Source organism: Pteropus alecto, unplaced genomic scaffold (assembly GCF_000325575.1).
Source record: "Pteropus alecto unplaced genomic scaffold, ASM32557v1 scaffold131, whole genome shotgun sequence".
Taxonomy (NCBI): Eukaryota; Metazoa; Chordata; class Mammalia; order Chiroptera; family Pteropodidae; genus Pteropus; species Pteropus alecto.
In genome coordinates this window covers 17,971,884-18,087,596 of record NW_006434709.1, presented here as the reverse complement: position 1 = coordinate 18,087,596, position 115,713 = coordinate 17,971,884, and the positions used below count along the sequence as shown (strand labels likewise).

The following is a 115,713-nucleotide window of genomic DNA, read 5'->3' as shown; positions in this document are numbered from 1 at the left end:
ACTCTTCCCAGTTTTACCACAGCAGAACTGGTATGTAGCTTTTTAAAGATATATTTCAAAAACATGCCCCACCTTTAGTGAATGGTGGCATAAGGCTGGGCGTAGATATAATTCCTAATCTTCCAGTTGAATAGGAAAAGATGTGATAAAAGATGGGGAGACAGGAATAGCTTCTGTAACATAGATGTTGCAAAAACTCAGGAGTTCTAGAATTGACATTTTCTTTACAAGCTTTTCCTATCTTCCAGTGCAGTTGTTAGCATCTGCCCAGACTGCCAACGTTAGGAAATTTCTGAAGTTACATTGTATGGCATTTTAATACACTGTATAATGTCATATATTTGGATCCTATTATTTCAATGTCATGTTTTTTTTCTTGATTTTTTTCCCCCCAGAGTTGAGGTACATCATAGTTATTTTGATTTAAATGGAATATTTTGGTCATTTTTTACTTTTGTGTAAGAAAGGTTAAAGAATAGATTCTCCCCACCTAGGTTTTGGGGGGGCAGAAAGTAAAATTAAAACTTACATATTGAAAATTGAGTAGTTTTTGGGTGGAGAAAAATAGCACTTTTTTACCTTTCTTCTGTGGCACTAATGGTATATAATCTACTAACTGTTTTTCATGTTCTTTCTGCTCGAGTTACCTTTCTAGGGTAAAAGGGTCTACTTATTTCCATTTCTTCTTAAAAACAAACAACCACACCTCCACACCCCTTCCAGGATTTTTGGGAAGAATGGTACTGCTTTTGATAGGAGACCAATGAAGAAATATCTGTCTTTGAAATTCTTGAAAATACCTTTTGTCCTGATTAAAGAAATAATGTACCTTTAAAAAGTAAAAACAAACAAATTTATAAAGTAGAAAGTAAAAGAGCCTTGCAGTATTATACCCCAAAGATAACTGTTATCATTGTTTGATATATCTACATCTAGATTTCTTTCATGGAAGTGATATTAATTTTCAGGGTAAAAGTAGGATTCTCTATACTGTTTCTGTAATTTCTTTTTTTTTTCAACTTAGTAATATAAATGGACCTTTTTCAGTGCCAGTTAAATAATGATTAGCCTTAGTGGATGTATCAGAGTTTAACCAATCTTTTATTGATGGACATTTAAATTATTATTAGTTTTTTTTTCCTAATATAACATTCCATTGATTATATTTGTAGATATGTCTTTGTGTATTAGTGTGATAATCAGGATGAATTTCTAGAAGTAGTATTTCTGGGTCGAAGATCATGCATGGTATATATTGAAAAATTGCCCTCCAAAAGAATTGTAACATATATGCTCATATAAGCAGTGGGCTGAGAGAATTGATTTTTATCATGTCCTTACCCACATTGAGTATTATTAATCTTTTAAATTTTTGCAGGTCTGATAGGCCAAATGTTTCTTTGTCTTTTGATTTAGTATTTAAAAAAAATTGAAACCCTAAGTTTTAATTATTCCAAAGTAAAAATTATACACTATTATATTGTCTACTTTAAAATACCATTCGTGGTCAACATACAAACTAGAAATCTCCTATAAACAGCTGTGGTTCTTATATTTGACATATCAGTGGCCCAGGCAAGTTTTATGAGTCAGTGTTCATATTGTTTAAGACTTAATGGCTTCGTTGCTAATAGCCATAGAACAAAATTCCTTTTATCCTTAATGAGATAATTTAAATAAAATATAAAAAAGCCGTTTTATTCAAAGAACTCAGGTGTAATGTTGTGTTATCAAATTGCTGTCCTGAAATATTTTTTGACCTCCCACGAGATAAGGGAAAAATATAAGTAAAGCTTTTTTCTAACTTTCTTATATAAATTTGTCATGTAGGGTGCCTCAAACTCCAGTGCAAACTTTACTTTTCCTGGTTATCCTATTCATGTTCCTGCAGATGTGACACTACAGACTGCATCTGGTAAGAGTATAGCCTAAAAATGTTTTTAGCATTGGTATTGACTGCTTGATGTTAATTTTCATAATTTTTAATAAACTTTATATCAGAAGTTATTGAAGTTATAGGAACTTTTAATAAAGCTTACTTTAAAAGTAATAATAAATGGCAGTTATTGTTATGAAGGCAATCTACCATGAAAGATAACTGTACTTGGCTTGTCTAATTTTTCATTCCCAGCATTGTATAAGATGCTTTATATGTTTTCTCTAATTCAAGTCAGTTATCTAAGTCTTGACAACTACAAAATAACATATCTGCGTTCCTGCTAGTTCTAATCAACAAAAACTAAAGATAAAATTGATCAACTTTTGCCTCCTTTCTTTTGGATAGTGTACGGCATAATAGAAAGAATATCCAAAATGTTTGGAGATTATCCACGTTCTGCTTTTCAAAGTAATTTTTCTTGATTTGAAAGAGACTCCTACCTATTCCTTTGGTTGTTGCAAATTTTAAGAAAAGCACCTAGTGCTCAAAAGATAAATTTCTTCTTTTTAGTTTTATATTAAGGGAAAGGGGAGAAATTTGATAACTTTTGAAATTATTAAATTCTTTTTGGGCAGACTTATAATGGTTATATGGTATCTTTTATTTTAAATATATGAAATATATTCTCCATGATTGTTAATTAAAATCCCTACTCGGGTTGGTAACACCGCAATTTATCAAACAATGGGAAAGGTTCATGGAGTAAATATTGGTGGCTTGTATGTATCTCAAAGTGTGCTGTATAAGCAATATTGAGAAAGGGCTAGAGTCAAAGCAAGACATTTAATTTTGGAAATTGAGTAATATATATTTATTGTAGAAAATACAAAAACTCTGAAGGATAAAAGAAACTCCTGGAGATAACCACTATTAACATATAGATATATTTCTTCCCCGACCTGTTGTGAGTGAGATTTTATTTTAAAGGAGATTAGGATTCTATTCTTACAGTTTTGACTTTTTTTTTTATATCTCCTTTTAAAGGTCACCTTTATAAAGTCAATGTACCAATTATGGTGACACAGGCTTCTGGAAGAGCAAGTATTCTTCAGCATCCAATTCAAGTATTTCAACAGCTTGGGCAACCTTCAGTAATACAGACCAGTGTTCCACGATTGAACCCATGTTCTCTTCAAGCAACTACTGAAAAATCACAGGGAATGGAAACTGTGTTCCAACAACCCACAATTCTTCATTCTGGGACAATGGATAGGAAGCCTTTGGAAAATGCCACCAGTGATATACTTGTAACTCCTGGAAATGAACATAAAATAATGTCTGAAGCTTTGCTGAGTCAGCCAGAGGGCTCTCAGTATATCAGTCTTCCAGGAGTTGTTTTTCCTCCACAAGTCTCTCAAACAGTTGCTAACGGGGAGCCTTTGCTCCGTGTTTCAGCTAATGTGACTCAAAATCTTCATGGTGGGCCCCTGCCCCCAGGCCTTCAGGGGGCTCAGCACCAGCACATGTCTGATGTTCAGCTTCATGTTCTTAAAAATAGGATTTTTGGATATGATTGTGTAAAGCAGCCAAGACATATAGAGGAGCCAAGCAGCCTATCTGTCTCGGACAAGGTAGTTCTGTGTTTAATTTAATGGTATTAGGGGATAAACGGTAGCCAATGATGGACATCCTGAGTTTTTTAAGGTGTAAGATTACTCAGAAGTGTATGTTTTGTTTTTTCCTTTACAAGATTTTTTAAGATTGTTTTTACTATAACAGTTATAAAGTATTCATGGTTAGCATTTTAAATTTTTTTTTTTTTTAAGCGAGGCAACCCTTGGTTGACCTCACAGATTATAAGGACCTTGTCATTTTACAATCCCTTATTTTTTTATTTTTTATGCCTGCAGCATCTGGTCTTCCTAGGTGGTCTCCCGTCCAAGTGCTAACCAGGCCCAACCCTGCTTAGCTTCCGAGATGAGCCGGGATTGGGCTCGTTCAGGGTGGCATGGTTGTAGACTAAATTTTTAATTTTAATTAATGAATTAGAATTTTTTTTAAAGAAAATGCATTCGTTTTAAGGTAATCCATTTTAACTCTCCCTTACATTGTGAGAATCCATCCTAATAAATGAATATTTTGAGGTTAATTCATTGTCACACTTAATATACGAAAGAGGTCCAAAGTATTTTTTTCTTGCTCTACTTAATTTTCCTAAACTCCCATATAAAAATTTTTCCTACCTGAGGAATTATCTTCTAGTAGATACCTTGTTTCTCCTTGTTTGCTAAAATACTAGTTAATTTCTTTTGGAATTCAAACATTGAAAAATAGCTTCTAGTTAAATTTCTATATTGAAAATAAATTTTAATTATTAATTTCCAAGGAAATAGTGATGGCAGAAAGATTCATGGGGAATTTTGGATAGTAAAATTAAAAATTTCATTTTTTCTTTTTACAAATATGTCTTACAGCTAACTCTATTTAGACAATTTTTAGTGACATGTACAATTAATGGTTTGTGTCTGTAGCTGGTGGTTTAGTGGTCCTCTAGAACTGCTGCACAAATCTGTAGCAATGGATAGTTAAGTGCTACCTTAACATTTTCCTAGGTAGAAGGGAAATGCTATAGGATACAGTGAAGGATAGCCAACAAAGAAAATGACTATTAGAAACTATTTAACCTATATTAGAATATTTCAGGTGTTTGATGAAGCCCGTTCAGTCTTTTAGTAAGTCTATTTCTAGTTTAGTTTTAGTATATTCAGATTAAAATGTTTTTAGAGTTATTCTTTTCATTTTCTACATAATATATAAAATATAAGAAGTATAGGCTAAACTCACATTATAAAACATTTGGTCTTGAGGTAAAATAACTACATTTAAAATAAGTATTTTGTTTTCATCACTTAAAACTTTTGGAGGCATTTTTCTTCTGGCCTCTGAACTTTGCAGATTTTTGATGATTCAAAAACTGATAATTCAAGGACCTATTCTACTGTTACTTATTAGATGTCAACTTGTACTTTGTTCTGATATGGAGAAATAGATTAGTTAAGGGAGATTAATCAAGGATTGTTTAGGGCATAGTGGTTGAGAACTTAAGCTTTGGAGCCAAAATAGGTTTAAATTCCAGATTTACCACTTATAAGTAAGGTATATAATATTTCTCTCTGAAATTATCTTCTGTGAACCTGGCATAAAATCAACTTCATAATTTTTAGAATTATTAGAGATGTATATAGAGTTTTTAATAGCTTCTGGCACCATAAGAAGCTGTATAGTAGTGCTATTGTGCTTTATGGACATGTGATATATTGAGTAACTTTTCATATAACTTGTTAGTGTTAAAGTAGATCTATGGGTAAAACAAAAATTCAAATATTCAAAAGTATTTATAAAATTAAAAAATTAGGATACAATAGTTCATAATCTAGTAAAGTTTATTCTGATATAATTTTCAAAAAAATTGTATCTTTTTTATAAGTAGCTTTTCAAAAGCTCTCATTGCTTAAAACAAGTTACAATTAGCAATAATTGTTTTCTTTTCCTGTGTAGACTATCAGAGATCTTAAAGTTTCTATGTTAATTTAACATTCTTACTGTTTCATAAAATATATTCCTGACAATTTTTGATGTTTTCCTATTTTAAAGTGTAGGTGACTATGTTAAGTTTTTTCTCAGTGTGAGAATTTTGTTCTCTAATCTTTTAATGCCATAGGGAACTAGAAACTCATGTCTTTCTTAGGACTCCAAATATAGAATTAACAGAGAAATGGGTATGGTAGTATATCTTCTTTAATTTCTTTTTATCTTTTATATGCCCTCCCCAACCATCTTCATTGCCCCAGTTCCAAATATTGTCATTTCTGCTGCCTTATCTTTTAAATATTTATCTTTCTTACTGCATCCATTAATCTTCATGAGCTCCTCCTCTTTGCCCCTCCTGTTTCCTAAGAGTCTATCCTCAGCTCATTTCTCTCCTTGTTTTCCCTGGGTAGTCTCAGGCATTATCTTGGTTTTAACAACCACCTGTTTGTTGACTACACTTCCAACCCTGTTACTCCTCTGGGCTTCATTTTTGTGTCTGTTTGCCTTCTAGACAGCTCTACTGGAATGTCACAGTAATTCTTTGTTTCTCATCAGAGATAGTGCATGGTGCCACTGCCCTCCTGGTGTCCCAAGCTAAAGACTACAGTTAGCATTTGGCTCTTCTTTCCCTTTATTCTCCTTATATCATGTGATTTTAAAAATTATTTTTTAAATGTGGCAAATATATATAATAAAATTTAACATTTTAACTATTTTTAGGTGTACAGTTCAGTGGCATTAAGGACATTCACATTGTTGTACGACCCTCACCACTGTCACCTCCAGACCATTTTCATTTCAAACTGAAATTCTGTACTCATTAAACAATAACTTTCTCCCTACCGCCCTCCATTTAGTCCCTGGTAACTTCTACTTTCTATCTCTGAATTTGACTATTCTAGGTACCTCATAAGTGGAATCATACCATATTTGTTTTTTTAGGACTGGCTTATTCTACTTAGCATGATATTTTTAAGGTTCTTTCATGTTGTAGCATGTGTCAGAATTTCATTCCCTTTTAAGGCTGAATCATGTGATTTTGATAACTTTTAAAACCAAGTATCTCTTCATCCCTACTGCCAGTGCACTAATTGCCTCTCATTTGGGATAACATAATAGTTACCTAACTAGCTTATTTTGCTGTTTCTCAAACCATTCCTCCGAATCCATCCATTCTAAAGGTTAAAGGTTTAGGATTCAAGAATCAGAATTATTTTGAATCCCTTCTCTATCTCTGTGACTTGGACAGTTACTGTTTCCTCATCTGTAAAATAAGGATACTAATATCTACCACAGAGTTGTGGTGTGAGGATTACATGAGATAATGCAAAGTGCTCAGCAGTACACTGCGTGTTAGCTATTATTTCTGTTCCTCATGGCTACCAGAGATTTATCCAAAATGCAGCCTGCTTAGCTCATCACTGACATGCAAGGACCTCTATGCTCTTTCTCCACCACAGTTTCGTACTTCATTTCATGCCTAAATATGTGAACACCAGACTGTAAGCAAATCTGTTAACCTTGTTTCCTACCTCTCTTTTTGCTTCTGTTATCCTCTCTGCTTGGTGCCTGGATTTTCTCCCCACTGTCCTTTCCTCTGGTTAATTCCTACTTATCCATTTATCGCTTCCTTCAGAAATCTCACTCTAATACTTCTTTACCTCCCCCTCCCCCTTCATTACTAGATTGGATGTATCTCTTCTGTGTTATAGCACCTTAAGCATGTTTCTGTTAGGTAGTTAAGATACACTAAAGTGTTCTATTTGCTTTGAGGGGTACATTAATCTGTATACTTAGTATCTAGTAATATATACTGGACTTTAAGCTTTTGAAGAACAGTCTCTGTGATTATTTGGCTCAGTACTTCTCAATTCTAGCTAAATATTAGAATCATTGGGGCATTAAAAAATGTTCAGGTCTACCCCATTCTGGAGTGGAGTCCACTCATTAGTGTTTAAGAGCTTTCTGAGGTGATTGTAATGTGTAGTTAAGATTAAGAACCACTTATCTAGCTCAGAATCAGTATATGAATGAAAAATGGACAGAGTCAGAGGATTGAGAATATATAACTTCAAGTAAGAGCTTTTATTTTCTTCCAAATCCATTCTGATATTCTTCTAAAAGATAAAATATATCAATAGTTATTTGAATTCAGAATGCAGTTAACTGGGCAAATATATTTTGAGTCACTATATGCCACTCCTAAATATCTCTAAATCAGAGAGTTTTAAACCAGATATGTGGTGTTTTTCTTTATAGGAAAAAAGCCAACTTAACAACATAGTTTTTGTATTTGTCATAATATGTTAAGGTATATTTCATGCCAAATGAGAGTAGAGTGGCATGGGATGCTAGTGTGCATGGTCAGGTCACATATAATCATTAATGCTGTTATAGTAGATAACTGGGTTACATTTCTGTTAAGAATTAGAGGTTTGCCTTGCTATCATGATTATAGGCAACTGAATTTCACATAGTTTAGTTTTATAATGTGAACAGAAGCTATGTTATAGCTTCAGTTTCTCTTGATTTATATTCATCCCCACATATAGGTATGAAGCTCTGTTAGGCCTTAGCAGCCATTGGAAAAATATGGTTCTTTTATTAAGAATATAGCTTAAATTGGGAAGGTTGGAAGCTAGATTTGACAAACAAAGCTTTATTTTGCAGCATCCTATGCATTTGCTTATTTACCATTCAGCTACAGAAGCCATGTACAATTGACAAGACCGTGGTGATACTGAGAATCTTGGAAATCATTGAGCTAGTTTGTTTTAGAACAGAGAAAGAAAATTGAAGCAATGCCTTTGTCAGATGATGCCGTCCACACTAGAGCTGTTGACATTTCTTCACATTCAGCCAGAATCAATAGAAGAATCAGCAGTGACTTTCCTTTAACGTTCTACAAGATAAAAATACTAGTGTTGCTCAGGGCAGCCAGCATCTGATTTTAATCATTATTTGCACATTGGCACCATCAAAAATTTCCTATGTTATGAGACTTTTTTTTTTGGAAATGGATATTAACATCTTGGTAATAATGAAAAGTTTCTTTTTTCCTTAGCAGAATTTGGTGCTCTCTACATTAATGATGGTGCTCCTGAGATGCTTGGCGACATGTGGTTTTGCCGCTTCAGTAAAGAGAGCATTGCTATCTATTTCAGCACATTGGCATGCATTAATGCTAAGATACAGCCAATAATTCAAAAAGAAGTCTCATTGGCTGCTATGAAACTCAAATACATTAGTACGAAGGTATTGAATTATTGTCTTTTTCAAGACATTTGTCAAAAAGTGTGGGCAAAATGTTAAATTCTTTTTCATGCAGAATTTTTCAGGCTTTTCAAAGGACAATGCTCGATTGATCATTTGGGAGACATTTAAAACCCTCTCAATGACTTGGAGGAGTTCATTGATGATCTATGTAGTGGATGTTTGGCCATATGAAAGACTTAAATCTTTCTATTCATGGTCCTACAGTATCAATGATGGATATTACTGCAAAACTGCTGGCTATTTTGGTCAAATTACCATCTTGGAAGAGGATGTTGGAGTCAAATAACCGTATGAACTTTCCAAAAAAGTCCCTCATGCCCATTTGTAGTCAATTCCCTCCCTCAACCTCTGTTCTCTGGCAGTCCATTCACTGTTCTGTTAACTTTTGGTATAGGCTTGGCTTTTCCAGAATGTCTAACAAATTGAATCATATATACCTTTAGCATAATACATTTGAGATTCATCCATGTTGTTGCTTATATCAGTATATTTTGTTGTAGCACAGTTGTTATGCATTCACCATTTGGACATTTGGGTTGTTTGCAGATTTTGGCATTTGTGAATAAAGCTCCTAAAAACAGTCACCTGCAGGTTGTTTTTGTTGTGGACTGAGATTTTCTTTTGAGTAAATACCTAGGAGTGTGATTTCTAGGTCATTTGGTACCTGTAGGCTTATAAGAAACTGCCATACTCATTTGCAAAGTGGCCATATTTCCACTAGCAGTGTATGGTGGGATTTGCATTTCTACTAGCCATGTGTAAGTTTTGTAGTTTCACATCCTTGCTTCACTGTCTTCTGGAGAGAAGTTTTTGATTTTGATAAAGTCTAATTTATTATTTTTTCCTCTTGATTTTTGCTTCATGTATATTATCTAACCAAAGGTTGCAAAGATCTCATGCTTCTAAAAATTTTATAGATTTTACATTTAATACCATGGTCCATTTTGGGGTAATTTTTGTATATAGTGCAAGGTTAGGATTTAGGATTTTTTGTTTTTGTTTTTTTGCAGATGGGTGTTTGTTTTAGTATCACTTGTTGAAGGGACTTGCATTGTTTAAAGCATAGTAAGTTTCTAAAGCACTTCATTTTTAACGAAAATCACTTACCATATGTGTGTAGGTTTATTTGTGGACTTTCACTCTGTTTCATTAATTCTTGTATCTTTGCACTAGTACCACACTGTCTTGATTATGGTAGCTTTATGGTAAGTCTGAACATCAGAGAGTATGTCAATTTTGTTCTTTCTCAAAGTTGTTTTGGTTTTTCAAATTCCCTTGCTTTTCTGTATCAATGTTTGAATGAGCTTATCAATTTTTACCAAAAAAAGCTGCTGGGACTCTGATTTGGGTTGTGTTAGATCTATAGATCAAAAAGGAGAAAATGGATATCTTCACAATGCATTGTCAATTTATTTAGTTCTTTGACTTTTCTGATTGTTTTATAGTTCTCAACATACAGATAATTTTTTTTTTTTAAATCTAAGTATTTCATGGTTTGGGGTGCTATTATGAATAGTACTAAAAATACCACCATAAGGAACAACTTTATTCCTTTTTTAAGCTTCATTTACAGTTTTTAAAAATACATTTCAAAGGTAGGATTATTGAGAAAAACTGTAAAAATTTCTATGGTTCTAAATATTTCAAAAGAGGTGTGCCAATTTTTCCTGCTACCAGCACTCTGTGTCAGTGTTATTACACATCTGACAGTTACCACTATTGATTTTGTCCTTTTTTTCTATTGTAAAAATTTACCATTTTAACCATTTTTAACTGTACAGTTCTGTAGCAGTAAGTGCATTCACATCGTTGTGTAACTATCACCATCATCCATCTCCAGAACATTTTCCCAGATTGAAGCTCCATTCCCATTAATAAATAACTCCCCTTTCCTCCCTCGCCCTTTTTCCCTGACAGCCATCATTCTACTTGATGAATTTGACTCTCTAAATTTGACTATTTTAGGTATCTCACATAAGTAGAATTGGACAGCATTTGTCTTTTTGTGTCTTTTTTCACACAGAATAATGTTTTCCATCTTCATGTTGTAGTGAGTCCGAATTTTCTTTTTTAAGGTTAAATATTTCATTCTATTTATGTATTTACCATGTTTTATTTATTCATTTTCCATTCATGGACATTTGGGTTACTTATACCTTTTGGCACTTGTGACTAATGCTACTATAAACTAGGGTGTACAAATATCTCTTTGATCCCTGCTTTCAATTATTTGGTGTATACAGCCAGATGTGGAATTGCTAGGTCATATGGCAATTCTATTTTTACTTTTTTAAGGAAGTACCATATTGTTTTTCACAGCAGCTTCACCATTTTACATTCCCACCAGCAATGCACAAGTGTTCTAATCTCTCCACATCCTTGCCAGCACTTGCTACTTTGTTTTTTGCTTTGATAGTTGCCGTCCTAATGGGTGTTAGGTGGTATCTAATTATTGTTTTGATTTGCAGTTCCCTCATGATTAGTGATATTGAACATCTTTTCATGCGCTTATTGGCCATTTGTATACTTTAGAGAAATGTCTATTCAAGTCCTTAGCACATTTTACAATCAGATTGTTTGTAGGAGTTCTTTATATACTCTGGATGTTAACTCTTTATCACATATATGATTTGCAAATATTTCTCCCCTTTTATGGTTTGCCTTTTCACCTTGTTGATAGTGTCCTTTGATGCACACAGGTTTTTAATTTTGATGAAACCCATTTTATCAAATGTTTTTTGCCTGTGCTTTTGGTGTCATATCTAAGAAATTATTCCCAAATCCAATGTCATGAAGATTTTCTTCTATGATTTTTTCTCATGGTTAAGTCTTTAACCCATTTTGAGTAAATTTCTATATGTGATATCAACTAAGGGTCCAACTTTATTGTTTTTACATGTGGATTCTCAGTTTCCCCACCACTATTTGTTGAAACTACTGTCTCTTTCTCGTTGAATGGTCTTATCACTTTTGCTGAAAATCATTAGTCCATATATTTGGGGTTTATTTTGGGGCTATTTCATTGATCTGTTGTCTCTCTTTATGCCAATACCACGCTGTTTTAACTCATATAGTTTTTTTAGTAATTTTTGAAATCAGGTCATATGAGACCTCCAACTTGTGTCTTCTTTTGAAATTCCATATGAATTTTAAGGTGGATTATCCTACTTATATAAACAATGTCATTTGGATTTTGATAGGAGTTAGCGCTGAATCTGTTAGATAGCTTTAGGTAGTATTGACATCTTACCAAAATTCTTCTAACCTATGGACATAGAATGTCTTCCCGTTTGTTTATGTCTTCTTTAATTTCTTTTAGCAATGTTTTAGTGTTCAGTCAGCAAGTCTTTTGCCTCCTTGGTTATGTTTTCTCCTAAGTATTTTATTCTATTTTATCTCAAATGGAATTGTTTTCTTAAAATTATTTTCAGTTATTAATTGTTAATGTATAGAAATGCAACTGATTTTTGTGTATTTGTATTCTGAAACTTTGCCGAATTTATTCATTAGTTCTAAAATTTTTTTTGTGGAATCTAGGGTTTTGTACATATAAGATCATGTCATTTGCAAAACAGGTAATTTTACCTCATCCTTTCTAATTTGGATGTTTTTTATTTCTTTATCTTGCCTAATTGCCCTTGCTGGGACATCCAGTACTATGTTGAATAAAAGTGGTAAGAGTAGGCATCCTTGCCTTTTTTCTGATCTTAGAGGAGAAACTTTTAATTTTTCACCATTTTGAATATGCTGTTGAGAGCTTTTCACAGATGGCCTTTATTATGTTGAGGCAATTTCCTTATGGTCTTAGTGTGCTTTTTATCTTGTAAGGATGTTGAATTTTGTCAAATACTTTTTCTGTATCGGTTGAGGTGATTGTGTGTTTTTTCCCCCCTTCATTTTGTTAATGTGTTGTTACATTGATTTTTCACATGTTGAACCATCCTTGCATTTCAGGAACAAATTCCTCTTAGTCATGGTATTTAATCCTTTTAATGTGCTATTGAATTCTGTTATTGTTTTGTTGAATTTTTTTTTTTAAATCAGTGTTCATTTTTCTTTAAATATTTGGTAGAATTCTAGTGAAGCCATCTAGTTCCGAACATTTATTTGCTGAGATATTTTTTGATTACCGACTCAATCCCCTTACTGGTTATAGGTCTATACAGAATTTCTATTTATTCATGATTCAGGCTTGTTAGGTTATGTGTTTTTTAGGAATTTGTTTATTTCATCTAGGTTTTCAAATGTGTTGGTATATAATTATTCATAGTATTCGCTTATAAATCTGTTTGTTTATAAAATTGGTAGTAAAGTTTCTTCATTTCTGATTTTAGTTACTTGAGTCATCTCTTTTTTCTTCATCAGTCTAGCCAAAAATTTATCAATTTTGTTGACTTTTTCAAAGAACCAACTCCTGGTTTTGTTGATTTTTTTTTTTCCTTATTTTTCTATTTTTACTTCGTTTATCTCTGCCCTAATTGCTATTATTGCTTTTCTTCTAGTTCTAGGCTTTACTTGTTCTTTTTCTAGTTTCTTAAGGTGTAAATTTAGGTTGTTAATTTGAAATCCTTTTCATTTTTAATATGAGCGTTTACAGTTCTAACTTTCTTTCTTAGCATTGTTTTTGCTACGTCCCATAAGTTTTGTTTTTTGTGTTTTCGTTTTGTCTCGATATGTTTTATATCTTGATGAAGTATTTTTATTCTTTGGATTTTTTTTTAAATTTCTTCTTTGACCTATGGATTTTTTAGAGGCTGTTGTGTCCTTGGATATAAAGTGAGTTTCTTGTAGACAGCATATAGTTAGATCTCATTTTTTATCCATCCTGTCAATTTGTGTCTTTTGCTTGGGTGGTTTAATCTATTTACATTTATAATGATTACTGATAAGGAAGGACTTACACTTGCCATTTTGTTATGTGTTTTCTGTGCATCTTTTAGGTTCTTTGTCCCTCGTTTCTTCTCACCGCCTTCATTTGTGTTTAGTTTATTTTTTATAGCGACACATTTTGATTCCCTTATTTCCTTTTGTATATGTTCTATAGATTGTTTTGTATGGTTACCATGGGGATTACTTATAGCATCTTAAAGTTATAACAATCTATTTGAACTGATACCAACTCAACTTAGATTTCATATTAAAACTCCTTTCAGCTTCACCTCCCCCACTCTGTTATCGATGTCCCAAATTCTATCTTATATATTGTGTACCCCTTAATATACTTTTACATATTACCTTAATATAGATTTATAATAATTATTTTATGCATTTGTCTTTTTAACCTCATAAAATAAAATGTAGAGTTACATACTAAAATTATAATACTGGTTTTTATATTCGTCCATGTATTTACCTTTACTAGAGAACTTTATGGTTTTGTATGGCTTCAAGTTACTCTCTAGCTTTATTTCAAATTAAAGGACTCCCTTTAGTATCATTGGGCAGGTCTAGTGGTGATGACTCCTTCAGCTTTCATCTGGGAATGCCTTTAATTTCTCAATTTTGCAGGACAATTTTGCCAGATATAGAATTCCCAGTTGATAGTCTTTTCTGTCAAGACTTTATATCATCCCACTGCCTTTTGATGTTCAATGTTTCTACTAAGAAATCTGCTTATTATCTTATTGAGGACCTCTTGTATATGATGAGTTGCTTTTCTCTTGCTGCTTTAAATAGTGCTGTTTTAAAATGTCAATTTCCAGTTGTTTATTGCTATTATATGGACATAAAATTAATTTTTTTATTGACTTATATCACTCAGAATGTTTATGCACTCCCCTCATTCATATATTGAAATCCTAACCCTCATAGTTGATGGTAATTAGGAGGCAAGGCTTTTGGGAGGTGATTAAGTCATGAGGTTGGAGCCCTCATGAATGGGATTAGAGGCCCTATAAAAGAGACCCCATAGTGCTCCCTAGGTCCTCTGCCATGTGAGGATACAATGAGAAGGCACCATCTATGAACCAGAAAGTGGGTTCTCAGACATCAGATCTTCTGGTACTTTGATCTTGGACTTCCTAGCCTTCATGAGAAGTAAATTTCTATTGTTTATAAGCTACTCAGTCTATGGTATTTTGTTATAGCAACCCAAATGACAATTTCCTTATCCTAGTGTCTTCAGGATCTGTGGCAACACCCCTTCTTTAATTCCTAATGTTATCTTTTTTTTTTTCCTCTCTTCCTTTGTTGGTCTGGCTAGAGGCTTATCAATTGTATTGATTTTTTTTTTTCAAAGAATGAACTCTTTTTCAAAGAGTCTAATTGATTTAATTTTTTTTCTGTTTTCAACTTTATTTATTTTATGTTTATTACTTTCTTGTTCGCTATGAACTTAATTTGGTCTTCTCTTTCTAGTTTCTTAAGGTGGAATTTTAGGCCATTGATTTGAGACTTGCTTTTTTTCTACTATAATGTAATGCTATAGATTTCCCTTTAGGCACTACTTTTGCTACATCTCACAAGTTTTGAAATTTTATGTTTTGGTTGCATTCAATTAAAATGATCTAATTTCCATTGTGACTTTTTGACTCATGGTATTTAGAAATGTGTTGTTTAATTTCTAAATATTTGGGGATTTTCCAGATCTTTCTATTATTGATTTTCGGTTTAATTCCTCTGCTTATAGAACATAGTTTGTGTGTGTTAAATTTGCCAAGGTTTGTTTTGTGGTCCAGAATATGGTCCATCTTGATGAACATTCTGTGTGCACTTGAAAAGAATGTGCATTTGGCTATTTTTGGGTGGAGCATTCTATGAATGTCACTTAGGTTAAGTTGATTAGTTGTGTTGTTCAGGTCTTCTGCATCCTTACAGAATTTCGGTCTACTTTTTCTACTGATTACTGAGAAAGGAATGTTGAATTCTTCAACTATAATTTTGGGTTTGTCTGCTTTTTCCAGTTATATCAATTTTGATTTATATTTGTCTTTTTGTATTTGGCTTATTTCAGCTAGTACAATCCTTTGTATTTTTTATTTATCCATTGAGCATGAGGTCACTTGTCCTTTTCACTTCATCAAATTACTGTTTGAAATAATATGAAATAGTTAAAACCTAATAGATACTATATAAATTTAAGGTATATAAACACTAGTAAATATTATCTGAAAGCAGGGAACTCATCTGCTGTCAACATGTAACTGTAAGTGGGTTTACTTTATAATTTAAAAATTATTCCTATTAGGAATCTGGGGGTATTCTAAAATTCAAAATTAGGGAACATCATCTTACAGGAAAGAAACATCTTAAGTGATCACTTGTGAGATGTTTAAGTAATGTGTGATTCAGTATTTCATTCACATTGTTTTACTTGAAAAACTTTATTGTATTTCTTTTTTTTTTAGGATTCTAATTCTCAGATGGATTTAAGCATTCAGGGAACTGATGATGATATTAATGAAATAATTCAAATAGATGGGACTGGTGATACATCTTCCACTGATGACATAGGAAGTTCAAGAGATGTGGATGAGAATGAATTTCTAGGGATTATTGATGGAGGAGACCTGAAGGTACTTGAGGAAGCTGACAGTATATCAAATGGAGGTTCAACTGCCAACAGTAGTGATAATGAAGACCCTCAAATAGACATTGTGGAGGAGGTGAAGATTACTTTTGAACTGCAAATTCTTTAGTAAATTTATAACATTTGTACTTTAATATACTTTGGAGTTAAGAGGAATAATAAGATTAACTCTGTGTTTTAAAATGAGACTTATTTGTACACTAATATTTAAACTTTTAAACTGTAATTTAAACCGCTATTAAGAATTTAGGATTCAGCTACTGTATTTGTTAGTTTTAACTAGAGATAATGGGAGGTTTAGGGGATGGGAGTGGAGGTAAAGAAGGCAGTCAGAGTAGAGACATATCTGATCTAATTCTGACAAATGCACTGAAGTATTTGTGGAATATGGTAATTAAGAAGCATGTAAGTAGTATTAACTGTCATTTATGGTAGCTTTACATATGTTCCAGATGCCATATTAAGTCTTAATTGCCTTATGTTATTTGACATTCCTACTGCCCTATGGGTCTTGTTACTATCCTCATTTTTTCAGATGAGAAAACTGAGACATGAGGAGTTTTAGTAACTTGCCAAAGGTCAGTAGTTTTTAAGTGGCTGAGCTACGATTTAAACTCAGGCTATTTGACTTTTAAGTACACTACTATTCTGTCTCTTCTTTTTCCTTTTTTTACATATGTCTATCTTTTAAAAATTCAAAGCACGATTCAATTTCTTAATGTAACCATCTTTCATCATTAGGATCCTTTAAATTCCGGAGATGATGTTAGTGAGCAGGATGCACCAGACCTGTTTGACACAGATAATGTAATCGTCTGTCAGTATGACAAGGTACTGTATTCACCTTTTAGACTTTGGGTTTATTAATTGCATTAATAGTAGAAATTTTACATGTAAAATAATGGGAAATATGGAGAATTATAGTTCATAGTTAAATTAATCTTGAAATAGCTAATTCTGTAAGTTTTAGGGGTGTTACTTTGGATCTAACACTGTGCTGGTGGTCTCAATGATACAAAAAAAGAGTGATAGTCTTTGTTTCAAGGAGGTGACAATATTATTGAAACAAGATTTCTGTGTGGAATAATAGAGTGGTGTATAATAAGATGGTAGATAAACCAAAAGCTAAAATCTGTGACAGGTACATCAAATATTAAGATAAGTGGCTAAGATATGTGGCACAGGACAGTAAGTCCTAGAAATGGCTAGGAGATACAAGAAATCACTTTCAGTTGGAGTTCTCCACAAATCTTTGGTGGGTGATGTGGAGTTTCGAAATAGGTCTTGAATGATTTGCTGGATATAGATAAGTGTGGAGAGTGGCATTCAGAGTGGAATAGGCTGATAAAAGGCAGAGAAATGAATGCATGTAGAATGTAAAAGGAACAGTGTAGGGACAACTCGGCCTTGACTAAAGTGTTCTCCTTTGGATGTATTAGGAAATGAGGCTGAGTTGGGAGCAGATTGGAAAATCCAGAATCCTGCTAAGGAGAAATCCAGATTTGATTTGATGGACATTAGCCTTCTAAGAATGTTATTGGAAAAATTGTAATTGTGTTTAAAAACTGGCAGTATTTTCTAATTTGGAAGAGGCAAATGGTAAGAACAAGGATAGTGCAGACATGAAGTAACCAGATACCAGACTAAGAATGGCAGTGTAGATTGTGGAAGAGTCAGAGGTTATGATGGCAGAATCAGTGGGACTTGGCAATTAATTGGATATTAGAGAATGATCAACAAGGGAGGGTTGAAGATGTCTCTCAAATTTCAAGCCTAGAAATTAGTAGCAATTTAACTTGAGCAACTAAAATATAATACTTTTTTCTTTTTAAAAGAACACTATAACTGATTATGTAGTAGAATGGTCAATTTTTATTCTTAATTCATGTGTATTTACATATTTATATTTTAGAAGTTTTGAGATGCAATTTATATACTACACAATTTACCTATTTAAAGTACGCAATTCAATGTTTTTTAGTATATTCATGGATATGTGTAACCAATAACATGGTCAGTTTAGGCTATTGCTATCACCTCAAAAAGAAACCCCATCCCCACTGCCAGGCCTAAGGAACCGCTAGTCTACTTTCTGTCTCTTTAGACTTTCCTATTCTGGATTTTCCTATGAAAGGAATCATGTCATATGTGGTCTGTTGTGACTGGCTTCTTTACTTCATACAGTGTTTAAAGTTTCATCTATGTTGTAGCATGTAACAGGTCTTCATTCCTTTTTATTGCTGAATACTAGTCTTTTGAGTAGATATACCACATTTTGTTTTTCCATTCATCTGTTGATGGACATTTGGGTTGTTTCCACATTTTGGCTTTTGAGAATGATGCTATAAACATTTGTATACAACTTTTCATTTGAACATATATTTTCATTTCTTTTGGTGTATACCTAGGAGTGGAACTTCTGGGTCATGTGATAATAGTTTGAACTACTAGACTGTTTTCCAAAGTGGCTGTATCATTTTTAATTCCCTCCAACAGTGTATGATGGTTTAGGTTGTTCTGCGTTCTCACTAACACTTATTATCTGGGTTTTTGATTCTAGCCACCCTAGTGGGTGTGAAGTAGTACCTCATTGAGTTTTTGATTAGCATTTCCCCGATGACTAATGCATATTTACATCTTTGACTTTTTTTCAGTAACAATTCCAATATACCTGAAATAGAGGATTGTGTTTTGAATTGTAAAAATAAATATTTTTCTATAAAAACAAGATTATTTTCTTCCCTGTAACATTATATACAGATAGAAAAAGGCAATTTAGATTCTGGTAAACATAAGCATAGGAAGGAACATGTAATAGAAAAGGGACCGTTCTTAGTTTGAAACTTATTTTACTTTTTTTAAACAGTGTGTTACCTTCTGTGAAGAAAACATTTTAAGGCACTAAATTATATGTGTGCTCCATAGAGTACAAAGTACTTTCTTGATCATTTTGGATAGAATATCCTTTGTTGTACTTTGTTGTCGGAAATAGCTTGTAATTAATTACATAGTGCTTTGTATTTTTCAAAGTATTTTCTTATACATTGTCTTTTGCTTCTTACAACAAAGTTCTACCTAATGTTCTTCCCTATAACATTATATACAGATAGAAAAAGGCAAGTTAGATTCTGGTAAACATAAGCATAGGAAGGAACATGTAATAGAAAAGGGACCGTTCTTAGTTTGAAACTTATTTTACTTTTTTTAAACAGTGTGTTACCTTCTGTGAAGAAAACATTTTAAGGCACTAAATTATATGTGTGCTCCATAGAGTACAAAGTACTTTCTAGATCGTTATGGATAGAATATCCTTTGTTGTACTTTGTTGTCGGAAATAGCTTGTAATTAATTACATAGTGCTTTGTATTTTTCAAAGTATTTTCTTATACATTGTCTTTTGCTTCTTACAACAACCTTGAGCCTAATGTTCTTCCCTATAACATTATATACAGATAGAAAAAGGCAATTTAGATTCTGGTAAACATAAGCATAGGAAGGAACATGTAATAGAAAAGGGACCGTTCTTAGTTTGAAACTTATTTTACTTTTTTTAAACAGTGTGTTACCTTCTGTGAAGAAAACATTTTAAGGCACTAAATTATATGTGTGCTCCATAGAGTACAAAGTACTTTCTAGATCATTATGTGTAGGTAGAAGAAGTGATATTACATGTATAGTGTTAACAAATCGAATTGTCTGAGAGTACTCTCTAATTAGTTAATATTTTAAGAACAACACTAAGAATTTTAATGAAAACCAGGGCATTGAAGAACCATTGAAAAGTTTTTATAAGGGATGAAGTCAGAAGATAGCTAGTAAAGAAAATGTATCTGTAAGGTCAAAGTGGGGTGGAAGGGACCACTGTTATAGTGAATTTTTATAAAAGAGTAACTTACAGGTTCTGGTCATTGCTTACCTTGTTTCAAGTAGTATTGTCCGACTCAAGTAAACCGAAAGACTTTTCAGTAGTCTTTAAAGAGCTTTACTAAGTGTGTTTTGAAGGTTGGTAGTATCAGTTTCCTTGGGAGAGTGTTACAAATGTGGAATTTTGAGTCCTATCCCAGATTACTGGATCAGAATGTGCATTTTAACAAGAACCGCCCCCTCAAGGTGATTTGCATGCTCATTAAACTTTGAGACACTTTTTTTTTTAAAGTACATTTTTGACTTTGATTAGCATATGGAATTTACCTTTAAAATTTATAAATTAACAATTTGGGAAAACCTGCAAGTATTAAGATGTGCTATCAGGAAAGGTTAAATGAAGGTCACTGGTTAACATGCTGAGTGAGAATTAAAGTGTATGGACATGTTATTTCAGAAGCCCAGGGAATGTCTAAGAATATAAAGGTTAAAGTAATCATAGGGAAGATTAATGGTGAAATAAAACCTTTTACTATAGATAGGAGTATTTTATGCTATAAATAGGACACTGTTTGTAGTTGAGTGTGTAACTATTTGAATTTGTTGCATCTTCATTTGACAGTTTAACAAACTTTTGCTTATAGCTGGCTTTGTCCCTTAGGTGTTAGTACAGTGAGTAATTGTTAAGTGTATAGCACAGTATCTCTGTCTCTCTCCCTCTTTGTGAATGTTTTGTTTTTCTTAAATTGATAATGTATACATAACATTAAAAACAACAAAACACTATAAAGGTATACCATGAAAAGTCTGGTTCCCACTCCATCGCCATTTGTGCTTCCTATCAGCTCCCTGTCCCTGCTTTGAGTATAAATAAGTAACCGGTTATATTAGTTTCTTAATATAGAGTTTCTTGATTCAAGTACAAGCCTAAAAGGTAGCACAGACGACACTGTATTCTGCACCTTGTCTTTTTAAAGAGAGTAACAGTATATTTACTTTTATGTGAATTGCTTGTTCATAATCTTTGTCTATTTAAAAAAAAGTGGATTATTGGTTTATTTATTGATTTCTAAGAGCTCTATTATTTTGGGGAAAATTACCCTTGGTATGTGTAGAAATACTTTTTCTTCAGTTGCTTTCAATGCTTTTTCTGTCTTTCATGAAGATACTGAATTTGTCAGCCTTTATTTTTATTGCTTCTAAAATTTGAGTCATGACTAGAAAGTTCTTTCTTGCCTCAAGATTTTGAAGGAATTCATCTATGTTTTTTTCTAGGATTTCTTTGGTTTCTTTTTTAAAATGCAAGGCTTTTTTTTTTTTTGTCTATTTCTTTTATTAGGTATGTGTAGTGTTGTCATGACTAAAATATTAATCTTTATATTTTAGAATAAATGATCGATTTGTTGTTTTGTCTTGGTCTAGAATGTGACATATGGTTCCAGCTTTTTTCCCTAGGCGGTTACCCAATTTTTCTAATATTATTTATTGAAAAGTCTGTCTTGTCTGCACTGATAAGAGAATGATTTCTTTATCATCTACCAAATTTCTATATGTATTTGGGTCTACTTCTTGATTTTCTGTTTTATGCCATTGGTTTGTTCTTTGGCCTGTACTACCTTGACTTACTTATTGAGGTTTTTAACATCTAGTAGGGCTAGTACTTCTTCAGGATGTTCTTTTTCAGAGTTTTCCTGGATGTTATTGTTTATTTCTTCATAATGACTTCAGAATCAACTTGTCTGTTTCAAAACCAACCCCACTGGTATTTTCATTGAGATCACATTAAATTAATAGAATGTGGTATTTTAATAATGCTGAGGAGTAGGTTGTAATTTTAGATAGAATGTCCAGGGGAGGCCTTATTGAGAATATGATAGGGTAAAGCTCAAAAGAAGGTAAGAAAATGAGCCATGAGGGTATTTGGATGTAAGCATTTCAGATAAGGGGAACAGTAAATATGTAAGTCCTGAGGTAGACAAATACCTTTGTGTTCAGGAAACAGTGAGGAGGTCAGAGCAGTGAGTGAAGTGAAGAGCAGGATATTATAGTTCATTTTAAGTACTTTAGTTTTTGGATGGGAAGTCATTAGAGAGTTTTGAGCAGAGAAATGACATCTGGTTTATGTTTTTAATGGGACCACTCTGGCTACCATGTTTATAATAGACTGAAGGGGAACAAGGATGAAAACAGGGAAACTAGTTATGGGACACATTAATCCAGGTGAGAGAGGATGGTGGCTTAGACAAGAGTAGTAGTAGTAGTGGAGGTAGTAGAAGTGGTTGGAATAAGAAAATGCTTTGTAGATAGAACTAACATTTACTGATGGATTTGAATATGGGTTTTAAGTAGGAGACATAAAGAATGTCCCTAAGGTTTTTGGCCTGAGCACTTAGAAGAATGCATGGCCATTCTCCATTGAGATGAGGAAGACTGTGAGGTTTGGAGGAGAGGTGACCAGTGTCCTAATTTTAAACTTGGTTGAAATATCTATTGGACATTCAGGAAGAGATGTTGAAGCAGTTGAATGAAAATATGGAGTTTAGGGGAGAGTTGTCAACTGGAGATGTAAATTTTGGGTGTCATCAGCATATAGAAGGTATTTAAAGCCATGAGATTAGTTAAGATTACTAAGAAAGTGAATATAGCCAGAAAGAAGAGTCCTGTTGTACTCTAAAACTGAGAGATAAGATAGTTAAGGAGGAATCAATAAAGAAAACTAAAGAGTGTCCAGAGAGTTAGGTGAAAAACCAGGAGTATTCTAGAAGCAAAGTGAGGAAAATATTTCAAACAGGAGAATGTGTTGAATAGTGCCAGTAAATCAAGTATTTTTAAAATTTATTTCTAGCTATTTTATCTTTTGTTGCTGTGGTAAGTTGGCTCTTTCTGTATATCTCTTAACTGTATGTATATACATGAAGGCTACAGATTTCTATATATTAATTTTGTATCAATACTGAATTCTTATTTAGTCACTTAAAAAATTAACTTAGGTTTTTCATACTTTTTTTTCATATATTTTTCATACAGTGTGGTCATTGCATCTGTAAATTTCATCCTTTTCAATTTTTATATCTCGACTTCTTGTCTAATTGCATTGGCTAGAACCTCTGGAGTGAAAAGTTGGATAACAGTGGGTATCCTTGTCTATGTCTTGACCTTAGCGCGAACACTTTTAGGATTTTTCTCACTAAGCACTAGGTCAATGGTTTTTGGTCTGAGGTGGGAATGTGTGTGTAGGACATAGTCTTTGATTCTTATTTTGAGTTGAAAAATTAAAAATGTGTGAGTTTTGTCTAGTGCTTTTCCAGTATCATAGGAGGTGATTATATTATTTGTTCCCTTGTGTCTAGCAATATAGTTTTTATATTAATAAACTCCTAATATCGAATTTTCCTTGCATTTTAGAATAAATGTAGTCACTTGATATAGTAACTTGATAAAGCTACTGGGATGAGTTGTTGCTATTGTTGTTCTCCTAATTCTAGTCTGATTTTATCAACTTTGCTGAGTTCAGGATTCTGTTGTTACTTCCTGTTGAGACTTTTTAAGATACATGCAAGTGAAAATATGGGATTCAAACTCTGAGAAGAAATTTTCCATAATAGGACTTTTTTCTTCACAAAAATAGGGGGTTTATCCTTTGTATTTTCTTATGCTTCTACAAAATTCATCTGACTACTCGTCATAGACTTCTCTTTTTTGATTTGACTATTTGCAGTCAACAACTAGGTTTAATTTTTACCTTTGATTTCAGATTCCACATTTATACAGTTTTTAAAATACATAATCACTCGTGGTTTACCCAGAGGTGGTATTTTATAATTTCTTACCTCTTGTGGTAGTAGGATTTCCTAGTTTTTATTTTATCCTTATCTAGGCTGACTTATTGAGTTCAAAGAAGAGCCAATAGAATCTAATAGATTATAAGCTAATATCTTCAGACCTTGCTCAGTGCTTTATTATAGTGACTTTTTTCTTCAAAATGAAGTACTTTTTAAAATTTGTGATAATATTAACTACATCTTCTCTTTATTCCTTTGCAGACACATTGAATTTTTTGCTGTTCTTGAGCATTCCAGGCATGTCCCTTCTCAGGACTTTTGTGCTTCTGTTCCTTTGCCTGGAATGCTTTCCAGTCAGTATCTTCCTGGGTTTATCACTTGCCTTCTTCAAGTCTTTGCTCAAATGTTACCTCATAAGTCAGGCCCACTCTAACTTTCATATTTAAAATCATAACCCCACCTCTGTATTTGTGATCTTCCATTCCTCACTCTCTTTTTATAGCAGTTATCACCTTTTAATATTCTACATAATTTATGTATTTATCAGGTTTCCGTTTCCTCCATCCTTATTCAAATGTAAACTCTTCAAAGACAATTTTTCCTGTTTTTTTTTAAAGTATTTATTTCTTTTTTAAAATTGATATATATTCAGTGTTGAAAACTATATCAGACACACAGGAACCTCAAATATTTGCTGAACGAATGAATGAACTCTCTTAAGGAGATCTTATTTTTAAAAACTTCCATTCAGGGTCAGAATAATCCCATGTGATGTGCAAAGAAATGTAGATAACCCTTTGACTTTAAAACTAATTAATTTAGACTGTTTTTCTCCCTGCAGATTCATCGAAGCAAGAACAAATGGAAATTCTATTTGAAAGATGGTGTTATGTGTTTTGGAGGGAGAGACTATGTATTTGCAAAAGCCATTGGTGATGCAGAGTGGTAAAACTTATGAGCTCAGTACATCATAAACATTGATGAGACTATATTATGTATTGTAAAACTTTTATTTAAATATAGTCCACAGAGCTGCTCAAATTTTTAGTTCACTGTATGGAATTTAATAAAATGATTCAAATGCAGATACAAATATACAATTTTATATTCCATTTACTATTTTAACAGATTTTTTTAAAAACTCATCTATACCATTACAAAGTATAGATGCATCAGATATGATGGCATGCGAAGAACTGTTATATTTCCTTCATCTTGAAGTAAATTTTAAATCAGACTCCAATTCCCCTTCATAATGAAGTTAGTAGCAGTTATTAGATTGAGGCCAGTGTGCCTCCCAGCTCTCACCAAACAAGCAGCAGGATATTCAAGAAGGCTTCTCTGGGTCTTTCAGTCTACACTCCTTACTAGTCATGTGCTGATTGTGCAACGCTAGATGGTCCCCTGGAGGCAGATGTCTCTGCTAAGCCCATACTATACATGAACATGGAAATCTTTGCTAAGGCCAGAAGCTAAGAATCAGCCTCTCTGGGCTTATCTTGTGGCCAGGTCTTTCTTCTTGTATCTTGCTATCTCTCTGGGGAATTGTGAGGGAAGTGTGAGTTAGGTTCCCATTCTACTTCATTGAAACTTCAGACTTCTGTCCTCTTCCTAGTCATGGTGGGTTTTCTTTCTCTCCGTATTTTTTTCCTATTTTTCTTGAAGTGGAAGAACCCTTTGCAAACTCTTTATCCCTCAAAGACACCACCTCTCCTTTTTCTCTAACAGAGAATCCCCTCATTGACTTTAGGCTTTCTAAAACAAAAGGCAAGAAGAGATATTCTCTTCAGGAAACTGCTGCTTTGGCCAAATAAGATTGCCTAATCTCATTCAAGACAAGAAGACTTGAATGACTGTCTTAAAATCAGGGAGAGAAAACAAAATATATAACACAAATAGTTCTCATTTTCCTGCCCCAATAAAAACAAATTATCTCTATAAACTATTCCATAATACTCTCTTCCTTAGTAGATCCAAATCCCTCAAAGGAACATTTTCCCTGTCATTCTGTTTTTCTTAATGGGTAGTGTACACATGTTCTCTAAATCTAGGATCCCTAGTTTCAGCTATGAATGATGTTCTTCAGGATAGTACTCTTGCATAGAAAGCAGCCGGGATGAGTGGATTATGGTCTGTGAAAGGTCCATAAAGATCAGATACCTGGATCTAGCTGGTCGGATGGAAAATTCTCCATTTCTTTTTTGGAGGCAACCCCACTTTGAGAGTGTAATTTATTCCAGCTTGTCTTGTTCTACCCATGGGATTCAGCTACTACTGGTAGATCATTTCAAAATCTGGATAAATCTCTTCTGGGCCTTGGACAACATATGCAGGGTACTATCTTTGGTTTAAAGTTGGCAGCTGCGTAAGTATTCAGTTTGTCTTAGTAAGTGGGCTGGTCCTCCTAACCAGATTTTCCAGCTATGCCCTCTTAATCCTCAGGGTGATCGCCTTTACCCTACCACCACTGCTGTTTCAGATCCTTCTCTGCCTGTTGAGAAGTTCCAGGTGCTTTGGGTTCTCTTCATGGTTGTTGCCTACCATGAAATGGCCAATTTTTTTTTTTTCCTACTTATAAGGCGAAAAGATGACATTTATTCTGTCAGTCCACGAAACATACCCCTTCCAGGGCTGAAGAGTATACTTCTTAGTTTTCTTGCTTTTTTCCTCCTAGGTTCATCTAGTCACTCTGTATTTGCTCTAGGCAAACCTTATTGCCAATTAAGTGCTGAATTTATTGACAAGGTAAAATCACTTGGGAACAGGGGTTTAAAAAATGAGATGGTTTAAGTGTTTGGGAGAGGCAATAATAGTTGTTTCTAAAATTCCTTTTCTCTTTACCACTGTGAATTTTAAAATGTCACTTTGCTTCAGTGATTTTTTAGTGGCATATTACAAATACTATTACATAGGTTGTCTTTATTTATGTAGTACATTTTATCATTAGAGAAAAAGTTATAGTTGTCCAATTTATGTGTCTGCATGCCTTCATGCCCTGATATTTTAAAAAGTGCAAAAAAAAAAAAAATTTAAAAGTAGACTTACCACAAAATGAAACAAAGCCCAATGGTAATTATCCTTGCATGCTAATATAAATTATGATAGTTTTGGTGACTGTGAAGAAAATTAAGAGATTCCCCAAATTGTTATGGTCAGCTTGTGCCCTTTTATTAGTGTCAAATAATGCTAGAAAAAAATTCTGATTCTTGAGAAATTCTCTAAATGAGTGGTTTTTACTTTTTTTTTTTTTTTTTTTGGCCAGGATCCACACTAAGAAATGTACTTTAACAATGAATATACAGACACATATAAAACAAATGAAACCAGTTTCTGAAAATCATGCTTGCCGTTAGCACATAAGAGCCTCCTATATTTCCTATTTGATTCTCTTCTGTTGCAATAAAAAAAAAAATAGATGGTATTGACCCACTAAATTGATTTCACTGCCTACTGATGGGTCACAACTCATGGTTAAAAAAATATAGTTTTAACCCCTGTGCTAAAGATAGAAGGAGACTAAAATCTTAATCCATTTTGAAAGAGAAAATTATTCTTTAAGTTCTATGAAGTGGAGTTTATCTATAAAAACTTGGCTTTGATATGTTTATATTTTTACTTTTAAAACCTCTTTATCATGTCCAAGCTAAATATTTCTCGTTGCATATTATAACAAAATATCATAAAGTAGATTCTAAGTTCTTATAAATACAGCTTGGCAAATGTCATTCTATACCATTTTATAGGTAAAAACTCTCTATTATAGAGGTTAGGTTTGCTGTGTTAAATGAAATTTGTGAAAGTATCATGTATCATAATTCCTGATTCAAACTCTCAGGCATGCATCCTACAGTGTGTTCTTACACACATTCTACCTCTCCCTGTAGGCTAAGAAGATCTTGCTGAGTTTGCATAATTAGTGTCTTAGGGACTGACCAACTGACCTTGCCTGGCATACCTTCTTTACCAATGTGCTATATATAACATGTGTAAATAATCATTTGTACAACTCAGACTCTCTAGGGCAGTGAGACTCCAGTTTTGGCTGAGGCACTCAGTTTCAGTCATTTCAATTGTGTGGGAAAACTAATAACTTTACAATGAATAGCAACAGTTAATTGAAGTGGTGAGAAGGAGAATTTCATGGGGGATATTCTTTTGAGTCATGTTAGTAGGTTAATATTATGCTGTTTTTTTATGTAAATATACTCTAAGCCAGGTGGGAACTTTGTGATTTATAACTAGAAAGCTAAATTATAAATAGTAAGCTCATGGTAATAACTCTTAGGAATAAACTCGATATTAAAAAAATATTGCACATTTCTAAGAAAAGATTATTTCCAATTATGTATGCATTTATTAAAATCTTTGTGACAAAATTTCTTAATTTACATGTGGACTTAATACATTTTTGAGGAAACTAAAACAGGGTACTTCACAAGATATGAATGGAGGACAAGATCCATGTTGAAAATCTTTCGTTAGTTTAGATGAGTTATTCCAGGTTGATTAACCCTTTTTGGTCATTTTGCAACCTACCAGTGATAATATCAAGCATTGTAAAAAATACAAGATAGAAATATAAATTTCTTGAGCATTTGATATTTTTATGATTTATGTATGAGAGATTATACAGTTTAAGAATATACACACTTCCTATGAGATCATCTCATAAGGGAAAGTCTTAACAAGAATTGTTTTATAGTTCAGTTATAAAAGTGACTCAGCTAAAAAAGTATTAACCACTTACCATGTGTAAGGCTCTAGGGTAGATATAGTGGGAGAAACAAAGAAGTAAAAAAGATGGGTGTATCACTAAAGAAATCTATAACATAGATGAGATAAGAGATATATAGTACATGTAAAAATAATATACAGCAGTGTAGAATAAAAGATAAATGAGTGATATAGATGACAAGTGCTAAAGAAATCCAAAGAGAAACCATTGTGGATTACACATTTATTATTTATGCCCTACTTTATTTCAGGTAAAGGAGGCGTCTTGACTATAGAGGATGGGGGGTGGTGGAGTAAGGAGAGCTTGATGAAGAAGATAAAGCTGTAGCTGAGATCGTAAAGGATGCAGAAAGAAGAGAAGGAAGAAAATGTTCCAAATGTTGAGAGTAGCATGGGCATCAGAATAGATGCATAAGACATGTCTAGTGAAAAGTAAGTGAAACAATCGTTTTATGTAGAAAAACAGGAAATAAGGAGAGCATATTCGAGGATGGATTCTGGAGCTCTTTGTTAGGCTAGGAGCTAAAACTTTACAGGTACTGATGAGCTGCTCGGGATTTTTGGCTGGTACGTAATAAGATGAAATAGGATTTTAGGAAGATTTATCAGTGGTGCTGGGTATGAGAGTGTGGACATGGGAAAGACTGGATATGAATAAAAATGGGAGAGATATGATAGTACTCCAGAGGTAAGGGAAAACGGCCTCAGATGTGGGTGTGGTAGTAGGAATGCAAAACAAAGAACTAATGTAGAATACAATTTAAAGGAAGATCTTAAGGAATGAAAGGATATGAGAATGAGGGAGTCAGCAAACTATGACTCTATGTTAAAACTTATAATGAGAAAATAAAGATCAATATTTGTGGAAAAGGTCATACAAGTTATTTTTAGAGTTTGTGTCCAAGTACCTTGGGCTCAAACAATATTTAAGAATACATAATTTAAGTTTCTCACAAAGATATATATTTTTTTATATATGTATGTATGTATATATAGTTTTACTTTCTGTTTATTTGTTTTGGTTCTGGGGTTTATGTATGAATCAGAAAGTTTATTATGTGTGTATATAGCAACATGACTAATTAGTATTCTCTCATATCACTGAAACAAATTCTAGAACACTAAGTTACAAGAGAGGACTGCATTTGAGGAAAGAATAAAAGTCAGGATTGTGAAAAACATTATAGAGAAATGGTATTTTGTAAAGTTCATAGTCTTCGATAACCTATTTTGAATCACTGCACAATAGCATAAAGATTAAAAGACTAAATGTGTAGAGAGTCTAGTTATGACTACATATTAATTAAATGTCAGAAGAGAGCTAAAAAACTGGAAATAGCCCAGATATCTATCAATAGGAGAATGGGAAAATGTTATATTCATAAAATGGAATACTACTCAGCAATGAAAAGGAATGAACTACTGATTCAAGTAACAGAATGGACGAATAGCGAAAACATTGTGTTAAGTCAAAGAAGCCTTACACAAAAGAGTATATACTATATAATTCCATTTATATGAAATTTAAGAACAGGCAAACCTATGGGGAAAAATCAGAATTATTGTTGCCTCTGGGAATGGGAGTAAGGGAATAACTAGGAAGGGGCATGAGCAGACTTTCTGAGGGTGATGGTGTTCTGTATCTTCAAAGAGGTTTTGGGTCACATAGATGTGTGTGTTTTTCAAAACTCTTTAAATAGTATGCTTAGGATTTGTCCATTCCATTTCACATATGTAAATTTTACTAAAAATGTAAACATATTCAATCTTGGTTAATGATAAGCATGCTGAAGTGTTTAAGGCTGACAAGTACTGATATCTGCAACTTAACTTTAAAATGCATCAGAAATGGTAGATGGATAAATACTAGATAAATTATACAGATTTGTAATGAAACCAATGTAGTAAAATATTGACTCTAAGTACATGCATGTGCATTATACAACCCTTTCAACTTTTCATTTTTTTTTTGAAAATGTTCACCATAAAATGTTGGGGAGAATTTAAGGAACTTTGAACACATTAAGCCTTTGGTTGACTGTGATTTACCAGTGTGGGAGGCAGGAAAACACAGTGGTAAAGATGCTCAGGTCCTGAATCAGAAGTTTAATTTTGAATCATATTAGTTGAATCTTTTATTAGTTTTGAGAAATTGTAATAGGTTTTCCTCTACTATAAAATGCAAATAATATCTGCATCATAGTTTCATGAAGATTAAATGGATTAACATATATAAAATACTTATCAAGATTTTGGCATATAAGAAATTCTCAATAAAAGTTATTTTAAAAAGTAAAAGGAGCATACAAAAAAACCCACTGCAATTAAAATCATAATTTCATTGTCTTATAAGAGTCAATTCTGATAAAGTATTTTATAGCAAATATTAGATATATATTTCTATACTCTCCAAAGGCTAGAAAGAATGAAAGTTGAATATTTTTAAATATTTAAATATTTTCTTTTACTTAAAAAGATGGGGCTCTTGAAAGAAAATAAAACACATTTTTTCCTTATAGATTTCATAATTTCAGTGTAATTTAGCACATTGGTTGCATATTATTGTCAAGATCCTGAGCTAGGAGAAAGGAAAACAACACTGAGACAGGGTTCCTCCCCATAAGAAGTTTACAATCTGCTATTTAATATTTCATTGATCTTCAGAGGCTAAATAGTGAACCAAAGAAATAGGCCGAAATGTGTCTTTAGATGCTTACATTACATTAATTTTAAATAATAAAACCTGGACAGGTGATAGGTAAGTCTCCATAACAGCACTATCCAATAGAACTTTCTGTGATGATGAACATGTACTGTATCTGTGCTTTCCAAAATGGTAACCACTGGTCATGTGTGACTATTGAGTACTTGAAATGTGGATAGTGCAACTGAGGAACTACATTTTTAATTAAAATTTTTAATTTTAATTTACTACATGTGGCTAGTGGCTACTAGATTGGACAGTACATCTCTAGAGTGTGTCTCTCAAACTATCTGAGGAAAAGGATGAGTTATTTTAAGTTTTAAATCTGTTATAGATTCATATTTTTATAAAATGCAATGAAAATTCCTACAAAGATGAAATGAGAAAAGGACGTAAAATACCACCTTGTTTTTTTTCCATTTAAAAAATATTAGATTCAATAGACATAATTACTCTGTCAAAATCGCTGTAAAAATATGCAAATACTCTCAACTTTTGTATTGTATTTCATTATGTGCCAATAACATATAGTTTTTAGATTGGTGATGGTCATGGACCACACTTAGAGCTAGGTATAGGTTTCTCTTTGCCTAATATGCCTAAGAAAAAATAATTTTCTTAAACCAACTCTTTCTTAAAATTACTGGCACAGATAATTTTTTGCATATTTAAGTATAATTCAGTAATGTAGTTACTGATGTAACAGTTAACACTCTTTACAGCAAGTCTTGTCTGGGTCAACTGTATATTGACAGCGCAGTGTGGTCAACTTCAAAATGGACTGAGAAGGCTTATTTGATCTAGTGAAGTCATTTTTGCAGTTGGAGGTATAAGCTGAAAAATTCTTCCTTCTATAAAGTTCAGCCTGACGTTTACAACAGCCAAATTTGCTCAGCAACAGAAAGAAATCCCTTCGGAATGCCTTTGTGAAAATTGCGTACAGAAATGGATTGGCACAAGAATTGACAGGGTAAAAAAGAACCAGTAAAACTTTAGAGTTGGTTACTGTGATAAGGGGTACTTTGAAGGCCGCTGAGATGGCAAAAAAAGAGATAGGTGCCATGCAGGTGAAATCAGTGAAGATGAGGACTGCCATTTTCTTAGCAATCTTTGTATCTTTGTTAGTAGCCATCAGCTCTGGATTTTGAACTGCAAAATAAATTTTAATGTAGCAAGCACAAATGATGATGAAGGCCAACACATTGAGTATCAGAATGGTTAATATGTAGACTTGTGAGAAAGTGGTTTCCACATCCATGGGGAGGCAGATGCTGACCTTCATGTAATTGCTGACACCCACAAGGGGCAGCATGGCAATTAGAGTAGAGAAAAGCCATCCTCCAAGCATAATTGGAATGGCATGTCTTAATCGTAGCTTTTGGTCCAGCTGAATAGCATAGGTGATGGTGTGCCATCTTTCTAGTGTGATGACCGTGAGGGTGTAGACAGAAAGTTCACTTGCAAATACAGTGAAAAAGCCAGCGGTGCTACATCCGCTTCCTGTCTGCCAATCTATGGCATAGTTATAATACTGGCCTTTGGTTTGGGAGTCAACTGAGGCAATGAGCAGCAGATAGAGCCCCATGCAAAAGTCTGCAAAGGAAAGATTGCACATGAGAAAACGGGGCACTGTCAGTTTATAACGACTGGTCAGGAGAACAAAAAGGACAGTCATGTTTCCCATGATGGCTAGAATATTAATCAGCCAAATCAGGACCCTAAGGAAGTCATAGCCCATAATATCTTCACAAGGATTAAAAGCGTCTGGTTCGGGAGCACATCGGAGTGTCTTGGGTGAGCAGAAACCATAGTCATAATCCCAGCCACTCAGTTCACTCTCAGCAAAGATGGCAGAATAGCTGTAAGAAGAATATTTAGGCTCAATATAAACTGAAGAGATTTTCTAGGATTCTGGTTATTTTAAAAAATTTAATCATCCTTAGTGTTTTTTTTTTTAAAGCCTAAGAAACAAAAGGAAACAAAGCCACAACAGTTCAGTGTTACCTTTATTTGTTAAATTATCTAAGAACCCTGAATTGATGTAAGAGTTCCTTAAGGGAATAAAAAAACAATTTAGTCTTTTTTTAATATATAGATTTTATACATTGATGCAAAGACTTAATGAAGCTGTTTACAGAGGATGATTTTCTTTGGAAAACAAATTTAGAGACACAATATATGCTTGCTAAATCGAAAAGAATCCTTTCTTGGCATTTTCTTTGCTAGTTATCTCATTTAGTTGCCATCCAAACTGCTATCAAGCTGTTTGTGATAGAACACAATGGGATTGGAAAGCTCATATTGTTGAAGATAGTTAGCTACTACTGGCAGACTTGATTGCACTTAAGTCCCTTCTAACCAAATAGCTCAGTTGAGAAATAGAAACCAGGGATAGATTATTAGAAACTTAGAAGCAGAGGAAGAAAATAGTCATGGACAATAGGAATTGTCAAAATAGATATTCCTTAGGGGTATAAATCAAATTCAGAGAGTGAATTGAAGAGGGACTCTGTCCCTAGAGAAGAACAGTTCCACCTCTGCCACTCCCTTCCTCCCAACCCCGCTGCTACTGAGTTCAGGTTTTCATCATCTCTTAAGGGACAGTTATATTTGTTTTCTTCATGGTACCCTTCTCGCAATCCATCTGTACATTCTTTGTGGAATAGCCTTTCTTAAGCACAAACCTATCAATTCAAATTTTCCCTAGGTTCTCATTGGCTAAAGGATAAAATACATACTCCTTGTGATGACCTCCAAGTCCTTTCTTGCTCTGGGTTCTGCCTCCTTTTCTAGTCATATCCCCAGGAGCAGCAGGGCTGCACAGTTCAGAACATGGTCTCTGAAGCAAGGCTGCCTGGGTTCCAGTCTTTACAAGCTGTGTAAGCCGAGAGAGTTATTTTACATATCTGTGCTCAGGTTCTTCATTTGCCAAATAAAGATAATCATATTGTCCTTGGTAGGGTTGTGTTAAGGATTAAGTGCATTAATATATGTAGAATGTTTAGAATAATGCCTGACATGTATTAAGTGCCCAGTGAATGTTCGGAATTATAATTACCTTGCAAATCCTCCGTGCAGCCTCCTTTTGGTCATGTGAAATAACTTGTGGCTCTCAGAATAAGTTCTGTTTCATTCTTCTGTCTTAGTAAATGTGTTGTTTCTTCTTTCCTGATCTCTCTAGTGAATTCTTTCTCATCCTTAAAGATAAGCTCCTCTATGATCCTCTATCTTGATTCTATACCTCCAAATAATTTATTTCTCCTCTGTAGCATGGCTGCACTTAAGTACTATTGTAATTATCAAACCATATTGCCATTATGTGATGATATGTATCTGTCTTCTTTAATAGTTTATTACCTCCTTGAAGGCAGTAGACTAAGTTTTATTTATTTCTGAAATCTCAGTACTTCACACAGTTTTGGCTCAGAGTATCCATTCAATAAATGTTTATGGAATTTATAAACCAGAGTGATCCTGGCTCTGTGGGGAACTGAGGGGATGCAGGGACAATGACTGTATACAGTATGAAACATGTAGGCTCAACAAATTTTCTCTTTGCCCACAGTCTGCTGCTGTATTCTTGGGAGCTGGAGAATTGGGCATAATTTTTTCTGTCAGGGCCATTACACATATGTATTTCGCCTGAGAGTTTCTCGCACATTAAAAGAGTATTTTTCTCCACTCTCAAAATTTAGCTTTTCATATTCTGTATAAGGAGGTGTATATGTAATTCAGTGAGTGGATGAAACGATGTATTTTAGCACTACAATTACCGGAGAGAAAGAACACAGATTAAAAAATGAAGAAAAAGAAATCTATGATCTGGGAGGCCAAAAGAGTGCTAGAATATCATAGAATCCAATTTGGAACTAGAGAAGGACTGCTAGTATGCACAGAAGACTGCAAAGGAACCTCGCCTGTTTTATTGTTAAATGTAAGTAGTACATTTGTCCTCATCTCATGCACATCAATATAATTACCTATTTTTTAATCTTTAAAGAGATATGGTGGTTATAAAGAATAATTAAAGAAAATAGGTTATTTCTTAGCATTAGAAAGGTCCTTAAGACCGTCTTATTGAATCCCTCATTTTATTGGTAAAGAAAGCAAGATTAAAGGAGGTAAGTGACTTGCCTGCGATTCCTCAACACTGGGCACTAGTGGCAGCACTGTGTATTCCTGGGGGCCTTTATTTCACTATCTCTCAGTCAGTGGTTTTCAGTGTGGTCCTTGAACCACTTCCATCAGAATCACCAGGATGTTTGCAAAAATGCAGATTTCTGGCTTTATTTCAGATCCTGAATCAGACTGTCTAGGGCAGAGCCCAGGAATCTGCATTTTAAGCAAGTTCCCTAGATGATTCCTACAAAATAATAACCTTTATTAAATCAGGTGAAAACTTTCCAACTATTGCTGCCTTAATTTCTTGCTCCTTTCCTCTTATCAAAACAACCTTGGCTGCTAGAAGCACCAGGTCAAAGCTTCTAAAAATTCTGCCTTGATTTCTGAATAAATTTATATCAGTAAGAGGTCAGACATTATCCTTCTTTCCCTCTTCTACTCCCCTGGTCCTCCCCCGCCGACCCCCACATTTTACGCTACTGGGCATATGTCTAGCAATTTTCTCTTTGGTGATTTGTCTTCAGATCATATATACCCACCTGCTGCTACTTACATTTGTGTCCTGGGATGGCTCCTGAGGGCAGCAGCATGCTTATTGACAAAACCCAGCACGAAGCTGTCTTTAGTATTGAAGGCTTATGCAGGGAATGTGAATGGACTTAGTAAAATTGAGTGAGAGGATGGAGAAGCAGTAGCATAATATTTATAATGTACCCTAGGTCCTGTTACATTCTTCAACTCCCTTCACTCTCATAGTTCTCAAAGCCAAATGATATTTCTGTTGTCCCTTACAGATGAGGAAAAAAGTCTCAAAAAAGGTAAGTATTCGAGGGATACCTAGTGTTACAGGAACATTACTGCCAAGGATTCATATCCAACTCTGAGGAGCCCTGAAGCCCAGGGTCCTTCCATCATACTACCCTGCCGGCCACTATGTAACTTGTAGGTTGATGGGGGAAAAAGAAGAGATAAGAAAAAAGGTATGGAAGTGGGAATGGAGACTGGCAAAGTATCTTAGAAGGGCATCTGGTTTTGTACCCTGAAGGACACATGCGGGGAATAATAAAACTTCTAAATCGCAGTATATGTGGCATGGGGACATTGGAGTTATCTTTCGAGGCACACTCTTTTACATTTGAAGGTATGTGAAATGCCAAGGCAGCTAGGAATAATATTTTAAAAATTCAGTCAGTTGAATGGAAACGTAGCTTCCATCCAGTGTATGTTAGTAACAGCATTAAGGTTGAATAATTTTAAGCTCCAGAGCAGAGTGGTGAAGGTGGCCTAAGTCTCTTTGAGGGAACTAGCTACTTCCAGAAGTTGTGTCTGCCATCATTTAATCTTTATGGAATGCTGACATGTGACTAGTGAAAATTCCTACAAATGAAACTGTCATTTAAACAAGCCCTTAATGACATCAAAATACTTGCAAATAAAATTTTAATTTCTGAGGAGAATTTGATATAATTGTAGCATGAACATGTAGGTTCTTTTTAAGAGTTTTTTTTTTTTTGTTTTTTAACCAGTTGAATGAGATACCTCACCAATTGGATGCCACTTGCAAAAGTTCCCATTTTAAAGCTATTAAAAAATGCTTTGCAAACATTCCCCCACCCAAGACTTTTATGAAAGAAAATTGTTGGCACTGATAATAATAAGGGGCACACAGAATGAGATGTGGCTTCCTGAGTTTCTTTGCATGCAAATACTTACAGCATTTCATCATTTGGTTTTCTTGCTGTGCTTTCACATTGTTTAGAAAAGTTTTCAAAAATGGAAAATGAAAAATTCTGCCTGAAAGAGAAGTGGAGAAAAAAAAAAAAGCAGTTGAGCTTTTGGTCTTTAAGCTAAATCTGATCATGTCTATTTATGCTTTGTTCATCCAAATTCTTTATTATACCAGCTTCGTGTTCTGTACCATTGTCCTAACTGAAATGCTTCCTGGGGAGAGAGTAAAGGCTTCAGAATTGTCATAAGAGTGCTTCCAGGTTAGATAAAATGCTTCTGAATGCTAAGTGTTTTGTGTGGGCTCTAGAGATGAAAAACTTAAATTTGTCATATTGAATCACGGATTTTTCAATGCTCATTAAAAGCTACCTTTATGGTATATTAAGGTTTGCTCCTCACCACTCTCCACACTATATTGGCCTTGAACAAATAACCCTTCGGAGTTCTTGGCTTTGAATTGTAACTGGGAATCTCTGTTGTAAGAATTTGAAGGTACTAGACCTGACATCATTATGTAAATTTTCTGCTGCTTTTAGTTACTTGCAGGAGTACATCTGTGTGTTCTTTATTCCTTCGTCTTTCCCTTTAAGAAGTTTAGTCAATAGAAAGGGGGTGATGACAAGGAATTAAAAGAAAGCCTGTTCTTATATTTCTAAGATGAAACCAAAAGGAGGAACAAAGAAAAAGTGGATGAAGAAACAGAGGAAAAGACAGTAGGCTGTGAGAACCTCGTCCTTTCCTAAGGAGGCAGGAGAAATGAGGCAGTCCAAATTAGACATGTCTGTATATTATTCTTTCCCAATATTAACAGTACAATTCCTTGTAGGAATGACTGTATAAAAGCAGGAAGGTGGAGAATATATCAGAACTATTTGACCTACTGGACTAAATTTAAAAAATTAATCAGCTTGTTATTTGGGATGAGGATTATAAATCCTCAAATTTGGACCAAATTGTGTGCTTGTGCGTGTGTGTGTGTAAGAGAGAGAGAGAGAGAGAGAGACAGAGAGACAGAGAGACACAGACACAGACACAGACAGACAGACACACACTGGATCGAATCTGACATTTAGAGATTATGTGAACCAATCTGCAGTTAATATAAAATGTGCTGGTTCTTGGCCTTCAGATAATAGCACTGGGTTTCATCTACTCTTTTTTGAAATTTTAATTATAGATACCAAGGAGGTCTTTGGGGTGATCTGCCCAAGTATCTGTGAGCATTTTCCAGACTTAGCAGCTATAGGGCAGAGGGGTGCACAAACATTCCATGGGCCTAACTTCAGGCTCTCCATCCTCACTAGCATCTGAGAATGTGACTACATTCTCATTATATTTTGATGCTGGCTTACAGTTGCTTAATCTTCTCCCGCCCTATTTTTTTTTTTGAACTATACATAGTCTCTTTCATCTACTGTAATAAAAACCCTTGAGTTAAAGTTTTTACATGACAGTAATTTCAGAAGAGATGTGACCTCTTGCCACAAAAATGGTGTTCAGAGTCAACTTTATCACAAACCAGTGTCTATATTATTCTTATAGTTGGTTTTTTACCAGCTTTATTCACTTCCAACCCGTCCTCCATCCTGCTACCAGAGTGATGATTTAGTATATTTTACAAAAGCAAATCCGAGTAATTTTGTTTTAAATTCTTCAGTGGTTTCTCATCTTCTAAACAATTTAGTCTGGCACTCAGGGCCCATCCTGGCCCACCTCTCCCTCACTCATCTTCTTCCCCTCACTCATTTTCTTCCATGTACCCAGAAGTCTTCCTGTTCTAGTTTTTTCTGAGTGACTTTCTTCCTATTGCCTTTTGGCTTTGTGCCTTTACAGGAACTATTTTATCTTTTAGTCATGCTTTCCTCCACACCTGTCTAGCCAACTCCTACCTGAAGAGTCAGTTCCTCAGAAAGCCTTCCATAAGCCCTGCTGCCATTTAGAAACTCTTCTGAGCTCGCAGGGCACTCCCATTCTCAGCTCTAGCATAACATTTGCTGCATTGTACTTAAACATTGGCTCTCTTGTGTGTTGTCCCCACACAGCTGTCTGTGACTGTGAGGGTTGGTATAAGTTCTTATTCATCTTGGTATCTTCAGACTTTTGCACTGTGTTTGGAACATGGTAAATGCTCAGTTAATGTTCTTTGAAGCTCAGCTAATGGTTCATGGCTTTCTAAGCACAGTGAGTGGTTTGTCTTCTGGTTACCTCAAAACTTGAGATGCAAAAAAATGCAAGTGCTGGCAAAGATGTGAAGAAAAGGGAACCCTTATGCACTGTTGGTGGGATTATAAAACAGTGCAGCCACTATGGAAGATAGTATGGAGATTCCTAAAAAAATTAAAAATAGAACTGCCACATGACCCAGCAATTCTACTTCTGGAATATAATTTATAATAGTCAAGATATGGAAACAACCTATATGCCTGTTAATAGATGAATGGATAAATATACAATGAAATATTACTCATCAATAAAAAGAATGAAATCTTGCCATTTGTGACCACCTGGGTGGATCTAGAGGCTATTATGCTAAGTGAAATAAGTCAGAGAAAGATGAATATCATATGATTTCACTTATATGTGAAATCTAAACAAACAAACAAATAAATAAAATACAAACAGATCTATAGATACAGAGAACAAACTGATGGTTGCTAGAGGGGTGGGGGTGGTAGGATAGGTGAAAAAGGTGAAGGGGAATAAGAGGTACAAACTTTCAGTTATAAAATAAGCCACAAGGATGTAGTATACAGCATAGGGAATATAGTCAATAACATTGTAATAGCTTTGTGTGGTGACGGGTGGTTACTAGACTTACCGTGCTGATCACATCATAAGGTACAGAACTATTGAGTCACTCACTATGTTGTACACCTGAAACTAATATAATAATGTGTGTCGACTATAATAAAAAGTAAGCTCCAGATAGAACTGCACATACCTATACAGGCACAAAGTAGGTGTACAATAATACATGCTGGTTGATTAATTATAAATAGGTTGATTCCAAACAAAGACAGCAGCATCCTAGTGCCACTGTGTCAGTGCCTCATTTGAGAATATCTTCTCAGGCTGCATAATATCCCTTTAAGACACTGTTTTCCCAACTGTGAGTTGTGACCCATTAGTGGGTCATGAAAACAATAGAGTGCTTCAAGACTAGCATTAAAAACTAACAAACATAATAAAATAGAGTAAAACAGACAAGAAAATATCAGAGTGTATCGCATGCGAAAAGTTAAGTTTTGCTTTGTTTTATTTCAGTTACATGTGTGATGTGTGCTGGGTTGCAATGTAAAAAAAGGTGTTTCTTACTGTATATCTCAGTCAAAAAATAAAGTCTGGAAAACAATTTTTGAGGAAAGAATGAAGTCCTACGCATCCTGCCATTCTGTGCTGGATTGAAATGAATGAGTTGAAACAGTAAGATGCCCCTGCCTGGATACAAACCAGCCAGGAGCTTGTGCCTTTTTTGTTTCTACACTAATCTAATTCTTAGAGACCTAGGATTCTGTTCCAAAATGGAAGATGTTCTTCTGCTGGGAGAGAAATAGCTTAAACAAAAACAAAAACCTTCTGTAGTGTTTTGTGTCTTTTTTTTTTTTTTTAATTAAAGATTAACACATTAAATAGATTGTACCCTTTTGAGGCCACTTCCCCCACCTCTTTAAAAATTATGCTCTCAGATAAGGATTAGTGCTAATTGATCTTCAAGCTCAACTGTACTCCATTTTGTAGCTGCTATTATAGCCTAGTTTAAGGCTATGATTCAGTTGGCCTAGAGTAGGGTACAAAGGTCTTCTTGCTGCAGGGTGAATTGACTGTTTGGAATCGGTTTTCAGGAGGAAATAGGATGGTTCATTTTCTTCTTGTCTATCTGAAAGTGACCCCATGGCTATGGAATAGGTCTGGAAGGCAGCGGGTGAAGGGGCAGGAAGCCCACAACCAGTTGACTATTTTGATGCCTGAGTTTCTGCCACATTTTGGCAGGCTTTACCTTTTGTTTCTTACTTACTCTCTTGTTGGCAAGTTTCTGAAAGCACAGCAGTGGCTGGGATAAGTTAAGGTGGCATCCAGAAGATTGGTGAATTTTTCTCTTGATGGCAATTTTTTTAGAGAATAGGATGATGTGGCTATTAGCGTCTGAATGGATTCCAGCCCATAGCTAGGCAAAGCCTGCAGTTTGGTGGAAGAAATATCCCTGAAAAATAAAGGGGAGAAAGGCTTTTATTTATTCATTTTATACATTTGATTTATAGAATAAAACCTCCCCTGAACAATAGTATCATTTTAGGCACTGAGGAATCTTTATCTTACCTTTCTCCTAATTTTCTTTTTCACTCTCATTACAATCTAAATTCAAAAAAAGCTATACTGTGTTTTTCTTTCTCATAGACACCTCATTATTCTTTTCAAGGTTGCATATGACTCCTTGTGCCTGCCATGCATTTATTAACATTTCTCTCTCTCCCCTCGCCTGATCCTTTCTCCCTCTCCCTCCCTCCCTCTACCTCTTTCCACTTATCGGAAGTGAAATAACTACCTGCTTTATGAGACAGCAGGCACATGCAGTGACATCAGCCTTTGTGCTCTACCCCAGGGGGAAATATTCAGGGCTCCAGATGCCTTGGTCTTTGATTGATCAAGCCCTGCAGGTAGATTTTTCTGAAGCACAGGCTGGTTACACCATTAAGAGCTGCTCTGTGGCGCTACCCATCATCTACGTGGGAAGTAGAATGCATGTCCTCTAACAGCGAACTGGATTCTTCAGTCCAAAGCAAGCAAACTCGGCTATGCAAGCAGAAATGTATTGAAAGCTCAGGTTTGTAAACAAAGTCCTGAACTCCTTGGTTTTTCTAGACTTGAGGCAATGTCCAAGAAAACTCCGAATAGGTTAAATGTGAGGAAGAAGAACACTCAGTGGGAATTTAAAATTTTTGCCCATTTTTCTAAGTGGCTGCTGCCCCACAAAACTCTTCTAGTAGCAAGCACAGTTATTGCCGCCTCCCACCCAGCACACTGCCTCAGTACTTAGTCCCCAGCACATGGGAGGGATCAATAGGTGGTGATTGATAGAAGATGGACTTGACAACAGGAATGACTACTAGTGTAGGCCTGGAACAATCAAGAAAGAAGAATTTGCCTCAGGGCCTGCAGAATTTGCTGCTTTTATGTCCTTATCAGTTTAGGTAACCAGTGTTCTCATTCTTTTTTATAGAGTTATTATCTCAGTTGTGTTAGAGATTGAGCACATGACTCTTTGCAGGGCGATGGTGGCGGTAGTGGTGATGGTGTGTGTGTTTTCGGGGATATATGTATTTTAAATTAGGATTCTAGAAATGGCAAGGTCTCATTATAAAGGAGTGAATCTCATAATAGATTTTCAGTCTCAGTGACAGACCAGTGGGGGAAATATTTTGGTGGTGTAAGTGGAGAGAATGTTTATAGGCACCACTGAAATCCACAGGGTGTAATAAAAATAGCTGCTTGGGAAGCAAGAGACATAGGTCTGGTCCACTGTTCTGGACACAGCCGTGTAGGTGCCCTCAGCGCTCACGGTCATTTTTAAGCAGGCCCATTAAGCAGCTTTTCAAGCAAAGGCTGTTATGCAGGGTGCCTTGTGACTACACTAACTCTGTCATGAACTGTGCCTGAACCAGAGGCAACTCTCTTTAGCTGTCCAGTGGCCAAGAAGTTTCCAGCTTGCCCTGAGAGCTCTGCCTACCTGGTGCAGAGAGTATTCAACCAATCTATAAGATTCTGAGTCCAGAGTACTTTAAATATATGACATATAGATGGGGGCTTCTGGGGTAAAGTGACAGAAGCTGAGACAGCAGAGAAATCAGTGAGCATGAGCCACGAGGTAGTGGAAGCCATAAGTAAGCAGAAGTCATGAGGCTCAGTGGAGATGAGAGATTTGGATTGATAGTGGCAGAAGTTAGGAAGCAGAGAAGGTCAAGAGTTTTAGTGGTGGGAATTAGGAAGAAGAGTCAGAATGGATGATGGTAGGAGCTGGAAAGTATAAGTCAGGAGTTGGTAGTGGTGAGAGCTAGGAATCAGATATAGTCCGGGGTTGATCAATAGTGTTGGGGGTAGGAAGTAGATGGAGGCAAGAGGTGAGAGTGGATAGGAGTTAGGGAGTAGATGGTCAGGAGTCGATGGCGACCAGAGCTAAAAAGTAGATAGAATTTGGGGTTTCTAATGATGAGAGATAGAATGTAGACAGAATTAGAAAGTAGAATCATGAGTCGATGCTGGCAGGAACCAGGATATAAAGAATAACTGGGTCAGTTTATTTCTTCCCCTGCTCAAAACTCTAAAGTCTCTTCATCTCACTCAGAGAACAGGCAAAGTCCCTAAAATGGCCACAAGGCCCTCCATGACCTGGCTTTCTGCCACCTCTCCATTCTTATGTTCTAGGACTCTCCTCTTTGCTCACTCTGCCACAATGGCCTCCTTTCTGTTCTTCAAATACACGCGGCGAGTTCCTGCTTCAGGGCCATTGCTTTTGCTGTTTCCTCTGCCTGGAATGCTCTTTGTGTTGAAATCCAGATAACTTGCTTCCTTACTTCTTTCAGGTGTTTGCTTAAATGACACTTTTTTCAGGATAGTCTTTCCTGACTATCTTCCTCCCCCTCCTTAGAATTCCTTTTTTCCCCAATCAACCGAATCTTCTCTACAACCAACAGCCTCTGGCACACTACGGATTTTATGTACTTATTTGATCCTGTATCTCTTTCCCCATGCTTCTGTTGACTATCTTTCTAGCACTTTTCTCATTTTAAAATTATATGCCTATTCATTGCTTTGTCTGTTTATTGTCGTCTCCCCCACTGTAATCTCTTTCAGGGCAGGGACTGGAGCTTGTTTAGCTCACCCTGTCCTCTGCAGCATGGTGTCTGGCAAACAGGATGGGTTTAACCAATCCATGAGCAACAGCATACTAGGTAGTGCAGGGAGTGATGGACTGGTGCCTCTGTGGAGGGGGTGACGAGGTCACCCTGCATTAGACCTGCAGTGCCTGGAACCCTGTTGCATCTCTCCCTGAAGCCTGACTGCAGCTGCAGTTGTTTCCTGTATGATGTTTCAGGCTTCCCAAGGCTTTACCAAGAGATGACTGATTCAGTTTCCTGTTCCTCTTAATTTTCCAACATGTCCTTACACTGAATTCATACAACTGAGGGAATTTGGCTTTGCTTCCTACCCTGAGAGCCTGACACACAGTAACTTAGCCCTGTCCAGCTAAGTGCCAGGGCAAGTTAGATCTTTGGCCTTGGGTTGCCATGAGTGGATGCTGGGTGGGTAGTCACCTGCTCTGCCAGCACAAGAGGTGGCCCTCCATATTTAGTGTTATGGGTTGAATTGTGTCTCCCTAGGTTCATATGTTGAAGTTCTGACACTCAGCACTTTAGAATGTGACCTTATTTAGAAATGGACTTTCTACAGAGGTAATCAAGTTAAAATGAGCTCATTAGGATGGACACTAAACCACTATGAATCCTTATAAAAAGGGAAAATTGGACACACACACCACACACACACACATGCACACGCACATGCACGCATACACACAGTGCTATATAGAGATTGGGGTTATACTGCCACAACCAGAAGGAACTATCTGGAGCAAGGAGAGAGGCCTGAAGAGATCCTTCCTTCACAGCCCTCAGAAGGAACCAACCCTGCTGACACCTTGATTTTAGACTTCTAGCCTCTAGAACTGAAAGACAATAAATTTCTGCTAAGCCTCCCCACTCCTCCACCCGATTGTGGTGCTTTGTTATGGCAGCCCTTTTATATGCAGAGGATGATGCTCCTCAAACCAGTCTGGGGGTGTGGCCAGACACCCTAAGCAGGCCTGTTGGAGTGCAATGGGCAGGGAGGGGAGGCGGCACGACTATACTCACAAGATGCTTGGCCCCGTGGCCCCCTGGAAGGCTCCATTGTGCATCTTCTCCAGGTGTGCGTTTTGCTTTAGCTCCCTGTGGGGAAGGACAGTGTCCTTAGTGGAGTTTGCACCTCCTGTGTGACCACACATGTTTGGAACAGTCTCTGTGCATGGTGCTCAAGGTTAAAAGGCACAAGGCGGGGTGGGGGGACTGTAGGTAAAGTGGAAAAAAGACATGCTAGTGTTTGGTGAAATTGTGAAATCGCTGGAGTTGTCTTTGGACCCACGTTTCACTGCGATTTCCTCCTACTCAGTGGAACCCTTTGTCCTACAACTTAAAGTACTCACTCCTCCTGTCCTGGACTTAACAGAAGTTTACTATCAGACAGCTGGGCAAGGATGAAAATGCTGCTCCAGTGTTCAAGGCTGAAGGGTGGATGTGCAGCCTGCCCTGTATCAAGGCTCTCAGCTGTCCTGACCTTGGAGGTCTCAGAGTTTGTTAACAGTGATATACTAAGGTTTGTGAATACTTTACTTAAAAAGAAAAAGTAAGGTCGATTCAAAGGTACCCCTTGTCATGTTAATTATACTCTTTTTCAGATATGCATTTCTTAGTGGGTGAGAAAGGGGAGGAAGTAAGTACAGTCTGTGTAGAAAAATGTCCCATACCCTGGCTGCCCCGTGTAGGTCTGTGCTGTGTATATGGTCACCAGGTGTGCATGTTGTGGAAACAAATGAGGGCACTGCTCCTAAGGCCATGGAGAAGCCAAAAGCTGTTATGGCAGTGGCTACCTGAGGGCTTCTGCATCTCAGGGTGAACTGCTCAGGAACAGCTCAGCCTGGCCCTGCAGAGCAGCCTCCTGTCTGGGCCCTGATGCTGGTGTCTCCAAGCACAGGCCTTTCTCTGGGTGGACAAGGGAGTTGCGAGAGGTATCTCTGGGCTCAGGCTTGCCAGTCTTCTTTTCAGCACTTTCTATAAGAGAAGGGTGGTGATTCAAAGAATATTCTGGAAACCCTGGACAGTGGGTACAGTATGCATCCATTGTTGGTGCGATGATTTAGAGCATGGGAACAAGATTCTTCTGCACTACTGTTAAAATGTTACATGCACCAATACCCATGCCCCCTCACCTGCAGGATGCCTAGGTAATTATCTGGCTTATCTCATAGCGTTACGTCTTCTTCAGCATCTTTCTGCATGTCTCCATATCGCTCCTGCCATTTAAGAACTGCAGAAGCCCCTGTATCTTTCTTGTTGGGTGGCTGTTTTCCACATGCTTCTACTAGGTGTTTTCCTTGCTATCCTTCAGCCTTTTCATCAGAATACACCTGTCAGTCTCATGTCGTCCCATCCCCTGGGAGTATTTCCACTTTCAAAGATATGAGGTTGTCAGAGTCAATTGCTGTTTAAAATCTAAATCAAAAGAAATTTTCCTTCCTGAGCCTCCGTGGTTCTTCCTGATTTGGTTTGTTTTAATTATGTACAGTTATAGTCATAAATTGTTGAAACTGGGCTCTATGAGCAAATAATACTCATATCAGCCAGGTCAAATTAACTTTTCAAATTTCATGACAGCATTTACATTTTTTATTAAAACTCAGATCTTTCTGTATACTGATAACTCTGCATTATGTAACTTGGTCAAAAATAAATTCATCTACCACATTTTCCTGGGGTTTCCTTTTGGGAACTCTCCCAGGTGACATGGTCCTCCAGATATGAGAAGCACAGGTAGGGATAACCTTTTGAAGCACAGTGGAAGAATGCCCAACTCCACCCGAAGCTTTCCTAACTGGGGTGCTCCGGGAATGATGGGGACTGACCCTTGGACCCCTGGAAGTGTCCAAGGAAAACCTTTGGGTGGCTGCTCCTCTCTGCCTGGTCCTGCCTTTGTGAGCAGTGCATCTGAGATCTTTGCAGAGCTGTGGTGTCATTGTCCTGAACGACCTTGGATGGGCCTCCTTATGAGGAAGGTGGGAGATACTGGGCTGGACATAGAGTTTGAAAACTTTGCTTGACAGATTTGAAAACTCCTCCTCCTCCCCTGAGTAAATCTTTCAGTGGGCTTCCTTGCCCTTAGGAGAGAATTCAGACTCCTTTCCATGGCCCCTCAATTCTGTGTGATTCGCTCCTGTCCCATCTCTAGGTTTATCTCACACCAGTCTTGCCATGCTGATGACCCTCCAGCCACACTGTCCTCCTCCCAATTCCTGGAGCTTATCGATTTCTTTTCTTTCCCAACTCAGGACCTTTGCACATGCTGCTTTCTCTTTCTGTAACACACTTCCTCTCACTATTGCTGTGGTGGACTCTGTCATATTTCAGGCACAGCCTAAATGTCATATCCTCCACGAGGCTATCCTCGAACACCTGACCTAAAGTCAGTCACTCCCCTGTGCTCTCGCAGATCTCAGTGATGGGTTATTTCCTTCATAGTATAGATTACAGCCTGCAAGAAATTCATTTATTTATCTGCCTTTTTAATCTGTCTCTTCTGCTAGAACGGAAACTTCATGAGGACAGAGACCGTTTATACTCTACTATTATAGGCCCAGCCTGATGTATTGGTGATGCTTAATAAATGTTTATTGAATAAATAAATGCATGAAATTGATTTGTGTTCTTGGTTTACTCTTTCTCGTGGCAATGAGGTGTGGGAGGTACAGAATCTTGACTAATTGGACTTTTTGAGGTCCATATCCATTTTGGCATCTCTGATGCGGCTGAGACACTTCTGACCAAGGCCCTCCCTCCTGAAATCCTATTTTCTTTGATCTCCCAAGGACGTATTCCACTGGTTTTCCTTCTACCTCTGTTTGCTTCTGCCCTGGCTTTTCTTCCTCGTTTTTTATTCTTCTCCAATTTTATATTCAATCTCCTTATTTTTCCCCCTTGTCTAGGTCACCCCAGCCACAAAAAACTTCAGCTACCCCCCTCTATTCAGATAACTCCGACATCTATGTCTCTGGCTCTGAACTGCCCTTTCCAGCCCTCTGTCCTCACTGCTAACAGGTGAACCTTCTGTAAGCACCCCTCTCGCACTTCTCATCCCAGAACTTACAACAGCTCATTTTCTGCAGAAGAGATTCCAAATTCTTTACTCTGGCATGTAAAGCCCTTCCTAATTTATGCCTAAACCACAGCTACTACTTTCTAAAAGGTAGTGTTTGCTGGTCTATGAATACACCTCATGCTTCCTCCACTGGGCCATTCCTTGTGTTGTCCTCTGCCTAGAATGCTTTTTCCTTCTGCCTTTGCCTAAGGCCCATCTCAAAGTCTGCCTCCCTCACAAGGCTTCCTCTGATTTCCTTCTCTCCGGCTTTTGAAATCCCAGAGGACTGCCCAGAGGACTCTCAAGGCAGGCATCCTGCTTTGTCTTCTGTTTTAGTTACTACTTAGTGTACAATTGATATGCCATTTGGAGATGCTTATTCTCAGGTTGTAAGCTCCTGTGGGGCAAACAGCAGGGTTTATTCATGTTCATTTCTCCTCAAAATATAGCATGGTCCTTCAAACACAGATGATGCTCGGCAAACACTTGTTGAGTGAACAATGGAATGACATATCTGAGAGTATTGTGCCAGGCTGAAACAGATTTAGTTTCAATTTATTTATTTTTACTTTTTAGGAGAGGCCACCCTTGGTTGACCTCACAGATTGAAAGGACCTTGTTAGCTTACAATCCCTTATTTTTTATTTTTTATGCCTACAGCACCTGGTCTTCCTAGGTGGTCTCCCATCCAAGTACTAACCAGGCCCGACCTTGCTTAGCTTCCGAAATCAGACGGTTTCAGGCTTGCTCAGGGTGGCATGGCCATAGACTTGCAATGGATTTAGCTGGCTAGAGTAAAGCCTTCATTAAATTCAAGTCAACAATAAAATAAAGGAAAATTTACTCCATGATAGGGAGCACAACTTTTAAAAAGCTACCATTTCTTGAACACTTGGTATGTGCCAGACCTGTGTTAAGAGCATAAAAATATAACCTTATTTAATTATCATTTATTCATTCATAATTAATTATGTAATGTAATAAATAATAAGTGGGCACCTACTCTGTGCCAGGCACCAAGGATACAAAACAGACCTTTTTCAGTTTGGTGGGGGTATCCTCAAAACAAGCCTATTAGTGGCTCCATTTTATGGATGAGAACACTGTGGCTTAAATGAGTTAAGTAACCTCCTCAAGGTAGCTGATAAATAGTGGGATTGGGGATGAGTCCCAGTCAGTGACTCTTAGATCTGTTTTCTTATCCATTAAGCTATGTAGCATGGTATCAATATAATAGGGTCTTTGGTTAGTATTGGTAGTTAAAATAGTATATTATGTAGACTTCTGCTACTCAACTTCAGACTGGCAGCACCAGCGTCTCCTGGGAGCTTGTTAAAATTGTAAATTCTCAGTGCCTACACTAGACCCATTGAATCAAAGTGTCTGGGGTGGGGACCAGGAATCTGTGTTTTAACATCTCAATGTTATTCTTATGTAGTGTGATCATCACTTCACCTTGTATCTGTTATAGTTCAAATAGCCCTTGCCCTGCAAGCTTTGTGAATGAACTACTCTTATAGAAAAGGAGCCATAGAAAGAAAGAGGGGTTGGGAACAATGAAGGAAGCAGTCGGGATACTCCCCTTGAGTTAAAGGCTGTTAACACTGGGGGCTGGAATAGGGTGTGGTGAAAATGCAGAGCTCTCTCGCCCTGTGGAAAATGAGCAACCTACTCCTTCCTTCCCCTTCAGCAGTAGGGAGGTGGGACTCTGAGTAGGTCTATTGTGGCTGATTAGCTGATAAACAGTGTTACTCGATTTCTCTGCAGTGGGACCAAGGGGAAGAATTTCTTTGCTGAAATAGTACTGCCTCAACCTGAGCAAGGGGGCTAAATAGGGAGGCTGTGAGATGGAGGAGCCTAAAGTAGGGTGTTGAATATTTCAGCAAACTGTCAACTTCAATGTATCCAGGCTGCATCTCTCTTTGAAATCAGGGTGCTCTGGGGTTTTCAGCCAGCCAGTTGCCTAGTAACATGCATGAAACACTGAGGACTAGCCACTTGAAAGTATATTTTTGTCCTGAGTTAGTTGCTGAAGATCGAATGTGATTTGGTAGCCAGAGTAATATTTCATTTTTATTCATGAGCTGGGGAAATAAGCACATACTTACAGGGAAATCAGCGTCGTCCCATTGAACGCATGACTTTGTATTTCTTCGAATCCATTTCCATATAGTTTGCTGAAGAGGGAAGAGAGACAGTTTAGGAACGAAGGAAGCAGTTTGGAATCACACATTCTCCTGTGACATTTCTTATTAAGATAATTACTGGCATTCACGATATCTAGCTCTTTCTCTTAACATTTTAGATTCTAAGGGCCTGGTAAAATGAAGCTATTCTTTTTGCTCCATTTTGCCTCTACCTCCACCATTACCACCACCACCAATTTTAAGTGTTTATTAATTACCAGTTACTTGACCAGCCATTCTACATGTACTTTTGATTTAATCTTCATCGTTGTTTCCAGTATCCTGATAAGAAACCTTCCACGATGTTGTGTAGCCTGCTTAAGGTCAAAGAAGGCAGTGGCAGAACTGGGGTCTGAGGCCAGAGCTGTCTGATTAACACTCAGGTCTTGCCTGTTTGGGCACTATGGACTTTCTGGGTTGCTGAAAGCTGAGAGCAGAGGGAGGTTCCCATACTGAGTTAGCTGTCTTTTCTCTTGGATGAGTATGTGTTTTTGGTGATGCCATATTTGGCTCTACAAACAAGAAAATTTTAATGTCTGTAAACAGTTCTTTAAGACCCATTAGTGGATAGTGAAATCAATTTAGTTGGGTGCAATCAGCATTTTAAAAAATGAAATAGAAGTGATTAGAACAATGGAAAATATTGGATTGTGTTGCATGTAATTAGGGTAGTAGGGTTTATTACATTTTGTTCCACAATTTTTGTATGTATATACATAAATGTTCACATGTACACATGCACACACACACACACACGTCAACCCAGAATAAGACATAAGAGGCTCCACAGAACACAGATGCTGGGAAATGTTAGAGCCAGAAGGGAAATTGGAGAGAATCAAGTGGCACTCCTTCATTTTGTAAAGAAGGAAATAGGCCGAGAGGAAAGTGACCTGTCTAAAGCCCACAGTAGGCAAAAATGGGACCAGAATACATGTTGTTTGTGGCTACTTCTAGCACATCAGTTTTGCTGTTTGTTTTACTTTTCTTCCCTGAGATGGCCCCCTTTCCCTCCTGCAGGGCTGTGTTTGATGCCATGTTCTCAGTGTGACCTTTCCTGGCTGCCCTATTTAAACCACCATCCTTACCTCCCCCAGCATCCCAACATTCTCTATCCCCTTCTCTGATTTGTTTTCCCTCTGTTGCTTTCTCATTGTATGGCCCATGATTCTATTATACTTGTTCATTGTCTACCTCTCCCAGTAGAATGAAAGCTTTTGGAGAGCAAGGATTTCAAACTGTTCTTTTCATTGCAGAATCCTCTGCATCTACAACAGTGGCTTGCACCTGGGATGATTACAATAATTATATGTTAAATGAATTGGATGAACAAGTGGACCTATAGAAGATGATTTTTTTTACTATAAATCATAGTCAAACAAGTTTGAAAGCCAGAGTCTTACACAGAAATATTTTTATAAGTTTTCATGTAAGATTTGAGTGAGAAAGGGCTGTGGTAAGATATAAAATTAAACTCCTGTATCTGGCGAGACCCTAGGTTCCCTTTGCAGTGTTGCTGGCAGCTGAATGGCCATGTCAAGAACAGGCTGGGGGGTGTGACTTGAGAGACAGTTTAAACACATTCTCCACCTGCTTATACTCCACATGGCTGTTGTCTGAAAGGTTTCCCTAGCCTTTGTTAGATAAAACAAGCATTGAATTTCATCTTGGTGTATGCGTATATGTTTGCGTGTGTGTGTGTGTGTGTGTGTGTGTGTGTGTGTGTGTGTGTGTCTGTATGGTTTCTTTCCATCAACCACATGAGACAAACCAGCATATAAATAAATAGAAGTGGGACTCATGTTGAAGCATGATGTTTGAACACTGACATTCAGAAAATACAGAGATTATAAAATAATTTATAAAGTCTCCCTATTAGATTGAGTTCAAAGAGAGCAGGGGAGCATATTTAATTCATTCTGTAAAACCCCATGCCTCTCATGATGCCTTCTACCTTGCTCAGTCATCAGGCTGCGTGTACCAGCGGATTTGCAGTACTATGGGACGGGAGCCTTCCCTGGCATCCCCTGCTCTCGTTTGCTTTCTTTTGGAGTTCTGAGTTTACAGCTTCACACACCAGCTCTTAACTATATTCTGTAGTGGATTATTGTGTGCCATTTTTCAATAATTTCCCTTCCCCATTTATATTGTAGAATCTGAGGGGATAGGAATTTGGTTTATACCTGTTGTCTTGCATAATTACACACAAGCTTCTTGTCTTCTTAGCACTCAATCCCACTGGAATTTTCCTTTTTAAAATTTTACACTTACAATATTATTCTTTTGCAAAATCTTGTCATTTGGAGGGTTGAATTGCTATATAGCAGTTTCTTTTAGATGAAGGAATCACACCTGTTTTTTCTCTGAATCTTTGAAACTGGATTTCTTAGAGTCTAGGCCAGTGTTGATCACGCATTCTCCTCCATCCACTGAATCAGAATCACCTGGAACTGCTTGCCAGCCATGCAGACTCAGACCTACTGACCAGGTGTACCATGGACCTATGGAATCAGATAGTAGTGACATCCAGGAACATGCACTTTTATAACAAGATCTCCCAGTGAGCCTTGGGCATGACACTTTGGGACCACTTGTCCTAGGGTATATCATAGGATGATGCAGCTCTCATTATTTCCATGGTGTCATCAAGTGGTCTGTTGGTCAGAATTGAGTCAAGAGTCTGGTCCCCTTACAGCTTTCTCTGCCTCCTAAATGATGAAGCTATGTGTATAGTGGATCAAGAAAAAGTAGCCCCTACTCTGATTTTGGCAAAGCAAATCTGCCAGCAGTTGTCTGGACACCGTCCCCCATCACTGCTAGGTGCTGCCCTGATCCTAGTTCTGATACATATTAGGATTTTGTACTTTTTTTGCGGGGCTCACAATCTCATTGTTCCAAATGACGTCTCATAATTAAATCTGCAAGTCCTGAGCTCAACTGCCTGGGCTTGAATCCCACCCAGTCTGCTACTTATGAGCTGAATTACTTTGGGTAAGTTCCTTAACCTCTCTGTGTCTCAATTTCCTAATCTGAAAATAGGGATGATAAAAATAGTATTGACCTCAAAGGCTGTTGTGAGGATGAAAACAGTAAACATACGTTAAATGCTTAGAAATAGGTTCTGGAACACAGTGTTAAAGGGTTGCTCCTATTATTATTATATTTGGCAGTGGCCTCTAGTTCTCTGGCTAGAACAGAGGGAAATGGTCTCCCTTTCCGTGCTCTGGACAGAATTTCCATGAAATGCAGCCACCTGTTTAAATGAACTCTATTGGCCTAGCAGCTTTTCTGTTCCTGGGTGGAGCAGGTCAGTTTGGTGGCCTAGGCTGCCACAAATGTACTCACTCTCTGAAAGCCCTCAGCCATCTTAGGTCTGTGTTGGCATCATTGGCATTTTTGCACTTGGACATTTTCATGTCTTTTGTTTTTTTTTTGAATTGCCTTGGTCCTACTTGTGCCAGCTTTCCAAAGAACACAGCTCATTGTTTCTTTTTCAGCTGTTGCTCTTCGTCCCTGTTCTTATCAGACTCAGACAATAGAATGCACTGCATTGTTTTGATTAAAAGAGTGAGTTTCCTTACTCTGGAGAAATTACAAATGTGAGTGGGAGACCTCACGTTGTCAGGCATGCACAATGCTTTCTTTATGCCCTTTAAAACATTTGGAGAGTCACTTCAGATAATTTTTTCCAAAACATCATGGTGTCAGAATTAAATGAGAAGGGCTTCCTTTGCCTTGAGGATGCTAGGATGCTGTCACAGGCACAGACATGAATTTTCCCCCTCTCTGTTACAATAGTTGCACCTTATTTTAAAGTATTGTCTAGGTTTTCTATTCAAATGTCAGTAATTGTGATTCAAACAGAGAGAATGGCACCTTTTTATTTAAAATAAGATTCAGGCTTTAGAACTTAACAATATATGATACTCTGCCTTATAACAAACTCCAAATATTCCTGGGCTTTAGAAGCATTTCTGGGGTTATATTAACATTCTGTCATAGTTCCCTCTTGGATCATGTAGCCACCTAGTTTTTGGATGATTTCAAAGAAGAAAGCTTAATTTTTATTTACAGATCCTCAGGGTCTCAAAAAGTGGCTCCATTGCTAAAGGACAAAGCATACTATTTCAGAAATATGTCCTGTGGTAGTATATATATAAGCAAAATTTTATCAACAATTATACAAACACCATCCTAAAGAAGAGGGATCCTAAATTCACTACTGTCTAAATTCACTAAAGTACTCCATGTGGTACTTTCTGAAGTCCTTTTATATCTGAATAATTCTTCATGTATAAAGACACTTCTCTAGTGGATGCCCTGCAATGCTTGTATGGATAACTGTCACTGGTCACTACTCTATGCTGCCATGACCCTAGTTTTGAACGTTCATCAGGCCCCCATTTCCTTGGGGCTCAAGTCTCTAAGGCAGGGGGTCCATCTCTTTGATCTGGGTATGCCTCCTGCCTTTTAGCAGCACTGGAGTTTTTATGTTTCCTTCCACCTCAGTGAAATTCATGTCAACTTATATGACTTGATCATATGTAATAATAAAAAGGTGACAGGCATCCAAAAGAATTATGACAGCAATGGATTATAATATATTAAATAAAATTTTTGAAAAATTCATGTCCCATAGTAATACTTGAGAGAGAGGGGAAAAGAAAAAGAATGAAACCTCTTGTTTACAGAAGAGTGCTAGATAATAAATGTATAGGAATGAATGACTTTAAAATTACCATTTTGTAACTGCCTATAATAACCATTTTGTAACTGCTAGTAATAACTGAATAATCAACAGATGCTGAAACCAATGGATGAAAGGTTATTGGCCGAGTGATACAGAAACTCAAATTATCCCACTATGATTTACTTATTAATGACAGAGGGAAATAGGCACCCTTATGATGAAGGTCTGTCGGTCACCACCTTAACCAACTGGCCAAGGAATAGGACATGATATGCCTCCCGGTTTGATGCAGTGGGAGAGACACAATGTCTCCTTTGCAGTGTTCTTGCAGAACTGTTAACCTAAATCTAGTCATGACAATACAATCAAATGAATCCAGACAACTGGCCTGGGTCCCTCAAATGATTCAGTGTCATACAGAACAGAGGAAGGCAGGGAGGGGAAAGTCCTGGGAGTTGGGATGGGAGGTGAGGTTGGGAAGACTGGGGACATAACAACAAAAATGCAATGCATAAATTTTGATTGAATTCTTAGTTTCAAAAACTCTATAAAAAACATTTTTATTTGAATATTGACTGCATGTTGGATAATATCATTAAATTCATGCTGATTTTCTTGGTTGTAATGGCGTTGTAGTTATGTAGAATGTCCCTGTTTTGGGGGAGATATATGCTGGAATATTGTGGTATGAAGTGTCATGATGTCTATAAACTTCTCTTCGATTGTTTAGCAAAAGGGAAATTGGTTGAATATACTTGCATATATAGAGACAGGGTAGGCTGACAAGCTGTTAATAGGTGAATCTAGGTAAGGTGTATAGGGGAGTTCATAGTTCTATCCTAAAGCCTGAATCCTCCTTTCTACTTGTGAGTGGAAAGGCAAATGGAGAGTGCATCCAATTATCAGTTCAAAATTTCAAAAGAAAAATATTTAAAATGAGATGATGTGACACAGTATTTTAAGGATGGTCTAAAACAACAAGCTTGCTGAATGTTAGCTTTTAATTGTGGTAGTGCAGTGTAGATGATGCAGTGTGACTGAATTTGCACAAGGAGGTATTAATCCCATTGGATAGACAGAGACAGAAGCTTGTCGAGGTGGTGTGACTTGACTAAGGTTGGTTACATGCACAGCCAGGATTAGAATCTAGGCTTTTTATTTCAACACCCAGCAGTCTCTCTACTGTGGCTTGTCACAGGTGCAGCCTGGAATTTTGTCATCCTTTATTGGGCATCCTTTCTCTGTAGGGTCTTAGAGAATTATTTGCCATGACCTTTCCTTCTCTTTGTGGAGTTCAGACATCAATCAAGGTTGTCTCCTTTTTGAGACTGGTATTAACAGTCATCTAGAATATTTTAAAGGTAGTGCAGCCAAATCCTGTTTCAGCAAGGGAGACATTACAAGGTGGCCTCTTGAAGAGATTTAATGAAAAGCCAAAAGGCTATAAAGGGACATAAGACTATAATGCATAGTTTTAGCATTAGCCCCACTGAGCTCTTCAGCATCAAGCAAAGTGTTTTGTTTTCATTAAATGAGCTCACAGTTGGGACAGATTTGAGTGGGGGGAGAGCAGGAAAGCTTCCAGAAAAGCAAAATCTCAAAAACTCAAAATCTCAAAAACCACTAATGAAGAGAGGCTTGCTTTCATTATTTTCTAATTAGAGAATTAAACTTCATAGTAGAGAAAATAAGGTTTTCCTCTTTAAGCGTAACAACCTTTTTCTAGTGGGGTGCTCCACATGATCTTTCACTTACAGAAGGGCCCATTCAGCTGAGAATAAGTGCCAAACAAATGACGATCTCTCCCCTTCCAGATGAAGGGTTGAGAGTGAGGAAGGGGATGGAAGCACAATGTCCCCAGGGCTCTCTGAGAGAGATGGATCCACAATCCACGTTAACTTCAGAGGTGGGGCAATTGCGCCCTGCTGGTAGGTACTATTAGTCTTAAAATCATAACTAACATAAATTAGTGGTCCTAAAATAAAAATACCATGTAGCTCTTGTGTGCAAATGCTGAGATGTGATGTGTGAAAAGGAAACTTTGGTTGTTCCTTGAGTTTGGTGGGGTGGCAGAGTCTTGTGAGCTTGTAGAACCTAATGGATTATCTCTACATTCCTTTTCTTATTGATCTTCCTCCAGGTCTTCTGCCCTTTCATTCCTATTCTACTTCACTCTCACCACTGTACATTTACTTGGGAGGAGTACCTATTGGTTCCTGATTAATTTTAGATTTAGGTCAAAATCAAAAGGAGTCTTGGATATGAACTTTGGATGAAGGCTACGCGATTGGGTGGTTTCTTTTTTCTTTTTCTTTTTCTTTTTCCTTTTTTTACCATGTTCATAGTGACTTCTAAGCCTTTAACCTCTTATCCTGGCATTCAAAACTCTCTTTAATTCAAAGTCTCCTCCACTCCTTTTTATCTAAACGTTTTTAACCGTATTTCCTATCCCTTAAGCAGGATGTTTACTCCCAATGAATACGCCTCATCCTGTGTTTCTCCTTTCCACAGCCATGCTTTTGCTCATGCTGTCCTTTCACTTGGATTACTTGCTTTCCTTTTCTTGGTATATGGTACAACGTAATGATGAAGACTATTACTCTGGAGCTAGACTGTCTGGGTCTAAATCTTGACCTTGGTCAAATTACTAAAGCTCTCAGTGCCTTGGTTTTCTTATCTAAAAATGGGGCTGATAGTCCCTACTTACTAGGGTTGCTGTGTGACTTACATGAGTTTTTAACCCATTTCCCGTTTAGAAAAAAAAAAGTGCAGCTCGCTACCAGCGTTAATTTAATTTTACATAAAAACACTCTTTGAGGTTGAAAAATCTATTTTCAATGTGAAAATAAAATATAAAAACTGTTCTTGGAGTTATTTCTAAACAGAACTTGTCTCTAATCCTAATGTAACAGAAATGTATACATAAATCGAATTCATCAAATGAATCTTTGGCTAATAACTGTTTGAGAATGATGTTACCGTCACATGTAGGAATGCTACATTTTCTAGGATTTGACATTTTCAGCGATTGAAAATTACTATATTTTGTAAATGGAAATACCGCTACTAATAACAGAATGCTATAAATAGAATGATATCATTTGTTTCCAAAGACTATTGATATACTAGAGCAATGTGAAAATAATAATAAAAGCAAGATATTTCATGGCAAACTTTGGGGGTAAGGTTAGGACTATAACTCATGCTTTATCTCAGGGTGAATGCTGCAGCCACAAGTGCCGCTGGTGAGTATTCTCAGGGCAAACGGGAAATGAGTTAAAAAAGTACTTTAAAACAGTGCAGGCCTTTAATAAGTGCTGTATGAATATTATAAATGTTACTGATTCTACGAAGTCTAACTCCACCATGCAGCCTCCTCTGAGTCTGGGATGGGCTTGAGAGTCTGCATTTCTAACCAGCTCTCAGAAGATATGGTAGATGCTGGACCATAGTTTGAATAGCAAGGTCTTAGGAAAGAGCATGAAAGGGATGGAGCCTGTGAGCATGGTAACCTGATGAGTGATGGTCAAATAAAAAGACATTATTTTCAAGTATTAGGAGATGTAGGGAATGGGCATAGATGGTGTTGCTTCAGAGACAATGTCAGCAGGTTCCAAGAGGAAGGTGAAAAAATCAGAGAGAGAGAGCAAGAGAGAGCAGAGTCCATTGATAAACTACTCTACCTACTTGGAGAATACCCTTCCAAACTCTTCTCAGTTGAAACTTGAAATATTTGTGCTCTCTTTTAAACAGGGCAGCCACTCCCCTTCAGGCTGTCTCTTCCCGGCTTCAAAGCATTCCATTGATGCAATGAACAATTTCATCTGCTGGAAATTTGGTCACTGTAAATCCCTAGGGCCCATTTGATTAATTTTAAACTGAATAGATTGGTTGGTTTTCATGTGAACATGTGACCCAGCTTGGATCCCATACATCTCCTCTCACCTTTGGCATTTTAGGTCAAAAAGAATGTCACCATCGAGTGAGGGGCACAGAAAAAGATAAGAAGGAACTCACTTTAAGCTAGAAGTGAGAATAGCAGGAGGCTTTATAGCAGAACCTGAATCTGGGAGTTTACTCACAGTGTTATGGATTCGTTATTCATCCCTCGAAAAGCATTTCCTGGTATGGTGGTGATGTGTAAGTTATCGCAAATTTCCCTTGAGGAATGAAATGAGAAATATTTACTCTCCAAATTTGAGCTGCAAATAGGAAACTCTTATGCATAGCAATCAGCCTGGTACTTACAGAATGAAATTAAATTCTGAGGAGAAGATCTTCGTAACATCTGGAAGCTTTCGGATGCCCGTATTACAGATGCTCCTGTGATTTGGGGCAAGTAGGGATGTGGGCAGAGAGAGTAAGTGATTATTATTAAGGCAAAAAGATAAAAATAGTAGAAAGACATTTTGCAAATACTGTTTTCACATTAAATTAGAAAAAATATTGAGTTTGGCTCTATTAGTTACACTTTAACTGTTGACGATTGTGAAAATTTAAAAGTCCCTAACGTTATAGGAGAAATTGCTCTAATGATTTGTATTTAGAGATCTAGGGGCTGGAACCAAACTTTCAGGTATTTTTTATTTATATTTATTTTTCCAGCCTGTCTTTTCCTATAGCATCAATTGCATTTTCCTATAGTATTGCATTCCAATTTCCTTTTGGTAATTAGTTTATGCCATGCTCTTGAGAGTTCTAGAAATCCCCCTAAAACAGCTTTAAGCTCAAACACTTTGGGAAGATTATTCTCCATGTTAGCAATCCATATCTCTCATTATTAAAAATCTTCCTTTATTTAGCTACTGTACGATTCAGGAAGTTCTTCCTTCTATCTCACTGAAATCATTACACATGCTTTTGGTTATTTAAGCTACTCAAAGCTTCTCTTCTTTTTCTCCCACCTTTTATTTAAACTTCAAAGAAGAGATAGGCTTCAGTGGTAGGTTAAATTAAAGGATATTTTATTACGCAAGAATGAGAATCCTTTAGAGGAGTCTAGGATTTCCCCCAGCCAAATTTTAAATTTACCATCATGGACTGTGGACCACTGACGTGAACTGCCTGGCACCCTGGTGACAGTGAAAGGTTTCTCTTTTGGCTTTCTCTGGTTCTCCTCCTTACTTGTTACCCAGATCACAGTGAATCCTTGCCCTGTTTGTGACTGGTGATAGCAGTGTGGGCCTAGGCTGCAATGTGTGCTGGAGTTGGGGGAGTATCACTTTTTTGGGGGTAGAATGCTATTCAATAAAGACAATGATTCTTAGTTAATAGGGGGCTGCAGTTATCAAATTTGGTTCTGGGATTTTCTTATGCTTTCTCAAAGTGGTTAATGCTGACAGGCTTATGTGTACTGTAGAACCCTTGAAGGTTTGGAAAAGCAGAGCACCTGGGTTAGAAATCATCCAGCTTTGGAGCTACCAAAAGAGCTACTGTTAGTGCCAGCCACAGCTCCTTCAGGGGCCCCAGAGCAAGACTGCAGATGACATGGAATGCCAGAGAGATGTCCCCACCATATTTGGGGAGTTGTGGACTTTACATGCTCTGGAGATTTTGTGAAATTTATCAGGAATAAGAGAGAGAAAATATCTTTGTTAGAGGGATTCAAATTTTTCTGTGTAAATAAGTGATTATTGGACATAGTGCTAAATTATAGATTGTTTCAAATTTCAGAGATTTTGGTAATGCTGGCATGGCAGTGAATCTATAGGGCTATAACTAGTTGTACTCAACTTATAATTCTAACTAGTGGGCTTACTCAGAGTTGATGGAATAGAAACTACTGATTTAGTTTACATGGCACAGTGACTATGTGAAGGCAATACTTAAAATGTTTTCAGGTAATGAATGAATGAACAAACAAGATAAAGGAGATCAATAATTCTCAACCTGGGATGAGAAACGCCTCTCCCACTTTCACATATCCTCTGTCCACATCACCACCTCACCTTAGAGATTCAAATGGATCCTTTTTAAAGTGTTATGACCCCATTCCCCATTAGCTTTGGAAATCACTGCAAAGAGGTGATAGTCTCTCAGGTGTCTGGGACAGAGAAAATGCTGGGAACCACTTACAGGTATTTGGAAGCACCCAGCATGATGGTTGATAAAAAATGCTGATTAAATCAACAGACTGAAGATAGACATGCAAATAATGCTAAGAATGTGCTTAAAAAAATTCTTCCCAACATTTTAATTGTTTTGATTTACAGCAGATGCCTATCTTCCCATCCCCAATTACTTAAAGAAATTTCCTCACAGGTATTTTAACCGGGGGAGACTTGTAAATGCTCCAGCCTCGATGTATAACAGGTTTTTGGTGTTCTGGATCAGTCTGTAAAGAGAAGGGGAAAAACAGGCAGCAGTTTACTAGATGTGTATTGTTTGGAATGCATGGTCACCAGAGGGTGCTGGTTAAAACGGCATAAACAAAATCAAGTGGAAGCAGCGTGGTGAGAGCCAGTTGGCTATTTCTAGTAAGCTCTGCTCTCAACCTCCTGCCAAGGCAGGCACATTATAGCTGAGAGTCTGTTCCACTCCCCAGCCCCTCTTGCCCTCCCAGGCAGCATCAATGTCCACGGCTCCTGGCCAAGTAGGTCTTGTCCCACTATGGAGATTCTTGCCCCGAACACGGGGTGTGATGGGAGATTCTGCTCCCAGGAGAGATGAGGTCATGAGCTACACTTCCTTGCAGGCAAACTGGCTCTCTTCATGTTAGGGCGGTGGCCACACTGACCAATTATCCAATGGGCACCCAGTCTATGGAATAGACAGGGCAGAGTCCAGGGGCTTGGATTTAGGGGATTTTGTGCCTTTTCTGTAGATAATTCATTGTGTGATAATGCCCAGTCTCCTAACTTCCCTAAGCTAGGGTTCCCTTTTGTAATATTGGAATAATCATACATACTTGTTCTACTTCACAGGTTGTAGGCAGTGAGTAATAGAATATGTAGAGATAATGTATGAGGCAGGGCTTTGCAAAGTACAAAATTATAGCTATAACATCACAGTTGTGTTAGCGTCCTTCTCCCTAGTTCCATCAGTGACTTTGACCCTTTGAGAAGTAACCGCAGTTGTCGGGTCCTGTCTTCTTTAGATTCAATAAAACATCAATAAATGCCTTTGGCTTTTTAAACTCATTCAACAACCACCTGAGAAAATGATAACTACTCTTGTTCCATAGAGAAAATATAGTGTATTGGTTAGGTGTACAGACTCTTGATTCAACTTGGTTTTACATCCTGGTTTTACTAATTTATGACTTTAAAGCTCAGTTTCCTTATAGGATGGTTTTTAAGGAATGAATATGTGTGTTTGGTTCACAGTAAGGCTTCAACCAATGTTAACAGTTATCATTGTTGATAAAATCAGAAAGTTAAATGATTAGTCTCTAGTTACACATCTGAGAAACAGCAGAACTTGGAGGTGAACCCAGTTTTTTCTGACTCCAAGTCTAGTGCTCATTTCACCTTACTGTAGTTACCCACCATTGGTGCCTATTTCCGTCTTTTATGTCCTTTTGAGCCTTTAGAGGTAAGTGATATTTTGTTGTAATTAGTTTTTACAACAGCTGGTCAAGCAATCACAAGCCATATAAGGCATTATGTGGATGGGATGGAAAGGACTTTTATCTCTTAAGGATCTTTTGGGGTTTGACCTTAGACCACTCATCCATCCATTCATTTATTCAACAAACATTTATTGAGCTCCTATATGTGCTGGGCACTGTTTAGGTGCTGGGGATATAACTGTGAACAAAGCAAAGAGAGCCTGTGTAGAGCTAACATTCTAGTCTCAGGGCCTTCCTTGGGAAAAGTACATAAACATTCCCATAGAACTTTATTTTTCTTTCTGTTGAAAAAAAGCTGCTCTTGTGATTCTCAGTTTACGCTGTGCTTCAGCATCATTGGTGAAGTCTGTTAAAACTACAGATTTCTAGGTTTGGGATAGGACTGTCGTCTATGATTGAAATGAACCCCTATCCCCCATGAAATTCTACTTCACAGCCGAGTCCAGGCTATACAGTTTGTACTTAAATACCCATTATTTTCAATTTCCCTATTATTGTTTGTGAGTTTGTCTCACTTCCCTGGCCACACTGTCATCTCCTGTGGGAGATTTGTATTTTTACCTCCTCTCTATTTCAGCAGCACTTGGCCCTTGGTTGGACATGTGGCGGTTACTCACATACCAATCAGTTAACTATTCTCTTTATATAAATGCTAATCAGACCATTCATTGGGAGGCCTTGTGGTATAGTGGAAAACGCACAAGTTTGAAGAAAGACGGGCTGGGGTTGAATCCCAAGCCTGCCATTGTCTAAGGTGCCACATTGGTTAAGTTGCTGAGCTCTCTGAGCCTCCCTTCCTTCCCCTGAGCAAAAGGTATAATTACTCCACTGTACATGGTGGCTGTGAGGATTAAATGATACAATCTAGAGGAAATAAATACCAAGCACAGGCTCTCAAAAACTGTTGCTAACATCCTTCCCCTTCCCTTAACTTTTTAAACTCCTGTGCAGGTAAAGTTTGTAGAAGCTCAGGTTTGCACCAAACAAGGCAGCAGAAAGAGGACTGGTTTAGGAGTCACATGTCTGATTTATAGTCCCAGCTAACTTGCTGTGTGACATCAGGCAAGTCAGTTAACCTCTTTGGGATACAAGTTCATCCTCTGAAAACTGAATTAAGCCACTTTTCTCCCATCCTTTTTATAAATTGGAGGAAAATGATAATTTGGAAAGGGTAATTTTTAAGAATCAATTCTAATAACAACTCTAACATACACATGCCCAACACAGGGCTTTTACAGGGCTTGAATGGTAGGTATTCAAGAACCATTTATTGAATGAATAAATATGCTCAAACAGCCCCCAGTGAACTAGTTCATGCTCTCTAAGCTCCTTTCCAAATTTTCCCACCACCTCCTTTCCATAAGGTAGGAGCTACTTGGCAGTACTCCACAATGTCAATTTTAATTTCCAGCTTTGTGTTGTGATGTTTCAGAGTTTATACAGCTCTCAGGGAGAAGCAGTTGTCACCATGGCAACCTTCAGGCCACTGCAGTGAGAGAGATTAATGCCTGCCCAGACCTGGTAATTGTATAGTCTTTTCCTCTTGGATCCCTAGCAGTGGATGCTTGAATACAAATACCCAGTGGTCTCCAGCCAGTCAGAGTAATAGTGTGCAGCAGTAAATGATCTGTTAGCTGATGCTTACATTTCAGACAAATTGAGGAGGTTGTCAAAGGCATTAGCTTCTATCTTTTCCAGGGAATCACTCTGAGAGATTTCACTAGGAGAGAGAGGGAGAGAGAGAGAGAGAAAAAAAAAAGAAGAAACATGAAAGAAATGACTGTATCTGCATCATAATAAGCTGTGTGTGTGTGTGGCTGACAATGTGTCCTTTTAAAAAAGAACAGGGATGCCTTAAGCTGTCCTCACACATAAAGTGTTAACATCTCCCTTTAGAAGCACTGATGGGCATCTACAATCCAGGTGTAGCTGAAATAAAAGTTTCAGTAACCCCTGTGTATGTGAGAGGGTTTTTTTTTTCTTGTTTATTATGACTCAGAATCACAAATTACTAAAAGCGGACAGGCCCTTTGAGAAACTCTAGTCAGATTCCCTTGTTTTACAGCTTTGAAAATTGAGGTTCTAAGAGAAGAGGCACCTGGTGTTTATGGGAAGGTTTCAGGACCAGGAGCAGGATATCTGGGTTCCCAACTCCATCACTCTAGTGAGGTTTTAATTTAGGTTGAATTCATTGTTTCATAACTCTCTCCCTTTCCCCAAATTCTATTTTGAGGCAATTGCAAGGTGGTCAACTGCTGCACATGGTATCTTTCTTGGGTTCTATTTCTTTGACTCTTTTTCTCACCATTAGCAAATTGAGAACAAGGGGTATGCCCTATTCACTTTTGAATCCCTGGTGGCATCAAAATACCTGACACATTGGGTATGAATGAATGAATGGATTAATGAATGAATTGGTTTTTCTTAAAAAAACAAACAAACAAACAAAAAAACTAAAGGAATCAGCTTTGCTGTATACCACCTCCAAGCATGTAATGTCAGTGTTACCATAAAATTCTAACATAAGCTACTATTTGCTGCCAGCTTGGAAAAAAGCCCCAAATTCACAAATTGTACATTTGTGTGTTTCTAAGGTTAACATTCACTGAAGCTTTCGCACTTGATGAGAACTTTAGCTGACAGAAAGGCTGAGCCTAAGGCAGTTAACGTTTTTTTTTTTATGAATAGTACAGTAATGGATTGGTCCTGGACTGATTCACCTTATTCCTACCTAGTGGTTTACTTATTTAACTGTGTCTGCTTTTCTCTTTAGGAGGTCTTAATGCATTAAAAATTTTCAAAATTTAACATTTAAACTTGGGAGCAGAAGAATAAGGATTAGATTCCAGCAAACTGACATTCCTGTAACTTGCAGTGAATTTCCTATAATAGGTACTAATTCTTAAGGAATTATTTTTAATATTCTCACTGCTTGCTAATATCATAAAGAGCAGTCAGAAGTTCCTCAAGGAGTTTTGGAGGCCCATGGGATTGTAAAGATCAGCGATGCTCTCTGGGAACTAAAAGGCCCCTTAGGTCCTTTGACTCAGACTAACATTAAGGAGGATGCTGGCTAGAATCCTGGAGTTCTGAGAAAGTTCTATCTCATGTATGGGGTCTTGGGACCTAGAAGCTGAAGACCAGGGACAAAGCATTGAAGTTACATCTGACACAAATGTGAGATCACACTGCCTTCAGGCTGCTTTACATTTTGGTAAATGCCTTTTATCAATATGGCTATAAATATTGTGTTTTTGTCATATACTTATTATATTTTAGATTCAAAGATTATCTTCTCAAATACAATAAACTTCCAACACATTTTCTTTTATGTGAGTGTTATCTAAAAATGTGACTCAAGGGAATACTGCTCTAGGGGAGAATTTTTATGATTGGAATCTACCTTCTTTTCTACTTGAGAAGTATCCTCACTCATCATAATGCATTCAATTCAGTGATACAAGGTTAATTATCTAGATTTTAATGACTCTTGAAAATCATACATTTCTTCAAAGGTCCCTAGATATTATTTGTATTAAAAAGGTAAAAGTATTAGAGTTTCTTAAACACAGTTTCTCTCCTAGAAAAATTATCCCCTTTCAACTATGCTTTCTCTTAGAAAAAAAATTTATTATTCTAATTATGAATGTCTTTTGATATGCAGTCTCTTACTTACATTTTTATGACCTCATTAAGTCCTCTGAAAGCTTGAGATGGGATTACTTTGACAGGGAGATAGGTGAGTGATCTAGGGAAGAAAAAAGGAAAGCCAAGAGTTTAAGATTTGATTGGGTGCCTTTTAAGTTCATGAATAAAGTGTGTGTGTGTGTGTGTGTGTGTGTGTGTGTGCGCGTGCGTGCGCATGTGCGTATATTTGGGTGTGAGACTCCCGAGTTTGCAACAACTGGATTCAGGTTGAGAATCAAGGCTGAATATATCAATAAAGAGATAGCCCATGACTTATTCTCAGTATATATCAAAGAGTGTGTGATTTTGTCATTAAGATCCTGAGCTTTAGGATCAGAAACATATGAGTTCAAATCTCATTCTTTTACTACCTGGCTGTGTGATCCTGAGCATGTTATTTAAGTCCTCTGTTTCAGTTTCTTCATCTATAAAACTGAAATAATAATTCTTATTTCCCAGAGTTGTTACAATGATTAACTGATAACCCATGTAAAGCACAGGGCTTGGCACCAAGCAAATAGTTAATACATAGTTTTAGAGTGTCCCTATAGGCTTGGTTGGAAGGATAGAAAAGAAGCTCTCTTGGGTAGAGAAATGAATGGTGAAAATGCAGTTGGAAAGCAGGCAGACAGAAGGGATTCACTAAGAGCGTGCTCCATCTCCTCCAGGCAGCCTGTTTCAGTATTATCCCAACCAGAGCACTTGCTCCTATAGTTAAATCATATGGGCATCTCATGCCATTTTGGGGGAACATCTATAGAGCATTTCCTTCAGGCACTCGCTTATATCCAGAGGAACAATCTAAGTGTTCTTGAATTGAGATAAAAATTATACATTACATAAGAGTTGAAAGTAGAGCGATTACTTAGCAACAGCAAAACCAGAACAGGATGATGTACAACTGCTTAAAGGAACCTGAGGTTAAGATAACTCTGGAGAAAGGATCTGCCAGGCAGGGATGAATGTTCAGCCAACATTTATCAAGCATCTACAGTGGTTCAAAGTTTTAGGCCAAAGACTGACAGAGAGGAGGGGAGTGGACTGGCACATTTCAGATGGGATGCAGATATCAGGAATATGAGAACAGAGGTGGGAGATGCTGCCTTGCTTTTCATGTGTCTATGCAGCACAGACTGCCTAAGCTGCTGGGAAAGAACACCTCCTCCATCATGGGCAGATGTGAATCAGTGAGATGTCTTATAGTCCTTGAAAGGACATGCTACTAGTGTAAGGTGCTGTGTGAGTGATGCATACACATCTATAACCTTATTTTATTCACTCATCAATGGAGCGAGATGAGTATTCCCCTTAGATAGCAGAAGAAACTGGATCTCAAAGAGATTAAGTAACCCGAACAAGGTAACATGACTAAGTAGACAGAGTCCAACTGTTCTTTCCACTGTACAATATTGAGCCAAAGTATGTGATTCCTAACTTATTCTCTTTTTTCTTTACTTACCAACTTTGTTGAGGAATAATTGCTAAAAATAATTGTGTATATTTAATGTGTACAATGTGATTATTTGACATATACATAGATTGTAGAATAATTATCAAGATCAAGATAATTAACACATTCATCACCTCACATAGTTCTTTGTGTGTGTATGTATATGATTAGAACACTTAAGATCTACTCGCAGTAACTTTCAAGTATACAATACTGTATTATTAACTATAGTCACCATGCTGTACATTAGATCCTCAGAACTAATTCTTCTTATAACTGAAAATTTGTACCATTTGACCTATCTCTCTCTATTTTCCTCTCCCCCCAGGCCCTGACAACCATTCTATTTTCTGTTTCTATGAAATCAGCTTAAAAATTTTTTCTTTCAATTCCACATATAAGTGCTTTCATACAGTATTCCTCTTTCTCTGTCTGGCTTATTTCACTTAGCATAATGTCCCCCAAGTTCATTCCATGCTGTCACAAATGGCAGTATTTCTTTCTTTTTTTATGGCTGAAAAATATTCCATTATATATACATATATCATGTCTATTTATTCATTTTTTAAAGGACATTTATTTTTTATTTTTTCATATCTTGGCTACTATGGATAAAGCTGCAGTTAACATGGGAGCGCAGATATCTCTTTGAGATAGTGATTTAATTTCCTTTGAATATATAACTAGGTGACCTGCTCTCTCCGTGAGCATGGTGGAAGGGCAGGCATTGTAACCTTGCTTCTTTTGAGATGAGACATGTCACTATACCTTCTGCAATGCAGCTTACCAACAGTTCCTCTCAAGAGGCTGATGCAAAGAAATTTCATTTCAGAAAAATCCTTTCACTCAACAGTCTCTTAGAGATGGTACAACCTTGAGGAAGTAATCCAAACTTGGTCCTCTGAATCTATGCCCAAAGGCAGTCCCACCAAGCACATTGTTCAACACTCAAACTTATTTAACAGGGCATCCAAGAAGAACAGGGACAATGGGGGAGAAATCTTACGATGGCGTATTTGCTTCCCATATTTCTTTTGGAATCATGTCTGCTTGGCTTACTGATTAAAAACACAGTTTTATTGCTCTCTGCACTGCCAAGTCAATAAATTTCCAGAAGAAAAAGCTGTATTCTACTGTACCCCATGCAACATCAATAAAACTGACAGCCAAATTCTGATTCCAGAATCTTTATTGCTGGGGGTAATGCAGTGCAGAGCATATTTTGGAGAGTGTTTACATAAAAGCTTCAAGTGAACACTTCAGAGCCTTTTATTCATGCAAATGGAGCCCAGAAGCTGGAGCCTCTCAGCAGGCAGCCTCCTCCTCCACAAGGGAGCACAGGGTGGCTCTCAGGAGAGCCGTTTGGTTAGATTTGACCAGGGAGGTTATTTGAGCTTTTGATTGATATAGGAATGAGGGATGAGGAGCAAAGGTCAGACAGGAGTGAGAGAAGCTGTAGATCAATGCACTGGCCATCCCCAGTGACTATGGAACAGCTCTGGTGCAAGATGAAATTTTGCAGTTGATGTTGATGCCATAGAGCTGGAAAGGCAGAGTATTAGAGTTCCCACCATTAAAGAACCACTGAGCAAACTGCAGGTAGCTTTGTAGATGTGGCTGGGGCAAGATAGAGGCTTGGGGGCCAGTGGATGGGGAGAGAAATTGGCTGAGGCAGGAGCACTGAGCTTTTCACAGCAGACATAGTATCATGACGCAAGGTAGAGAATGTGGTTCTATGAATCCAAAACTGTTTTTTCCACTGATTTACACACACACACATTTTTTAGAGATGTCATGTTTTCACTTCTGAGGCATCTTAAATTGACAGCAGTTTCTAAGCATTCAAGTGTCTGTCTCTTGTATTTAAACTTGTTTGTTTAGCCCATGATTTGTTCATAACCATTTGAATGTATTCCCTTCAAAGGTGCTCTCTTCTTTGATGGATGTTTCTGTGAGTCTTTCCATGAAGCCAGAAACTTTTAGCAATATGAATTACCCTGCTATTCTATTCCTGCAAACATCCCAGAAAAATTCTCAATTACCCTGCTATTCTATTCCTGCAAACATCCCAGAAAAATTCTCACACTGATACTTAAGGGAAACTGTGCAAGGATTTTCTTCACAGCATTATGGCATCAGGCAGGTTGGAGGCAACCTTGGTGTCCACTACTGAGTGAAGGAATGGTAAAATGTGGACAATACACACCTAACTAATTGGTCAGCAGTTAGAAGCAAGAGTCTAAAGGTATACAGAGCATAGATCTTAGAATCATGGCTCTGAGAGAAAGAAGTAAGAAATTGATGATACATATATAATACTACTTGCAGAATTAAAATACATACACACCAAACAGACATTTTAAAAGAAAGCGTACAAACATACATTTGGATAGTTGCATATGGTGAGTCGAAAGGAAGTAGAAGGGGATAAAATAAATAACTAAAAACAGAGAAGGACTTTCAATGGACCAATTATAATGTTACCTGAATGAAGAAATATGATTGACTTAACCCTCTGTACCTGAGAGACAAATGGAAAAGAAAAAAAGTTTAATTTTGATGTATCGAGTTCTCCCTTTCTTCTCTTCTCTCTTTCCTCCCCTTCTCTTTTTCTCTTTCTTTTTCTTTCTCTCTTTCTCTCTCTCTCCTTCCTTCCTTCCTTCCTTCCTTCCTTCCTTCCTTCCTTCCTTCCTTCCTTCCTTCCTTCCTTCCTTCCTTCCTTCCTTCCTTCCTTCCTTCCTTCCTTCCTTCCTTCCTTCCTTCCTTCCTTCCTTCCTTCCTTCCTTCCTTCCTTCCTTCCTTCCTTCCTTCCTTCCTTCCTTCCTTCCTTCCTTCCTTCCTTCCTTCCTTCCTTCCTTCCTTCCTTCCTTCCTTCCTTCCTTCCTTCCTTCCTTCCTTCCTTCCTTCCTTCCTTCCTTCCTTCCTTCCTTTTCTTTCAAGTTAAGCCTACATGTATTCCAAGAATTTTGTGAACTTCAGGAACTCTTGTGGAAAGGTCTAGTCAGTATCATTTGATGTAGAGCAGAAGCCAGGGAGAACTGGGAGAAAATACGCCAAAGGAAAGTCAAATCAGCAGCTCTGCTATCCAGGGTCAAAAGAGAACACAAAAGCTATGCATAAAGCAAAGAAAAATAAAAGAAGGGCAGAGCCTTTTCTGTCTCAGACAGAGAGGGTGATGCTCCCAAACTATGCATCTTGGACGGGTGGTAGAGAACCAGGGTCAGTGGGCAAATGTGAAGTTGAATTTGCAAGGTGCAGAGTTCTCTTTGCCTCTTGAAAAGTGAGTGAGATGGCTGTGGAAGAATATGGCTGTGAGACCCTGCAGCTCTTACATTTATTACATTTTCAGTCTTTTTTACCTTGATTGTAAATGAATGGATGATGTAGCACAGGTGACACCTGGATTACGGCCAATCCCACCTTGCTCAAGTGCCTTTGCCACAGATGTTGAAAGAAATACTTAGATTGGATGATAAAGTTTGCCTTAGTTTTATCATTTCTAGAACTTCCATCTACTCATGAGTTTCACCTGCCAAACCCCCAGAGCACCAGGTATCAGAGCCCAGCACCAGAGGCTCTACTTACAGCTAAGCAAATAACATGCAGATAAACCCAGTCACCTTGAAGAGGATGAGGCCACATTATCAGGTCTTCTCTAATTGTTCCTAATGTCTCTTGAGTTCTCATGGGTGGGCCTCTTTTGAGTTGAATAAAACAAATGACTTTCAAAGGATCCAATCTGTCTAGCTCTCTGGCTTGTTAACGAACTCTCAAAATAATGTTAGCTGGTGAGCTTCAGAGTCAGGAGGGCTGTGTTGACCTTCAAGGAAACCCAAGATTTGGAAATCCATACTTATAAGAACCTATCAACTGGAAGACATTTGCATTATCAAAGTGTTCTTTGTTCTACAAAAGGATTCCATGAAAGGCTCCTTTAAATGGCAAGCTCCCTAGGTGAATGGAAAATATGGTTCAATCGACACACTCTCTCCTTTTAAAGACAGGCATTGCGTAAAGCCAAGGACAATCGTAGGTTCCCCATTTCCCCTTGGTTTTTAAGAGCTTGGAGTGCACTTATGGTTCCCAGGGCAGGATCACCTTCTGCAAGCCTCAGGCTAAGTAAGCATGATCAAAAGGAGAGCTAGGGAAGAAATCCAGCACCAGTCTCCAGTCTAGAAAGCCTGGGTGGGGTCTTTGGTCATTTTGCTGGAGATTTTACCTCTCTTTATGCCCAGCATGGCAGAAGTGAAATATTTTTATTTACTTCCTTCTAATTGTTTATAAAAGCCATCTATATTATTGATCTAAGAAAGCTGCAAACATCCCTCCATCTTTCACAGATGATTAGTTTATTTCCAGAGATGCACCCTGAATTTTAAAATGGTACAAAATCAAAGGGAGGGAAAAAGAGAGAAATCAGATGGTTAAAGCTTTTTTTGCTTAATGAACTCATTGAAATAGGAGGGAGAAGCATTACTTTATTTAAATTCAAAAGAATGTTAATGTATTTATATTTATTACATAAGACCTTGTTCTACATTTAACAGAGACTTAAGAATTCCTGTGTTCTTTTCAAAGCTGCTCAGTAATTACAATAAACTTGCTTTTATCTTGGAATGAAAATGGCTTTCCCTTTTCCAAATGATTTTAAATCTTTGTGCTTTAAAATGCATTAATCTATTTGGTAACTCAATTACTGGGTATGTCTTTATTTGTTGACCTCGCGTCTTCATCATTTACCTAGAGGGAGTTTGAGAATTCAGTGTTACCTGAAATATGAAGTCAGTTTAGATAGACATCCAATATATTAGGTTTTACATCAGAAAATTTTGGAATGAGCCTTAAAAATACATCCAGTTGTTTTTGACTATTATTTTACTACTCCTTAAGCATTTATTGCATTAGGCAATCAGAGTGAAAGGGCCACTTGCTGGTGGTTTGGTCCAATCTCTTACTTTATAGATGAAGAATCTTAAGCTAGGAAAACTGAAGCCACATGGCAATTCAGTGGCAGATCTGGACTAGAACACAGATCACTTCATTCTTGGTCCAGTGCTTGTCTACTATAATCAAATCACATCAGTACTCTTCCTTCAGGGGTTTGTTCATACACCTTGCTCTACAATCCTCTGGTCCTCATTGAAAACCTAGCCTTCTGCTTTTGCAGCCATCAGCTTCTTCAGGGCATGTGCTCATAGTCTTCAACTTCAAAGATGCAGCTCAAATTCTTGTTCCTCTATGAAGCTTCAGAGCCTACCAGAGTGTTTTTTCTTTCTCTACTTGGTTCTCCTCAACACTTAATAACTACACTTTTTTTATTTTTTTATTTTTACTGCAGTGTTATTTGAAATTTTACCAGGTGCCCTGTATGAACGTTTCCTGTGTTCCACCATTGAACACCCGGTCACTGATGGATTCTACCTTCACACATCTCTTGCTCCCATCCCCTGTATTTCTTTCCCACTGCCAATCTTCTTGGCCATTCTTTTGTCTACCTCAACTATTCTATAAGCCCCAAATGGTTTCCCCTCACCCTATCCTGAGTTTCCCCTGCCTGGTCTAGATTAATCTTCCTAACAACTCCTGCCATGTCACTCATACTTAAATATCTTCTCTGCCCCTCTTGGCCTGTTTACTTATCTATAAATGTCTCAGCTTTGTATTCAAAGTCCTCCAAATAAAGGCTCACACTTCATTTGCCAGTCTTCTCACCCAGTATTCCCCTCATATAACCAGTACACTAAACTTGTGCAGTCCAGTACCATGGCCACTAGCCACATGTGTCCATTGAGCACTTAAATATGGCCAGTCCAAACTGAGATGCACTGTAAGTGTAAAATACACACCAGATGTTGAAGACTTGGTAAGAAAAAAAATGTGAAGTATCTCATTAATAATTTTTATATTGATTACATATTGAAATAATATTTTGTACATATTGGATTAAATACTTTATTAAAACTAATTTGACCTTTTAAAAACTTTTTAAATGTGGATATTAGAAAATAAAAATTGCACTCACATTATAGTGACTATAATGACTCACATTATATTTCTGTTGGACAGTGCCTCCCGAGACAAATCAGACTTGGGTTTCCTGACTTGCCTTATGTTTTCTACTTTCACTCACACCATCTCTACCATCTGGCACATCCACACTTCTCTGCTGGTCAGAGTCCACCCTTGGTTAAAGGTTTATTTGAGGTGCTACATACTTTAAGGAATGTGTCTTCATCACCAATTGCGTGTGCTTTCTCCCTAGAAGCAGCTTAGTGGGGTAGTGAAGAGCATAGTCTCTGGAGCCAGGCTGCTTGGGTTCAAATCATTGCTTCATTCTGTATCTATAAAAAGATGCTGCTGCTAACTACCCCAGAGATTTTTGAGATTAAATAAGAAAATGTTTATGTAAAACTGCTACAGCATCAAGCACAAGATAAGAGCTCAATCAGTAGTTTTCACTCACGGATGCTTACTGTGAAAAATTCAAGCTACTTCACTTATGTCTAATGACAACCCTGCTTCCTTGACGGGGGTGGGGTAGAGTGGGTCCAGTACTTTGGAATGGGCTCTTCTATTTGTCCTGGGTCATCTTTAAATTTGTAAAACTGTGACTTGTCCCTGACGCTTGACTATCTGCTGATTGTATGTAGGATACCTGAGAGGGAGGGTAAATACTCCCACTGGGCACCTTTCTTTCGGGTTCAGGTATCTCTTACAGGCCTTATCTGATAGCTTTCAAAGAATGATAAAGAACAACCTTCCATTAAATATTTCAATGTTAGGGAGCCACTTAGCAGAGTTCACATTTTCCCATCGATTTTAAAAAGTTCAGCCAGTTGGAACTCTCCATTGGGAAGTGCAGTTTGAGTAACTTTCCTCCAGAGAACTTAAGAAGCCGTGAGGAGCTTATGAATTATCATGTGAACCAAGATGTTCAAGAAGATTCCTTGACAATGGATTTTCCAAGTCATTTGTGCTACAACTAAATTAAAAATATAAAGCCTCAGAGGAAAATGGCAAATACATCTAAGCCCTTTCTCAAAACCCATTTAAAGTTTTCTAAAGACACAAAGCAAAATTATCCAGTCTTTACCCCCTAAACTAGAATTCTTCTAGCAATAATATAACATGACAAGAATAACTCTGATAAATAAAACTACATGTTGAATTGTCCCCAGGGAATGTCTACATCATCTGTAATGATTTCTCAAAAATATTTTTTAGAAGCAAAGAATATTATGTTGTCAGGGCAGTGACATTGCAGATATGCTTCAGGAAACTTTTTCATTACAAGCTTCTGTTTCCAGACACTTAAAAACTTTTTTATTTCATTTAATTTTAGTGAGCCTGTAAAAGCTGGTTGCAACTGATACACCACAAACTTTTAATTAATCTGAGGATAAGTTTAAGGTGTCTGAAATTACTGGCATGTGGGCTTTCTGGTAGACACCAATTTGTGTGGTTGCCTGTATCAAAAATACCCCTTTTCTGGAAACATCTCATTGCTAGTTGCATCAAGGTAGAAGCATCTTATTGACTTTGCCCCTATGCTTCTGCCTTGGGTATGGGGCAAGGGAGGCCATCAGATTCTCTCTCGGGAATTTAAAACTTGTAATAGAAGGAGGCTTTGGAGCTGATTCGTTGTAAAGGCGGAATCTAGAGAGAAATTCCCTGACCTCTTGCTGCTAAAGGGTCAGATTCTTTCTGGATCTTGCCCACATCCCTTTACCTCCTTATTCTTCTAGCAAGTTCATCTCTTATGATTAAGTTTGTCAGAGTTGATTTCTGGTACTTGCAAATGAGAAAAGCCTTAATCAGAGCCCCACCCTAAAGTTTCCAGTGGAAATAGTCCACTGTCCCATTGACATTCCATAACACAGACAGGAGATGTGTTGGTGGTCAGTGAGAGAGCAGACGACTTTAAAGAGTGATGTCCCAATGGCATTTCTAAGCTGGTGTCAAATGCCAGGACTGAACTTATGGGATAACTGTTTTAGCCTGGCTGCCCCTATAGAGAGTGAGGCTTAAAGAACTACAGTTTAAGTGATAGCTCCACCAGGGTTTCTTTGTTACTTTGGCTGGAAGAGATGGCTCCCTTCTCTTACCTCCTACCAGACTTTGTTTATAACCTTTATTTGGCTTTTATCACTTTCCACTTTTCTCTGCAGTCATCTGAGAACTGGTCCTCTCTCTCCTACAGCCTGAAGACTATCATTGGATCCTGCACGTTGACCTGTTCATTTCAGTATATAGTTTCTGAGTGGCCAACAAGTCTGACCTTTCTGTGTGTCCAGCTTGAGGTTTAGGAATGGAGAATGGGGATAGGAAAGGACACAGATGAGCTTGGATGCTTTCACTGGGCAGATAGGAGTGACACAATTGAACGATAGAAAACAGCCTGTAATCACATACAAGGTGGAATGTTTGAGAGGCAGCTCAGCCTGGGCTGCAAAGAGCAGCATATCAGACTCCAGGCAATAATGAACTCTGCTATTTTGTGATTCTAACGTATTCACCTTCCAGGCTGAGAAGGCCTAGTGGGTCATTTTCTCTAATTAACACCTCTCAGGATCAAAACTATTCCATCAAGCTTGCCCCTTGGATGATAGCAATTTACTGTTCAACTTCATATAGGGCTATGTGTTTTTAGTCTTCTCTGCATCATCAGATTTACAATAATACTTTGTAGTTATGTGAAACCTTTATTTCCGAGTAATTTTGGCTCTGCTGTCTCATTTATCTTCATCACAGTCAGCCTCACTCAAGGGCAAGAAACATAACACCCCTTTTAAGACAGCACAAAGGTTTTATCACTAGCTCAAACCCAGAGTGCAAATTAGGGAAAGGGGACCTAGTACTCGAATTCAGGTCTGCCTGGTCTTTGTCTTGTTGATCAAATCAGATAATTTGGTGGCTCTATTGGATCCTACTCTGTCATCCCAGAGCAGCCCCATCCCTGTGGGCTCAGAAATGCTATCTGCTGTTGCTCATGAAGTAGAATTAGGAACCTAGGCGTCACCTCATTTAATCAGAGTCAAGGAAAATTTAACAACAGCAAGGGATAAAACCTTCATTCTGAAAGTTGAATTTTAATTATAAATTGGGTGGTTCTGAATTTGGCTCAGGTGGCATTATAGAGCTTGGTTCAGGGCCAGAGAGCAGCTGCGAGTGGTTTGCTGGCTGGGAGGTGGTTTCATCTCCCAGTGAGGCAGAAGCTGGGAATAAATGAGGACCATATAGAGAAGCTGCTAGAAGCTGCCCACCAAGTCAGAGAGTCCACCTGCCTGGTGGGTGGGGTTATTTTAATTCCCTTCTTTAAAAAAAAGATGGTGAGAAATTTGCTAAAATCTGCATTAAATGTGATTTTTTGCATACCAAGGGTAGCTGCCAGAACAGGACACATATGCTCCCATGGTGCCATTCCTCTTGGGTCTGGAAGTGAGCAGCAGGGCCTCTCCCTGCCACTGTGACTCAACTGGCTTTAACAGTCCTTGTGCAAGATCAGAGTTACACATGGCCAAGACACCGTCTGGTGCAGCTACTCTGGGAGATTGTATTTTGGAAAGAAAGCTTTCAGGCCTCAGTTTAAGACATGAAAAGAAGCCAGATTGAGGGGCATAGAAAGAAGACAGAGGTGGGGAAAGGAGCAGAACTAGAGGCTTGAATTAATCTGACATTGCTTTTGGAAAAAAAAGAATAAGGCAAAAAAAACCCAAGGAATTATTGTTCTCCAAGTGGGGAGCTGGGTCCAATGCTGAAAGGCTCTGTGCGTGAACCTTTTTGGCTTTACACTTTCACTGAGGTTTTGGGAATGCTGTTGCTTTCTCTTTACTGTCCCAGTAGGGGCCATCATTCAACTTTCCCCAAAAGGATGATTTTTAAACTAATAAAATCTGGTTCTTGCAAAGCTTCCCCCAAGGAGCCTGTTTATAGGCACAGCCAGTTTTAAGAATTGCCTTGAAGGTGTTGCTGGGGTTTCTGAGTTAGAACTGAGGTTCAAGATCAGCCATTATCTAGTGCCATTACTTTTTTCAGTGGGGGTTGGGGAGGGAGGTGGGACATGAGCTTTCTGAATTCTGACATTTTTTTGGGTCTGGCCAGCTTTAGGGAAGCTGAAGGTGGGGGTAAGCTGTCCTACTTGCAAGATATTGGTAGGCTTTCCTCTGTCCTGTGGGCTCCTACCTGGTGTCCTGGACCAGGAACTCATCAGTCTCCATTAAGGCTGCCTTGGTGGTGGTTTTGATTTGCTTCAATGGACCCTGGGCTGGGGTTGATTTTTTTTCTAATGATTGAGTTAAAACAAACAATAGTAAAAATTAAGACATTCTGGATGTGGCATATTAATATAGGTAAACTTCCAGTCTTGCTTCTCTGAAATGAATATGTCTACTATTGCCCATTCCAAGGATAGACTACAGGTCTGCAAAATCTGGGACCTGGATGTTGACATAACACACAGAACTCCCTCTACTACCCCATAGCTTCCCTTGTCTCCCCATTCTCTAGATGTGGTACATGCTGGCTAAGATGGGTTTCCTTTTGGCATTGGTTCATTGTTCCTATTCAGCTGTCTAAACAGTTTGACCATTATGTACGTAGCTCAGTAAAAACTTTCATCATACTACCTGAGAAATTCTGGGAATCCTGAATTGAATAAGACCTTTTTAAGTGGTTCTCACTCTAGCACAATGATTCAAGTCCAAGGCAGGCAGATTTTACCCCGAAGAGGCATTTGGCAAATGTCTAGAAACATTTTGGTTGTCACAATTTGGGAGGACAGCGCTATTGGCATCCAGAAGGTAAAGGCCAGGGATGCTGCTAAGCATCCCACAGTGTACAAAACAGCTCTCCACAACAAATGATTCTGACCCCAAATTTTAATTATGAAGTTGAGAAACCCTGTTCTAGCAAAAGAGGCATACACAATAAATGGTTACATCGTGGTGGCCTATATGCAAAAATATATGTAAGTGCAAGGTATCAAAGCAAATATGTGTGTATGGGAGGGAGGGGACATTGGGGAAAGCTTCATGGGGAAGTGACTCCAAATCATGAATGTTTACTTAATGGCTTTGTAACTATTAAAGAATGACTTTGATTGAAAGTTTATTAGTTAAGAACTACATATTGAGATTGTTTTTTCTTTTTGCACAACCCTCTGGGTAATTTAATCAAATGTTTTTGATGACTTTATATCTTCCCTTAAAAAAATTCCCTCAGAGAGCCTGGGAGAGGCATAATAAAAGAAGAATCCAATCAACCTTATTCTGTGCTTTTCTAGTCTACTGTAACCTGTGGTCCTTCTACCTGGACTCTTCCCTTCTCTCCTTCAAGGTTCAGCATCATGACCCTTGGCCTGTGAAGTCTTCCTTTAAAGTTTTCAGACCATAGTGATTGATCTACGCTCTGATTTCTTTAAGGGCCTTGTTGCCTCTCTCCCTGCCACACCAGTCTCTTGGGCGTGTTTCCACTGTACTGTGGGCTCCTCAAGGCTGGGACCATGCCCTCTCCTGCACATCCCTGTACAACTTTGAACACTATTCTGGACCCAGATTTCCACTAAAGGTGGAAGAAGGAGAAAGACATTCAGGAAAGATGTCAGGATTCCAACATCTTCCTGTGACACTGGAGTCATGGATACAGCACATTTTATTCTTCCAACGTATCTGGATCATGTCTTATAATAAAATCTAAAAGTTTAATCTCTGTTCTGTAGGAACAACATGCAAAAAATAAATTGCTGTAATTATTATTAGTGTTTTTCTTACTAACAGATTTTTTAGGAGCTGTTTCTGTCTCAAGCAAATCAGCCTTTCTGTTGTCATAGAGACAAAGATCTTTATATAACTGTGGGCAAGGTGAGTTTTTTTCCCCCTCTCCCTTCCAGTTGTCTGGAACTAATAAGAAAAGGAAAGCAAATTGTTTAAATCAATTTTTTCTATTAGTTTTTTATTCCTCCATTAAAATGAGTGAAAATGTGGGAGGCTATTTTTTGTATATGATTTTATTTTAAAAATTTTTAATTTTTAATTATTTTTTTTCTTTCTTGTTTAGTGTCACATTTTAGATTTTAAATACATAAGTTTTAATAAAACGTTGAAAGGGTGGAAAGATATGAACAATTGAACTATGCCATTTTCAAAATTTGCAAGCGGTAGGCTTGTCAATGAGAAGCAATCGCAATCTAAAGTCCTTTTTTTTTTTTTAAACCGAATAGTGAACTTTAGTTGGAGGTCTTAAAAGACAGGACTACCAAGGCATAAATGATTAAAACATAAACTAGCATCTCCTGAGAGATGATGATGCATTCTGAGGTTGTCTGTGGTACCTGCTTCCTCCATCCTCCAGAACCGAGTGCTCCTCTTCTCTTTGCACAGTCAAATCCTGTGGATAACTTAGTGCAAGACCACATCTCTCTCGTCTGGAAGCCTTACCTCATAATTTCAGCTCTCTTCTTTTTACGAGCTCCTGATAACTTGTCACTCATAGCATTTGTCTATCTTGTAATTACTGTTTACATTTCATTCATTCATCATTAAGAAAAGAGGACTTTAGCATGAACTCGTTCACTTTTCCTGTCCTTCGCCTCAATGTTGGATTATACCTTTATCCAACTGCCTTCTTTCTCCAGGACCCAGATTTAGATTAATCCCTCCTCTGTGATCCGAGACTGATACTCTCCTCCTACCCACACTGAGATCCTACCCCATCAAGTCTTATTCTTTCCCATCCCTTGTATTGTCAGTGTCTGTCCTCCATGGATTCCTTCCCCTATTCTTCTTTGAAGAAGGAAAAAAAAAACTTTTCTTAATCCTGTTCGTTTTCCATATGTCTCAGAGTTTGGGGTTTCAATTTGATCATAGCTGCCTTTTGCAATAAATAGGTATTATGTATGTGTGTATAGGGGTAGGGAATGGGGAATGGGGAATTGTATGGCAAAGGAAGTTTAAAACATACTTCTTACTTTCTAGAAGGTTATACCCTCTGTGGAGAGCAATACCTTGGTCCTCAAACTTTAGCATGCATCAGAATCACCTGGGGAGTTTGTTAAAACAGACTGCTGTGCCACACCCCCAGAGTTTCTGATTCAGTAGATTGGGGCTGGGGCTTGAGAGTGTGCATTTCTAACATTTCTCAGGGACGCTCATGCTGCTCATCTGGGACCACATTTTGAGGAACATTGCGTTAAAGTTACTACCTTCCTATTCCTTCTTACGCATCTTTTTTGTCATATGGATGTTGAAATCAGCATATCATGCTGAAAAGTTATCCTGTTTTGACCTTTATTGGCACTATCTCCATAGTGTTCTCACCTGAAGGATCAGCTCATCTTTCAATTGTCTGGTCCTCAGGAAGCCTGATCTTGTGAGGGTCAGCACGCTTGTTGACTAAGAGGTCTAAATGTCTAGGAGGAGATGCTCCTGGTGTGGATGCCAAGGTAGTACATGTGAAGGGAGGAAGTCAAAGATTCTCCAGAGTCCCACAGGAATGGCAAAGGGCTTCAGAGCCTGGACAACTAGCTTCTTTTTGGGAGTGGGACTAGCCAGCTTCAGCATGCTAGCAGTATTTATATTGTGCCTGCTTCCCATCTCTACCCCCAAATCTAGTCAGCCTTTTACAATCTTTTTGAGGGGCTAGGCTTCTCTAAACTGTGCTGTGGGGCAAGAAGAGGATTTGTTTTGTTTTGTTTTTTTTTTTTTTACGTTGGTCTTCTCCAGGGACAAGATACATTCCTGAGGCCACCATGGGTGTGGCAGGAGGAACTATTGAGGGACCTCAGTGAAAAGCTTAATCTAAAAGGAGGTGCGACTTGGTCTACCCATTCCTGCCTCCCACCAGGGGGTTCTCCACCTGTGCCAACTTTGGAGAAGCTGGGAAAAAATTATATACATATATAAAGGGGGAGGGTTAATTTTCTTACTAAGAAAATTAACTATAAAATATAAAAAGATAATTAACAGATGAAGTGTCATCTTTGCTACTCCATAGCTATGGGCCTTTGGGTAGGTTATTCCATCTCTTTGCATCTCAGTGTCTTGTAATCTGTATGATGAATACCAGGCGAGTGAGAAAGACTGTTAGTGGCACAATCATTCATAAGAGCAAGATGAGAAAGAGGCTTGTCAGAGAAGGACAAGGGCTGGGACTTGGAAGGCAGGTTCCATGGATTTGTTGATTGACTGAAACAGATTCTATCAGCATGGTCCTCACCTTCAGGGAAGTGAGCCGACAAGATAATTAATGGAAAGTAATTAATATAAACCCCTCAACCTTTAAACTGTATCTGTCAACCACAAATATTCCTGAAGTCCACTAACTCTTCCAGGGGAGAAGTTCAGGCCCTCAGCAGGGAGGGGATCCCCTCTGTGAAGCTGGCCTCTGACAGACTGCTGGGGGCCCAAGGAAATTAAGGGAGGGGGTGTCTTTTCCTCCCTCAGCATGGAATTCCATCACCTCTAATCCTTAGAACATAACCAAGACCTCCACCAGCCTGGCGCCTTTTGGATACCATTACAGTACTATTCTTCTTTCCCTTTCTCTTTTAACAACTGTATGGAAGTGTGATTCATATGGCATAAAATCCACCCATTTAAAGTATACAGTGCAATGGTTTTTAGCATATTCATGGAGTTGTGCAACCATCACCATAATCTAATTTAGATAATTTTTGTCACCTCAAAAGGCCACATTCATTAGCATGGCAGCTACAAATCTACTTTCTGTCTACCTGGACATTTCATATAAATAAAATTATGTTATGTGTGGCACCTTTTTCTAAACTGAAGAAAGGAGACTTAGTGACACTGATGTACTAATACTAAAGGCTCCCCCTTCTCTTGACCCCATCATTTCAGCAAACAACTTCCTCCACCTGCTTGCTGATCACCTCTTAATCACCTCTGTGAGTGTAGAGGCAGTGGTGCTGTGCCAGGGGTGGGCTCAAGGCTTTTCATTGATTAGGCAATCAGACTGAAATGCAAGTATGCCTGGGGCTTGTATACTCTTTAAGGTGTAGGTGGGCAGTGGTTAGGAGAGGCAGCTCCCCACCAGTCTCTGTTGAATGACCAGATCACCCTTGGCCACAGGGCGTGAACACCCTTTTCTGGAGGACCACAGGATGCCAGAGGTCACAGTAACTTTCTCCCACCTGGCTGGCCCAAGGCTCAAAGACCACGCAAGACTTCTCTGGGCAGAGACAGCTGCACCCCTTCCAGCAGCGGCAGGGTGCAAGGGCTTCCCCTGCGGCGTCTAGGCAGTTCCACACCTGGCACCAACACAGAAGAAAGGGCGAACCTGGGGCGCTAGGAGCTGGAGGGTGCACCACCAGGTGGGGCCCAAATCCAGGGCGTGGCAGAGAATGGTAAAGACAGCCCCCAAGTTTTGGCTTCTCATCACCTTAAAAGGTGGAGTTGATAGGGTAAAGTGTCTTTCTCCAAGCTTCCAGAATAAAGGGGCCAAAAAGTCGAGAGGCAAGGTGACCGAGAATGAGCTAGGATCCCGGATCCGGGGCACCGCGTACTCACAGTCGGGTGAGGCCGGCCCGTGGGCCAGGGCAGCGCAGGGCGCCGTCGGGCGGGCAGCTGCAGGGCTCGGGGCAGAGGGCTCGTGGCAGTGACAGCGGCAGCAGCAGCAGCAGCCCCGGCAGCGGCCGCAGCGCCGAGGACCGCCACCCCATGGCGGTAGAACCTGAATGCGGGCCCTTGCGGCTGGGCTGGGCTGGGCTGGGCGGGTGCCTTGGACAGCCCCGGAGTAGGCCCGCGCCCCTCTCCCCGCCCCTTGGCCCTCCTCCCATAGGGCGCTGAGTCTCTGCTCTTCCTGGACATGGGACAGTGTTCAGTGACCCCATCACTTCTTTACTGCTGCTTTCCCTGGACTGCCCCGTCTCTGCATCTGCAGATAGCCCTAGTTCTAGGAGGTACACTGTGCTAATGGTGCTTGCTTTGGATAAGGGGGCGGGGAGTTCTGAGTTCTCGTCTTGGCTCTGCTGAACTATGAGTGTGAAGGTGAGTGAGTTGTGTCACTTCCTGAACCCCTTATTTCATCTCTGGGAGGGGCAGCCAGATACTCTCCATGCCCACATCAGAAGGGGTGAAAGTGCCCAGCTCAGAAACTTCTCTTTTTCATTCTCAGCCTTAAATCCATTCTTTCTGCCCTACCATCTTCCTCCACACTACAAGTAATCTCTGTCCTCCCAACTTCCCCAGTCATTTCTCTGTATTCTCTTGGTAGTGACCGCCTTCTTCTTCCTTATATTATAGTGATTTGAGCCTGTTCTATATCTCCACTATAGATTGTGAGGTCCTAGAGAGCAAAATCCAGTTCAAATTTATTTTTGTATTCCTTCTGGCTTCTACATGGTAAGTCCTCAATAAAGATTTGTTGAACGAATGAAACTGCTATACTACACAGCAGTTACCCCAGTGGGAGGCCCAGGATAGGCTAGATCTGTGGCAGATGCTCTCCCTCACCTTATGTCTAAGCTTCAGAATGAACTAGTAGGTGTTACAACCAGAAAAATGATGTCCTGAGAGGTATGACTTCCCCTTAGTCATACAGTGTGTAAGTAGCAGAAACCTATTTGAACTCATGTCTGTCACCGCTTTTCCTCACAAATGTAAAAAATTACTATATGATTTACATACCAAGGACTTGGAAAGGAGACAAAAATTTATGGTAAACCTGGGGATGCATAATTTCCCCTATTCGACTTAATCATTAAAACACTTCTTTATCCCTCCTTCCAAGGATTTGGATTCCGGAAATCCTAGAAGTCTTTCTGGACTTTGAGTTCTGGGAAGATCCCTAAGTCTCTACAGATAGAAAGTAAAAACAGATTTTTTTTTTTTTTTCTATTTTGAAGCCTGAGTCCCTTGTCCAAAGAAGGTGGATTTTTTTTTTTAATTATTAAAAAAAAAGTTGGCTTTGCTAGATGACAACATTGTGTTAGATGGCATGAAAACAGAGCTTATGTCTATATGATTGTCTGTCTTCTATATCTCTGTCTCCAACTGCTTATTCTGCCCCAGCTGTTCTCATACCTCTGCATTTGCTTTTCCCCTGACCTGGAATGATTTTCTCTTCCTTTTCCGTATTCCATTAGGTAAACTCTTGGTTGTCCATCAAGACTCAGCCCAATGCCATTTCCACTGTAAAGCTTTCTCTGACTCAACCTAGCTGAGTAATTGTGGCCGTAGTACCTGATTCTATAGAGTAATAAAATGCACTGTGATTATGGCTTTGATTTTGTTTCTTCTTATTCATTTATTTTAGTATCACTAGGGCATGTCATAGCTTCTAGCTCCTACTGAGTACTCAGTATATATTGTTGAATAACAGAATAAATAAATGAAACCCACATGTAGACCTATAGCACATACTCAATAAATCATCTGAGAAGAACTAACAACCTTGCTTGATTTGTTCTCAATCACACTGGGTCTATCTAGATAGGTATCAAGTAATTACCCCTGACCATTCTGGGGTCACATTTTCCTTCCTCTTTTAGTTTTGTCGGATTTTGCTAGTGAAGTTGGGATAGCCTTGGGCTTTTCAAAAACTTCTGCCATGTAGCCTGAATTGCAGGAGAGAAAGAATGAATAGCTCAAGGTGGCCGAATGGCATTTATTTCAAGTTTTATGTTTTATGTGGCCTTTTTTTTTTTTTTTTTTTTTAACTCCATAGCCTATCTGTTACATAAAAAGAATGGTTGCCCCCACCCGCCCCTGAAGAACCATTTGATTCTGTGCTTGGGTATTTTTGGGGACTACTCAAACTCCAGTAGGAGAAGGATTGAGCAGTTAGGACACCTGGATTTTCCTTCCTTTTCTGTTGTCAACCGTGTGACTGGTCTTCAATTTCTTCATCTGTAGGAAGAGGGGTTGGAGTTCACAACCCCTAAGGTTCTTCTAGCTCTAAATTGTGCGGCCTTTGTGAGCAGCTCTTATTGTATTGCTGGTGGAAGGAGTTGGATTGTGTATATTGATTTCTTAGTGCTTGTGTTGGGTTGTAAATAAAGTCCCGTTTATGAAGAGGTAAAATTCATTTGAAAGAAAACTTGTAACTGTAATGAGTTTTCATAAAATTTTTCTCTCTGATTAATTTCAGTTGGATCTTTATCACATAGATTCTTGCAATGTACCTATTATAACAAAATCACATTGAATTGTTTGTTATTATCACAATGGAATTTACTCATCATACTCATTAATGTGACCTGTTTAGGATGAATATTTTTAAATCTGAAGAACTTCTATGCCATATAACTATGCTTATAGTTACTTTTGTCACAGAACTTCCAAAGACTATGACCCACAAGCATTGCTAATTATAGTTTACTGACAAATGAAAGTTCATGGAATTCACAAGAAGTTTATTCTGCCTTAGAGATATAAAAATATCTGACAATACAACTCAGAAATCCTAATAAAATTCTCCAAAATTCTAGAACATGGGTTCTTATATTTTAAGGTGCAGAAGTATCATTTGGGAAGCTTAAAAACAAGGATTCCTAGGAAACTTTCTCTAACGAGATTCCTGTTGAACTGATATGGAGTCCCATCTAGGCATATGCGTTTTAACAAGCCCCCATGCAATTTTGATGTATGCAGTTCCCAGAGCACAATTTGTGAAACAATAAAATGGAAATTGTAGAATTAAATTTGCCTTATGAAGACAAAGCTCAAGAATCCTTATTAAGGACTGTGAAGTCTAAGAATTTTGACCCATTGTTAAAGAAATCTGGTGTGTGTAAGCATATTCATACAGATAGTATTGTGTGTGTATGTGTGTAAAATCGCTTCATTGGTTAAGCAATCAGTTTACTTATTTTAGTTTTTTTTTTGGAGATGAGCAATTTCATAAGCTCATGGATTTTCTTTATGCCTTACTGGATGAAAACTCAATAGTACTTGATGTCACACTAAGACATTGGAGTTGGAAGAAGTCAGTAAAGTAATGAAAAAAACCTCAAATAGAATAGGTAAGATTTTCTGATTCTTTAATACATACCCTGTTAGTACCATAACTGATTATTTTTCCCTCTTGAAAGCAGTGGTTTTACCTTTCCCTCAGAAGAAAAGGTGAATGTAGAGCAGAAAATAAAAAATGTGTAAGAAAAGAAAAATACAGTTACACCTGTGAGCTGTCTACCTTGCCACCTGGAACGAAAAAACAAAACAAAACGAAGAAGACTTACTCCTGAAAGTTAACTCTCTGAAATTTCACGCAACCTCTATGTTGCTTTTCAGAAATTTCATCTTCCATTTCACTGTGTGAAATTAGAGATGTGATCAGCTGTGCCACCTCCAACATTGCCCTAAGGTTCCTGTGGGCCTTAGGAGGAACTAACTCAAAGCTGCAAGCTAAGGGGCACCTGGGCCCTAGCCTTAGGTATAGGTCTGAGAATGGAGGGTTAAGGTTGGTTGGGGTGTGAAAATCTTCTAAGACTGCCTGAGAGAGAGCCAGAGAAGGGGTCTTGCCTTTTTGGTCACATTGCTGGGAGGATGTGAATGAATGAGGACTGCTGTCCTTGTCTCATGGAAAAAGCCTGCCTGTTCTGGCAGTGGCTAAAACTACAGAGAGGAAAACAGAGATGAGAGACAGAAGGAAGTAAACAGAGCCCGAGGCCAGTACCTCCCTTGGACTGCCCAAGTAATGAGCCAATACATCCCCTCTTTTTTCTTAAGCTAATTGGAGTTGAGTCTCTCTCACTCATAATACAAATTCTTAATCTCTACTACCAGCCTTGCTTTGACCTTTTTTTCTTTGCCTACTTCCCCCTTTCCTTCTCAGGAAAGAAATAGGGCTTTTCTATTCTTATTCTTATCTCTGTTTTAGGATTTATCACAAACACAGTGAATTTTCCCCCTTTGATTGGCAGCATTTATCACCTGTACTTCTGGGAATAAGCTGGTGAGTGAATGAACAAATGAATGAGCGATGAATGAGTGAACAAAGAGGTAATGTCATAGAACCACATTATTCTTTTTAGAGAAGCTACATTTTTCTAAATAACTCACCAAGCATTCTTTTCATTTAGAGAAGGGCTCCTAGTAAACTGCAATCTTGGTTTAGAAATCAAATTACAAACTAAACTGTTAGGTAGAGCCAACACAAGGAAAGACAGAAAACTTTCTGAAATAATGAAATAAATCAAGAAGGACACAGGATTTGATTTTTAAAAAACCGATGTAGAATTAATCAAAGTGCGTACCATAGTATATAGGTTGCCTGCCATGCTAATTGGCAGTATTTAGGGAAAAGGTGTCAAAGCTCAAGACATTTGGGAAAAATTGGGTTAATGTTAAAGTTCTTTCCCATAAAATTTCTCTGAACTTCTAATATGCATTTCGAATCTCCAAGAGGGCTGTAATATATGCAGGAGATTGGTGTTCCTTTAGCACATACTTTGAGAATACTGATTTTGGAATACAGGTTGAGAAAACTGACTTTAATGGCAAAGGACCCCCTTCTCTGAACTGGAAGCCAGAGCTGACCTTGGCATGGATATAGCCTACTAATGTGTGGACTTGTTGGTGATAGGAAAGATTGCCTGGATTCCTCTTTTTCTCCTTCCAGCCTTTGATGTGGACACTACAACATTATCAGTACATCCTTTTAGATTAAGCATTGCCCTCTCCGGTCTTCTTTTTAAAAATGAAAATGCAGCACAGGTGAGAGCACACTGATTTGATTGTATCTTCATCTGAATGTTTTGTTTTCAGAATAATTTTTGAGGACCCCTGAGTGGTGTGAAAACCCACAGTACATAGAATTTAGGAGGTGAATGCACCTCACTAGAGAGGAGGGTGGAGTTTATAGCAAGCTTCCTCCCCTCAAGCTGTGCCAGGATATGACTTGTCCCTCAGGTGTTACTCAGAACACAGAGCTTAGGGTCTGGAGAGTGAAGAAAACCTCTGTTTTCTTCCTGGCTGCTTTGTGTGGAGGCGGTGGCCCTCTGCTCTCACCCTCCTGCTTTCATCCTGTCCCTGGGGGCAGGCGCAGTGTCCAGCTCTCAGTCCCACTAAGAGACTGTCTTGCTCGAATATGGCTCCATTAGAGATGCACTGAGTGCCATTCGTCTGCTACTACTGAATACACCTGTCACATTGAATTACGCTTTCTGGACATCATGTGACATTCATACCAACAGAGAGGCCAGTCATTACCATAGGGCCTATAAGGCTTTTATCAAATTTGAAGGAGAATCTCCTTTAAAGAATAGTTTGGAAATGGTCATCAGTACTGGATTGCACGTGTGAGGCCCAATGGAAGAATGATGCTCCTATTTCCAGCAGAAGGGAATGCAGAGGGGGCTGATTTGCAGCGATGCTGAGGGTACCTGTGAGAGACAGGCATGCTGGGAGATGAGGAGAGCTGCTGTAGATGTGTGGGGTTTGAGGTGACATCTGGCTGGAGAGGTCCAGGAGACAGCTGAAGTGCACTGGTGCAGAATACTGAGAACACTGGAATGGGAGAGACAGATTTGGTGGTTTACCCTAATGGTTTTCATCTCTTAGAATCACTTTTGGAGAGCTGCTTAAGAGGCAGATTCAGGGGCCCCATGGGGGATTCCACATCTGCACATTTGGCTTAGGACAGGAAATGGGCATTTAAAAGGTATCTCAGGTGACTTTTTTTTTTGGAGAAGGAACCCCAGTCCACCCTCTGAGAAACACTGCTCCAGCCTGATAGATGGACACCCAGGGAGAGAGTATCTGGAGAACTGGGCTCGGACAGCTTGGTGGGACACCTGTGTGAGGGAGGCGGAGGAATGAGAGGAGCCATCAGAGAAGCTGCATGCGGCGAAACTGAGGGGATAGACTGTCCACCAAAGAAATAAGACGAACCATAAGCAAACACAGAGAAAACGTTCTTTTTAACTTGAAATTAAGATATTAAACCTAAAGAAAAACGTATGTATGACTTTACTTTTAAATTAGTCAAGAGAAAAGTCATTTAAAGGAAATACCAAATGGTTGAGAAATAATTGTACAACAGTTTCTTTCATGCATTTCAAAAGATTTAAACCTTTTGGAAAGTAAGAGTAATTCCCATCTAGATCCAGGCATATGTATATACCCCTCAATCCAGTGATTCTAGAACTGAGAATTTTCTGAAGAAAATAATCGAATAGAATGAAAATGCCATGAGAATGAGGATGTTCATTATAATAGTATCTGCATGACAAATTCAGAATAACCTGAACATTCAGCAATATTACAGTGATTTAAAGAAATTGATTCACTTAATGAAATATTACAGTAATCTAAAATAATTTGACTAATTTAGAGACATAGAAAATTTTGATATGTTAAATAAAAAATTTAGAATACAAAGTAATATATACAGTGTAAGTCCAAAAACATAAACACCTTCCTTGGAAGAGAAGAAAACCAAAAGTTGTTTTCTATCCCAATCCTACACCTCCTTCTCAGCTCAATGCATCATGCACTATGTTCCTTGTAACCTATAAAGCAAGGCACAGATACCAGTTGGAGTTCTGAACAGTTATAGCGTTATCAGATGGCCAAGATAGCTCTGTAACATCCTAAACCCCATCCTCACCAGCTTCATCATTAGTTTGGTTTCCAAATCTTTCTTCCTCTCTATTGAGCTTAAGATGCCATGTCTGACCCTCTGCACTTTGTATTAGTGGCTAGTCTCTATCCCCCCTGACTTTCACCTTTTGCTTAGACTCTGCTGTGACTGCCTTTCCCAGTTTTAGACAATTTCAAGTAATAACACCTCAAGAGTCCTGTTTTCACTTAAAAATTTTTTTTTGCATCAAAGTGATGTTTCTGCTAAAACAATCCAAATGGCTTAAACATCTAACATTGAAAAGTCTAATATTTTCTCATATTCCTCCCCTATCCACAGCCCTGTCATTTGCTTTAGTTCTAAATAAATATTTTTATTGCTACCTGTCTTATTGCTATCTGTTTAAATTGCTTTGTAACAAATTACCACAAACTAAGCAACCTGAAGCAACACTTTCTTGTTATTGCACAGTTTCTGTGGGTCAGGAATTTGGGCCTGGCTTAGTTGGTGGAGGGTAGGCAGGATTGGGAGAAGATCTGGTGGCCTAATCTCTGTGAATAGACTATCAACCAAAAAATCCAATTTTAGCCCCACATTATACCCCTTCACCTTCTTCAATAAGTTGCATCTCTAAATCCTGAGACTTCCTAGATCTGCTAGTGGAATTGGCTCACACTTATCAGCATTCCTTCCTGCTGGGCTCTGGGTCACACTGCTTATAGCAGTTACTGCTCCTCTATCTGCTTCGTTGTCTTCCAAATATTTGTTGAAATCTTTCACCTGCAGTTATGCATTAGTCTGGGTCCTCCAAGAAGTATATTCCCAGATGATAATAAATGTGCAAAGATTTGATTAGGGAACTGCCTTTGTGAGAGGAAATGAGAAGGGATCTATATAAGGCCTAGAGAGCATCAGACTGAGATGGGAATGAAGGAGAGATGGAAAGAAGGGTGGGTGGGAGCATCCCAGACCACAGGGCAATCTAAGGCTATTCAACGAGGCTGGCAGGAGTCTTTGAGCCAAAGATAGTTGGTGGAGGAGTCCTGTGTGTCCTGGAAATGGGTCTGCCTTAGTTCCCTGCCATGCTCAGTCATTAGTTGGGAACAGTCCTAGGGTAGCGTGACCTGGGTGGAAACTCAGCCATGATTTCAGGTGGATTTTAGAGCCCAGCAGCAGAGGCCCTTGGTCAATTATACTCCTACAGATGGAGGCCTGAGCAGTTTCATGGCTGCTATAAATAATTTCTTCTATCATTCCCTTTATACGATGTATTCCTTTATTTTTGATGGTGGTGGAGGGAGGGTGCATTTGACTTTTTTTTGTTGTCTGTTTGATTTTTAATCCTTACTAAATTTTCGTGGTATTTAGGAAAGCAAAGGAAATAGATGGGTATAGTTCTGTTCATATTTTTCAAGCATTTAAAATAATTTTCTTCCAAATTTATGTACTGTTGTGTATTTATACTTTTAAAAAAAGTTTAACATAAAAAAGGAAAAGGTGATCAGAAATGTCATATGTAGAAAGCCGGAGGAGGATGGAGCCTGAGAAAAGGTTATGTGACTTGCTAACTAGGAGGTCACTACTGAGCTTATTGCTGGTTCCACAGTTTTAGGGTAAAAGCCAGCTCGAAAGAAACTGAGGAGTGAGGAGGTGTAGACAAGTCTGTTAAGGAGTCTGGTGGCGAAGGGAAGAAAAGGAAGAAAGTGTTAACCTAGCAGTGAGCTGGATATAGGGAAGAGAGATACTTACAGGTTCATTAGTAGATATAAAAAGGGGCCAGAATGAAGGGAGAAATAGGGAATGCAAATAAGAAAGGACATCAGGAACATGGTCTAAGAGGCAGGAAAGGAGATAGGATCGAGTATTCAGGTGGAGGGCTAGTTCAGAAAGCCGAAGGGTACCTCTCCTTCAGAGATGAGCAAAAGAGAGAGGGAGGCTCAGACATAAAGAAATGTTTTAGAGGTGTATCTGTTGAGATTACTTTTAGCTGCAAGAAGCAGAAAATTGAGTGCTATGTCTTAAGTAAGTAGGGATTTAGGACATTAGCAGTCCAGAACTAGTATGACAGCAATAAGATGCTGCCAAGGACTCAAGATCCTTCCATCTTTCTGCTCCATCTTGCTCCACTAATGAATGAATGAATGAATGAATGAGCAAAATATGGAGAGATTACTATGATACTCCCATTAAGACTTCTCTTTTTCAGTGAAAAACAATCTCAGTGACCAAACCATGGCTATTTGTTCAAATAATCTGGTATATTAACAAATTAAATATCACATTGCTTTTTAAAATATATTAATGAGGTAAGGAAAAAAATCTAGATTCTATAATGTTTACTAAAATAAAATCTTAAAACAATATAGGTACATTTTTTGCAATTATGAAAAATTATATCTGTACAATATTAAAGTAAGGAGAGACCATTATATCTTGATAGTTTAGATTTTATGGTGAAGAGGGCAGAAATTTTTCTTTTTCAATGATTCTGTTTATATTTCACTATAAAGTTGTTAATATATAATTAAAAAATTAAAATTCCCATGTGGAACATTCCTGAGCTCCTGTAGAAGAAGTGCACTCCAAAAATGCAAGCACAGTCATCAAAATATTATCACATCGTAAATGCAGATACAAGGATGGTTATTATTTTGATACTAGTTAGGTTGCAGTTGGAATGTTGGTATCATTGAAGTTTCTGTGAATCTGCTTATAGCGATCAGCCTGCAGTGGGGACTAACAGGTTTTCTGGGGGTGAGGGAGGGGTGGACCTCGTGGTGACACCTACATAGTTTTTGAAGGTCTCTTCCCCAAATATCTACCTTCTACACAGGTCTGAAATTCTTCACCAGAATGATATCCAGTCAAGGTATCAATAATTAATATAACGAGATGGATTCTTTAACTAGGAACTTTGTGAAAACCATAAAGAAATTAGTTGACAATAATTGAACTCACATATAATTATGAGAATTATGTGTATTTTAGTATATTGTTAGTCTACGTATACCTTTACACAGCAATGAGATATGGGTTTGGAGTCAGATTCTTGAATAAATTTCAAGTTGCTCTTTTTAAGAAAACATAAAATCTTTATCTCTAAGAAAACAGTCTTCTTTTTGGTCTGCTCTATACTTTTCTTCTCTAAGTGTTTCCAAATATCCTGATTCTATAGGAAGTGGCTTACTCTTATCCTACACAGTCTGCTCTGGGGTGGTCATTTTCGTATATTGATACTTGTATCATTTTTCTTCAGCTAGCTTTTGGTTTTTGCATCGGCAAATGTTCCAAGTTTGTTTTAAGTATCAATTGTCATTAATATTGAAGAGGATGTTTTTGCTTTCTTCCACACACAATGATCTACCCCTGTCAACTTGTTACCTGGAAAAGCTCTCTTTCGTCTGTGATGGCACAGTCTTTCACCTACCTGGTATCCCCTTCTTTTAGTAGCAGCCCTCTGACTTTCTTTTAGAACTCTCTGTCCCCTCTTCAATGTGTTTGGTGAACCTATTGACCCAAATGTTCCTTGGTTCTCAGCTCTAACCCTAGAGGTAGTGAGTCCATGACCTTGGTTAGGCCCAGCAGACTATTTCCTTGGAGTTTAGTCTTTGGTGAATGACTTGTCAACAGAGATGTCTAGAACCAAGTCATTCTTCTTTCATCTGTGAGATTCTGACTGAAATTCTTGGAGCTCTTCTTTTCTTGTCCTTCTTGAGGGCTGCTTGTTCAAATCTTCTTTCAGTGCTAGGACATTAGCCAATGTTCTGTTGTCCTAATTATTTTGTCTATATAGTTTTAGAATCAGTTCAATTGCTTACAACCAAATACCCCAATCATATATAGTCTGCCTACTTTTCTTTTCACATGTTGTCTTTTCTGTTCTTTGCATGATTGGCCAAAAGTGGAAAGGACTGCTTCCTACTCCCCTTAGCAAGCAGATTGACTCCCTAATGTGTTCTGAGTAAGAGATTGCCCTGACTTGTCTTGGTGAGCTCCTTTAAGAGACTCTGATGAATGCCATGGAGAGCAACAAGAGAGGTGAGACAGTGATTTTTCTCAGACTCTAACAAGACACCAGGACTGGGAAGGGGCAGCGAGAAAGCCTGGCAAGGGCTTGGGCTCAATGACACGAGAGCCCCTTACCAAAAGTAGTGGCAAGATTTCAGGGTAGGGCAAATTATGAACCTAGAGAGCTTGACTTTAGGCCCATTGCTCCCAATGGCAGAAATTCCTTTTCTCCAGGCTGAGCATGGAGCAGTTGGCTGGGACAATGAGAATGTTCGCAGTGACCATGGTGGGAGGAGAATAGAGGCCCTTACTCTGATTTTCTGAGCACCATGGAAGCCTACTGGATTCTGGGAGCGACTCTGAGGAGGAATGAGACCCCAGTAATGCCTGAGATTGAAATTCTTGCAAGTTTAGGAAGATGAGAATGCAAAATGGAAATTAATTTGATTTAAGGAAAATAAAGTAGATTTTTTTTGCATGTCTCAGTTTGTAGATCTAGATTCATAAGGGCTATAAGCCCTTAAAAAATTCTTATCCATAGATTATTAAGTGCATTGAGTGCAAACATTAGCAAGATTCTCTGTGTAAAGCAAAGACATACAGGGTTCTGCCCCAGTCTTCCAAGAGCATGTGGCCTAGTTGGAGAGAGATGACTCACATAGGCAGGAAGAAGTTAGGATACCCTTAAAAGAGATAATCATCAGTGTCTGACAATAATTTAAGAGTTGCCACTTGTGCTTATTGGCAAATGAGTGACCTGGTCAATAAACAGTATGAATTCAGTGACTGTAGCATCAAAGGAAAATGTGAGAAAAAAAGTAATTTAATGCTTTTTGTCCCAGTAGGGGTGAATTTGCAGGGTTGCTTGTCCTGAAAAGGAACAGTTTGTTCCTGCAGGTCACCACTTCCCAGGGAGCCGATGCTCTGCCAGCTTGTGGTCTCAGTGGTCCCCCTTCCAAGGTGAAGGTCAGACTGACTGTAATAGCCTGCAAAAACCAAGCAGGCTGATAATGTGCTTAAAGATGTTTTCTGCTTGTCTTTTTTATCTGTCTTCCCAAAGACAGCACTTGTCCCGGTCAGTGTCAGAGGAGCTTATGTTCTTTTTCAGCAATGAGACCCAGAAGACAAGGGATTGCTTGGGGATTAGAAGAACTGAGTGGCTTTGTGTATTAGGGACATGGTACTCCTTTTCCACGCCAGTATTCAGCACAAGGTTGTTTGAAAGCTTTGCTTAAAAAAATCTCAAGTTATAACCAACTTGGAGCTCCGGGCTCTGATGTAGGCAAGAAGAAGAGATCAGATGAAGTTCCTGAGAGCCCCAGGCTGTGAGGTTGGATGGATAGGGAAGGGATTTGATGTCATGATAGTGCTGAGCACGATAGTTCAGGGTGTTCTTATTTTTATTTTTTTAGGTGAGGCAACCCTTGCTTGACTTCACAGATTGCAATGACCTTGTCAGCTTACATTTCTTTATTTTTTTATTTTTTATTTTTTATGCCTACAGCACCTGGTCTTCCTTGATAGTCTCCCATCCAAGTACTAACCAAGCCTGATCCTGCTTAGCTTCTGAGATCAGATGGGATCAGGCTTGTTCAGGGTGGCACAGCCATAGACTCCAGGGTGTTCTCAGATGACATATAACTTCCTTTTGGAGCTTGGTTTTACTATCCGTAAAATGACCACAAGAATATAAATAGAGCTTTAATCAAAACTGAACACAAACATCTAAATATCCTACATTAACAAATTAAGGAGCAGTCGTTCACTTTATGAAAAGGATTGTCCCTTTTATAAGAATTCACAGTAAAATCTATTTACAGGGAAGTTGCCTTTCATTTAAAAGTGGAATTTGGTTTGCAAAATGTGATTGCATTTTCAGCTTTTAAGGAAAATATCAGTTGCATAAAGGGAGTTCTGCATATCTTGCTCTATTCCTTCTTCAGCCCTTCACCTTCATCTCTTCCTCTCCCCATGAAAATTGTGAAGATAATGTTTACATGCTGCTCAACAGATGTTTAAGATCTGAACTGAAAAATCTAAATTGATGTTAGACTCCTTAGCAAAGATAAACTGGAGCTTATCCTCCAGTGGCTTCTGGACAGGCAGTGGACCTTGGTTCTGGTCTAGGCTTTGCCTCTTAAAGAGGTAGACAAGTCTTGGAATTATAGAGCCATTGTGTTGGAACGGAATTAGGGGTCATCTAATCCAACTTTCTTTTGCTAAAAACATTTCATCTACAATATCCCTGACTGATCAATATGTAGTCTTTTTATTTTTCAAACCTCAGTGCATCCATCTGTATGATGAGGGGAACTGATCTTCGATTTCAATTAGGGTCCAGGGTGGGAGTGGGAGGTTTGAGGAAATAGAGGCCAGGACTCTGAAGTCTAACTGTAATGATATCACGATCTAACAGAGGCTAAGCTCTAGATTTAGGATCTTAATAAGAACCCTTGAGGAATTAAACTCTATACATTCCATCCCTCCTCTTCACAGGGCCATCCTCCTCTGATCAATAGTAAGGAAAAGTTCTGAGACCCTGAGACACCTTCTACCCACCCCCAACAGTTATTTATTTATTTATTTCTTCAACAGCATGAAAACCTCAAGGGCGTGTGGTTGGGTCTGGCTGAAATCAGCTGAGTGTTTACAGGGTTTATCCAAGGAATAGCCCTTGGGTCACTGTCATGGCAATTTCGATAATCCTGACAGGGTGCAAATGTGTTTGTCCAGGGAAATTTGAGAGTGCTTCCCATTCTCTAGCTTCAGTTACTGCTTGGGGCAAATGGGGCTTACTTACTTTTTTTGTAATCTATGTGCAAAAAAGAGTACTCAAAAATTTAGTTATGAAAACCCTGGACCGCAAATTTTTTATCAAAAACTTCATCTGGAGTGAGAAAAAGACTCTGTAAGGGCTGAACGAGTCACTGGTAGCATTGGACAAATAGGCCATTTCTGCATAACTGCATTGCTTCTTTATTGTCTATTAACATGTCTATTTACCCTCTCCAATACCACTGCCCTTGCTGTACTTAGATCTGGATTACGAGCTTCTCAAGGCCAGGTTTTTTTTCCCATCCATTTCTTGATGTCTCCAATGCCTTTTACTGCACCTGGGCACTTAATAGGAATTCAATAAGTCTGCTGGATGAATGAAATGGGCATAAGATGGCAGAGAGATGCGCAAGGTGATTCTTGTTGGATAGAGATTGGATGAAGGTAGGAATGAGTGGTATGAAGAGACAGGGGCTTTCAGTCAGATGACAGGACAAAATTCAGAAGGGAATAAAGCTGGTAGTGCAGGATGAGGACACACCTTGAGAGACAAGGCCTTAGCCTAGGCTCTTGAGCATAGACTCTATACCATGAAGGTCAATGCCAAGAAAAGAAAACATGGTGTCAAAATGAGTGGAGAACTAAAGTTGGAAAGAGCTTAGAGGCAGGGAGACCAGCAAGCAATGTGAACTTGTCTCTTTGAAAAAGTACAGAATAGAGACAGCAGTGCAAGGGGTGCCTAAGAGAGATCTGTTATTGCAGGTCTGTTCATCTGGCCAGGAGCACAGCCAGAGGAGAGAGTCAAATGCCTAAAGAGTTGGGGCCAACCTGAACACTAAATGTTCACAGCAGCATTATTCATAATAGCTAAAACGAAAAACAACCTGGATCACCATCAACTAATGAATGGATAAACAGAATGTGGTATGTCTATATAATGGAATATCATTTGGCAATAAAAATAAAACAAGTTACAGCATGGATGAACCTTGAAAACATCGTGCTAAGCGAGAGAAGCTAGTCACCAAAGATCATTTGTTGAATTATTCTATTTATATGAAATGTTCAGAGTCAGCAAATCCATAGAGACAGAAAGTAGGTTAGTAGTTGCCAGGGGCTGAGGCAGGGGAGAATTAGGAGTGATTACCAGTGTGTATGGGGTGATGAATTTTGGGGTGATGAAAATGATCTAAATTAAATGGTGGCAATGGTTGTATAACTCTGTGAACATACTAAAACCCCTGAAATTACATACTTTAAAAGGGCGAATTGTATGGTATGTGAATTATGTCTCAATAAAGCTGTTATTATAAAATAAAAGAATCAACTACCTGACCTAAGGGTTTAAGAGTCTTTTGGGCTTTGGAGGAGAGGCTGCAGGGGTTCCCGAGAATAAAAATGAGTCAACAGATCCTTCGAGCAGGTTATTAATGCTAATAAATAACGGGTATGTGCAAATCAATTTTCAAGTCTGCAAATGGCTGTCTCCTTTTTTGTTTCCCCATTTATTTCAAATGTGGGTGGTACAAATTCAGCTTGAGTAGAGTCCACTTGATTCTGAAGAGTGCTTTACAAGTCCCCTCAGCTCCTGCTAGCTGCATGCCAGTGAAAGAACCCTAGGACTGTCTTGGGCTCTTGCTCCTTGTGGCTGGCTCACTGATCTCTATGAAGCATCTGTTTCAAGTTTCGCCTACTTATAGCCCCTTTTTTTCTAGGGCTCAATCTGCTGCAGGACAACACCACTCTGTCTCCAAAAGGGCCCTCCTGAGGCTCTGACCCATGGTCCTTAAATCAAGTTCTGAGCCATTAGAATGAGATGCTACCATGGAAGCTGCCAATGCTGTGCTGCTAAACCAGCTCTCCCAGAAAGAGCTTAAGTAGCAAATGGCAGAGCCAGGACTAGAGCCCCCTAAAAGTGAGTGCATTTAATCACTGGACTGCCCCACTCACTCCTGAAGCACTCACATTAGTGCAGAAGATCCCCAGCTGTAAGGTCTTCAGAAATAAATGACCTAAGCCAAGACACATCTTGGACCAAGTTAAGCCAAGAAAATGGATACCATTCTAAAATATCCACTACAGCTGATTTAAACTACCAGCGTGAATGTAGAGTACAGAAGAGAGGAGCGTGATTGGCTCTTGAGAGTGGAGTGAGCCTGCTCTAGGAGCACACCATCACTCTCAGGTCTTTTGGGCTAGTACACTCTGGTGGCTCTTTCACCTACTCTTCAGGCACATTCAGTTGGGTTTATCCTAGGGTATTCATAACACATGAAATGTTTTCACTTTCTCCCCCATATCTACTTATTTGATACTTGTGCAGGCACAGAGGACATGGATAGGTTATTAATGAGGAAATGATATACAGGTTTGGATGTGAACAAATCCCATAGCAAACTACTGATGGAGATGGAGGTTAGATTCCTGGTAGATTCAAGTTTGTTTGCTCTCCTGTCAATTTTGGAAAGCACATAACTATGTAGAGTAGATCCATATACATTTATGTGAGGCTTAAAGGGAAAACAGTGCATATTCTGTCTGGTTCCTAGTCTTCAACCTGGTGGAGAAACCTAAACTTTAGCATACAGTCACTTTTCTTGGGTTTACATCCTCACTGTTGCATTCTTATTAATTTTAGAACATTTCAACAACCCCCAGAAGAAACACCAAACACATTAACAGTCACTCTTTATTCTCACTTCCTCCCTCTACTGTCCTGACTATTTTAAAGTAGGTACTAATCTACTTTCTGTTTCTATGGATTTGCTTATTCTGGACATTGCATATAAATGGAATCATACAATATGTGGTTTTATTGCATCCAGCTTCTTTCACTTAGTGTAATGTTTTTGAGTTTCCTCTGTGTCACAGTGTGTATCAGCACTTTATTTTTTTGTTTTTATTGCCAAATCATATTATGTTGTATGGATATACCACTGTTTATCATTCAATGGACATTTGGGTTGTCCACGTTTTGATTATTATAAATAATGCTGCCACGAACATTTGTGTACAAGTTTTTATGTGGACATAAGTTTTTATTTCTCTTGGGTACACACCTCGGAGTGGAATTTCTAGGTTATGTGATAATTCTATACTTAATCTTTTGAGGATTGCCAACTGTTTCCCATCATAGTTACACCATTTTACACTCCCACCAGTAGTGTCCGAGGGTTCCAGTTTCTCCACATCCTCATCAAACACTTATTATTGTATCCCTTTTTTATTATAGTCATCCTAGTGCATGTGAATGAAATAGATTGTGGTTTTCATTTTCATTACACTAGTGATTAATGATCTGAACATCTTATGTGCTTATTGCCATTTATGTATCTTTGGAGAAGTATCTATTCAAATTCTTGGCCCCCTTTAAAATTGGATTGGAAGTGACATATCTAATAGACATAGATATGTCTATTTATTGATGAGTTAAAAGTGTTCTGGATATTAAGTGTTCAGATATGTCACTTGTAAATACTTTCTCCCATTCTCTGGGTTTCTTTCACTTCCTTGATGGTATCATTCATTAAACAAAAGGATTTAATTTTGACAGAGTTCACTTAATATTTTCTTTTGTTGCTGGTGTTTTTGGAGTCATATCTAAGAAACCAAGCTCATGAAGATTTACTCTTATATTTCCTTATGGGAGTTTTGCAGTTTTAGCTCTTACATTTAGGTTTATGATAATTTTTATGGATGGTGTGAAGTAGGGTACCAACTTGGATATCCAGTTATCCCAGGATGAAAGTCTATTTTTTTCCTCCACTGAATTGTCTTAGCATGCTTGTCAAAATCATTGGATCATAAATATGATAGTTTATTTCTGGATTCTCAGTTTTATTCCATTAACCTACACATTTATCCTTATGCTAGTACCATACTGTCTTGATTACTTTGTAATAAGTTTTGAGATAATTTTGTCATGAAAAGGTATTGTAGTTTGTCAAATAATTTATCTTTTGAGATGATCATGTGGTTTTTACACTTTATTAATGTGGTATATTACATTGATTGGTTTTTTGGTGTTAAACCAAATTTGCAATTCCCTTTTGCTTTTAACTAAGACAAAGAGTAAGTTGGAAAGCTTGGCCCCTGTCTTTTATTGCTTTTTGGGATCTTGCTTGTGAATTAGGCTTGGCCTAATAGTGACTATGTATAAATATCTTGCAAAGCCAAGATTTGGGATTTATTCCCAGAAGAAACTGTGATCTGACATCTATGTATCCTTTAAGGGGGTATTGGACTAAATGTTTATGCCCCACCCCTCACCATATGTTGAAATCCTAATCCCATTGTGAAAGGGTCAGGAGGTAGGGCTTTTGGGAAGTGATTAGGTCATGTGGTGGAGCCCTCATAGATGAGATTAGTGCCTTTGTAAAAGAGACTCAGAAAGCACTCTCACCTTTTTTTTTATCATGTGAGGACAGAAGAAGGGAGCTGTCTTTGAACCAGGAAGCAGGTCCTCAGCAAGCTCTGAATCTATAGTGCCTCGAACTTAGACTTTCCAGTCTCTAGAACTGTGAGAAATAAATGTTTGTTGTTTAAGCTATGCAGTCTATGGTATTTTTCTTATAGAAACCCAAAGGTGCTAAGACAGGGGGCCATGAGATGGAATATCTTTTCGTCCAAGGGATCAGGAATAGAGCTGGCAGGGCTAGATATAGTGCATGGTCAAAGGTGTTGGAAATGGAAAATCATTTTTTTTTTCCCAGCCAAACTGTATCCAGCTTTATTAAAGATACTTTTCATAAACAATCATGGTGTTTCAGGCAGGATATGGGCATAGCTGGACTTGAGTAAGATGACAGGCAGGTGCACAGAGCCGCATCTGGGCAGGGACTATAACGGAAGGGAGAACAGGCAGACTGGAGTGGGGGACACTTGATGAAATAAGAGAGGGCAGACCCTGAGGACATGTTGTTTTAGAGGTTCCATGCCACTCACCTGGGACCGATCACCCCAACTAGGCTTTCAACATAGGTGACCCTAATCGCTCATGTACAGTGATACTGGACTTCCCTCAATACACATATCTCAGCCGCTAGGGCTCTTCCAACCCATGATACTCCCTGCTGTTACCTTCTGGGAGCTGGGATGGTTTGTGGCTCAGTCAAGGACTGGGCAGGTGGAGGTTACTTCTTCCAAGGCCTCAGGTTGTTAATGGTTAGAGCCTGCTGGATTCTAGAAGCTGGTCCTTCTACCTGGTGCCCAACATGACTGAATGAATCTAGAAAAGCATTCACTTTTCTTGACTTAATTTAGTCCACGGTACCACTTGGCTTGAGACATTTCCTTTCTGAAGGGCTTACAGCCAGGCATCATGTGACCTAATGTGAGTGGGGTAGTCCAATGATTAAGAGTCCAGTGATTAAGTGCATCAGCTTTAAAGTCAGAGAGACAAGAGCTCTGCCATTTGCTACTTACATAACCTCTTTTGAGTCATAGAAATACTATGAGTACCTACCTCTTAAGTTTTATCCAAGATATATATGGAGTTTGTAAACAATGCCTGCCCTAAGAGCGTTCGACAGCAGCAGTTGCTATAATTAATGATGGTTATGATGTTATAAATGTCCTAGCCCTTTACTCTCTTCTGATGATTATCTGACCTAGGATCCAGTGCATTTTGGAAAGTACAGTAAGTAACTTTCTAGCCTGGAGATAAAGTGGAAAACCAAAAAAAGAATGGAAACATTTATTGACAAGTTTGTGTGGATGTGCATGGAAAAATGAGCTCTTGCATTTGCAGTTGATTTAATCTCTACAGTGAAAAAAATGCTAATGAATATGATTAAATGGTTGTACTTAATACTGCAACTTAAGAGGGAAAAAAAGTCATTAGTAAGTTTATTATTAATACTCAAATACTCAGGCTCATTTGTAGAGGCTGATTAAAAGTAAATGTCCAAACAAAAATACTGGGTTTAAATTAATGAAAGTTGGAGCCCCAAATATTTAAGACAATAATCTGTGGCACCACAGTAAGATTAAAGTGATTAAGTTATTGTCGATATTTGAATAGGAACATGTGTATATTTTATCTTTGCCTCTCTAAATAAGAATGGGGAGGGTGGAGATTTCCAAGTTTGATACTTCAATAAAAATTTTTCATTTTTCATTTTTCTCACGTTAGTAGTTTCATTCAGCAACGTTTGTTCCTTCTCTGGCAGGCGCATGGAATTTTATAAATTCTGACAGGACCTGATAGAAATGCCTCAGTGAAAACTCCTTTGAGTCAGCTCACTATCAGTTGTTCTTTATCAGCTTGCACTTTTACATGAGATTAAACACTCAGCACCAACTCACACAGTTAGATAGCAGATCCTGGCAGGACACTAGGACTCCTGGCAGAAGCATATTGCCTAATTTTTTTCCATGCTGCCCTTCAGTCACTTGCTCGGACATTAAGCATTTTGGTGCCGGCATACTTTGCTTTAAGAAATATGTTTTGTCTCAAAAATGAAATGCTAACAAATTAAATTCTATTTTAAGTTTTGAAAGGTAGCTTTCCCCTTAGATTCATTATCTGATGTATTGTTTGGAAAGAACTACTAAGCATCCCTATTTCTTATGTCTTCAGTTGTTTCTATTCTCTTGCATCTTTTTCTGCCTAGGGAGGCTCAGGTGACTCTAATATCCTGAAAGTCCTCCCATCAGCCCCTGGCAAGCACCAATCAACTCTATTTCCATGAGTGTAGTTTTTCTTAGATTCCACATGTAAGTGAGATCACACAGTATTTGCCTTTCTCTGTCTGACTTATTTCACAAGTATAAAGCCCTCGAGGTCCATTCATGTTATCTCAGTGGCAGGATTTCCTTTTTTTATGGCTGAGTAATATTCTATGTGTATGGATTTTCTTTATTATTCCACTTGTTGACAGACACTGATGTTGTTTCTATGTCTTGGCTATTATAAATAATGCTGCAGGAGCGTGGGGTGCAGACATGTCTTCAAGCTAGTGATTTCTTTTCCTTTGGATATAGATCCAGAAGTGGGATTGCTGGATCATATGATAGTTCTATTTTTAATTTATGAGGAACCTCCATTCTGTTTTCCATAGTGGCTGTACCAATTTACATTCCTATTAACAGCTCAAAAGGTTCCCCCCCCGCTTTTTTTAACATCCATGTTAGCACTTTTATCACTTGTGTTTTGATAATAGCCAGTCTAACAGATGTGGGGTGATATCTCATTGCGGATTTGACTTGCATTTCCCTGATGATTAGTGGTGTTGAGTACTTTTTTATGTACCTGTTGGCCGTTTGTATATCATTTTTGGAAAAATATTATTCAGTTCCACTGTCTATTTTTAAATCAGATTATTATTATTATTATTTTGCTGTTTCTTATATGTTTTGGATATTTGCCTCTTATCAGATATGCGATTTGCAAATATTTTGTCCATTCAGTAGGTTGCCTTTTAATTTTGTTGATTGTTTCTTTTTCTGTGCAGAAGTTCTTTAGTTTGATATAGTCTCACCTATTTCTTTTTTTATTTTTTTGCTTTGATTGCTTGTACTTTTGGTATCATATCCAAAAAATCATTGCCAAGTCCAACATCAAGGAGCTTTTTCCCTATGTTTTCTTGTAGGAGTTTTATGGTTTCAGATCTTACATTTAAGTCTTTAATTTATTTGGAGTTAATTTTTATGAGTAGTATAAGATGGCGTCTAGCCCATTTTCCTTTTCTGGTGTTTCCTTGCTACCCTAGTACTCTCTTATTTTTTCCGTTTCTACCTATTTTGTGACCCTATGAAAGTCATGTAAACTCTCTCAGCCTCATCTCAAAAGTAAAATAGGCATTATATTAGATGATCTAGGTAATTGTGAGGATTAAACATATTAATCCTACATAAATATGTATTACATGTCTAGTACAGCACTAAACATATAGCATACACTCAATAATTGTTGTTTATTTCCTTCCCATTTTTTTCCCTTTAAAAATTTCCTTTCACAGCAAGGCATTTAAATACTAATAAGAATGCTTAATGAGTTACCATTCTTTGTGATATTTGTATTTTTTTCTAGGTAATTAGCTCAATCATTCATTCCTTTATTTGATATCAATGGATATTTTTGTGGGCCTCTACCTACTCCAGAAACTGTGTTAACTTTAACAGTTCAAAAATTAAGCAATAATATATTAGGGTTCCGACGTTCCTGAAATTTTACCTAGAGGGTTTGAATCTAAACACATAGATCTATAAGATACTCGAATTATTTTAGTAATGTTACAACTCAGCATTACCAGGATATCTTTCCTGTCTGAAAATTTCACTATCAGTGGAATGCCTAAATATGGTTACAGAGTCAAGAACTTTATCATCTATGAAGGCAAGGACAGAAAGAAAGAGACTCAGGGAAGGCAGCATGCCAAATACCAGTCTTCTCAAGTGTTGCTGTTTTGTCTTAATAGGCCTGTTTTTTTGTGGCAAACCTATCTGACAGAGGCGCATTTGGCATTGTTTTCTAAGGATCCTAGACCTCATGACAAAATGATTCAGAATACTGTGGTGAGAGGCACTGTGAGGAGCCAGAGATTTCCTTAGGGCTACTTTAGCCATAACAGAGATATGATCATATGCAGAGCTAGGGGAATTCAGAAGACAAGACACTGAAGGACTGGGATTTGTAGGAAGGGTATGGATTATTAGAATAGGGACACAATACTTCTGATTTCTTAGCATTCTTTTGATCCAAAGAGCTAAAGAAGCCTCTCAATCTACCTATGAAGAGAAGAACTGTCATAGTTTCTACCCACTTTACAGGTGAGAAACTGAGAAGCACAGAGAGATTCAAGGCATCTCTTACCTGGCTCCTCACAGTGCCTCTCACCCAGCTTACCTATTTGTCTTTATCTTCAGTACCTTAATGTCACCTTCTGCAGCAGTTATGCCACCCTTTTTACCATTTCCCAATTATACCAAGTTCCTCTCCCAACTCCGGTGTAGAAGACGGAGGTATACTGATCCCAATTTACAGGTGAGAAAACTGCAGCTCAGAAAGCTTACATGACTTGCCCAAGCTCATGTGGTTGGTGGTGGCAAGGTTGGGACAGATTAGATCTCCTGGCTGCTAGTCTGTTTTCTTTAAAACTTAGAGAAGTGGTGGTCCTAGCAGCCCTGCTCAGTGCCTGTTGAATCTCTACACCCAGGACAGCAGACAGAGCAGGCAGAAGAAAAGACTCCAAAGACTCTCCTTCTAGCAACTTAACTGCTTTCCAAAGTCAGCATTTAGTGATGCTTGTGAAAACACAAATAATTTAGCACACAACACTCTGAACTGTAAACTCTGATAAATAGGATCAGGGGGAAGATTTAAGTGGAAGGGACAACTGCTATAAAGACTTAACGGGAATTCATTAGGCTCTACAGATAAAGCAGATAAAAGATCCATAACTACACACAGGAGGTGGAAGGAAAATCCTAAATCATTAAGATGCAATAAGTTCCTGCCACAATTTATTAGTCAGGTCATGCTCAGGGGTGCTGCCTCAAGTATTCAAAGGAACCTGAAAAAAGAAGGCTCCTATGCCTACCATTTTAGATGAGAATAGGGTCCTACTGGCACGCATGGATATGTCAGAGGCTTAATGTCATCTGCCCGATAACATCGTTTCTCCTTTGATCGTTTGCTTCTGTTTCTGTATTTGGTTATTTGCTTCCTCGCTCTTTCACCCTTTGCTCTTTCCTTTTCTCTTCTCTGCATTTGCCCTTCCCTCCCTTTAAAACAAATTCCTGTTCTTTTTCTTCTTTTTCTACCCACTTCAGCCTTTTCCAGCTCCCTCTCACCCTCTCTCCCTACCTTTTTATTTCCCATGCTCCTCAGACTCTCTGAGGACTTGCCTTCTTTTCCTCTTCCTTTCACTGCCCTGCATACTCTCCCTGTTGGATGCAGCATTTCCCCAGGCTGCTGTGTGTGGGAGCGGATTCACAAAACCCTATGTCTTTCTTGGTTACATTTCTTTCAGCACTTAGTTATGACAGAGAAGTGGAGGGGTAGAGCATAATATAAGCAGTTCATTTGTTCCTAAATTGTTTGCTTTTAGCATTAAATGAGATGTCCTCAGATTTCTATAAAAAACCAAACATAAGTAGGCTGAAAAATATCTCACTGTTTCTTTGGAAATTTAAAGGGACACAATTGAAAAGAACATTAACTGTTATGAAATGCGAGGTGCCTATTTCTCACCTCACACTGATTAGCACAGATTTTTTTTCTGAAGAGAATGCCACTATGGCTTTCCATTCTCCTATTCTCTGACCTTCCCTTAGAGAGATGTAACCGATTCTCAAGAATTAAGCAATATTTTATTGTAATTTTCATATAGTTTTTGAAGTTAATTGCTTATAAGTGGAAAAAAAGAACTAAAGAACTTTGGAGTAATGTTGTGTCACTTTCGATAAACGAAAAAGGAGGGAGAGTGGGTGTTGTTAAGTGACAGAGGGGAAAGTGCTCAGAGAACAAATTCTGTGTGTGTGTGTGTGCGCGTGTGTGTGTGTGCGTGTGTGTGTTTCTGCAGCCCTTGAAGATCTACTTCAGTCTCATGATTTTTCTAAAATTGCTGGTGAGATTGTGGTATGAGGAATATCTGTGCTCCTTTTCATAGTAAGACTCTGGATGCACCCATCACACATTCAGCCACAGTAAAAAAGCAATTTTCAATACACCAGGGGGCTGCAATTTGAGCACTGTAATGATTAGTGATTTCATCTAGTTGTAGTTGGCCCCCTGCTCATTTTTATATATTAAATGTTAAAAAGGAAAGGGAGAAAATTTGACAGTGCTGGTTGATTGAAATTCCAAGAAGAACTTTCATGTAGATAAAATATATTGAAAGAAGCCAGGGTGCTGGGAAATTCAGGGTGAACAAGAGAGAAATAGAGAATAAAAAATAAAATAATCATAACAGAAAGGTTCCCAAAGCCTTTCTGTTTGTGAATAATGTTTATATACTTTTTAGGCTGTTTGGTGTGTTGGTTCCATGTTTAATGGGTTTTCACCTCCTCCTCCTTATTTTCCCCACCCGCTTCTCTTTCTCCTTCTCCCTTCCTTTTTCCCCTCTTTGCCTTGCCTCAAGGAAATAGCTGTAAAATGCCTCCCAAAGAAGCAATTTCTATCATAGTGGCTGGTTGTCATGGAAACACACAGATTCTGAGACCTTGAGTCCTGTCAGAGTGATCTGAGAGCAGACCCTGCTTAGGTCAGAGGGCAAGGCTGTTCTTGGGATTTCTGGATAAGGGGATATAAGATCATTTGAGGTATAGGTCAATGTCTACAGAGAAAGTCTAGAAAAATGGCATCCAAATAGTTATTTCTTCTGTTTCACACTATCCATAATCACATTTTCGATTTGTGATATAGATGAATGTGGCTATGTATATGGGGTTGAAAAATAAGAATAATTGCAGTATTTTCCCTGTATTTCCTTACTGTTCTGTATTTATAAAATGATATGGTTCATGTGTCTGGGGAAGGGTTACAATTTAAAGGAATTTTTCCCAATCCTTTCATATCAAACCTGAAGCAAAGAATTGCTATTTCAGTAGAATAAAAAAGTTGAATTTTATAGATGCCGGAGACACCTTTGTTTTCCCAAATCAATAACATCACATTTTACAAAGCACAACAAATTTTATTGAGATTATTTCATTTTGGCCCAGTATTTCAAGCTGGGTCACAGTGCTTAGTTTTTCTCTCTCTGGACTCTAAACATTGGTATTGGGGCTTTCTCTCTGCTGTCTCACATAATGTTGAGGGTCACACCTCCCTTGGAGGTTATGTACCATCCTGGAAGCAGGCAGAGGTAATGAATGGGCTAATTAGGAGAGGAGTGAGCAAAATTCACTGAATTTTACTTTCATTTAGTTTTGGGAAAAATCATCTCTTTTTTAATTTCTCTCAAAGACACTCCTCTTTCCTTTTCTTGTTCCACTCCCTCAACCCCAAACCAATTCTCCTGCTGTTCACAATAGACTCCAATGACCCCACACGCCCAGAGTTCAAATCATTCAAACTGGCCCTTTTACCGTGATGGCAAAAGCGTTTGCTGTACAAATCATCCTAGATGAGGGAAATATTTATATTCCACCCTTTAGAGAAACAACAACAAAACAATGCAGTTAAGTTTGCAGTTAAAACAGATTACCAATATTTTGACCATGTAGTCTATACAAAAATAATCTTTTCTTCAACTTATCACTGAGCAGATTGATTGATAAATTCATAAATGGTAAGCAGTTGGTGAATGCTCCTGTCAATTGACATATTTTCCTGAGTTGGAATTTTTTAAGGCATGTATGATTTTGTAAGGTTCTCAGGAATGGAAAGGAGTCATTCATTCCAGTCTGTGGCACCCAAACAAGGAAGGACTGTTTTTACACATCCACTACAGGTAAGCTTCTATTGCCTGGCTCAGATATCTTTTTTAGCAGTTGCCTCTCCTGCGTCTCTCCACCCCTAATCCCTTCTTCAGATAACCTCCTTAAACTCTTCTGTTCTTTGTTCTATTTACCATATTTCTAAATTATATACTGATTTGTTGATTTTTCCACATTGGACATTATACTGATTTCACAGTATAGAATATAAAGACTTAATTCTTATATACCATTATAGAAGAGTGTTTTAAAACATGGCCACAACAAATTCTCTCATCTCTCTATGCACACCCCTTTGTAGCTCCTTCTATTAAGAGGTAGTGTCTATTTTCCTACCCTATGAATCTGGGCTGGTCATATGACTTTCTTTGACCAACGGTTGTGCTAACAATGACATTGTGGGACTTACAGAGCTAGGCCTCAAGAAGCCTGTGCCTTTGCTTTCATTCTCTCAGAATACTGCCCTGGGTGTCTAATGTATACAAGCCCTATCTAATCTATTGGAGAGCGATAGGCCATGTGAAACACAGAGCCCGAACATGAATGTGAAGCCATCCTAGATAGCCTGTCTTAGTCGAAGTGACAGCAATCATGTGAGTGAAAAACTGCCCATTTGAGCCCATTTCAAATTACTAATCTACAGATTTATTAGCAAATAAAATTACATTTGTTTTAACTCACTAAGTTCTGGAGTGGTTTACTACATAGAAATAGATATCTGATATAATCATCCATCACTCCTGCATCTTTTCAATATAATTTTATCATAATTTATCAAACACCATCACATATGTTATCTTCATAATTAATGTTAACATTGTTCAATATTTGAGCCAAAACTATATCATGAATGCCTTTTCTTTCTTGTTTAATTTTTGATTTTGCTGGAGTTCTTCTTCTTTTTTTAAATTAGTTTTCTTTAAATCTTTTGCTAAGTCTTCCTATATCCTCCAATATCTTTGTAAAATGACCCTCAATCCAATTTTCCACACCATGAACCTGTCAGAAGATCTATCAGTTTTATTTTCTTCTGGAAACCTCCCTTTCAGAGCCTTTTATCTTCTGTTTTAATCTGAACTGGTTGCTCAATAAAATGGCTGCTCAGCTATTGTCATAGGACTTACTTTCCTAACATATTGGATATTCTGTTTACCTCTCTTTCCATGAATCCTCAGTTATATGGCTCCCACATTTTCCTTTCTTGTTTTGCAGTAACATTAATTTTTTGTTTTTTCAGGAACTTATCCTTTAGGAGTTTCTTGAGAAAGTGTATAGAGGAGGTATAGTTTTTGAGACCTTGTATATAAGGAGATAGCTCTATCTTTACTCTTGTCTCATAGTTTAGCTGGATATAGAATTATAAATTGGCATTATTTTCTTTGATTATTTTGAAGACATACCTCATTATCTCTAATTTACAATATTACTGTTGAAAAGTCTGATGCCATTCTTATTCGCGGTTCTTCATATGTCATTTGTTTTTTCCTTAGAATCTTTTCTTTATCCTTTGGATTCTGAAATTTTATAGTTTTGTCCTTGACATAAATCTTTCTCATCAACTATATTTAGCCTTTGTACTTTTCAACCTAGAAACTCATTTCCTACTATAATGCATATTTTATATTCTTGTACTTTTTTCTTTGACAATTTTCCCCCCTGCATTTTCTCTGTTTATTCAGAACTCCTAGTTTGGGATGTTGGATCTCTTAGATTTCATTGATTTATATATTTTATTTACTTTTTGTGAGGTATACCATGGACTGAATGTTTTTGTCCCTCCCAAATTCATGTTGAAATTTTAACCCCCAATATGATGGCATTTGGAGATAGGGATTTTAGGAGGTAGTTCGAGTTAGATTAGGTCAGAGAGTGGGCAGTCATAATGGGATTAATGCTCTTATTAAAAAGAGGAAGAGACATAAGATCTCCGTGTCTCTCTCTCTTCCACCATCCTGTAACTTGCACACAAGGAAGGCTATGTGAAGATATAACAAAAGATGGACATCCAGAAACCAGAAGTGAGCTCTCTCTAGACACTAAATCAGCTGGCACCTTAATTTTGGACTTCCCAGCCTCCAGAGCTATGAGAAAGAAATATTTGTTTTTTAAACCACTTAGTCTATTACTTAGCCGCCTTAACTAGGACAAGATATTCTCAACTTTGCTTTTCAACTCTTTTCTTGATTTGAACTCTGGACCCACTTATCCAGCTGCCTGCTTGACATCTGCATGTGGTGGTTTTTTTAGACTTACCCTGGAATTCAACCAGTCCAAGACTGATTTTATCTGTAGCAAAACTGCTTGTTGCCTATTCTCTGACTTGGGGAACGGTACTACCATCTTTCAAGGAAACCCACTATCACTGATACCCTTCTTTCTCATCCCTCAATCCAAGTCCTATTTATTCTACATCCTTAATGGTTTTTAAATCAATCTATTACTCTATCCTCTCTACCTCTACCCCAGCTCTGGATACTGACATACCTTTCTTACATTATGGCAATGCCTTCTCCACTTGTATCTCTGATTTCTGGGTGACCACAATCTGATTGATTTTTTTTATTCTGCAACCAGACCTTGAGATTAAACTCAATTAGGTGTACTTCCCCCTACCTTCTACTCTTTAGGCTTCCATCCTACATTTTTCTTATCTCTATCATACAGTTTTTCACTTGTGAGTATTACAGTTGCCTATTCCCTTGGATGGCTTAACGGCAGGTAATGCTTGTTACACAGTAGGTTCACAATATATATTTATCACAAAAATCTTTACCTCCTGAGGTAGAACATTTAGTCTTTGGATAGCTCTTTCTATTAAAATATTTTAATAGTGTGTTGGAATTTATCATTCTAGAATTTGTACTCATTCATTATAATTACATTCTGCAGCTATAATTCCAGATTTTCTAGAACATAATATGATTTCAAATATTTACTGCCTTTATAAAACATTACAAGGTTCTGAAAAAATTTTCAACTTTCAGTATTCAAACCACACTCCCCAGGTTGTCTCTACACTTGGAAGTGGCACAAATACTCTTTGTCATGTAATGTGTCCTGATTTTTGGTGTTAGAAAGTTTGGGAACTGCGCAGTAGGGAACTAATCTAATGCTTCTGCTTGGTGTAGCCCTTCAGATATTTTCAGTAAGTCATTAAGTTTCTCTTTTTCCTAAGCTGATACTTTTCAAGCTGAGACTTATGAATCGTTCTTATATTCACATCTAGATCTTTATACCCCTATTTAAAGAGTGTAGTGACTCTAAGTAATGCTACCTGTGCAGGATAGATGAGGCAGTCCCCTCTTTGCCTCTAGACACTGACTTGCTGTTAATAGAGCAAGTATGCTTTTCTTCTTTTGGGGTAGCCACATTATATTTGTGACTTCAAGTTTTTACTGTGAGTTATCAAGCTATATCTTCTACATCTTTCACTTGAAAACTGGGTTTCTTTTTGTTGAAATATGTATGGTTATGTTGTGACCATCATACAATCTTATATTTTACTCTGGATTCCAATTCTGCCAGCCAGTGTACTCTCTATTAATCTCAGACTTGTGGCATGAAAACAATGTTCGTTGTTGGCCTGTACCCATTATGGCTGGAACTTGATGGACTTTGTTAAATTAGAATTCTCCTTGTAAGTTATTTTTCCTGTGGTAACATTTGCCTTGTAAATACCTGTTTATGTGTTAGAATTTCACCCAGTATTGTATTTCGCAGCAGTAACTTGGGGTCAGAAAAGTATCTTCTGAGCTAAAACATAATTAAGAAATATAGTGTCTCAGAAATATTTTCCTTCATAATAGAATGGCAGAATATAGTCCTATTCAGACACCTATTCTAATATTTGCTCATTTTTTTTTTCTGACATTTAAGCATTGGTAGGTCCATTTTAATAATAAGAAAACTAGTTACAAATCTTTTTTCTCTGTCTCTAATCTGAATATTTAAAAAAGAAAATACACTTCAGTGTTCTCAGGGCCAGGGACAATACTTTATACTTCTCTATCAGGCTACACTCCAAAATACATTCCCAGATAAACAATTTTCTTTCCTATGTCTACACTGTCCCTCGTATATTAGTTCTTCTTTCTAGAATGTTTCCCCTGGCCCCATGGTCTAAGATTCTTATCATTTTTCAAAGCTTATCTTAAATTTCACATCCTTTGAGAAACCTCTCTCTAGATTTTTTGCACCTTGAATTCCTAAGAGTACTCATTATGTCACCTACTTTTTTTGGGGTGCAGGATTTATACATGTTAATGTTATTTCTTGAGCTGGATTAGAAAGTCCCTGAGGGTGGGGAAAATATATATTTTTTCATATATGGTTTCCTACTATTATTTACAGAGTGCTAGGGATATTATATAAATCTAATTGAACTGAAATTTCAAAAACTCAAGGAAGGGAAATATGTCTAGGAAAGTAGAGTTGGGGGATCATTACTTTTCTCTAAAAACAAACAAACAAATAAAAAATAATATGCTCTTTGAAACTGCTGTCACACTGCTCCTCAGTGCTGCTGCACTTCCTTACAAAAGCATTTTAGGTCTAATTTGAGCATCTGTCATGACAAGAATTTTCATATCCTGTGAGATCTTCAGACAGGGAAATGATGATGGAGGAGAGGCTGTGATTGATGGCCCAGGCACAGGGCAGGGCTGTGAACATGCAATTTCCAAGACTGGGCAGGGCACATTTGGAATCTCTTCTTGGTGTCAACGCACACTTTTTTTTTCCCCTCCAGAAAAAAAGAGAGAATCCTTGAATATTTTAGGAGAGATTTATCAGTTTTTAGTGGAGACCAACTATTTGGTTTCAAGGTAACAACACATGTTTCTTTCTTTCACCACCCTCATCCCTCCCAGTTTATCTGGGAGGTCAATGCTGAAGGATTAGGTTTGATTCTTTTAAAACAAACTCAGTATACAGTCAGCTGCAGCAGGTCATCTCCCACCCCCAAAGCCTTTCTTAAGCAATGGGACCATTCACTTTTTTTTCACTGTATATTCTACATTCATTAAAATCCTAAGCTGTGCTATGAGCTTCTCAGTATGCAATTGAGCTTCTCATCTACTATTAGTGACTTGTACTTTTTAAACACATTCCAGACACTTTTTTTTTGGTAATTATCCAGGGAAGAATTAAATTTCCTCAAAGGTCTGGTCTTTGTCCTTGATCCTGAGAGTTTTGTAAAACCTTAGAATTTCCAGAGCGATAGGGAAGTCATTACTCTTCTTGGGGGCTCCTCAGACCACACCTGACCTGATAGTTTATGTTAATATGGTGACTCATGATAGGCCCCTAGATTGTGCTTATGAGGTGACTCAGAGTAGAAGCTTTTGGCCACACCAGAAAGACCAAGCATGTGAATATAGGGTTGGGTCTTTGAGGCAGGTAATTTCAACCTGACCTCCAGGGAGGGGAGAGGGGCTGAGAATTGAGTTCAACCAAGAGGGCAATGATTCAATCAATTATGCCTACATAATGAAGCCTTAATAAAAACTCTGGACACTGAAGCTCGAATGTGCTTCCTGGTTGACAGTGCTCTGTGTGAATTGCCGTACATCAATGCTGGGAGGGTAACCCATCCCTGAGGATGACAGAAGCTTTGCATTTAGAAATTTCCCAGACTTCACTCTTTTCTTCTCTTCCTTCACCTGGTTCTGATTTGTATATGTTTGCTGTAATAGAACCATAATCATAAGTATAGCACTTTCCTGAGAGTTCTGTGAGTCATTCTAGCAAATTATCAAACCTAAAGGTGGTTGTGGGAATCCTTGAGTTTGTAATCAGCTGGTGTGAAGTAAGGGTGGCCCTGTGGAACTCCAGACTTGCGACTAGTGTCTGAAGTGAGAGCAGTCATATGAGAATTGTATCTTTAGACTGTGCGTTTTGTCTCACTCATTGTGGTAGTCTATCAAGGAACAGAAAATAAAAGGATAACAGAAAGAAAAAGAAAACAGATATTTATGTCCAACAATGAAACCCAGGTGACTGAAAAAAATTTTTTTCTATTAATCATATATCTCCTAAAACAAATTTGGGTGAAGATAGGAAGGTGTTTTATTCTGTATGCCCTCTGTTGCATCTTAAAGCTTAAAAATTTTGAAAGAATTCCTTTATTTTTCTAGGAGAGGGAAGTAGCCCACATTGTCTAGGTATTTACGGTCATCGATATAGGAGTCTTGAGTGGGTAAAAGTGGGGATGATTGCGAAATTATTCCACATCTCCTCCCACAATAGAGCTAATTGGGCTTCTTTTTTTTTTTTTT

The 115,713-nt window shown here is 38.0% G+C and overlaps 2 protein-coding genes and 2 pseudogenes across 2 annotated transcripts in view; 1 reads left to right on the top strand and 3 right to left on the bottom strand.

Annotated features, from left to right (window-relative positions):
* Positions 1-24,869, top strand: part of GTF2A1L (general transcription factor IIA subunit 1 like) — a 35,157-nt gene extending 10,288 nt beyond the window's left edge. The window contains exons 4-9 of the mRNA XM_015587494.1: positions 5-30; positions 1,831-1,915; positions 2,924-3,510; positions 16,093-16,350; positions 17,016-17,105; positions 24,762-24,869. Coding sequence (XP_015442980.1) covers positions 5-30; positions 1,831-1,915; positions 2,924-3,510; positions 16,093-16,350; positions 17,016-17,105; positions 24,762-24,869 — 1,154 coding nt within the window. The remainder of the gene's footprint in view (positions 1-4; positions 31-1,830; positions 1,916-2,923; positions 3,511-16,092; positions 16,351-17,015; positions 17,106-24,761) is intronic.
* A 6,470-nt stretch (positions 24,870-31,339) lies between these two features.
* Positions 31,340-83,410, bottom strand: LHCGR (luteinizing hormone/choriogonadotropin receptor). The gene is made up of 11 exons (XM_006909607.1): positions 83,257-83,410; positions 66,272-66,343; positions 64,241-64,315; positions 61,285-61,359; positions 59,274-59,348; positions 59,108-59,185; positions 50,258-50,326; positions 45,116-45,190; positions 41,224-41,409; positions 37,194-37,274; positions 31,340-33,217 (listed from the first exon to the last, which is right to left on the bottom strand). The coding sequence occupies exons 1-11, from the start codon at positions 83,406-83,408 to the stop codon at positions 32,065-32,067; spliced, it is 2,091 nt and encodes a 696-aa protein (XP_006909669.1). The 5' UTR covers positions 83,409-83,410; the 3' UTR covers positions 31,340-32,064.
* Positions 48,801-48,919, bottom strand: LOC112477996 (annotated as a pseudogene).
* Positions 83,411-95,774: 12,364 nt separating the features above from the next.
* On the bottom strand, positions 95,775-95,893 carry LOC112477998 (annotated as a pseudogene).
* Between the last annotated feature and the right edge of the window lie 19,820 nt (positions 95,894-115,713).

What these genes read in the sequence shown, in the direction of transcription:
- LHCGR (XM_006909607.1), bottom strand. Translation starts at nt 83,408, where the DNA reads ATGGGGTGGCGGTCCTCGGCGCTGCGGCCGCTGCCGGGGCTGCTGCTG. An exon ending in CTCCCCCGGTTAAAATACCT is followed by an intron (nt 59,349 to 61,284) that starts GTGAGGAAATTT and finishes CCCAAATCACAG; the next exon opens with GAGCATCTGTAATACGGGCA. An exon ending in GCCACGGGGCCAAGCATCTT is followed by an intron (nt 41,410 to 45,115) that starts GTGAGTATAGTC and finishes TTTATTTTTCAG; the next exon opens with GGATATTTCTTCCACCAAAC.